Genomic DNA, 144,179 nt, shown 5'->3' on the forward strand with positions numbered 1-144,179 from the left:
ATCCAACTGGAGAATAAGTTTGATTCTGAGATTTTTTTGAGCAAGGAAATGAAAGGAAATCATTGTCTACTTCAGGTTAATACAGTCAGTCTCTACCATATACAAAACAATAGAGTTGTATGCTCAAAATATTGTGGGGAACACTCAAGTTTATAGAGACGAGAGCAAAAATAGGAAGTGACAATAGAATTCCTCTTATGGAGAAAGACTGCCTTGTTTAGTAAAATATTTTGTTGGTCCATTTTTCTTGTAGAAAGTTAATGCACAGAATGTCTCCTGATGGGCTAGGCATCAGGAAACTATGTAGCTTGTCAGGAAGAAATTTGTAGAGTGGACTGCACATGAGCAAAAAGGGAGGGGTGAAGAGTATCTCAGAATGATTTACAGTCCCATGACCAGGGCGCATGAGTGACCTGCCCCAGCCTTGGCCTCAGCTTCATGCCCCTTCCTTGAGATATCGTAAGATCCTTCGAATGCCCAGGACCTGCCAGGGCAGTTTTCTCTCTGCAACATCATGAGCCCTGAGAAGGATCTCTTGGTCCAGGGTCTTTTTCTTCCCTTACTAGCTTTTCTGACACTTTCACATCCCCTTCAGTGGAGTCAACCAGAAGCCCAGAGGAGCTCCAGAGCTGAGATCTATGGGGTCATGTGGAGTCCTGTGCATGGCTGGGTTCCAGGAAGGTGGTACAGGTTGCTAGTCACTCTCAAGGTTCAGAACTGTGTTTTTCCACAGGCTCACTGGACATGCAACCACCCAGGATGGGTGGCTCTGATCATACAGGTGACTCTCACAATGCAGGGTTCTGGACAACTGACTTTCCATTTCTGAGACTGAGCTCGAGCTATGAAAAAGTACTGTTTAGATTTACTGCTATAAAATTCAGAATGCTATATTTAACATGACCAAAAAAAAAGTAAACTATTGTTTACATTTTTCTCCATAATCTTAGTAAGACTTCTCTTTGTGATCATCAACAGACCCCATAGCAATTTTTGAAGGAGTTGTTCAGGCCAGTATTCATGAATGACACAATAGATGATGCAATGCCATAAGTACTGACAAAGCCAACATTAAGCAGATGGTTTTAGGGAACTGCAGGGGTAGGAAGATTTATATTGTTTCAATACAGGTCACTTCTAAAGAGTCACAGGAATGTGGGCAAAAGTAGTGCTGTCACATTTTCTCACTACCATCCTCTCATTGTGGTGGATAAAAAGTTAGGCAGTGTGGTAGGCAGAATTCTCAAATAGGCCCCCAAAACTCTTACCTTGCATCATCCCCTCCCTTTTGAGTGTGGGTGGGACCTGGGAAAATAAGGAGATATTTCTGTGACGATGCTACATTGTATGGCAAAAGGGAAACTGTCCTGGTTGGGCTTGACACAACAGGTGAGCCCTTTAAAAGCTGAATGTTTTATCTGGCTGGTTGAAGAAGAGGATGGTGGAGAGCAGTGCTTTGGCTGCCCTGGGGAAAGCAAACATCTATTTTGTAAACTGTCTATGAGAGCCATGTGGCAATGAACACCATCCAGGTGGTCTCCCAGAGCTAAAAGCAGTCTATAGCCAACAGTCGGCAGGAACACAGGGATCTCAGTCCTACAACCATAAAGAAGTAATTCTACTATTGCCATCCAGCTAGCTTGGAAGAGGACCTTGTGCCTAGATGAGAACCACACAGTTCCTGCCCACACCTTTATTTAAGCCCATCCAGACTTTCAGCAGAGAATCCAGTCATCCCGTGTCTTAACCTCTGGCCTTTGGAAACTGAAAGAGAATAAATTTGAATTGTTTCAAGCTGCTAAGTTTGTGGCAACTTTGCAGCAAGAGAAAAACAAATACACCCAGGAACAGCACAAATGACAATAAAGCCCACGAAGATATGGTTTGTGGCCCTGCACAGGAAGACATAATGCCTGGACACTAACAAATCCTCAAGTGCTCTCTTAAGACAATGAAGAAATAATCTGTGGCCCTCTTCTCTACTGTTAGTATAAACATTCATCAGTCAATCACTATACTTCACATTGGCCATGATATTTTAACATATTTTTAAAAAATCAAATTGTTCATAATGACAAAGTCACTACTAAAAACAATTTGCCCACGACTATGCATACCATGTGGGTGTCACAGCACCCTGACCATGTGTTTCCTGTTCTGATCGTGTACCTTTCATTAAATGGTATATTTAAGTTGAGTTTTTTTGTTACTGGCAGTTAGAGTATATCAAATGAAAAGTGAACATTATTTAAATTAGTGTATCATAGAAGATTTTACTCTCAGTGTTGCTGGTATGAATATTCAATTAGTGATCAACTGTATTTTTGTTTTGATTTCTTTTTTCCCTTTAGCAGAAATATAATGATTTTACCATGGTGACTGAATTATTTGTGATGCCAACTAGGCACTTGCAGGGATTGTGGTTCTATTTATATATCATCTGAGACATTTGAAAAAAAAAAACCTCCTCTTATTTTGCCAAGGCATTGCATTTTTATTTCTTAAAATCACCTTCTAGTATCTTAGAATCAATACCACGTAATTCAAAGAATATATTTCTGTCAAATCCTAAGGACAATGAGGCCGAGTAGAATTAGACCATCATTATCAAAGTTGAGTGAGTGAAGGAAAAGATCAGATTCTTAAAAATTCCTCCCACTCAGCTATAACTCTAAATATTAGATTTTTCCTTAAGACATATAGAGTAGAAATAATAATAATGTTTCTTTCAAGCTCACACTTACCCTGGTCTAGCTCCTTTTATTGTTGACAGTAATAATTTAAGCAGATTTTTAAAAATGCAATTGGAAGAAAATGTATGAATGGGGTCCCTGAACTTTCTATGGGAATCTTCACGATTCTGGGAGTAAGCAAGTACTTGACACTGAGCCAAAATTGGAAAAAAATGACCTGCAAGAAATTGTTTTCTTCAGGATTGTTTATCTAGTTATATGAACCAGTTCACTGTAGACATTAAATTATCTTCTGTTATACACTAAAATAAAATATGCCAAACATATTTTCAGAATATGGACAATTAATAACAATGTTAGGGTATAAACATGTGTATTTCTACATGTATATAAGTTAATGTATTATTATATACTCATGTAAATATAAAAGAGAACAAACTAAAAACGTAAAAGGATCCGGTCAAGATGAAATAGACTTGCTTCAAAATATTTGACTTTATTAATGTGGTAAAATCAGCTTGTTCTAAATGTATTACTAAATTATAATATTAAATTATTAATTTGCCAATTGGTGAGTGGATGATAATCTGTTTTTCTGAGAACAATGTATTTAAATATGCTTTATTGCCAGTAGATTTTTAAAAGTTGGTTTTAGAATTTGTGATGCAGAGAGTAGAAAATCAGGTTCTAAATTCAGATTGTTTGGGTACTTTGTCTCAATGATAGTGATAGTTTAAAAATAGATCTAATAATTACATATGAAGGAAATAAACAATTTATTGCTGGCTGCCCATGGTAAAAGAAGACACAGTTTTTTAAACCACAAAAAAAAATTAGCAAAGGTTTTATTTGTAAATTAACTATGAAATTTTTACTTTCTTAATGTCTATCAGTTATTCATAATAGCTAATTGTATCAACTATTTTACTATTTCATACTCATATCTCACATCCATAATTCTATATATTTTATAAATATATGCAAAACACATTGAAACTCTTAAGACACTAGATTTTTCAGCAAACTATAAAATATGATTTTTAAATGTTTATTTTTCATAAATGAGAATTTTAATAAGTGATATATTTAATACACACAACATCTTCAGTAATAAAATACATTTAATGAAAAGTTTTCAAACCCTACTTTCAAAATAATCTCTCCAAAGCATAAGTCTCTCTGATATTTCTTCACTTTTTGTTAAAATATGACTTATATACTGAAGAAAACATTTTCAAGTAAAATTGCTACTTTCAGACTTCTGAGAGCCCTTTGTCATCATAGCTTAAGTCAGCAAATATGGAAAAAATATCTTTTATCCGTTAAAGGTGTTACTCTTATTTACATCTGATGCATCTTATAAATGCCCCCTCCCCAACGGTCCCAGATTCCAGGCTCAGAACTGCATTCTTTCACAGTCAAGTGACTAATAGGATTTTTCCAATCTGTATTCCAATTGATTAATATTTGTTCAACAGAATTTTATTAGTTTGTTTGTTTATTCATTGACTGATAATTGCCAACCATTTGCCATCTCATCTATGAGATATCTGGAGAATGTTTATACAGTTTTTAATTATTTAAGGAACTTAAAGTTAATCTAAAATATACTTTGTGCTGTGTCATACCTCCTAATTTATATTTCATTTTCTGAAAAGTAGATCTAAATTATACATCACTAACATTTCTCCGGTGACCCTACTAGAGCTTATCTCCATCCTAAATATGCATGATCTGACTAATTTATTTGGAAAATATGAAATCAGTCCTCCATTATTGCTAGTGTGTGTAGCACCATGCTAAGTAATGGAGTATATAACACTAGAATCTAATCCTTCTGAGGCCAGAATCTAGTAAGGTGTGCAATACATTTAGGTTCAGAAAAAAATGACAGTAAGTCAGCACTAGAGGCTCTCCTTAGGAAATATCTGACCATGAGCTAGCAGCATTTTAGAAAATAACTGCTGTGAGTTTGTAATGAAAGAGTGCAATGAGATCACCAGAAATATTCTCCGACAAAGACGGTAAGTGGCCATTAAACATGGAAGGATTATGGAGAAGTGCAGAGGAGGAGAGAAGACATTCCAGATGGGCAGATTGTCATGACAAGGGACCAGACATGGAAATGCAGATGAGACTGGGGGACAGACCACTGAAAGGTGTGTAAATGCTGGTGTCAGAAGACAGGTTGAAGCTAAGCCCAAAGTTTTGACTTGTAGGTTCTATAATGAGAGAGTCTTCTTTAGAGATGAATTCTTTCAAAACCATGAAATCCTCAAGCTTTCCTGCCCTAGATGTGCCTCATAGGATATGATAGCAACAAAATGATGTTCAGAAAAATTGTACTGGAGAACCAAATTAACACTCAGGAAACAAAGATGTGGTCACTACCAGATATCATTATTTCCGAAGCTTAACTAAACTCATGGTTCAGTTTTCCACGTTATCATGTTTTCCCATTAAGTAGCACACATGTGCTTCATTTGCTTTTAAATCAGAAACTTAAATTAAGCAGCCGTGGTCACTTTTACAATGCATGAACTAATCTGATGTGCAGCCAACATGCTAACTTCCTTTAAGTTCCCAAGTTCAAATTGCTCATGTCAACTTTTCCTTTGTTATTTAGGTAAAATTGGCTTTAATCAACTATCAGTATATGGAGAGTGTGGGAAAAATAATTTATTTCCAATGTTTGTAGAGATTCCTAGGGATTTGGAGGAAGGTTGCCTACACATTTCTCCTAAGGTCCTCAAGTTCTAAACTCCTCCTTCTGTTTCTCTCCCTCTCTTCTGGATTTTTTTTTTCTTCCTGTACCTACAGTTTGTTTCCTACATGATGCCATCCTCCAGAAGTCACTCCTCCCCACACTGTGTCATTTCCCACAAGCCATCTCCTTTCAGGGACCATGGACTCAAGGCTGTGTACGTACCAGAATTTACCAAATATTCAGGGCAGTTGAAGTATTTCACAGAGTCTGGCAAAGCAACAATCTAATGTTAAATATTGAAGAATATGTTTTTAAAATTCCCTCAATTCGAGTTTCATCTTTGCACCAATACTATCATTACAACTACTGCTAATGATAGTCAGTATTTATGGAGATCTAGACTAGTAGTAAGAATAATAATAGCCAACAATTACTAAGCATTGCATGTGGGTAATTAGTGTTAACACCACACTAATGATGTAAATACTGTTATACCTATTTTAAAGAGAAGAGAAAAGAAGTATAAAGAGATTACTTTTTCCAAATTTCATAACAATGGAGCATGGAGTGGAAATGAGAAAGCAGATTTCAGAGCACGTGACTTGTGTTGTCTGTTCTGCACAATTACCGTATTCCTGAGCAGGGCTGACCCAAGAGTATGTGCAGCTGTAAGCAAATACCTTTTGTGGGAACCCTACATACATGTAAATAATTTGACTTTTAAAAACATGTTAAAAATGCATGGACTCATGTGGGATAGAGTGGCTTATTAATGAAGATTTAAAATAATAGGTTGCAAGATTCTTTGTAGTGTATTTAGCTCTTTTCTTATTCTGGTCCAGAGATCATCTATTATTTTTTTATCATCAAGCATGCCATTTCTTGCTAATTGTATATCTCCTACCACGAGAAGAAGGTAGCCATATTACACACAGTGACATGGTTTTTCAGTCTGTTTGAATTGAAACAATGTGGACCTATTTTGGCTTTATGGTTTCTTAATACCATTTATTTAATTCTGTGTCACCCACTGTACCACACGTGGATGCTGACTTGAAGTGACTCCCTCAAATGCTGTGGACTGTGCTTCTTTCATAATGACCATAAATGCTATCTTATCCAGAGTGTGCAGGAAAATTTGAATGGTAAGTACATTTCCAGTCATGTTATATTTACCATAGTATAAAAGTAGAAGAACCCATCTTCAACCACAAATTGTCTTGGATGCTTCAGGCAATAATGACTGCATTTCTAAACTATAATCTCTTTCAATGCTGACACAGTACTTTTCTCCAAGTCATGGAGGAAGGGGCTGAAGACGAGATGAGGGGTCAGAGATGGAACGAGAGAAATGGCCCCATTCACCCAAGTAGTTTCCATCCTTTCCCCAGCTCAGCTTATGACCTACCTGGGAAAGCGTGGCATCACATTGATCAGAGGCAAGACCTATGACGTGGTTTGGAAGAGCCCCCTGGTGCTGCAGAGCAGCACGGAGTGCCTGGCAGCGATCAGGGGTGTGTGGTGGGAGGGGCTGAACTGTCCTTAGTGTCGGTATAGGGAACACACAGGGCGAAGGGTGTCTTCTGTCTCCTCAGCCACCCTTGGGTGCTATAGTCAAAGGCAGCACTTAAGTTGGAACGTGAATGAACAAAAACTGTCACAAAAACTTACACATGCACCTCAAGCTCCAGGATCAGTGGTGGAAAATCAGTACTCCAGAGCCCCACGTTCTTTCTGTGAGTGATAGTCACTCAAAATCAGCAACAGCCTGCATTGAAAGAAGAAGCATTTTGGTTAGGAAGCAAAGCTTCCAACAAAGTTCTTGGCAGTGACTTAAAGATTATTCTTTTTAGCCTCAGAGTTTTGCTGCCATCAGAATTATTATTGTTGAAGAAAATAAAACAGCTAATAAGGAAAAAGCTGACCTGCAAAAAAAAATCATACCTCAAAATTAGATTAAACATATTCCATCATAAAAATGTGTTCAAATACTCACCTAATTACAATAATAAATAGATAAATTGATAAAAGATGAGTAGAAAACAAATGAATGAATACATGCACCAGGATTGAAAACGTTTTCTAATTTCAACTCCAAATCTCTTCAACGTAACCCACACTGCACACTTCAATGTTTCTCCTAATGCTCACTGTTGAAAAAAAATACATTATTAGTTTTTCTACTAATTCTAATCCTGTCTGGCCTCAACTGTCTGCCACATTCCCCATGTATCAGTCACATTATAGGCAATTATTCTATATTGCATCAATATATTTGTTGTTTTCATTTACCACAATAAAATGTCGCTTCTTCATGTAAATTTAGATTTGCATTACTGAATGCTCTGGCCATTATACCAATGATCTTTATACTCCATTGTGGGTGGGGTCAATGGAGGAGGAAGTTAACTAGGATCCCTGAGAGTGTTTTGGAAGTGAACAAAGATTAACACTCGTTTAGTATCATGGTTTTTATTTTTAATTGTTCCACTTACAAGTTACTTCCGCCGGCAATGAGACAACATCTTTGAATTGTATTTAAATAAAACATAGGTCTTCTAAATTCATATCTCATTTTTTTAGATAATGTATAACTAGTGAATTCTGCCCAGAACAAGATTTGTGTGCTCTCTTTACCAATCATTTTTCCTCTAGATTGAGAGCAATGCTCAAAAAAAAAGCTCAAAGACCACCCTCATTAAAAATCACCTTCATTAAATAAAATGTATCTTCTACTGAAATAAATATTAAAATGTCTAAGGGATTTTGGTAGAAAGTATACCTTTAATCATCTCTTAGCTAATACACTAGTCTGGCACATGGGAAACACAGAATGGGCACTGGGTCATGGTTGCTGAATGACTAGGAAAACAAAATATTCTTATGGTTTCTGTAATACTTTGAATTTTTTGTTTTAAATACAATTTTCTTAGCAAAAAAAGAAATTCCTACAATGTAATATCTTTCTTTTCTTCTTTCTTCTTATTCTCTCTCTCTCTTTCTCTCTTTTCTGTAAAAGTCTTTGTGATGATTTACTTTAAGCCTATACACTATTATGAAAATTTCATAGGAAAATAACATTGATACACTTAATTCAGAAAAGCCAGGAATTGGTCTCCATAATCTAGAAACCTGGACCTAGGTTAAAAAATTGAGTGTTTTTTTCTTATTTTTAGGAAATATTGAAACATAGGCTTTAGAGAACCCTCAGCAAAATGGACATAGAAGAGAAGCAGAACTAGAACTGTGGACACATTTCAAAAGGCATACTGCTCTGCTTACAGCAAACATAACCAGTTGTTCCCACATCTATCATTCTACGAAAATTAAAACAACCTCCTAACTCCATACAATGTAAATATTCAGCAGAATCTTTTGGGAATTTTCCCAGCAAAAAGATTTTCATATTACTATTCTCTGACTCAACCAATGTACAATCTCAGGACCAGAGGTGAGTCATGATTTGTGGCCCCATTCCCTTTGCCAGTGATTGGGCATGCTGTGACATTCTAGGTGTTAGAATGTTAATATGCATTACCCGGAAGCACTGCAGCCTTCTTGTATCCATGAGGTATTTCAGAAATACAGTAGGAGTAACAGAGCAGAAAGATGACAGGGACACAGGTCTTTCACGATGTCATTGATCCAGTAAATTAACCAACAGAAAGGCTGCCCTTCCCTGGACCATTCTAGTTACTTGAGATAACAAATCACCTTATGGTTTTATCCTTTTTTGTTGTTTTTCCTTACTGTGACTTATACCTGAAATCATCTTCATTGACAAAAACGTATCTATTAGGAAAACTTATTATTCCCATTGCTGAAATCTTATATGAATGGCTTATTTATAATTAATTTATGAATGACTCAATTTATGAACAGGGTAAACAGATTGATTTAAAATTGATTGATTTAAGACAGATTTAGCACTTAGATATTTCTATAAAATCCATTAAACATGTATTATGTGTTATACATTATTTGAAATACACAAAAGGTTAAAAAAAAGAAATGATCTCTCCCAAAAGCATGATTAAGTGAGGTTATAAAATCACAGCCTAGGTGTATTTGAGCTATGGGTAAACTTGCAAAGAACTGGTACATTTATTCTCTGCAAATGGATTGTTTTCAAACTTTGTCTACGTGTAGTTATTTGACTGAATTGCATATTTGGCCAATTTATTTTTCAGATAGCATCTATGTCCTCACCTGTCACTTGGGAAATCTACAGGCAGCTTTTAAAGAGTAACAAAGAATAAACATTCCAAAAAAAAATCTATCAGAGACTATGCTGAAAAATAAATGTATAAAGAAAAATAAGAGAGAAACCAGATTGAATCCACTCAGTTGTCTAAGAAATTACCAATTATATATAAAATTTAATAAACAGAGATGTAATTATTTATGGCTCCAGAGGTCTGGATTTGTCCTGAAATAGCTGTATGGTCTTTATCAAATAACCCCTTCTCCAGGTAGTCTTAATTTCATTCTTAAATCAAATCAGACAATTAGAGTCCAGATAAGTGATTTGGTCCCTTGGAAAACTGTCTTTCATTGAGGAAAGTTATCAAAAGAGGGAATTAGAACTCACTAGGGTATTTTGAGGACATCTGTCTGTACTACCTAAGAAACTCCTTAGAGGCATTTCATTCAGATATTAGTACCAGGAAAACAGACAAGCAAGCAAATAAACAAATGGCATTCCCCCTTTACAAGTGATTCTTTTTTAGCTTAAATTAATTAAGAATCTCAATATCAAACATTTATTCTTTTGATTTGGCCACCAAGAACCTACAGAGATCAATTTGAAGCGTCTATCCCCTGAGCTTTCCCCAACCCTGCCAGCTTTATTAAGGTAAAATTGGCATCTAACATTGTGTGAGTCAGGCGGACAAGGTGTGATTCGATTCACTTATATATTGCAAAGTGTTTATCACAGTAAGGTTAATTAACAGGGCTTCCACCACACACAGTCACCATTCAGTTGTTGTTGATATGGTGAGGAAAGTAAAGGCCTACTCTTCCAGCAACCTTTGAGGATAGAATACAGAATTGTTAACTAGAGACACGCTGCTGTACAGTATTCACCTTATAACTGAAAGTGTGTGCTCTTTGACCATCAGCTTTGTTTCCTGCCACCAACCCCGGCCCCCAGCCCCTGGCAGCCACCATTCTAAATTCTGTTTGACCAGTGACAGTAGATAAGTACTCCTGGCTTTAAGTTGCCTCTGACTTTTACATGCTTCTTTCTTCTACACCTCAGCTCCCTCATTTATCTAATTTAAACTCATGAACTGTATCTCTTTTAGTTAGTATTTGTGAGTTGGGAGGAGACAGATGCTTAAGTTTCCTTAATTATAAATCAAGAAAGCTGTGTACAGAGAGATGAACTATGTGATGTCTTTGAATTTTTAAAGTTCTATTTATCTGTTTCTTCTTTCCTTTAATTTGCTGCTAATAAGTTGTGACATATATTTATTGATACTGATATTTCAAAGGAAGCCACTTATCTCTAGCTTTAAGAGAATAACATGAATCAAAGGAAATCATTTGAACTAGAAAGATTAGTTGTACTAATCCAAACTTGTCATTAATAAAGGTAATTAAGAAAATATCTAGCTAAAAAAATATATAAGCCCACATTTTATTAGCATGATTTTTTTCTTTCTTGTCTGTAAGACAAAATGCACCATAGCATATTTATTTTTCTAAATATAGTGATTTTTATAAAAGGTGATAAGTACAACTTATCCTGTTCTGACTTTTCTAATGGCACACTTTAAAAGAATTATTTAGGCATGGGCAATTTCATTTCCTTAATCATGTTCATGTATCAATGATGCATGCAATATTATCTATTTCTCACAGTTTTAAAGGAGAATATTGTTCTAGCATATGCTCCACATGGATAAAATATAATGCCACTTCTCAGCTAAAATACAGACAAGTGAAACTAGATTGAGGAAGCCCTTCAATATAACATTAAAGTCTATTTGGGATTCTCTTCCAGATCTTCATTCTTCTTTGACATCCCTTGGAGTCCATTTCAAATGTGGTTATCAGGTTCCATAAAATAGGGAAATAAATTGGCCTAATTGTATAAAGTAACATTTAATTATAAAAATTCAAATAGTGTATGTGTAGTCTCTTTGGACTTTTAGTGCTAGGACTAAGAATTAGAAAGAACATGAATCCTAATGCTTTTGAACCAGTGTTGTGTTTCGTTTTGTTTTGTTTTGTTTCATAGACCAAAGCAGGAGCAGTGATTAGTTTAGGTTCAGGGAAATTGGAGCATCTGGCACAACATTCCTATAACACAGCTATCCTCCCTTGTCTGTGTCTCCAAAGCTTAGGCAAACTGGCATATGGATCTTTTTCATATGCTGTAACCACATCTTCCCTTCCTTATTTGCTAATTAGTCTTTTATCTAAATTTCCACTTAATCCTGCTGAAAATAATATTTTACAACATATAGAATATTTTATAGGTTCCCCATGGAGCTCTCAGTCTGAAATATTTTAAGATTATAATTATTCTGATTTAAAATATTTTTGTGAAATTTTAAAAAGTTACTTACATGCATTATCACTGTTAACCTTGATTTTTGTATAATACTAATATATTCATATAATAGAAATGATTAAACTGCAGTTTAATTTCCCTTTTAAATTATACTCTGAATCATGAGGCTGTCACCCAGAGCAGGTGGAGTAGTTGACTACTTTAGTAAGGCAGTAGGTTTGAAACCCAAGTTTAGACCATAGAAGGAAAGAAGTATTTCAAATTCCTAAAGAGCCAGTCTGAAGGATTCAGAGCAGAGAATTCCAACGTGGAGGGAAGCCAGCTGGGCTAAGTGATGTTTATTCTTTAGTTAAGGATTACATGACATGGCAAAAATAACACTTTTCTCTTCTGGTGTGGATTAAGAGAAAAGAAAAAGAAAGAAAACAGGGAAGGTAAGTGACCAAAATTATTTCTGTTCTTCCGTCTTTGATCTGGTGTTAGGTAAACTGAGCCAAGGAGAGGCACAGGGACTGTGGCTGTATTGGCACAAGTGTGTCCATGGATGTTATCGCTATTTAGGGCAGTTCTACAGAGAGGCTCCGTGTCACAGCCTGAGGCACAGAGCTGGATGAGGGGTGCAGCAGAGGGTCAGGAGTTCATGGGCAGGGACAATAAAGTAGCGTCTGGAGCCCTGCTGCCTGTTTTTATAAGAAAAAAGGGTTTATCATGACACACACTTCTGTCATTTTATATGTTGGTGGCTTATTTAGCTTCAATGGCTGAGTTGAGTTTGTTGCAATAGAGACCAAATGCCCATAAATCTAAAAATATTTACTCTCTGGCCCTTCAAGATAAAGTTTGCCAATCCCTGTTCCAGAGTTTCAACTGGCCACAAGGTGAGACCTAATATATGGGTCCTGAGAGAGCATAGAGAGAAGTTATACCAGCACGCAAGGAATACAAGCGCTGGGAGCCATGTCCATGCGAACACAGGACTGTGCCTCGCAAACAGTGGAGTATGACACAGGCTCCTACCCGCTTCCTACGTCCAGTTATTCACAGTTCTGTCCAACACACTGGTAGTTTGAAAAGTGGTCATTGGAATATTTCCACCATGTAAATTGGACAAGTGCCACAAGTCAGAGCATTCATTCATTCATTTTCCAGGGAGATTGTTTTTAAACATTTACCAGCACACCACTGCTCAGAAAATTGAAGAGTCAGTATTCACTGCCAGTATTTAAGGATGTACAGGCTCTCTCATACTCCTAAACCCATTTAAATGCACTAGAAGGAATGATAGAAATCCACGTGATTAAGCATTTTTATTAAAAAATATTTAAAATAAGGATTATCTATGGTTTTAATTGTGACACTAGCCTAGCATACACAAGTTATGCTTACAACAGTTCACACAGCTTAATATCAAAAAACCTCAAACAACCCAATCAGAAAAATGGACAGAAGACCTAAATAGACATTTCCCCAGAGAAGACATACAGATGGACAACAAGCACAAGAGAAGATGCTCAGCATCACTAATTATTAGAGACATGCAAATCAAAAATACAATGAGATTTCACCTCACATCAGTCAGAATGACCATCATTAAAAAGTCTACAAATAATAAATGGATGAGGGTGTGAAGAAAAAGGAACCCTCCTACACTGCTGGTGGGAATGTAAATTGGTGCAGTCACTATGGGAGAGAGGACAGTGTAGAGGTTCCTTAAAAAACTAAAAATAGAGTTACCATATGATCCAGCCATCCCACTTTTCGGCATATATCCAGAGAAAACTCTAGCTCAAAAAAATACATGCACCACAGTGTTCAGAGCAGCACTATTTACAATAGCTAAGACATGGAAACAACATAAATGTCCATTGACAGATGACTGGATTAAGAAGATATGGTTTATATATAAAATGGAACATCACTCAGCATAAAAAAGAATGAAAAAATCCCATCTGCAACAACATGGATGGATCTAGAGATTATTATAGTAAGTGAAGCAAGTCAAAGACAAATATCATATATCACTTATACATGGAATCTAAAAAAATGATAGAAGTGAATTTCTTTACAAACGAGAAGTAGACTCACAGACATAGAATCCAAACTATGATTACCAGAGGGGAAAAAGATAGGGGAAGGGATAAATTAGGAGTTGGGGATTAATATGTATACACACTACTATATATAAAATAGATAAACAACAAGGACCTACTGTGAACACAAAAGAATATATTCAATATCTTGTAATAACTTATGATGGAAAATAATCTGACAAAGAATGTACATATATATATATGCATAATGGAATCACTTTGCTCTACACTTGAAACTAACACAACATTGTAAATCAACTATACTTACATAAAAATAAATAAATAAACAGTTATGCTTAAAATTTATTGATTTATTTGTCATTCACTTATTCATTCATTCATTCCTGTATTTGTGTGTTTCTATTACTTGGCATGTCAGCTCCTTGTTTCCCCAGATTAGATTTTTGTGTAAGAAAACTTCCAAATACACAGTGTTTATATGTGCCTATATACAGTAACTTTTATTAAATGGGGAATATTATATACACAGATGTTATATCATTTTAAAGCTTAAACACCATGAAGTTTTCTCTTAACATTAAATACTCTTAAAAACATCATTTTAAAAAGCAGGCTGATAAATTTTCTTTAGCTTTCTCTTTTTATATTAGTAAATGTGATTTTTCTTTTTTATTTAAGATATTCCTGCAGGAAGAGATTAGAGATCTTCACCACCATCTAGAAACTGAGAGGGTGTCTCTTGGGGTCTAGTCTCGGTAAGGTCCCTGAATAAAATACAGCTTGCAACTTTTAGGTTGTTTGCATGTAAAGCATCAATTGACAAGTTTCTTTTGTGTTTGATTCCAAATTGCTGGAAAAAATTTGATCAAGATTGCATGCTAATTTGTCCTTAGTTGCAAGTATTACAGATAATTGCATACTTTGCCTAATGAAAGGGTAACTCTTCTTTGATACAATCAGAACTCAACATGATCCATAAGCCTATCCTTAACACTGTCAGTTTTGAGCTATCAACTTGAAAATTCTTGATAAGATTGATAAGATGTTGCTAAGAATCAATTAATTGATGTGCTTAAAATTTCTGAAATACCATTTCACGTAAGTTCTTTTGCCCCATTGATTTTCTAAAATCCATATTTATATGTTCTCTGTCCAAAGTGTTCTATATAATGACAGTGGCTCTTTGAGACTGTTATTTTGATTCACCTTGCACACTTTCTTTCTCCATCTTTTTTGTCTTAAATTCGTGAAAAGCGTTGCTCTAACATGTTTCATACACACGTGATCTGCTTGTTTGGAGATTATGGGAAAATCTTGATTTGCATGGTCTTGAGCTTGGATGTCATGTTGGAAGTGGTGCTGTGGCAGTCCCCATTCACGGTCACATCCATCTACTCTATTCCACTTGTTTCTGTTAGATATTCTGCGGGGGCCTGAGGATTTGTTGTGCTGGTTGAAGTACCTTTTCCCCAGAAAGCCCCAGGAGAAAATTTGACTGGACTGACAGGTGTTCATGCCAATATATCTTTGAGGTGACCAGATTTTTGGTCCAAAGGAAAAGTTTTCTTTTACTTTTTCAAGTACAGAGATGGAGCCACATATGTAAAACCCAGAAAGACCTGATTGGCGGTTTCACTGACAGCTGAGTCATCTGGGCTGTCATCAAGTGTTTGATGTCTACACTTTGAATCAAAATGACTCACATCCTCTTCAGACTGCAGCAGAGTTTTAGGGGGGGCTCCACCTTCCCGGCCCGCAGCTCTCGCCCAGTTAACGTGCCTGAGGAATGGATGAGCTTGAACTTCTCTAGTATCCACAGGACCAGCTCCGGAGATGAGAAGCAGCCATTTCTTTTCAGCAGCTTTTTAGTTTCCATGACCTTGGTGATTAAGCATGACTTTCTCTGGCTTCAGGTCACTGTAGATAATCCCTTTTCGATGTAAATGTCCCCAAACCATGGAGATTTCTGCCAAGTAAAAGCAGGCTGTGTCTTCCATAAATATTTCCTCTCTTTCTAACTTCATAAATAATTCTCCTCCACTGAGATACTGAAGGATGAGGCAGAGTTTTCTACCAGTCCGGAGGCATAAATTAAATCCACAATGGGGGAATGCTTTATTTCCTCCAGAATATTCCCTTCTGCTTTTAGATGAGCTGTGTCTTTAGCATTTCTTACTGTCCTCCCCTGTTTAAGCAACTTTGTGGCAAATACTTTTGCAGTGTTTGTCCCTGTTACTTTTCATACTTGAAAAACCTTTCCATAGCCCCACATTACCAAGTACTTCAAGTACCTCAAAACATTCTGGCCTCATTTTTTCTGACTTGTTCACATTTGTTTCTGAGATAACAAGTTTCTTACAGTTCTCCATGTCAAGGTCTTACGGTCCAACTCTTCCATGGTCCATGCTTTCATTTAACTGACCCCTTTCCTCCAGCTCATCGTCAGAGTCCACGTCCTCTGGCTGGTCCAGGGCTCTGTCAAACACTCCTGTCATGTCCTCCATCTCCCTGTCTTGGAAGTTTGGTGCTAGGGAAAAGTTGTCCCCACTCTGTCATTGCTTCATGAGCTGGGACCCACTGCAGCCAGGGCACCTGCTGCCACCATCAATTGCTGCTTGTGCTATCTATCTATGTCTACCTACCTACCTACCTATTTATCTATCATCTATACATCCTCTAAGAGAAGGTTAAGGTAACACAGAGACTAGCTAGACAAAAAGGCTCAGTCTTTGATCCCTTCCTTAAGTGACAGAGTGACAATACAATTTCTGAATAGAAAACAACACAGAAATCACAGAAATAGAAACTTGCAATGGAATATGTTGACTGCTGAAGGGAGATGAGGAAGGCTGTAAGGAAGACACTGAGCAAACAATTCTACAATTTGAAAAATTCTACAATTTGAGCACTCCATCCCACCTGCACCCTACCTCATTTCTTGCAGAGATCCATGCTTCTCTAGATACTGCCAAGAATTTGCCAAACTATAGTTGAAAAAAAAAAACTACAGATCAGACATTTTCAGAACATGAGTTTTGTCATTTACTTAAGAACTCTAAAGTGAAGAACATGAGTATGTTTAATCACCAGCCAGAAACAAAGAATAATCACTGCCAGTTTTGTGATCTGTAAACATTCTAAGCAAAATTCTCCTAAACAGTACACTTAACTTCATACACTTAACTATTTTTAAAAATTGCTTATGCTAATATCTTTTACATACATCTTTTAATTCCTCTATTATTTAAGTAAGCTTATTTAAAGTCGAGAAGCAAAGTAACATGATATTTCTATGTATAAGCTGTTGAGACAGACACCATAGTTTTGAAATCTGGCCCCATCACTTACCAGCTCTGTTCCCGAGTTTATCTCACCACACAGTGCTGTGGTTTTCTCATCTGTAAAAGAGAATAATGGTGATTCCTTCTCCATAGTCTTGTTGTAAGGATGACATAGGTTACTATGTATAAAGAATGTAGAATAGTATATTTACCATAACATTACTCAGTACCTATGGGCTATAACTAAGTCAAAAACAGATTTTTAACATTTTGATACATGCTACCAAATCATCTTCTAGAAATGAGGCATATTTTCATTTTTGCTTTATCCAACAAAATATGAAAGACTAATTTTCCAACATTGTTAACATCTCTTATATACTCGTTTTTATTCTTTGACAATATGGTAGGAAATATCGTGCTCAAATTTGCAATTCTTGATTATTCGTAGCTTTCTTTTCAGATTTTTCCTTTGTTTATTTTCTGTCTTCTTTACCCATTGAGGGGGCATTTGTGTGTGCTTCTAAAATGCTGTAAAAACTTTTTAATTAGTAATAATATATAAGCACTCATAAAATAAATGGCAAATATTTTGAAAGCATTTCTTCTACATTTTTTCTGATGCTTTATTTTGGTCATGTAGCTTATACTACCTATTTTTCCTTTGTAACCTCTCTTTTCCTTTGTGATATCACTTTTACGCTTTGATTTAATCTGATCTCAAAATGAAAATATACATTCTCTAATATCTAATTTGTTTCATTTTTTACAACTAATTATGTTAATCGCTCAGGAATTTATGCCGTAATATGATGTGAGACTGGGGTATACCTTGATTGTTTCCTAATGAGTTAACCTGTTACCACAAGCCCTCTGACCTTTTATGTGATCATTATCAATTGTTTCTATTTTATCTTGACTGTCCCATTATCTGTCCATTCAATCTGTTGACAACTGTAGAGGAAGTTTTGTTTCTTTCCATTTACTTTCATAGTCCCTCCCTTGCAGCAAGAGTATGAGCATGCATCCCAATCTTGTCCACTTTCTGATCTGAAGTGAAGCCTTCTGGAGGGTTTCTGGAAAGGTATGCCTTCCTGACTGAAAAAAAAAAAAAAAAAGAGGGGGTGATGAGATGGGAAGACGGAAGGCCACCTTCTTATGTCTGGGGTTGGGCCAGGTCACATGATTATGTGATGCTGGATATATAGGACAGCCATCTTGTAAATGGAAGAACGGTATTACACTGACGTAGCATCCTAGCATTCTGTTGAGAAGCTGAAATGTATAACCCTTCAGCCACCTGCTCCAGGCATCTTTTAATATTGGATAATTAAAGTCAGTAATAATATATCCTGCTCTAAGACATTCTAGCTGATATATTGTCTCCAGTGATATAACTGAATTGAAATGTCTTTATTAAATCAGCAGTTGATTTGATTTTTCTTTCCTGGATCCCCATCAAGTAAAAACCAAAGTCCTAAGGTCAATATTCAAATCTCTTTAGAATCTCTCCCCTATTTTTCTTTCAGCCTCATCTCTGGCTAATTATGGAGCTGCATATGCAGATTCCCTTCCTCTCCCCAAGATTATAGCCTCATGTACCGGTCAATCAGTCCTAGCTAGAACATCCTTCCTACTAATGCCTTGTTATCGAAAATATTTCTTGTCTTCAAGAACAGTCATGAATTCCAACGGAATTATGAACATGCTTTCTCTCATCATAACTGAAGTATGATGCCTCTTCACTCTGAACATCCACAACAGTTGGCTTATATCATTTAAATGGCAATTTTCCACATGGGAACTGCAACCATTTACAGCCACACAGCTTGTGGTCTACACTAACATGAATTTAATATTCTACTGTCTGCAATTAACATGAATGTAATACTCCAGAAACTTTTTACCCAGGGAGATGACGTTATAATAAAATTATTCATTGTTTTAGGAACTTAATATCCCATTATCTGAGCAACAGACTAGCCTACTTGCCCTCATGATGGTAGATGGCTCCTTCTGAGAATAATAATGCTCAATGCAGCTGAACAAACAAATCTGTAATCTTCAAGTCTCACTTAAACCCTTATTTCACTGTGCCCACCAGTCCTAAACTATTACAGCACAAACTTTGCCCAGTCCCAAACAGGCCCCCTGCATTGGGAGTGTTGCGCAAATATAATTAAAATCAAAATCTCCCAACCCAGAAATTCTTTGCACAAAGGTAATAGAGAAAGAGAACACTTTTATTATTGAATGAACATTAATTAAACCAGAATGTGATGTGAATTATAAGCAATCTGCTAAGAGATATCAAAGAAAAAAATTAATCTCACTCTTCTATACAGACATGAAGATACGACTTATTACTTACATGTTGAGAGGTTGAACAAAAACAGGAGAAAGGACAGGTTTTGTTCTTTTTAGTTATTTATAGTTAAAATTGCTATTAAACATTTATTTTTTGGTCTTCTGTAAACTGATTTATAAATCATTGAAAATGTTTTTATTTATAAATTATTTTTTAATTGAAAATATTTTAAATGGCATTTACCCATCACACAGACAACTGTTTAAAATGTGAATGAGTGTATGTTGGATTTTCTTGTTTCTGAACCTTTAAAGAGTAATAAGAGGCTTTCATTTTTCATTCTAATTGAAGAGTCGTTTATTTACTTCATTTGGTAATAGCTAGTTGCAATTTGAAAATGTGAAAAAAGGTAAGTCATTTGATAACTAGTCTGCAAGTCAGAGGACTTAATAGCACCATTTGTCACATATAGTTCATCTTAACTTTACCTTACTGTTGGCTGTCCATCTGTACGAGTTAATTGGATCTATCAGAGGAAAAATAAACTTCTCATATCTCCATGACAGGAGGTAGTTCTGCACTTTGGAGTAAAGTGCCCGCAGAAAGAGGCTCCCACCCTCCTGGAGTCCGGGAGTTAAAAGTGTAATCTCTCTTGACGATTACATTTCAAAGAAATAGTCCCCAGGTCCTTGAGAAAGACATTCCCAGGGCATAAACTAACAAAATGCCAATCTAGTTTTCAAAAAGATTTATATACATTTCAAAGAGTGGAGAATGTACTTAAAATAACAAATTTTCTAAAGTAAATGCTCAAAGAAAAAGGGAGAGAAATCTCTTTCCTTATTTTCAACAGGGAGAATTAAGCTTCTTATTTCTAACCTATGAAGGTCCTTATGAGACAAGAAGGGGGCAGGGCACAGCCATTCAAGGAATGCTACAGCAATTAACATCAAATTGGTGGAAGATTCAACCCCCAGTAGCCCTTGAGGCACAAGATGGTGGGAGATTTGACTTCTAGCAGATCTTGAGCTTCATTATATGCTCATTTTAATACATTAGCATGGCCCACACTCTGTCTATAGAGTGTGTACCTACTTTTACTCTAATCTGAGCACCCAACCCCCTGACCTCGTGGCCTTTCTCTTGCCTTTCGATGTATCTCTCTAAATAAATCTACCTTTACTCAATTGTGGCTCGCTCTTGAATTCTTACCTGTGCGAAGCCAAGGACCCACATTTGGTGGGGCATTTCCCAGGGGCTCATCTGAGGCCTGGGACATGGCCCTCCTCATGCCCCACATCCGTTTTTCCTACATCACTTACAGAACAACCATCTTAAATGAGATCTCCCAAAACTTCTGAATATGTTGTCATTGATGTTTCCTTTCTGAGACTCTACTAAGATGCCATCAAAACAGTGGCTCCCCCTGCTGAAGTAGTAAACTTGGCTTTGCTTTATCCACGGGTCATCTCGGTGGTATTTCCCGGGACCTGGCAAGTTGGCACTTACTATCTTATACTAATTTTCAAATCTATCACACTTCCTCTACTGAACTATAAACTACTAGAATGTAAAAAGTACTTCTTACGTAAGTTTATATACTTTCTTTTTCTTTTCTCTGTAGCTAATATAAGATTCTTTAGTCACTTGAATAACCAATAAAACAACAGATTTTCTCTCATAGCCTCAACAATATCTCGTCCATGTTTTGTGATGTAAGTAGAACAAAGTGAACTGATTCTCCCCTGCAGACAATTTATATACTCTGAACACAATTTAATCACAAATGTAAATATAATAATATCTCTCCTTTAATGTAAACTGAGAAAAATGACTAAAGCAATCAATTACAAAATTCCTGCCATAAAAAATTTAGTATTATTTTACCACATCTGTAACAAAATATATGCAAATAGCACTATTCTAACAGATAGAAATTACTAGATTTCCTAATGAATTTTTACAATTACTTCTTATTCATTAATGTATCCCTTCTAGTTCTGATCCTCATGATTTTTGGCTGGTTCTCCATTTTTTAAAAGAATATGCTTTTTAAAAAGCACTTCAGAGATGCATAAATGAGATGCTTTCTGAAAATGACCTCCCAAAAGAGATCTGCTTTGAGAGAAACTTTAAGCCCTTTCATTTCTAATTAACCCCCTACCCAAGCATTGTACAGTTTCTCAATCATCATAAAAGCCACAGATTTCTTTTCTTTAAACATTCCAGAGAGCAATGGCTCCTGCTGTGACTAGAGAAAGGCAAGATGCCAGTGCAGTGTTAGTTGTGACCTTTTTTCTCTACCAGAGTTATCAAGCAGTAGCTACTTCAAGATCATAGATGAAGTATCCACACTCAAAATGGTAATAAAAAAAGTTGTTTTAACTAGGGAGAAAAACACTGATATTGTAATTTCTTATTTGATACTTTCATTTAACTTGCAAGAAGCCTGCTGAGCATGCTGAAAAACATATTAGGGAGTTTATTTGACCTATACATTGCAATTACCAAAAATCTGCCTAGAGAAACAATTAAAGTGGGCAAATAAGGAGCTTGCATTCAGTGAAAATATCATTCTCAAATGAAGCTAGACATTTATATAATTCTAAAAATACTTGGAAGAGTTAATCACATGTTTTTTTTCCATGTGCTAGACCTTTTCTTGAGTCATGTTTGTTTCTGTAATCCTAGAATTTAGCGTTCTTTTCATTTCAACTATAGACACCTTTCCTCCAACTTAGGTACCTACTAACAGAAGAATTAATCATGCATGCCATTCTTTCCAGATTTAAATAAATAAAAAGAAATTGGCAAACATAATATGCTATCCCATATTATAGTCTGAAAGATAAAGACACAAATTAAGAGTAGAATATAAATGTTAGAGAGGAACAAATAATCTTATGTAACAGGAGAGTCTAACCTTGTCTGAGACTTCAACAAAACCTTCATAGAAAAAATGACTTAAGGCTTGAGAGATGGAGAGTCGGGCTTTGGCCGGGCAAGGAGGGTGGAGGAACAGTGTTCTAGCACTGGGAGGCTCTGTGATGTGTGACAATTCCGAGGAACCAAAAGAAGATCAAAGGGACTGGACATAGATGTGTGGTGTGGGTTTCGCCTGGAGAGTGATCCAAGGACGAATTTAAAGGAACTTTGAGGTTATAAGGAGGGTATAATATATCCTACAACCAAGGAAAAATTGTTAAGTGTCTAAAAATAACATTTGAAAAGTACAAAAGTATCTGATGTGTTTTAATAAGGTCATAATTTAAAAATTTACAAACATCCAGACACTCAGTAGAAATAATAATACTTGGAATTCCATATACTTTCTCCCAAGCAAAAGGGAGGAAGAGTAAGCAAGTATGAGGGAGATGCAGAGAAGAATTCTATTAGTCATAAGGCTAATTTTCTGGAGACATCTGTTTTGAGCCAGGAGCACGCATTGGTAGGGGATCTCCTGAAAATTTTAATGCCCTCTGTCTGTTGTGTTACTATAGAATAATCCTTAAATTGTAATACTAAGTCAATTAAACCAATTAGGTTATATTTCCAACTTTCAATGTCTAGATAAATGCTCTACAAATTACTTTAATGCTTAACTATGTAAATATGTGATTTAATGTTCAAGGAGTGAGGTTGGTTTTCAAATGTGGCTTCCTAAGTTGATCTCAAATTTACAGTGTACAGAGAAAGAAAATACAAATGGCTTATTTTTCTGTAAAGTAACATCTTAATCAAAGGAACTGATTCCACCCAGCTGGGACTAAAAATAAAATAACTAAATTGAATTAATGATTCACTGGATTACTGAAGTGAGCCACATTGTTAAGCACTTTAATATCTGCTAATGTTAAAATTCATCTTTATGGCAATAGATAAATTCCATCTTTCAGAGGATGAGTTCAATCACCTAATGATATAGGGAGTTCATAGGTTAAATAAAAACAAACGTAAATTTCACCATTGCAGACAGCCTACTATCCATAAAAGACTTAAAAAAACAACTATGCTCAAAAATCATCACTTTTTCAGAATAGGAATAAGAAAAATTGCTACAAGACTCTCCTGTCATTTTGAAATAAACTCATATTCCCATGGCGTTGGCTCTGATGACATTAAGATTGAAAGAAATGTCACTGAAGTCTCAACCTCCTGCACCACAGGGCAATAGGTCACATAGTTCAAAGATAACCTTTCCCAATAGCTGACAATGCTATTCTCTTACTGAATAAGATACATTTACTAGTATATATTATACAAATATATATATATATATATATATATATGTATTTAGCAGTAAAAATTCAGTTAAACAATAGAGATAACTGAAGTGATGCTTTTTTCCTATCTTATCACTTTTTTCTACATTCAGATTAATATTGCAGCCAATTCCTAAGGATGTGAACTCAGAGTCAATGAAGATTTAAAAGATTTTACATTAACAAATTAAGATTTAACTACATTTCAACAAATCATAATACGAAAGCAAGAACCCTGGAAATAGACTTGTTTTCCTAGATCCTATATCTTGTGACAATTAGGAGCTTTCTGAGAGGGAAGTTAATCACAGCATATGCATAAGTCATAAGACTACAGAAGCTAGAAACAGGTGACTGTACATAGGCTGTTTGTGTTAATCCACTATACATTCATGAAGCCCTGAGAGGGTGAGTCTTGCCACCTTGCTCAGAGTTTTAGTCCTTTGCTTACTATTCTTCATCATGCAGCTTGTTCTTTAATCAGAATTATCTCTTTATTGTTTCTCTAACAAGCCAACTTTATTCTGCTACCTTGCCTTTACAATTGCTCTTATCTTTGCTTCAAATATATTTTGCTTCTTCCTCTTGTTATCCAGATTCCAAATCTCCACAATATGGCATACATTCCACTTGTTCATATAGAGTTCTTCCTGATTATTATTTCTTAATTGCAATAGGAAATATTCATGTTTACTTCAGTAAAGTTGACTCTCTGGATCAGCTAAAGGTAGACTACAGGTCAGCTTTAGGTTAATTGAGCTCTGCTAAGTTAGACTGGACTTGACTGGAATCAGACTGGTACCATGCATCTTCTAGTTCCAAAACACACTGTGGAGGATTAATCAAATCTGGGATATGTTGGTCTTAAGGCAAGAGTTTGAAATAAATTACATATATGTACCCAAAGATTTGGCTTCAACTATTGTATGTCATTATAGTCTCGTTTCATTGGCTAAAACAAATCATTTACACATGCATTATGCTGGAGTAGGAAAGTATACTTCACTTTCTGGGAGACAGGATTATATAATACTCTTAAAGGGGCGGTAGCAGATATTCAAACACCAATTGCTCCAATCCATGCTCTTGATGGCATATAATTGGCTTTCCTCCAGCATGGAAAATGCATTCAATACTTCCTCTAGGAATAAAGCAAATCCCTTTAATCAAGGCATAGAATGCAGAGTCCTACATCTCATGATCTCAGTCAGGTCCAGATGCAGTTCCTTTTGATCTAGAAACATATGGACAAATAACACAAGCATATCCCCCATCCACACACAATATTTTATGGTGAAACAGGGATCCTCTACCATTCAGACAGAGAAAAAAGAAGAGACACTCAGAGTCATTGTTGCATGGCAATTAATTCCTGTGTCACAATAGTAGAAGTCTGTCATCACAGTATTTAGGGAATATTCCCTGATTAAACTCCAATTTAACTCACTCCTGTGTAGGTTACTGATCGCCAGTCCTTGATTCTCATAACTTAGGCTCCACCTCATGGGAGGTGCTTCTTTTTTCATCACCCTCTTCCATCACATTGGAAAGTCACAAGGGAGGATATGAACATCATGAAAGTGGAGTAACTTCCTGTTTCGGTCGTTAGGATTGTTTTGTATTTTAGTCTCTTACCAAGCTAGTGGTACATCTGAAAATAAAATTTTCAAAACTTATTGGCACTTAGCTATTTGCTTTCAGTTAGCTCCTTATGCCAGTAGTTACATCTACATTTTTTTTTTTTTTGAGACTTATCTCTCGTCTAGGCTTCTTGATATGTAGTTTAATCTTATCAGGCTTTTTTGGGACCACAGAGTTGATCATAAGTCACTGAGAATAGCTTGATAATCACATCTCCTAACCTGCCTTCATTTGGTGTTTTCCTCAAGGCTTTGTCTTCACTGGCTTTGGTGGCTCATGCCTTTTCTCAAATTTATGTTTTATTGATTGTGGTTGAGTGCATCTTTCAAACTTGTAGGTCCTGAATGTTGTGAATTCTTTTTTCATCTGTTTCATCTCTGATTGCCCATAGCCTAACTTTTTGCTGAATTCATCTCTTTCCTGTGGAAATACAAAATACAGCTAATAACCAAGTAAGGGGCACAAATTCACTAGGTACATTAACTAATTTTAGAATAAGTAATAGATTTACCAAGTACTTTAGCTAAAACAACATTGGATTGTCTTGTATCTAAACCTTATTAATGGTGTCCGGGTTGCCTGACACTTGTCCCAAAGTCAGTAGCACGCTATTTTAGTTTTATATACACTATAGTAGTACTTTTACTCTAGTATAAATTTTGGTATAATTCCTGCAATGACAACAGTGTCAAAATATCAGGCACTTGACAACAACTATTATGTCTTGCTCATGTTGTGTGAGGACAACAAGTTGGCAGCTGTGCTGCTCTGCTCCCCGTGTCTCCTCTGTCTGGGGCTGAATGAAGCAACCCTTCTCTGGGACATGGTATTCTTTCCTGAGGCAAATAATACTGAAATAAGAGAGAGACTGAACCAAGCCATGCAATCATATCGAAGTTTCGTTTTGACGTGATAAATATCACATTCGCTCACATTCCATTGGTCAAAGCATTCTTCTTGGTCAAGTTCAAAGTGAGGTAAGAGCATAATTTCTAGCAACAGAACTCCTGGGTGACTCCTGATGATGGGTGGGGACCTATAAAGCAGTTCTGAGGGAGAACAAACAGTTGGACAGCAAGCTATTGTATTACTGCTCCCTTTAGTGATATCTCTTTGTACTCCTTGAACTTTTATAATCTTTTTTAATATAAACTTTTGTTTCCAGTTAGTTAATGTTGACTTCCCAAATAGATTAGAATCAATGTGATGCTAATTCTTTATCTTCCACAGCATTTAATATATCTCTGAGGACCAAATACTTAATGATTGATCGTGAGGCCATGTCAGCGCATCCATATTTGTGGATGAGTTTAATTCCCCGACAAGATCTCTACTTATATGTGGGGCAGACAACTGTTTCTCAAATATTTTGAGTCCTTGTGTCCTAGAACCACTTATATAATTATCAGTTAATGAGGACAGAGGTGAAGTAAAAGCTAATTCACCCTTTTAATAAGCCCTATATGTATATTTTTAAAAGAAAAAAATTATGACTAAAATACACTACTTTATCAGGGAATGTAAGCTATATTCACTAAATTGTTTGAAAATGTAAACAGCAAGGAAAATTATCTGTGAGAAGTCAGGGAAAGAAAACATAAAATATTTTCTATATGCCAAAAAGTTTTACTCTCAGTGTCAACTGCATGCATTCTTATTACAAGAGAATATTAGTTTGGAATTGTAGAGAAGCTTTGAGCAGGAGAAAAATCTATTAGAGATATTATGAATCATAGAAGATTCTCTGAGCAGTTCTAATGTGGTTGGGAATCTTCTAGAACTCCTGAGTTTCAGAGTTCGAGTTGTGCAGATTTTTTAATGCCATACCATATTCCAACTCCTATGTATGTGAATTTGTCACACATGATTTGTTATTAGTAGTAAACATTTCCTTATTGATTCAAATAAATTATTACTTTTTTACATAATTTTGTGCAGGAAATATTTTGGCCATGTATGGATGAAAGAGTACTTGTCTTTCATGGTTTAATTATCTAGAACAGGAGCTATATAACACAAAATATAAATGTTAAGAGTTTGTTCAACATAGAACTGAAGTATTACATTATAATATGTAGGACTCATTGTAATAATATCTCACCTAAATTTACCTGCCTGAGGCATAAGAGACAGTTTACTTGAGGGGTTTATTCATAAGGTGTATTTTGGAAGACAAGTAAAGTTAGTAGCAAAAAGAGGATAGGCATTCCAAGGAAGAGGAAATTTTATAATATAAAGGAAAAGAGCTATAAAATATCATAGTTTATTCTGGGAACTGTAATCAATTTGAATTACTAGAAAATAAAACAAAGTGGGATAGAAAATAAGAAGTTTGGAAAGCAAGGGAAGGTGCAGATCATGATGACTTTGGATTACTGTGTTCTAGCATTTAAAATCAACCATGTATGAAGCAGCGGTAAATACATACAGCCTTTCCTCCTCCAAGTGTGGGTCTTTGTAGGGATGGTGTATGAGGATGTAGTTTTAGGCCTGGTCCTAATTACTGATAGATTTTTGTTGTTGTTAAGCCAGTGAGAATATAGATATTTGTGAAATCTTTGTTAAAGACTTTGAGTATTTAAGAATTTGAGGAATTTTAAGTTAGTAACGTATGTTTGACATATTTACATGATCCATGGTTAATCAGAGCCAAAGGACCAAAATCGGACCACAGTTGTTTATAAAATTTTCCAGCTAGTTCTTGAATTCATAAGCTTGTCCCCAAAGCCTTAAGGATATGTCATCAGTTTTGAGGCAAAAATTTTCTCTTAGTTTAATCAGATGTACTTGAATCTGAAGCAGACATATAGGGGAGAAACGTTATAATCCATGTGTATCCTAAGGAGCTTTTCTCATCTAAATCAGCGAATCACTTCTGAAATTGTGTTGTTATTACCAACAAATAGCTCAGCAATGCTTGAAATCATGATTTCACTGAGCTGAAGACATTTTCAGCTGAATTTACCTACAGCACAGCCAAGTCCAAGGTTGGCGACAGCCAATCTCTTAAACAAGCTCAGCCAAGTAGTTTTGCCTCTGCAGGTGCAAGTTCATTGGGTTCATAGCTCTTGTCCCAGAATAAAGAAATTGTGACCATGTCGACCACAGCTGAAGAGGGTAATTTATTAACTTACAGATTAATCTGAAATACCATCTCAGTAATACCTATATTAAAATAAATAAGATCTCCATAATCATCTTTGAATTTTCCCCAGAATGATTTTTAAGAGCATGGATGTCAAAATGTCTCCTGCCTTTTAAATTTCTTCACCTCATCTAATAGTGAATCTGATTTACAAACATACAGCAAAGACTTCTATAATAGAGAATATACTGGAAGCTGGTACACAGACCCTTTTGACTATCTGAGCTGTTTATGAATAAAGGCTCCCAATTTTATATTATTTACTTAAAGATGGTTGAGACCCACCTCAGTAGATAAACTAGTTCATCAGGCAGACCACATCTCTTCAAAAGAGGAAACAGGTAGAACATAGTGATAACACAGTTGAAATTTCTTTGAGGAATGCCTGTTGGATAACCTCATCTTGGCCTTGGAAGTCCAAAAGAGGCTACCCTGTGATCCTTTGTTGCACTCCAAAAATCTCACTGTGGGTTGATTTTTAGAGGTAAATAGAAAGAAACTTGAAAATAAGTTCTCTATAAAGCCAGGATGATTGTTATTCAGTGTTTCGTTCTTTTACTATTAGTTTTAGAAATTCTTCCTTGAGTTTCATTTCAGCATATTAATAAAACATATCCCGTTTTATATTATTTATAGGGGAACTTTTAAGCTTTTAATTTTAAGGTAACACGCGACTTCTTTTCCAAGGCTGTCACAAAATTTTTTTTGTAAGTTGCTTAATTCAAAACCTTTTATTTCTAAAGTAGATATTTTAATTGGTCGTATGAAATATACAATAGATATGTTTATCGTATAAGCATCTATTAATTCAAATTTAGAGAAAGTACTCGGGTTGATCTAATCAGGAGGGAGTTCATTAAAAGTAAAGATGGAGAAAGTGATGCTTTTAAATTACCGGAAACTAAAAAACAGGTATGTGATAGATTAAATGATATAAAAATTTTATTTCCTCCAGTTACCATTTACTGGGTCAGAAACCAATTGTATCACTATCTACTTTAATAGCTTCTCATTCTAATACCTTAGTTAAATAGATCTATTTTTTAAAATAATTACCTACTCAACAATTCAGCTAGATAAAGCACAGAGGCAAAAACCTCATCAATATAACAAATCTTTAGCCATAGAATCAGATCCACAATTCCAGCAATTTCTCTTGTCCGACATCTAACTATGCACATACCCATTACTTATTTCACATAAGTGAATGTCAAGCTAATTAGGACTTTTATTAGGTTCTTCATCCATATAGAAAAGAAAATAAACTCTAGTCAGATTTCTGAGTAAACTGAAAGGCTACCCTACATGGAACACTAAATGCATTCCAAGATTTTATTACCTGAATATATTGCTGCTGTAGTGCAAATCCTTTAAACAATTGTCAGCTCTGTCCTACAACTCCAACCACTCTTTGGACTCCTTCAACACTCATCATGGTGAAAATAACACAGATTAGATAGAGCCAGTGACTTCTCTGTGCTCCCAGCAAGTCTCATTTTTCCCTCTCTCTCCACAATGTCACCACTACAATAAGCCTTGGAGAGCATGGACACAAATTTCTTTTCACCCTTTGTCTTTGTACATCAGGAATGATAAGGCACTCAGCAAGGCTCGGTCATGCCTCATCTCCTGGAAACATGTCACAATATGGATCTACACATTGTTTAATCTCACCGCATCTGCCATCTTCCGACATCCCTTCATCCTCTAAATCACATAATCCATTATCAGTTTTAAAACAAAAAAGTTAACCCCAAACTCTCCTCTCATCTTTTTCTTTACCTTTTTGCTTCAAAAGATACCTGACTTTCTCCAGAAATCACTATTTCTACCTGCAGCTCTCAGAAAACCAAACCTGAAGGTGAACACTGATCTGTCTTGCACCTCATTTCCTAAGGCTGAGCCCACTCCCTCATTTCTGTTTTAAAACAGGTCTCATCTGATTTTATTACTCGTTCTCCATCCCCTTTTCCACTTATTTATCAATTCTGTGACCAGCTACCCTTCATTGCTTTAAGATTTTACCTCTTCACTCACTGAAACTCACTCCAACACTGATCCTATCACACGTTTTCTTGGTAACAGTGTATGTACAGACGATTCTTCCACTTGCATGTGGCGAGCATCAGTGCTTTTACCAAATATTCTGATTGTCTCCTGTTCAGGTAGGGTTGCACTTTCTAGTCCCCTTGGTGTTGGGTGGAGCCATTTGCCTAGCTCTCAAAAATGAGTTCTGAGTAGAAGAGATTTAAGTGTCCCTTGAGGGCTGGAATTTTTTATCACATGGAGACTCTCCAGAGCCTGAATACGACTAGCAATCGTCCTCTGCTGCTGACCGTGATGGAGCAGGAACAAAACATGCACTTGGATTGTTTTAAGCTGCTCGGTATTATTTATTTTAATTTCTGCAGGATAAGCTCGGTTCTCTTAACTGATATGACTGGTCTCTGGTCTCTCCAGTCCCTGCGCCCTAATAGCAAAAGGAGTCCCTTGGTTAAATTCTATTATCTGTTATAACTAAAAGCATACAGGTGAATGTGACTGAAAAAGAATAAACCGCCTTGCTAAGTGATCTAATTTGTAATTCAGGACTGCTAACAACATGTGACCCTTTAATGCTGCTCTGCAATCCAGCCATATTTTCTTAGTCCATTTAACCTCCTAGTCACGAGCAACTATTATATACCTTTTCCACCATCTTCAAGCATCTATCATATTTTATAAGTAACAACAGTACTAGAAAAAGTAATGTTAATCCATTGAAGGTAGATATTAACCATAGTCTGAAATCATTGTTCCTATAATGACTTGGCAAATATGTTTGGGATATAGAAATCTGGAAGTTAAAATACATACTTCTTAGTCTCTTATTTTCCAATTTGATGTCTGCATTGTATTTTTTTTTTCAAATTTAAGATGATTATTATTCATTGAGTGCCTGCTGAGTGCCAGGCAACGTGTTACATTCTTTGCAAGTAGTATCTCATTTAATTTTCAAAATAATGCTATTGTGGATTACTATTATTCTCTTTTTCAGGCAAGAATATGAAGGCAAATATATTAAATACCTTATGTCAAATTAGCCAGTCAGTAGTAGAAGTGGGACTTGGCAAGGGGTTAATTGCGGATTTCAGAGACCATCGGTCTAACCACTACACACCTTACCTCTGTCAAAATATTGGAAAGAGTTTGAACAGTTTGGTTAAGAAGCAGGAGGAACAAAGAAGGTTATATTGTTTCCCGAGGTTCCAAAACTAAGAGCTATTATGCTGATTTCCACCCAGGAAAAAATATTTTCAGACTTGAGGTCATTTGATAGTGTTTTTCCAGGTGCTGGGGCTTCAAAGGAAAAAGGATATGTTGCACTTGATTTTTCCTGGTCATTAATCAATTATTATGAGAACTCCAATGACATTTTGAATAATGATACACCTATTTGGGGAGTTAGATACACCTTGTTTTTCTCCAACTTTGCTACTTATTATTATTTGACTTCAATTTATCTTGATTTCTTTTATTACAAAATATAAAATAGTCATTCTAAACAACATCACTGAGTTACAGTAAGAATTAGGGAGATGACACACATGTGAAGAGCTACATAATATGCTGCCCTTTCTAAACCTTATTTGAACTTGGGACGTGCTGGTTAGGCTGGCCAATGTGATTAGACTGCCTCCTAAGAACGACCAAATGAATTTCTGGGCAAATTATCAAATGCTTAATATTTTTCTGAGCTTGTATCTGACTACTTCCCCAGGTTTACAGTCACACATTCCCATGAAATATAGAAGAGAGAGATTCAAACCCACCTGACAGAATGGTGGAGGGAACAGAATGTCAAAATACACAGGTTACAGAAAAAGATAATGAGATACCTTAAAGAAAAAATATGCCTATTAATGAGAAAAGACCCCAGAATGGGGCTCAGACTAGAAGAGGACCTACGTGTAGAGTAGAGCAGCCACTTGGGGTCTGCATGTAAGGCTTTCCATAAACTTGTCAACATTCTCATCTCAGGCCTTGGAAAGGAGACGTCGATACAGAAAGAAGACTGAATCATTGTGGGGTGGTGGAAGGGGGAGGCAAACAATTCTGCCTTGTAATCTCCTCTTACATGAGTCAGGCATACAAAAGGAGTCTATGCTCCTATTTTCTTAAGATAGAGGTAAAACTAGGGAAGCAGGCAAAGATGGCGATGAAGTCAGAATGGTGACTGCAGAGGAAATAGCTTCCCCAAGGTTGTCAGAGGTCAAGTGACACTGCTCAAGGAAAGCACTGTTCACACGGCACACCGCTCGCTGCAGATGGATTGAGGTGGAATACAGTGATGCAGACCAAAAGGCGATGGCATGTTCAGGGAAGGCTAGGTCAGAGACCTACATGCCAACAGGCAGTGATTTAGATCTTTGTGAGACACTTCTACTTTGGGGATTCCTAGAGTCACAAGCAGAATAATGCCCTAAGGCTTTTATTTTTGATGAGTGATGTCTTGTGATCCAGGAAACTGAGGACAAACTGCTAAAATGCCTTTTCTATGTTTCTTAAGCTAATAGATGCAGGGACACATTTGCTTTTACCAAGTGAAATATCTGGTAAATATTGTTATCATCAAATATTGGGTTTCTCCCCTGACAGTTCTATAACTCATTCTGTAAAAGTGGGAAAATGACTTGAGTGTACCAATTTTTATGAAGACAGGAGTTTTTATTTGGTATAGAGTCATGTTTTTAGGTGAGAGGCAGAAATGAATTTTGGCTATTTAATATAACCTCTACTGTTTTTCCCCACTTAAAGCCAGAGTTCTGTTCAACTAACCAAACTAATTAAATTTCCAGGATATTTTTGTAAAGCTCTGTTTGCTTACAGTTAGTCCAAATGTGCTAAAATTGCCAACTTTCTACCTTCTTTTGTTGCAAGTAAACTTGTCCTAGAAAGTGAATTTAGGGATTATTATACTTTTTCCATCACAAGCTGTTTGTGTAAACCCTTCTACATTGTCAGAATAAAGTCTTTATTGAGGGAAAGTGAAATAGAAAAGGACTGAAAAAAATAAAGTTGATGGATTAGCTCAGTATTTCCCAGCAGATTTTTTTTTATTCTCTTACGTTTGGTAGTTTCTTATCTCAGTGGACTATACCTCTAGTTTTTATCAATTACCTGAGGGGCACTTCTCTGCAAATACTTTCAATTCTATAGACTCTTCTAGCAGACCTCCCTTTTACCTTTGGCTCTTTATCTCTCGGTTCTATCAGATGCTTTCAAGAGAACTATTCTGCAGCCAGCTCTCAGAACCTGAGCACTAGACTGTTTCAGATCTCTTTTCTGTGAAATAGCTAAGGATCCCCAGACACCTATTTGAAAAGCAAGCACTATTTTGTAAAGGTGGAAAACTGTCTTTGATTCACTCATGATAGGAAATTTTTCAATCAATTTTATTTTTATTAATTTGTATTCTTTTGCAAAATTCCTATATGGTAATATATAGATACAGATAGCTAAACGTAGAGAAAAAGAGAGAGAGAGAGTCAGATTATCTATTCATTGCTGATGACAAAATTTTTAAATATAATATTCTCTACTATTAAATATGAGTAGCATTTGAACAAGCAGAGTTTCTCAAATTGGTGTCTTCAGTGGTTCAAGAACTTCATGGATAGAATATTTTAAAAATCTGTGAACTCAGATAGAAAAAAAATCACATACTTGCTTTCATCAGTCCCCTACTAAAATTTAGCCTGTTTTTTTCTTTCAATTAGAAGTGTGGATAATAAATCAGCAGCATTTGCATTATTTTGTTACCCATAGAAATCATACATGTTTTTCTTTTCTTAGCCTATTAGAGATAATGTGTATGTGTTTAACTTCATATTCATTGCTACTTTGTATTATTAGATCCCTTCCTGCTAAAACATATTAATGTATTTAATTATAAGGGACTCATATTAGTATACCATACCTTTTTTAAATTATTTCATAACTTTATTTTAACATTTATATTTCTTTTTACTCTTAATATTTTACTTTAAGGATTTTAAAATTCCTGAGAAGAAACCAAAGATGTCATACAAATGCCAAAGGAATCCTTAAATAAGTAAATGAATGAATGAATGAATAAATAAATAAATAAATAAATAAATGTAAACACCCAGTGCAAAACTTTAGAAGTTTAAGAAATCTTAGATTCTTAATATTCTTTTTAGAAGTACAATGATAATAAAAATTCTTCTTGTGGTGAAGACATTTCACTTGTTATTGTTCATTTAATAAATACTCATTAGGCATCTGCCATATGGCTAGTATTGTTCTAGTGGCTAGAAACAAAATGTGGTGAACAAAATAGACAGAGACTTTTGTTGATTTTGCAGTCATGAATTTATTTTTTAGTATGAGACAAAAACAGGTAAATTTTAAAAACACTATAATAAAATTGAAGGACTTACACTAATTGATTCTAACACTTAAAAAGTTGTAATAACTAAGACACGTGAAATTACCAAAACAATTGAAACTTACATAAAAGGAATGGAATAGAGATTCAAGAAATAGATCCATCCATGCATATATATACTCAACAGTTTTGCAGAAGCAATTCAAAAGGAGAAACAATGTTTTTCAAGAGAGGATGCTAGGACAATTTGACAGCCATCTGCGAATCATAAATATATATATATATATATAAAACTATTAATTCAAAGTGGATCATAGACTTAAATTTAAATGCTGACATTGTAAAATTTTTAGAAGAAACCATAGGATGAAATCTTTGTGCACTTGCATGTATAGGGATATCTCACTGTCATTTTAGTTTGCAATTTCCTATGGCTAATGGTGTTGAACTTCTATTCCTGAACTTATTCACCATTCATGTACCTTTTTTCATCAATTGTGTGTTAAAGTCTTTTGTCCATTTTAAACTGGATCATTTTGTGTCTTATTATAGAGTTTTGAGAATATTTTATATATTTTGGAAACAAGTTTGGATATAAGCCTATGATGAGATACGTGTTTTATAAATATTTTCCCTCAAGTCAGTGTTCTGTCATTTTATTTTCTTAACAGTCTTCGGAAAAAATAATTATTAATATTTATTCTTTTCAAAATTGTTTTGCTTGTTCTAGTTTCTTTCCTTTTCTAGATAAACTTTAGAATCACTTTGTTGATTTCTAAAAACAACATATAAATGAAAAACAATTTTGTGATTTTGATTGGATTTGGATTTAATCTACAGAACTGCTATCTTAACAATATTGAATCTCCCAATCCACAACCAGCTTTTATTTAGATATTCTTTGATTTCTCTCCTCTGTATTTTGTTCTGTAAAGTTTTGAAATAAAAGTGGTAAGAGTGGACATCTTTGCATTCTCCTGATCTTTGTAAGGAAGGATTTAGTCTTTCTCTGTTAGGTATAATGATAGCTGTATGTTTATGGTATAATCTTTTGGTTTTTTTATTAGGATAATTCTGGTCTTATGAAATAAGTTTAATAGTGTTCCTTTGCTTCTATTTTCTGGAAGAGTTTCATGAAATTTATATTATTTCTCCTTAAAATTTGGTGGAATGTGCAAGTAATACCATCTGAGTCTGGAGTTATCTTCATTAGAAATAATTATTTCAATTTTTAAAATAGATTCAGGACTACTCAGTTATATCTATTTCTTCTTCAATGAGTTCCTTGAGTAATTTGTATCTTTAAATTAATTTCCACTCCATCTCAGTTGTCAAATTTAAGGCCATACAATTATCCTAATAATCTGTTGTTACCTGATATTGGTAATTTGTGTAGTTTCTCTTTCTTCATCAGTTGGTCTAGTGAACTATCAATTTTATTGATCTTTTCAAATAACCAGCTTTTGGTTTCATTTTCTTTATTATTTTTATGTTCCCAATTTCATTAATTCCTTTCTTCTTTATTATTTTAGTATTTCCACTTGATTTGGATTTAATTTTCCTCTCATTTTTTCAAGTTTCTTAAGGTGGAGATAAAAACCCTTTATTTGAGACCTTACTTTATAAACGTTAATGCAATAAATGTCTTTCTAAGCAGTAATTTATCATTGTCCCACAAATTCGAGATGCTGTTCTCATTTTCATTGAAACAAAATACTTTTTTATGTCTTTCTTAACTTCATTTCAGACCCATGTCATTTAGCAGCAAACTGCTCAATTTCTAAATTTTTCAAAATTTTCCAGATCCTTCCATTTTTGATCTCAACTTTAATTTTGTTACTATTAGAGTACTACTTGTGATTTTAATTATTTTGAAAATTTGAGGCTTTTAAAAAACTTTTTGGCCAAGAATCCATCTATCTTGTTGAAAGTGATACATGAATCTGAAAAAAAAAATACATATTCTGATGTTGTTGGTGAATGTTTTATAAATGTTAATTATGCCAAATTGGGTCTTCTATATTCTAACTGATGTTCTGTCTACCTGTTCTATTCCTGAAGAAGTGTTCCAGTAGACAATGTACATTTTTCCATTTCTAATTTCAATGCTGACAGTTCGTGTATTTTAAAGCTCTCTTGTCAGCTACAGCACACGTTAAAGATTGTTGTGTCTCACCGACCAATTAACTTCTTTATCTTTACATGGCACCTCTATTCATTGCTAGTAACTTTCCTTGTTCAGAGGTTAAATTTGTCAATTATTAATTTTGCCACCCCAGCTTTCTTTTCTTCAATGTTTGCATGGTATGTACTTATTTTTCATCCTTGTACTTTTTCCCTGTATATGTCTTTGTATTTAATGTGGCTTTTCTCTCTGACTGGGTCATCTGTGTCTTTTAAGTGTCAGTTTTAGACAATATGCATTTAATATAATGTTTGTTCTATTTAGGTTAAATTGCTCCTTACTGATTTATTTTTCATTGTTAGATAAATATACTTTACTAACTTCTTTGTATTTGTCATATTCTTTTTCTTTTTTTTTTTTTTTTTTTTTTTTTTTTTGCTCTATTGCGGATGAAGTGTGTGATTACTGTGAGATATTTTATCTCCACTGTGGCTTTATTATTTGTACCTTATTTTTAAAAAGAAAATGAGAGATTATCTTAGGATTTACAATAGCATCTTTAATATGTCATAGTCATTCTTCAAATAACGCAATACCAGTTAACCTTTCATGAACTTACAGCTCTGTATTTCTAACTTCAGTCGCCAAATTTCTGTGCTATTATGGTCATGCATTTTAATTTTACCTATGCTAAAATGCACAGGACATTACTACCATTCTCCTTTGCATCATCAGCCATCCTTGTTTAGTGTTTCTCAGTATTGGCACTGTTAACATTTTGGATGAGGTAAGTTTTTGCAGTTGGGGCTGTCCTGCTTTTTGGTGTGTTTAGTAAGATTTCTGGTCTCTACTCGCTAGGTTGCTGTCGCATCCCTCCCACCATCACAGTTATGAAAAATTTTTTAAAAGTCTCCAGAAATTGCCAAATGTGTCCTGGGGTGTAAAATTGCTCTTGGTTTAGAATCTCTGCTTTAGAGTAATTTAATATAAAAAAAAAACAAGTATTTGCATAATTACTTTTATTATAACAGTTTTCAGACCCCTTCATATTTTGTGTGTAGATACACTTTTTATCTGGCGTCGTATTCTTCTCTCTCTCTCTCTCTCTCTCTTCTGTCTGGAATTTGAATTACACTGTCCTGCAGTGTTGCCTTCAGTAGTGTTGTTGTGTTTCTTTCCCTGCCTAGCATTTCCATTTCACCTTTTCTCTGTCTCATTTGACATTCTCTATCTATTTTCCACCAGGAAGTTTACTATATTAATCATAGTTGTTACAAATTATCTCTCTGTGAATTCCTACATGAGGTTCATTTCCTAGTCTGGTCAGGTTGATTGCTTTGTCTTTTGGTATTATTTATTTTCCCATTATTTCTTTCCTGAGTTTTATATTTTGTAATTGAATCTTTGAACTTTTCATGTTGAACAGTGGAAACTGAGTTTCAGGGTGAAGAAAAGCTTTAATTTTGTGGTTTATCTGGATTTTAATTTTTGTGTAAGTGGGGGTGATGTTCTTTCCAGCTTTCCATAACCTAGGCAGAGGTTGAACCAGAAAACCATTTTGAGCACAGTAGTGACAGGTTCTGATTTATATCTCTGTTAAAAATGAACTCTTGCTGCTTTATGTAAACTGTCAAGTAAAAACTGAAGAAATAAGCCAGCAGGATACTGACACAGTGCAGACAATGGTTGAGTATATGAAAAGTTGTCAAATTCACGGGTTAATGTTGTTGTATGAGAGTGAAGTAAAGAAAATTCGCAGGCAAATATTTTGACTAATTGGATAGATTGTGGTGACATTTACTGAGATACAAGTTAATGGGAAAAGAGCAAATATTTCCCAGGAGCAGGCAGAGAGGAAGAGTGAATCATCCATTCATTTATTCATCAAATAATTGTTTCAATTTTATTTTATTTGAAGTGTTAGGGGCCACCTAGGTGAATCAGAACTATGGTCCTTATCCTTAAAGCATGAATGTTGTAGGACTATAAGCATTAAATCACAATTCAGTGTGACAAATGATAAGACAGATCTAACTTAGTATATCATGAGAACACGCAGGAGGAACGCCGATCTTATTAGAGTCTAAATGTTGTTCCTACAGGGTATAAAGACTCAAACTACAGACATAAAATCAGAAATGTTCATTCACATACTTAAAATTTTAAGTGTAAAATTAAAATTAAGGATGACATTTCTCTACTTCATTTTCTCAGTACTCTCCCATGGTCAAAGATGTAAATATCTTACTGTTAACACACATCTTTTCCTGACCTGACTTCTTTGTAATTTTATACTTCAAATGTACAAAATCTTATTTCTCTCTCTCTTCCGCACTTTGTCATATGATATAATCTCTAGTAGAAGTTGCTCCTCCTCCTCCATCCCCAGTCCCAGGTACCATCTGGTAAAATATGACTCAGCTGAAAATAATTAACTGAATTTTCATATACTCACAGTAGCTTTCTTGCAACACTGCAGAAAAGATTGGCTTGCCCTCCTCTCTGCCTTCTTTTATTTTCTTATACTGATTTTGTAACACTTTTTCTTCATATTTTAGCATTTCCTCATTCTTATAAATGAATTACCTAGATTACTTAGAATTTAAAGGAAGTATTGAATTTTGACATGCTTGATACAATCTACATTGCTCTACAGGAACCTTACAGTGTCACCAGTATAAGTGTGTGTGTGTGTGCATGCGCGTTTGTGTGTGTGTGCACGTGTTTGTGTGTGTGTGTGCATGCGCATATGTGTGTGTGTGCACGTGTTTGTGTGTGTGTGCATGCGCATATGTGTGTGTGTGCACGTGTTTGTGTGTGTGTGTGCATGCGTGCGCACACATGTGCATTGCTAGGAAACGGAGTAAAAGTGTTGTTAAGTAGGGAAAATATGTTTGCAAGAGAAGGACAACAAAATAGGGAATATGAAAATAAGACTGAATTTCTTGAGTTTAAAAAAAAATCTTGATGATTTTTCTATTCCCAGAGTCTACACAGGAGATGATTCTCTAAGAAGGTTACTGTTAACTTTCACATCTCAGTACTGCCAAGACAAAATATTCTCTCTCCACCAACTGTCAACTTATAATTTTAAGTTTTTTTATTTTATATTATTTATGCATCATTAGAATAAGAAGTTATATGGCGAAGTACAGGACACTTTTATAGCAACAATGCATTTACCTATTAGCATGTGACAGATACTCAGTTCTGCACTGTTAATAAGAGTATCCATGACTTTATTTGTTGGTTGAGTTTGGGAAGTGTGTCACCAACTTCTCATGCTACTCAGACCACAGTATTTAAACAGAATTTTTGAAAAGAAAATCTAATGCCATTTTTAATGTGTGAAAATTAGGCCACAAATTCCTTAAGCAAGTTTCCACAGGAAATTTAAACCCTTAAATGAAGATATAAATGCATATAATATATATGTAGTATATATAATAAAGATAATCTGTATACTATGTGTGTGTGTGTGTGTATATGTATGTATGTATATATACATATATACATAATCAAGGATTAATAATTGAACAATGAAGAGATTTGAAGGTCAACTATAGTTCCTAAAATATTTCCTAAAATACTTTTGGAGATTTAAATAATCATTTAATCAAATTGAATCTAAGAGTGGCAGAAAGCCTGCCCAGACTTCTTGTGTTGTCGTTCTGGTGGTTACCAAGCTAAAGAGATAGATGTTTATATCAATTACTAGGAAACTGTAGTGTTATATCCTCTTGAAGAACATTGGCTTGCCCCTTGAGTATCGATGCTGTGAGCTGATTTTGGCCTGCATCTTGAAAACTCATTTTAGAAATGAGAATTGAAAAATATAACATTAGTTACTTTTCAGATTATAATTTTGTATATATGGGAACTTAAACTTGTGGGTCAGCTACACCATATGAACCCCTTTATGAAACAAAAAAGAAATTTCACAGACCTTTATTGAACAAGTTATTCTATGTTTATTTGTTGTCCTAGTGTTTCTCTTTAAGATTTTCTGTGGCTATTGGTCATTTGTATGTCTTTATTGGAAAATTGCGTGTTTAGGTTTTCTGCCCATTTTTGCACTGGGTTTTTTGCTTTTTGTTATTAAGTTGTATGAGCTGATTGTATATTCTGGAGATTAAGCCCTTGTCAGTCGCATCATTTGCAAATATTGTTTCCCATTCTGTGTTACTTCTGGGCTCTCTATTCTGTTCCATGGATCTATATGTCTGTTTCTGTGCCAATACCATGTTGTTTTGATTACTGTAGTTCTATAGTATTGTATGAAGTCTGGGAGGGTTATTCCTCCAGCTTTGTTCATTTTCTTTGGTATTCCCTTGGCAATTCTGGGTCTTTTGTGATTCCGTATAAATTTTAGGATTATTTATTCTAGTTCTGTGAAAAAATGTCCTAGGTAATTTGGTAAGGATTGCATTAAACCTGTAGATTGCTTTGGGTAGTATGGCCATTTTAATAATATTAGTTCTTTTAATCCAAGTGCAATCAATTTTCCAATGAAGAATAAAAATGGCCAATAAGCACATGAAAAAAATGTTCTATATCGCTAAGTATCAGAGAAATGCAAATCAAAACTACAATGAGGTATCACCTCACACCAGTCATAATGCAGCCATTATGGGAAACAGTATGGAGATTCTTAAAAACTAAAAATAGACTTAAGTTATGATTCAGCAATCCCAATCCTGAAACTATATCTGGAGGGAATTCTAACTCAAAAAGATACATGCATCCCAAAGTTCACAGCAGCACTATTTACAATAGCCAAGACATGGAAATAAGCTAAATGTCCATCAACAGATGACTGGATAAGGAATCTATGGTGTGTATATATATATATATATACACACCTTCAATTATATATATATATATAAAATACTACTCAGCCATAAAAAAGGATATGATAATGTCATTTGCTGCCACATGGATGGACCTGTAGATAATCATTCTAAGTGAAGTAAGCCAGAAAGAGAAGGAAAAATAACATATAATATCACTTACAAGTGGATTCTAAAAAAAAAAGACACAGATGAATTTATTTACAAAACAGAGATTCAGAGACATAAAAAACATATGGTTATGGTGGGAAGGGATAAATTGGGAGTTTGAGATTTGCAGATACTAACTACTATACAAAAAAATAGCTAAACAAAAGTTTATATTGTATAACAGGGAACTATATTCAATAGCTTGTAATAACCTATAATGAAAAGGAATATAAAAAGGAATATATGTATGTATGTGTATGACTGAAGCATTATGCTGTGCACCAGAAACTGACACAACATTGTAAACTGATTATACTTCAGTCAAAAAGGGAAGAAAAAAATAAATGTTAGTGCACAATAAATGCTAATATTAGTAAAAAAAAAAAGATTTTCTGTCAATATTTATTACTTTCTGTGCTATGACACAATGAAGTCTTCAGGGAATTTCAGTAATTAACTTTAATTACTTGTGGAAAAAAATTGTATGTGTGTGTATCTGTGTGTTTGTATGTGTGTGTGTGTATGAGGGAGAGACAGAGACAGAGACAGAGAAGAGAGACAGAGAGAATGTGTGTGATTCCCTCAGCTGGGCTCATGGGCTCATTTATAATGGACAAATTTTTTTGATTTATTACACATTTTTAAGTTCAATAAGGCATCCAAATTTTAGAAACTTCTGACTATGCTAAACTCACAATCTTAACGAGTCGTAACTTGATTGCAGAGGATGTAGTGTTGTATGCTCTCTCCTTTTCTGTGTGTGTTATGGAGAGAGACAGTTTTCCTTGGTTAAAATGAAAAAAAAATCAAAATAATAATTTTCTGTGTATTTCAGGTAAATATAATACAATTTTCTGTTTTGTGAGAATTATCATTACCTTTGAATTTGGGAATGGATACGGGAAATTTAAAAATTAACATGCATTTATTCTTCCAATAAAATTACATCAGGTGCTCATTATTTAAAAATTATTATTGATTCACTCCCACTCAGCTGTTTGTGTGTTTTCGTTTGTTTATGTGTGTCTTGTGCCTCATTTTTGCTGCAGCTATAGATTTTTCTTTTCATGATATAGACATACTTTACCAGTATTTTGATCTCCATCTGACAGAAAAGTATGTGTAATAGAAGGATTATGTAGTTATCTAAAATCATCATCAACAGCAACAAATCTTCAGGGAAATGTAGTTTGCACAGGGCATTAACCTTGTTCACGGTATCATATTACATGGTGAATTTTGTCACTTTGCTGAATTGAGCTGCTATTGAAATATCATTTTCCATGATTCTCAATTTTTCAAATTTATGCAGCTGTTGTACTGCATGAGAAAACCTGCATTTAGTATGCGAACTGGAATTGCCAAAGGAGGATGTCTGCTCTCCTGCTAACTTTAAATAAGTTATGTCACAAATGCCATGGAAGCGCTCTAAAATATTCGCACCGGGAGACAATAAAACAAATCAGGATTACTATTAATGTGGGAAAAGACCTTCCAAATGTATATCCAAACTAAATAAAACAAAAACTTTTTAAAAAGCTTTAGTTTTAAAATCTGAGTTATGAAATATTATCCCTAAAGTTTGTATGATAATTAGGAAGGTGACTCAAACAGCAGAGAAAAGCAGGAAGCTTGGTGTGATTTCCAGGAACTCCTCCTACACTTTGCTTCCTTGTAATTGTGGGAAACTGGCAAATCTTCAGACATGAAACAGCTCCTAAATTAAAAAATGGAATGATATAGATAACATATATTATAAACTTGTATTTCAGGCTTCCTTCTTCCTTTTTCAGACAGTGGGCATTCATTGTATCTTGACTACCTAACATCAATTTGCCCTTCTTGATAGCATGTCAGTTTTATTTTGAAGAAATACCTCACTCTCATTTGAGTAAGTTCTTGTCACTACATGCATTCTGCTGTCTCACTGCAGAGGTCAAAGGAATTTTTGGGGAAAAGAAAAGGCTGTCTTTGTTAGGCTCCTTCTTTTACCATCCTGTGTGTTCTAAGAGTGAGCACGTGACTGAAATGAAATAATAGACAATTGGTTTCTCCCTCTTTAACAAGGACTGAAAACCCAAAGTCTATGTAAACAGTGGTTTCCTTCTTGCATGATTGATTAGTTCTGCCAACCTCAGTTCCTTCCCTGGTTTCTGTCCAATTTTCATGTCTCTTATTCTGAATAATGCTGTTGTTGGGGTTGTAGTCATCGCCAGGCTCCACTGGGACAGATAAGTCCAATTCCCAGTTCACTCACGTGGTTGTCGACAGTCCTCAGAACGTGTTTCCAAGCTTGCGCCATAGGTCTCTCCACAAGGCCTTCTTACAACCTGGCAGTTTATCTCCATCAGGGGGAACTGATCATCATCCAGGAGGGAGCAAGAGAGACTATCTAGGGTGGAATCCACAGTCTTTCCATAGCCTAATCTGTGAGATGACATCGCATCATTTCTGCCTTATTCTATTTATTATAAATGAATCAATAAATCCAGCCCACACTCAAGGAGAGAAGATTATGCAATGGTGCCACTATGAGCCACCCAAGCACACAATGGACACATCTTAGGTTAATGTTTGCTACTTCACTCTCCCTATATTCCTAGATTCCAATTCACACCCATCCTCAGTTTCTCACACCATTTTAATTGAGAAGCATCTCCATGACCTGAACTTTTCCTTCCTTATTATCTTAATTTTCTGCCTCTAGAATTTATTCTCCTGCTTTAATTCATTGAACACCTTACACTGTGCTAATTTTGTTTTGTTTATGTGGGTTTTTTTTAGACAGAAACCTTTTCTTCCCCATCTTCCTAGCTTCACGCTAGATTATCTTCCCAGTTCATGTTTTTACATCCAGCTTAGTGGCACCTTACCTAGAAAACCACCTCTTATTTCCCAAGTCTCAGTAAAGTATTTTCATTGTGAACCCACAATCCTATGTGAATATCTCCGTTATTGTACTTTTCACATGTGATTAAAATCATCTGATAAGGGTCTGCCTTCCCCAGAAGACTGTGGATAGTAATTCTAGCTTTTAAATTAATTTTGGATTCCTCATTTCTTGCACATGTCTCTCTTATATAAGAGTCTCAAAAGATGATAAATTATAAACAATCTTACATCAACACTCTAGATGATTCAATAAAGATAGTTATATTGAATCATAACTAAAATTAAATAAAATGAGTATCTATGGAGATTAAATCATTGAAAATGTCACTATACTATGTTTAGTGCACACATTGAATTGGCAATTTATGAATTCAGAAATCCACTAGGAAATAAAAATAAAGAATTAGAGCAATTATGGATATTTTTGTCATAATTGCAAACTTTTTCCATTATTACATAGGCAACGTATTAATGAAGTATTTTTATATGAATTACCATAAGTGTTGAGTGCTAGTGAAGACCTATATATCAGTAGAGGCTCACAGAACAAAATCAAGTGTTTGCAATTTTTGATGAGTAGAGATTGTTGACATTTAATGTGTGAAGGTATTTTCAAAGCCCTGTTTTTAGAAATGATTCATATCAACACAACACAACACAAAACAGAGACAGAGGAATATGTGCTTTTAAAAGTGCTGTGTGTCATTACGAGGGATTATGAGATCTGTAGAGTATGACTTCAAAGTGACAATGGCCCTAGATTTGACTATGCCTTTTTTTTTTATTTAAAACATTGGCTTTTCCCTGACTATCTACTTTTGTTATTTTCTACCAAGAAACAATGTTCTTAGTCTCAACTAAAGTATAAGATCCTCAAAACTCATACTTTGGTGGCAGCATTTCTGTAAGGGCTAGCTAGCTTTTGTCAACGTTCTGAGAATTGATTTTTATGTTTTGTAGTCTTTGCCTTAGGAAAGGAAACATATCTTCCTCCTAAGTAAAAAAGACTTTCACAGTAAAATCTGAAAATCAAATGTATTAAGTCAGTATGAAATTTTATCAATATACATATCCAGATTAACTCATCTTTCTTGAAAAACTAACCTGCAAATTAAAAGTTCTTATCTTTTACCTAACATCTTGCTTTAAATCATAAAATAAGAAATGATCCCTGATCATTTCCCTGCCAATAGATTGTTTTTAGCATCCTTTTTGGAAGTAACACTGAAGCCCATAAAATGGGTTTTAGCTTAATATTTAAAATATTTATATTTATACAATGTTTATTTAATTAGGAATGAAAACAGATTTTTAAAAGGTCCACAAATGGCAAGATTTTTCTCATCTGAGAACATTAAAAAAGAATCACATTATGCTTAGGCTATATTGAGATTTCAAAATTTGAGTCATTAAGGAGATTCCATTTCATGTTTATACATAATTATCCATTTGCATTGAATATACATTCTCGGTTTTGAAAATGTAAAATAGTTAATTTATGGAATAAAGCTGGACTTACCAGCCTCTACTTATTGTCATCACTTGAAACATTGGCTATTTTTTACTGGAGTTTGCAGCATAAAAATGGACAACACTTTTATTCTTAGAATTTCCTATTTTACCTTTGAAACTGATAATGTTATTCAACCATGCATCCAGATTTTTATACAATTTGGCATATTCTTTCCAGAGCTATAAAAATCTGCTCTTTGCATAATGAAACTTCCTTTAATATCCATTTAAAAGCCCACAGAGATCATATTCCTTAGATAGGTGAGTAACTCAGGGTAATTTATAGCTTCAAGAACACCCAGTACATTTACATTTGTGTGTGTGTAACTGATTTCCAGTTTAATAGCTTGCTGTTGCTGGTGGGGAGGGTATATAGCTCAGTGAGGCATTGTGCACTTAGCATACAGGAGGTCTTGGGTTCAATCGCCAGTACCTCCATTTAAATAAGCAAGCAAACAAACAAACAAACCTAATTATCTCCCCCAACAAACAAACAATAGTTTGCTGTTGTTAAGCCATCTTTAATATCTTCTTGAGTAGACATTTGTTTCAGTGGTCTAGTTTTCAAGAATTTCCCACAGAGCTTTAAACTAAACTGTGCTCAATACCTTTATTTAAATTCTGGTGCTAACATTTAAAGTATATAAAAATCATGTTAAAAATGTTTTCCACTTAAAGTAACATTTTGTAAAAAATAGAAAAAATGTTTTTACCTAAATTTTACCCTTTATGCTTATGAAGCTCATTGAATCTTCTGGATAAAGACAAAGGATACAATTTATGGTAGAATCTGTTTAAAGAAAAATATTTTGACATGTATTGTGAAAATTTCTGTTATCAAAGTATGTTTTAATAAAGCAAATTTATTTATTTTCTTTTGTATTAAAGTATAGTCAATTTACAATGTTGTGTCAATTTCTGGTGTTCGGCATAATGTTTCAGTCATACATCTACATACATGTATTACTTTTCATATTCTTTTTCACTATAGGTTATTACAAGCTATTGAATATAGTTCCCTGTGCCATACAGTATAAACTCGTTTATCTATTTTATATATAGTAGTTAGTATGTGTAAATCTTTAACTCCCAATTTATCCCTTCCCACTCCCTTTCCCCTGTAACCATGTTTGTTTTCTATGTCTGTGAGTCTCTCTCTGTTTTGTAAATAAGTACATTTGTGTCTTTTTTTTTTTTAAGATTCCACATATGAGTAATATATGTTATTTTTCTTTCTCTTTCTGGCTTACTTCATTTAGAATGATTATCTCTAGGTCCATCCATGTTTCAGCAAATGGCATTATTTTATTCTTTTTTAAGGCTGAGTAGTATTACTTTGTATAAATATACAAAAACTTCATTATCCAGTCATCTGTTGATGGACATTTCAGTTGTTTTCATATCCTGGCTATTGTAAATAGTGCTGCTGTGAACATTGGGGTACATGTATCTTAAGACAGATTTTCTTTAAAACTTTAAATATGCATGGAAGACACTTCCTTATCTATTTCCCACTAACCTCTCTTCCCCTTCTTCCTTCTTTTTTGTCCTTGCATTCTAAAATTCTGAGCATTTAGTCTTGTTCAACATGCAATTTCCTTTTATGTCTCTGTATATTTTACTTTAGTGATTCCTGTGACTTGAATGCTCTATTTCCAGCTGGCCTTTCCCCTCTGATAATTCAGTGTTTAACACCTATGAGATGCAATCTGGTACCTTTTCCAGTTGCCTTAGATTTGGAAATGAAAATTCATGGATACAGAAAGTGACATTAAATACTCCATCTTCCAGGGAAAAGTCCATCAAATCATTATAAAAATTAGCCATAAATACTTCTGAGAAGTTATTAAAAAATGATCACACTAGATCTGGTACCCTCAAACCATCACCCCAGCTTCCCACTCATCTTTCTTTGTCTACATAGACAGTAGGAAAAAATAAACTGAGAGTCTAAACAGTTCTGAGATAGTTTCTTTCCCATGCCCAAGCCAAATCTTGAGATAATCACCCACTGATACCGAGGTGTCTACAAACAGGGAAAATAAAATCCTGATCCTTGGCGAGAAGTTTGATAAACTGGGTAATTAGCAGTTTAACCAAGCTGGGGAGACTACAGAGAGGGTGTCCATAGAAGAGCTTGATACACATCACTTGTCTGTGGGGCATGCATGACATGGAGCCTGGTGCCTGCTTCTTTGCTGGTGATATTACTTAAGCATGAAATGTTGGTGTAAGCAGCCCAAGTCATCAGAATGAGGAGGGATTGTCATCAAACTGAGCTGTTGTTAACCGTCTTTAAGAGGAAGAAGTAGAGGATCTTGGGAAGTCTTTCTGAATTTTCTTATTTAAGAAAATATTCAAGAATATTTTCCTAGTGGATGTATTGTTCACAAATATTTTCTTATAGAAAATATGCAAGCATGTTTCAAAATATTTTATGAATGTATTCTTCACATATATATTTTCCTAAATTATTAAAAAGGATATTTTCAGATAATATATTTCTATTTCTTTTGTCAGCAAATATAGTCAAAATACAGTCCTATATTCCAATAATTCAGTTATTAAATACATTTGTTGAACTTGTACTGAAAAATAAATTTTTTGAGTTTTGTACGTACAATAGATACATGATTTGTACATACTCGTTGTCTCTGGATGCAGAAGCAAAACACAAGAAAAGAGACTAATTAACAATACTTAAAATGCTATTATTAAAAAAGAGAGAAAACTAGATGTTAGAAACTAAGAGAGGAGAGGTTTTTCTAGAATTACATCCTGTCCTCATCTTGCATTCAAGGTGTCTGGAGTTAGTTACAAGCCTGGTGAAGAGCCGACCACGTTTTCTTATCCGCTCCAAATCCCAAGTACAAGCGCGCATAGCTCTGCGGGGAGGGCAGGAGGTGGACTCTGAGTCAAGGGTTTGGATGGGTATTTTCGTCCGGGTTTTAACCACCACCTTGGGAAGAGGAGCAGGGGGCTCAGTCTCATCTCTAAAAAGAGCCTGGAGCTTCAGAAGTGATAAAACTCAATACTCATTTATTTCCTAATTTTGTGGCTTAGTCACAGGATTTATTTTTTTAGAGTTTTAGTCATGTAGGAAAATTGGATCATTGATTCCATCCTAGCTAAACACACTTGACACATGGTTGGTGCTCAAATTCTCTTATTTTTAAACCTCTTCAAATGATACCATCTTCCCTGACATACTTCCTTTCTGGCACTGAGTTTTTTGTCTTTATGAATCCCCGTCTCTCTTTGCTCATTATCACAATTAGCATCATTATCATGTTGTACTCTGATTAATAATTAATAGTCACCACATTGTTCCTATTACCCTGTCAGCTCTTAGATCGCAGTTACAGTACCTTCGTTATCTTGGTATCCCCACTTCCCAGCAAAGTTTCTTGCACATATTAATTCATTTCAAGTCTCCCAACAATATTGCCTGCTTGCTGTGTTCTAGGCACTTGGTGATACAGAATTTGAAAGGGGAAGTGTCTCTTACAAAGTAGAGTGAATAAGACAGGCAAATCTATACAAAACTTTTTTTCTTTATTTTTCAGGTTTTATAGGTAAAATTCATATATTTTGACTGCACATATACAATGTATTGCATGTAAATACATATGTACAATATACTGCACATACTTTTTAAAAAAATTACATAACAGTAATGTTCATTGTTTCTAAGAAGAGTTTAGCGCTTTAGCTTTTTAAACTTACGTATCAAAGGAATAAAGCCAACCACAAAAAAAGAATCAACAGAATGCAGTAATCCAATCAGAAAGGACAATCAAATGTGCTTACACATATTCAAGAGATTAATCATCTAAGTTATAAATAATATGTAATTCGTTTGTGTCCTTTTTTTTAGATTCCACATATAAACGAGGTCATATGGCACTTTTCTTTCTTTTTCTGGCTTGGAAAACTTCGATAGAACAGACAGGATTATGGTTGTTCAGAAGAAAGGTTTGCTCAGACCAGCCATGGTAACCCAGTTTCAGCATGCAGCATGCACATAACTGATATTTCTTGTAAAACTATTGTACATCTGAATCTTGAATATAAGTAGAGATGAGACAGTTGAAAAAGTAAGAGGAGATTTTAGGTCAGGGATTGGCTGATGTTTTCTGTAAAGGAAAGGGCCAGATAGTAAATAGCTCAGGATATGAAGGTCATAGAGATTTTATTTCAGCTACTCAACTCTGCCATCATAGTGTGAAGGCACAGACAATATGTAAGGAACGGGTCTGGCTACGTTCCAATAAAACTACAAACACAGGTAAAATACTGACCCCTGTTTTAGGCAAAGACATTAGTATATAAATAGTAGATAAATATATTTTGCAGAGGGATCTAAAAACAATTGGCTATTTATGGAGAGTATTGTGGAGGTATAAGAAGTAATGAGATTTAAGAGTTTCCCAGGAAAGGCAGAACAGGACATGTTTTATTTGTTTTGTCACTTCAAGCAGGTTGGATTTTGGCCAATCCATCAGGGTGAAGAAAGATAGGTAAAAAGTGATGACATTTGAAGTAGAATCACCTAGGAGAATTTTGAAAGGAATAACTTTTAACACCATGCCATATAACAGTGGGGAAAGGAGTAGGGTGGATTGGGAATAAATGCGTTAACATTTTTCTCCAGTAAACTTTTCCATTTGAGAACCACCACAATGTGTGCCAGAGCGACGGTGAGGAATTTGAGTCGGGGTTATGGTGCGGCCACACTTTCCTTTAGAAATATCATTCCTGAGACACTATGGAAATTTATTTAAGGGGGTCAAACAGAGAAAGAAAAATTATGAGATAGTTCAAGTGAAAGATGATGAGAAATATTATAGGGTAGCTGATGGCAAGTTTGGTGAGGACAACTTTCTTGGTTTGGAGACAAATTTGGCTGAATGAATAATTCATAACCATCAGGGAAGGCTGAACAACATTGCACGGTCTCTGTATTTTAACTTGAGCTAATTATTAGATATTCAAGAAGTAAAACATTCAGAAACAGTGAGTTTGGTACCTGTGTGTGCAGGAAACTCAATTACTTCATTGTGGAAAATGTTGATTATTTTCCTATCAACTAGATAAATTAAAAACAAGTTAATAACAGTAATATTACTGTCCCTCAATAGGAAAAACGTGGGTTTCTCTTCCATCATTTTCTGGTGGAATTGCATGCTTGATTTTTTTCAAGTAAGAATGAAGGTTGGTGATACATTGTGTTCCTGCAATACTTGTAATTTTTTCCTAAAGAAATTATAGACTTCACTTGGGGCGATGTCAATGTTGAATGATCAGTCACTTCCCATGCAAAGATAAATGGTGCATCACATCCAAATTATGACATGTTTTTCTATCACAGGAGAGAGAGTCAGAGAGAGAGAGAAAGGGAGAGAGAGAGAGAAAGAGGAGAGAGAGAAAGATGAGAGAGAGCACTATGGGGTAATGAGTCAAAGTAGTTTGAAGAATGACTTTAGCCATATTCCCATGTGGCTAATTGTACATTTTCAGGGGCAGAAATTTGACAATAACTTTAACAAATCTTGTTCTTGTACATAACTATTTTGACATATACCTTTAAGTCGATGCCACTAAAACATTTGGTTTCTTTCTTCCTTGGCAGCATAGAGCTATTCAGTGCTAAGTATGACAAGAGTGATGGGTAGAGGGTCTGTCAAAGGATTTAGAGCCATCACGGAGGGAAGAGTGAGAAGGAAATGCTATTTATAAGATCCAAAGAAGAACAAAATCCCCATTAAGAATTGAGAGTTGAACATCACTTATCGGTGTCTCCTCTCTGGTCTCATATATCACTTGAAATTTATTGAAACTTCAAGCACCTGGTAGCACACGGTGAGATTAAAGGTCTAACAACCTTACATATCCTTTCTAGAATTAGTTACCAGGGAGGATAACTAAGATCACAACTCATCTTGATGTTTCTTTGTAGTTATTATTTTGGGGGCATGCAAATCATATGAGTGTTTACACTGTACATATTATTTTCAGGCTTAATGCTATATATATATCTTACAAAGTTTCTTAAAAGCATGATCTACACAGGGAATAGCTCTAAAGTCACAGGATAGCGTCAGAGACTAGTATGGGCAAATTTTTCTCTCTCAGTCAATGCATCTCCAGCCACCGAAAGCAGAGGAAAAGTTGGATACTTTTTGCACACTATGTTATCATTGCATTTGCATTTCTCAGGGTTTAAACAATAAGACATTTATCACTTCTTCTTTTCCTTCAAAGTACTTATCTTGAAGATTAAAAGAAAAAAGTTGTTATCCATATCCATAGTAGTGAGGTCACTTGAATTACAAGTTTATTTCTACCCATTTTATATATTTTTTAATGTTTTAACTTAAGAAGTAACAAAATTACCCCCAAATTTTTTAAAACTTCTCTTTTGGTAACTTAATATCACATTAAGTGAAAATTCAGGAAGTTAGCCTAATATAGATTTAAATCTATAAATCTAGGAATACATGCTCAGTTATAAGAAAAGTAAAGAAAATTTATAGCACAAGATAAAGCATATGATTAATTTAACTGGGATGACAGGGATTTGAACCTTCCTCAAGTTCAGAACTTGAGGAAGCTATGAACTCAAGTAAGTTACTTTACCTCTCTCTGACCCGGATGACTGGTTTATATATTCAGCTACTTGTAACGTAGTAGTAATGTACTTGTACTATGTAACGTAGATTTAATGAATTATTAAATATAAATCCCTTAGAAAACTACATAGTACATATTAGCTAATGAATAAATGTCAGCTATTTTCAACTATTAGCTATTAATATCCTTTTCTCATAAAAAGTAATTTTGAGCAAAACCCATTTTCTATATCTCTTCTATTGTTTTCCATGGCATGTAATAGAGCTTATAAAAGTGACTAAGGTAGGCACAGATATTTGACTTCAAATGTAATGTTGTAATATAGAAAACATTCTGTTTCAGAGACAAATTAACCTAAACTATTTTCATGCAAACTTTCATATAATGATTGATGTTGCTATTCCAAATAAAATGAAGAGTTGACGTTTTCTTGGCTAATGGAGTCTCAAGTCTTTACACTAAAAAGTGAGATCTTTGTATTGCCTCTAGCTTTTGTTCTTGCTAAAGGTTATCTAGATTTAATCATTACGTTAAAAAAAAATAGAAGTATCTATTACATATCCAGCCAGATAAATATTTAGGCACATAGATATCTGTAATCATGTAAATGGAAGCTTCTGTCTTCAATTCAAGCTAAGTACATACACATCCTCTCTCTCTCTCTACGTGTATGTATGTGTGTGTGTATATATATATATCCTAAGTGTATATACCTGTATATATATCCTAAGTGTATATACCTGTATATACTTTATGTATGTATATATACTGTTAAATGTATTTAATTGATAGATCACTATCCTAACTATGCCTCCGTATTCAGGGATAATACAACAGAAAATTACTGAAAACATCTCATATTTTTAAGACCAAGAAACAATCTATTATTTCCCGAATTAAAATGAGAGCCTCTGTTTTGTTGTAACACTGGGACACCTACAGCAGCTGTGTTGTCCTTGCTCCCTTTCAAATTCTATAGATAAGGTAACGTTGATGTAGTTTACTGCATTCTCTCCTCTCTGTGCTGGCTTCATTTCCTTGGTTCTTTGCAGTGTGACTGGACACAGAAGCCAGCCTAAACAGAACTCTCAACAGATCATGCTTAACAAAGCCAGAGCTGGAGCCATCATTCTGTGCAGATCAGGGAGTCATCTCTACCTGTGGATGAGAATGAAGGGCATCACTTTGACATTAGACGATTTTTAAATCTCTCTCAGACTTACCATCCTTCCCAGAAGCAGCTCTCGTCTCTCTGGCTCAACCAGAAGATAGACCTACAACTTTCCTCTCAGTGACTTCCCTCTGCCACCACTACTCAGTTAACATGAGAAGGAGGGGACCCAATATTGAAATGTATGGCATGACCCCTCCTGTGTCTTATTTAAATAGGCCCCTCTCTGAAATATCTCCCATTTTATTAGACACACCAGAAGAGAGAATTTCAACTTTTTTAATTTTTTTTTTTTAGAAATGAAAGGAACCTGGTCCAATAAGGACCTACCCCCGCCGGAGTCTTTTGGAACAGTGTACAATTTAGAAATGCTTCTAAGGAAGGGATTAGAATAGGCATCTAAGAAGTTAGGCTGGCAGATTTATAGTAGAATAACAGACTCAACATTTTTGGTTTCTCTTCTGTAAAGGTCATAAAAAATATTGCTAAATCGCTAAAACACCTTTGTAATAACCTAAGTGCTTCCCGCTTTATACCAGTGTAGCTCAGTTACTACACTGGTATAAAAGCATTTCTGTCATGTAGAAAATTGGATGACTGTGGTTTTATGGCAGATTCGCAATTATTAATATTTATGCCAATAATAGTTTAACAGTGCATCTATTTGTGTATATGGAGAGAAAACGCATATAGACAGATGTGTAAAATTGGAAAATAAACATATAACAAAAGATGTATATATATAGAGAACCGAGAGTACATACAGGTACATCAAACAAGAAACATTTTCAGTGACCATAATATTTATTTCTCATTTTAAAATTGGCAACGTTACAGACAACTGGAAATGGCAATGAACAATGCAGCTAATAGGCAAACAGTTTCAATAAAAGTCTAAAAATAAAGAGTATGTACGAAGTGTATTTCTTTCTGCTTTTAATCTTAAATGGCAGAAATTAACACACTTAAGTAACCATCTGTTTTCTTCGAGTAGAAATCATTCTAATTTCTCACTTTCTTATCCTGAGAACAGCTGTCAGCCAGGAGGGCAGAGCTGAAATGTATTGCTCACATCACATGACTCATGGGACAAACTCCACTACTCCTTAACACTCAAAACTTTACTTAAGACGCTTACAAAGTGGCTCTTGTTTCGTCTGGTTCACCATCACCCCTTTCCTTTCTCCTCTGCTGTACTTTTTCTTTTTTCTTTTCTTTTATCTCTTTGATGATAATCATCAAATCTGTGAAGGACTGTGTTCTGTCTTAGTTATGATAATTCTCTCAAGAAATATTTCAGAGCTGAGTCACTGACCATTTGAAAAATCCTTGCAGGCCATTTTGAATATTTTATTGAAGTATTTGTATACAGATATGTTATACATATATGTGCAGCTCAGTTAGCTTTTGCAAACTGAACATATCCGTGGAACCAGAACCCATATCAAGAATACAAATATTCCCAGCATTCCAGAAGTTTCCATCATGTTCCATTTATGTCCGTATCTGCCTGTTTGAAATGTAACCACTCTTTTGAATTCTAAAAACTAAAATAGGTTCATTTTTCATGATGGTGTTTTGCTCTATTTTTGGCTTCAGCTTTTGAGTTTCTTTGTTCACTGTGATTTAGCTTTTTTCTTAGCTCTGGATAATATATTTTTAAATTGAGTTAAAGCCTACACACAGTTGAATGTACAAGTGTACAAATATTAAGTGTACAATTTGATAAGTTTTGACACATGTAATCAACATCTCAATAGAGATACAATCATCTAAGGAAATTTTGTGTGCTGTCTTCCAGTCCACACACACCACAGACAAAAGCCATTCTGATTTCTGTCACTTTAAATTTATTTTGCCTGGCTTTAGCATTTCATATAAATGGGAAGATACAGTATGCATGTATTTTTCGGTCTGGCTTCTTCTTCAATCAACATATCGTAATTAAAATTCATCCATGTTGCTTCGTAAGTCACAGGTGCCAGCTAGCCAATTGAGTAAGACGGTTTGCAGAGCACCAGCCTTAGCATAATAAGCATGAATGTGGAAGGCAAAGTCTGAAGCAAAGACACAGTAGCTTAATAAATGACACAAGCAAAGAAGTGAGTATGGAGGCTGTTGCAATGATTGATAGTGCATGATCGAGAGTGGGGAGAATGGAAGAGAAAGTCCAGTATGGGTTAAACAAATACAAGGTAATTTATGACTTCAAAATTGGCTCAGACCAGAAGCTAGCTGAAAAATAAATAAATAAGTAAATAAGCAAATGAATGGATGAATGAAATGCAATGAAATAAAATACAAAATCACCAGACTGGAAACACTGAGATAACTGATGTGAAGGTTTGGAAGTATTTCCACTAACTACAGGGATAATTGAACCTGATTGAGAAAAGTAGTTATCGACTGACTTATTCTTTACTCAAGAAATAGCGTTCTCTCATCAACAGAAACATAGAAACGTCATTTATTTCTAACTGTAAAGTCTGACCCAGAGACCCATATCTCTACTAACTGGAAAACTGGATAGTTACCATTATGCTGGACAGCTGATACATTTTGAAGAGGTTTTTGTACTCCTGCCCATAGTTTTATAGCCATTTGGGGATTGCAATTCTAAGAAATCAATGCAGCAGCGAGTCAGAAATACGGAAAGTGGTGCAGAAGTATACAGTGTAGCCATCTAGAAGCATTTTCATCCCAAATAGAGCACTTTCAGCAGGGTGGGTATGAGAATATTCCTGGAAATAGTGCATTCTCAGCGTTCTGTTGTCCTTTGTATTAGATTATCAGAAAACCAAGCAGTGGTCTTAATTGGAGCTCAGTATAGAAACCCTGTGTTCTATGGATGCAGTTGGCTTATGGGAATAGGACACAACACTGCATTCTACAAACCAACCTTCATGTCTCAGTATGAGGAAGAATATAGCCAGTGCTTATGGAAAAAGTGTGTCCAAGTAAGGGACATTCCTGCACCTTGATTATTAAAAATAATGGATCTGAATAAATTTCTTTCTACCCAATCTCTAATAAAGAAATTAAAGGAAAAAAGCAAAGGTTCTTATGAAATTCTTTTTATTGAAGTATATTTGGTTTACAATGTTGTGTTAGTTTCAGGAGTAAAATTTTACATAAAGTGAAGCAAAGGAAGTATTACCATGAAGATGCAAGAGAAAAGCAAATATCTGAAAATTATCTACTGCAGAAACCCAAAGAAAATTATGAATATCTTTTTCATGGACAGAAGTAGCCTTTATGAAAAAAGAACATAACTTAGTAAGGAGAACATAGGTAGCTTGCCTAAGTCAAAGAACTTTGGGTTGTAAAAAATAGAAATCTATTTCTACCAAGATCAAGGAGGGGAAAAAAACATAGGAGAGATTTTATGAAAGGATCCAGGCTGTGCCAGGAAATTCAAGGGTTGTAAGTCCTCAAAAGGAACTCTTCCCAACAATGTAAAAAATTTGGGAGTCTGAAACATGGTGGTCACTCTACCTATCCTTTAAGCATCTGTCTTCACATTTGCCTCACTTTTCTCTCTACAGAGCAGTTGCCCATGCAATGCAAGCCTGTCAATGTTTTAACCAATAGAACTTGGAGCTCTGAAGCAAATACCAGTCACCAGATATCACTTGCTCTCTATCAGGACTTTATATTCCCACTTCTCTCAGTCACTGGATATGGGCTGTCCTGAGTAGCATGTGACTTCCAGGAAGGCAATTCTTTGTAGCTGAGACAAGACACAAAGGAGGTAACAGCTACAGTTGTCCACTGACTGCACTCCCTGCAGCTGAGCAGCAAGAGATTTCTAGAAGGGGAATCTGGATGGAGCATATCTGTGACCACCACAGTACACCCCCTTGTACCTTTTGGATCTGCCTGTCCATACACTTTCAGTGATCAGCTTCTCCATGAACCCACAGGGCTCTCTACCTGAAGGGAAACTTAGAAGAAAGGAGTCAGTTGGATGAACTGCATCCCTGATGCTGTAGCAATTCTCAGGGCCCCACTGATACTCAGACTCTTCCCTCTGCCATTCAGTCTCTTCCACCTTCATCCCCAGCTAGCACCTCTGCTGGCCTCCAGGATGACTTCGTGATTAGGACCAGACCCTCGCCTAGAGAACCTGACCTCCTGATCAACATAACCTCTCAAGTCAGGTTGCTGTGTTTGTCTTTTTACAGTCACAGTTGGACAAGGAATTACCAAGAGGCGCCTAGCTGGATTATCTGGTCTTCACACATCTTCTTCACTTATTCTTACCTGTTCATGATGATCAGGGATGGTTAACACTGCCAAAATGATGACTTCACTACTTTTTTTCTTGTCCCTAACATAAGGAGTCCAAAGTGTGCAGGTGGCAGCTATAGTTTGTAGATAAATGGATCTCTTGCTATTTTCCCTGGCAAAAGTCTGACTCCTTTAGAACCCAAATGTCTACTCTAAAGACCCTGCGTTGCAGGAATGGGAAGTACAAAGTCCTCTGGTGGGTCATTGAAATGATGGCAAATGTCTCTAGCTGCTTCCAGTCCTTGGATGGTAGAGCCATGAACTCTTTATTGGGAAACAGAGCCATATAAAAGTCTTTGATTCAATGTGTATGCTGCCTCCTGGGGGAACGGCATCCCACTTTCAAAGAATATTACGTCCAGACTGATGACTCAGGTATATATCAACCATTGCTTTAATTGTTCAGCAGGTGATCAGATCCTGAGTGATGTAGTGTGTGATCTGACCAGTGAATCCATGGTCATGGACCTACTTCTGTGCTGAAAAGTGGACCCCTTGGTCCCAGGTGATATTAGATGAGATCCAGGCCATTGGACTAAACAATCTGCAAACATTCAAATAGTGGTAATTGTTGAGGGCCTAGGGCAAGAAAGACAAACTCATATCCAAAATATGTATCCATTTCTGTGAGACCAGACTGCTGGCCATCCTAGTATGGAAAGAGACTACTGTAGGTATCTTATCAGTGAGTGGCTGGATTGTCTCCTAGAGGAATAGTGCCACATTAGGGCCTTGGCATCATCTTTATTTCTAGCAAGCTGGACATCTGACAGTGACTGTAGCTGGATCAGCCTTGAGAACTGAAGGTCCATTCTGTTGGGTCATGCATATTATTCTCCACCTTTGTCACAGTGAGGACTCCTTGTACAGGTGCTGGCGTGGTTAATAGCACAGATTGGTAGATGTGATAACTACCCAGTAATATTGTTCTCTTGTTTGTTTAATTCAACATTTGTGGTGGAATGTCCTTTGGTGGTTGTTAGCATGTGACAGAAAGATCTTCCCTTTGTGATGCTCCAATATGTCCATCCTCATGCCTCTCCCTCTGAATTCCTTGTTTTTTCCTATAATTTTCTTTCCAGGCCATGACGAACTGGCCAAGCCATTCACAACTACTTTTAAGAAATATATTTGATGACCTTGGGCCCCCTTTGTTCCATAAAAAGTAGGTAATGCTCCTGAAACTCTGCTTATTGGGAGCATTTTTACCAAGCTCTATCTTTCTAGATCACCCTTGAAAGAAGCATAATGCAGCCACCATCCATTTTTTTTTTTTTTTACTATTAATCAGCTAGCAAGCCAGGCCATCTATAAACCAAATGGGCATGTTTTCTTTTGTTTCCTTAAAGTGATTCAATGAGAACGGCCTATTTATAGGCATAAGTTGAAGAAAGAACATGGGTGCAACAATGTTGGGAGCCATGGAGTTGTGGTCTACCTGCTGTGTGTGCAGCTTACATCTGCCTTATAGTTACGCTAAAGCTCAAGCCTACATGTACGATTTCCATGTTAAAAGTGGATGGTGGTGGGTCCACCTGACTTGATGAGTTGGTGAATCTGTTAGGACCTGGTTAATAATGGACTGCTCTGGTCTCACAGTAACATAGTATTCCAAGGCATTCCTTTTCTACCTGAGTCTAGTGCAAGTCTAAGATTTGTTTTTCACAAGGTTTATAACTTCCTGCTGCTGCTAACATTATCTTCTTCTAGAATTCCTGAGGCCTTTGTGCAATTCACTGAGTCTTTGCACAAATGCCACGTGTTCACTGATACCTCCTACATTACAGGATCTGTTGGATCATATGGGCCACATGGGAGTACCATTTTCTCTGAAGCCTAGATAATCTGCAGACATTTTTCCCTCTCTGAGCACCACTTAAAGCTGGCAACCTTTCACATCAAAAGTATATGAAGCAGGGAGAGGATATAGCTCAGTGGTAGGATGCATGCTTAGCATGCATGAAGTCCTGAGTTCAATCCCCAGTACCTCCATTTAAAAAATACATACATGCATATATACATAAACCTAATTACCTCTCCCCCTCAAAAATATTTAAAGAGTATATGAACCATAAAAATATTAATAAGTATGGAATGTGTTGCCTCCAGAACCCCAAAGACCTAACAGACTTTATACTTCCTTCTTAATGGTAGGAATTGCAAGATGTAGTTAAGTATCTTTTACACTGGAGGGGATGCTGTTGACCACTATACTTCTAAAAGTTTTACTGACGTGATAGGTCATTGAATATTCACATGTAACCCTCCAAGCCCATCAGTGCATCAGCTCACTCAGCCCAATAAGCAGGATCTTATCAATATAATGGATCAATGGTCTAGGCCTAGGTCTCTTCAGATAATATTATAACAGAAGTGTGAAAATTAATATAACCCTGGGACCAAACTCTAAATGCATATTATTTGGGTAGCAGGATGATTCTACTGGATTGCATACACTGATACACAGTTTAGAGTGCAAGCTATTCACTAAGGACCAATATTTTTGAAAGGAAAGAATAGGACGTAGAAGTGTGGAGAGGGATAAACTGAAAAAAAAAAAAAAAAAAAAAGCAAGCTCACCAAAGCTTTGGCAAATGCTGAAGCAAATATTGCTCATGAAGTTTGTCTGCCTTGGGGCTGATATGGCTAAGCATTTACACTCCTGCTACACTGTGTCACCAAATGTGGCTTATTCTAGAAAAAGCATGACCTAGAACAAGACCGTTTTTGCAGTTGAGGCTGGCCCTGAAGAAGTTGACAGCTGGAGGCTGAATGATAATTCTCTTCCCTGAAGGTGAACAGTATATTCTTCTTGTAGTAAGATCTCATTGGCATATACCACTGTCTACCACAGAGAACTATAATTTTAGAAAGAAGTTATTTAAAAATTGAGCAGATACTCCAAAATATATTAGAAACAGGAATAAAGCAAAAATTAGCAAGATGAGATACAAAGAAAGATGAGTAAAATAAGATAGAATTGTAAAAACGTTTTAAGTAAATCAATTTAAAAAGAGAAGTAGCCAAGAACAGTAAATTATAGGACACACTGAAGCACTCTGCCCAAATTTAAGTGAAATCAAAAGAGATAAAGGAAAGATAGCCATTCAAAAATATTAGGTCAAAAAACAAAACAAAACAGGGAGCCAAAGTAAGACTTACAGCTACTTTGATAAGAAAAAAGAAAAATTATAACAAAGTAATAATTCAAGAAATACTATATTTAATCAGTTCTAAAATCCTATTTTTTCTACATGTTAATGTTTTTGAAATAAGGAAGCAGCTTACAATAAAGGTCATAATTTAATTGGACTTTTACTTTCATAGTAAAATATAAAATAGTGGTATGTTGCACCCCTGATGGGGATATAGAATTGATAAAACTGGATAAATGAAGAAAAAAAACTGTCACAAAACAAAAAAAAAGGAAAGAACTAGTCAAAAAGACTGAATTTTCAAACTGGATACAGACTGAAAAGAATCCTCAGTGAGAAGAGACCAGTGCCTAGAATGTAAGATCCATGAAGTTGGGGACTTTGTTTGCTGCAGTATTCACAACTCCAAGAATGTTGCCAGGCACTTAGTAGATACAAAAAAAGTTTTTCAATTAATTGAATAAATCCTGATACAGTTTAAATTATAAAAATAAAGAAAAATTATACATGTTGCCAAACAGTTTAACTCATGGTTTAAGAGTAGTCTGGAGCTAGACTGCACTTGAAATGCTGGTTCTACCATTGCAGAAGAGACTGATAAAGATTACTTATAACTAATTATCATCCCCTCCAGATCACATGACAGGATTATATCTGCTATCACCATATTTGCAGTTAGACAGAGCCACATGATTAGTTCTGGCACATAAGTCTGGCCAGTGTATATCACTTTTGTTTGAGTCATTTAATTGCCAGTATAAGACCCTCTGCACTCTCTTCCCAGACGGCTTTGGGCTTGGAGGCACAGGCTGGGCCATCAGATCAAGCAGTTGAATTCCGAAACAACTCAAGAAGTATCCTTGCCTTGAAACATTACATGACTCTGAGTAGGACTTTCATTCAAAAGTAACCCTTTGTGAATTTCTGGAGTTGTTAGTTACTGCAACATAATTTAGCCATCTTGTCTAACTAAAAAGGCACTTAAATGTTGAGTGACATTACATAAGAATTTATCCTCCTATAAGTCAGTTTTCTTATCTTTAAAATGGTTAATGATTTTACATACTTTATGGCTTTTGCAAGGGTTAAACATACTATTCTATGTAAAAGAGTTCTGAAAGTTCCTGGCTGATATTCAGAGTGCATTAAGACAAAGGAAAATAAAAAAAGTAAAGGAAAGATATCCACATGGGAGAAAAATTAGATTGACCACAGTTTCAGGATATAATGGAAAAATGCATTCAGAATTAAGAAGGAAATGATCTGCTCCCTTGGTAATTTTATAACTAGTGAAATTCTTTCATATGTAAAGGCAACAAAAATATTCTCATATATAAGAACACGGAAAGTGTAAGCACTTGGAAAAATCACTTGAAGATAGATCTTAGGCAAAAGCAAAGAGATGATCAAGATTAGTAATTCAAGATGGAGAGAATTATGATAAAAATGTCTTATCTAGACGGCTCTTACCTGGTTTGAATCTCAGTCTAATAAATGTGATTAGGTGGAATTTTGTAGGTAGTGCAGCTGCACTCCGTATCTGTCGGGTAAAACTAAGCCCTGCCTGACTTTGCCCACAATTTCTTGTTCTCCTTCTCTTCCTTCTTCAGGGAATTAATAATACAAAGAGAGTGAAGGCATATTTTTGAGTGGGTGTCAGTACTGGGTGAAAATATTTTTGATTAAGAAGAGCTTAGAAAGCTAAAAATATTTTATGTGTGGGTATGTTGAATTATGGCTTCCTGAGATGTCCTAATTCCCAGAACCTGTGACCGTTACCTTAAATAGCAAACGACACTTTGCAGAGGTGATTAAGTTGAAGATTTTGAAATGGGAAAATTATCCTGGATTATGTAAATGGGCCCACTGTAATCACAACGGTCCATATAAAAGGGACACAGGAGGAGTTGGAGTCAGATAGAAGGCAATGTAACTACTGAAACCAAGGGACTGAGAATGAGATTTGAAGATGCTACACTTCCAGCTTTGAAATCAGAGGAAGAAGACCATGAGCCAAAGGATATAGGTGACCTCTGGAAGCTAGAAAGGGCAAGGAAATGGAATCTTTCCTGGAACCTCAGAGAACCCAGTCCTGCTGACCCCTTTTAGACTTGTAACTTCCAGAACGAACATGTGTTGTTTTAAGCCACTAAATTTGTTGTAATTTCTTAAAGTAGCAATAAGAAATAAATACTTATTATTTTCAAAGATGATTTTTGCAAAGTCATTGAGTTCTTTTTTAAACAATTGGCTTTTGAGCCTGTTGGTTGTTATCAATATCTTGTGTCGTTGAAGTATTTTTGAATATTCAGTTGTCAGTAACATAAGTCCTGTGATATTTTTTGCCTTTCTTACTCCAAGCACAAAATGAATAACTTAAGGATTTGCCTAAAAGAAGTGGAGTATATTATCCCTTTAGTCCTTCAACGTATTGCTTTATCATCTTCATGAGCAAGACTAATCACACACAGTAAACATACTTCTATTTCTTTAAATTATATGCATGTGTGACTATATAACTTATAATCATATTCATGTAATGCTAGTAAACAAGATATTTAAAATTTAAATATTTAAATATTTAAATATTAAATATTTAAAAGATCCAAAAATTTTTTAAAAAATGGAAGAGAAGGACCACATGTGGATGGACTATCAAATACCTTCCTTGAGCACCTCCCTGGACCTACTGGAGACCCCCTGCAAAACTGCTCCCCACATTAGAAGCTACTGGAATAGATAACCAATATAGATCACTTCCTATTCTTTGATGAGTCTCTTCTTTTTCTACTGTGAGATGTTAATGCCAAATATAGAACAGATTTGGTTGGATGCTGTGGGGTATGATATTGAATAAGCAATGTGACTAATCCTCATTGTGTATTCCCAAGCTGACTCTCAGTACTCTATTTTCATGTCTCTTGAGCACTATAGCTTATTAAAACTGTCTATTTTCTGCATTGTTTCAGTGAAAGGTATTATGATGCAATGTATTTTCTTTCTCCACTGGCATAGGTGATAAACTAAAATTATATGATCGTTTAGCTAATGACATTAATTTATCTGTGTAAATATATATATTTTTTTAAAAATCACATGCTGTTATGGCAGGAAGTAAGATTAAGTGTCTCACATTTTGAAAAATCAGATAATATTCATGTCACAACTAAAAAGGCATTTTGTTGAATGAGTCTATTTTAATCTCAGTATGATGATGCCAATCTCATAGTTTTTCGTATTAGAGTGAAATGAAGAACAGAGCTTTTCTATTTCTAAAACATCCTGGTTTTCCTTTCAAAGTTCCTGGCCGCCAGCCATCTAAAGTGACCTAACCCATTATTACAATGGCCATAATTTACATGAAAGAGGAGGAACAACCCCTAGATGCTGCCATTAATGAGATGGCGCCAACTATCTGCCCACGTTGAATAATTCAAGTGCAAAATGACTTAAAAAGCACTGTGGTGTTTTGAAATTTAAAATAGCTGCTAAAACTTGTTTTTCACAAAGGACCCTAGTAACCTCTTATAGAATGACCAAATTCCTGTCAGTAATATTAAGATCAGTAAGATCAAAGACAGAAATAACAGGCAATCCCCATTAATGCATCTTTGTCTTCAACCTTAAACTTATTTTTTTCTTAAAATGAGTTATTTTACTACTCTAGGATCACATTATGTTTACAGACTATGGTGCTGATAATAGCTCAAGTTCAATGCTGAAGGAGAAAGATGGAACAGATTTGGTCCCAGCCATTGCCCATTGGGTTAGTCAGAATAGTCAGTGGAGAAGTGTTCTTATGAGAAAATTTCTCAGAATTCAAGACTGTAAAAATGAGGGGTGGGTATTTTGGGGGAGACAGTCCTCCATGGGTCTCTTATTTGCCAGCATATCTTGGTCTAGATTCCTTTCAATGATGTTTACACAGCAAAGAGGTAGAAATAATTATCTTGGAAGGTAGAAATAATATCTCCTTCAACACAAAAGGCAGATTTGTTAACTGTCCACTATAGTAAAATCGCATCTGTGTCTGGAAAAAAGGGAAATCATGCTCAGTACCTATGATAGAAGATTTGGTTTCCTAAATTCAGAGTTTCTCGCCTATTAAACAACTCACTCACGGGCAGGCTTCGCCTGGCCATCTTTGCCATGCCCTGTGGGAATTGCAGCTTGCAGAACTTGCTCAAGAAAATGCTGATAGCTACTGGAGTTGTTGTGATTAATAAAATTATTTGAGTGGAGAGTGTCATTTCTTTTGCTAGCATTCATAAAACAGTGACAGGTTCAGTTGTTAGCTTGCAAGAAGAATAAAATCTAAGACTTTTCACAGTACTTGACACTCTGAGACATGCTGTGAGTATAGATTCCTAGTTCTTATTCTTAAAAAAAGAAGAAAAATACTAATAAGCCAACATAGGAAATATCTAGTCATTACTTAATATTAACCCAAGTAGAAAATTAAAGGAAACTTTCTTAAAATTCCTTATGGATAAGTCTGGCTTTGGATTTCTGAAATTATTATCCTTTCTTTGACACTTTTATATAAAAAATCATTTAATGAATTTAGTAAAGGATTGAGAAGGGAATATTCTCTGTTCTTTGGGAAATAAGCCTATAAGAAATTGAGTATTATTGAATAATACAAAAGAAATATTAATTCTATTCATATAAAGGACTCTGGAAAGTAATGCAAGGGAAAAAGAATCCCAAATAACTACCCCTAATACAGATTGTCCCCCTAATCTGCAAGTCCATATATTCAGGATTGACATCCTTCCTGGTCCACTGATATGACTGCGGGCATGTGAAATACACTATATGAGCTGGTTAAAGCTGCTGTCTCATACCCTGAAGAACCATTTGCTTGGACTGAGGGCTCCTTGCTTCAACTTTGGTATGATAGCCCTTCTAACCATCCAGCAGTTAAACTCCTCTTCCCTTTCCTAGTGTCCAGCAGGTCAGGAAGCTTCTAGGAACCTATTTCAGGGAATTAGCCAACATCCACCTTGATTAAACATAGCCTTTGCTGTATCAGTTATTAAATATTTTGAATATTATAGCTGATGAATTGCTCATTCAGGGATCATACCAGAAATCACAATTAATATATCTAAAACCAATATGTTTATGTTCCCTCCTCCTTTGCACTCTGCCTCAGAGAGATTCAACATTAAACCTGATGAGCCTGTTGCCCACGAAATCCTTTCTGTTTCTCTCTTTCTTCTCCACATCCAAATCCTTTCTGTTCCACTTGTCATCCCTGTGATACACTTCCTACTTTCTCTGTACCCCTTTTATCACTGCCTTATTTCTCTCTCGTTTCACACTCTTCTGATTCATCCATGCTTAAGATAGCTCCTGGAATAATCTATCTAAAATGTAATCTTACTGGTTACTCTCACTTAAATTATTCAGTAGCTTCTGTATTTAAACTTTTCACCCAGCATTTTGAGATCTGGTCTCAGATGACCCAGCTAACCTATTTCTCACCAGTCCACCACTCACACCCTTGCTCCAGCCATAGCAGGTGAATTTTCTTCCTCTATAACTGCCCCATTCTCCTAATGCTTCTGTACCTTCATCGACAAGAACAGTCCCTCCACCTCTGTCCCATGTTAACTTCTGCTCAACTTTTAAAAACGAGTTGAAGAAATAGTACTTCTCATCTGTATGATACCAGTTTTACATTTAATTTTGTATTGTTCTTTGGTTACTTTTCTAGCTCATCCAGTTCTTTTTATCGTTGTTCACAACATGTTATAAGACCTTAATAAATGTTGGTTGAATGAATACTTTTAGTCCTACTAAAATGTCTTAAGTCAATTCAGGACAGTGTCAACTTTCAAAACTGTGCATGATAAAGTATTAGTACCCCCAAATCTTGAAATGTTAAAGAGAGCAGCTGTCAAATTCTCATCATGTCAAAGGATAATCATGTTAGTATAACAGAAATAGAATTTTGATTAAAGACTAGAAGGAGAAGAAGCTATGGGAAACGCCAGGAAAATGTCATAATAAAGCACCCTTGCACTATGGTAGACAGGCTCCACATCCTCTTCCCAAAGTGTTCATATATAAAAGGCCTGTAAAGATTAATGAAAACTTTTCATACGAAAATGAAGCCCTATCCCAATACACTACTTTCCTTAGAGCTAGGTTAGAGGAATGCTCATTTATTCTGTAATTGCTTTTAGTATTTGTTTAACAGTAACAATTTTTAAAACAGGGTAACTTAAAGAATTATTGTCCTAAAATAAGAAAGTGTTTGAGTATGCCAGCAGAAACGAGCTGATGATTTTTCCTAAATGCATAAAAGGCATGTCGTTTGCCTTTATTTGGTATTAGTTTTAAACTCCTGTATGTACTGGATTTAATGGGCTCGAAATGTTGTGGAAAATTGTGTTACAGCTCCGTGTTACAGCTCAGCTGTGACAGCAACCTAGATCCGGGCGAGAGACCAAGCAGCACTCGGAGAGTTGGAGAACTCAGGTTTATTACTCCAGCAGACCCAAAGGAGTTCACACTTCAAGCTCTGGACCCCATCTGTAGGTTTACTCGGGCCTTTTATAGGCTGCCAGTTTTACACTTTGCAACATCATATCCAATAAAGTACGACAGAAGTTGACCAACCAGGAACAAGCTTTGTAGAAATAGACCAATCAGGAGTGAGCTCCATGCAAATGAAGTACTACAAATGGACCAGTCAGAAGTTAGGGAAGTGGACCAATCAGAAGTGAGCGTAATAACCAATCAGGAGTGAAGGAAATAACCAATTAGAAGTGAGCTCAGGGAACCAATAGAATTCTAGATGTAAGTTAGCCGCTTTAGAGGCAAAAAGTGCGCTAGAGCCTCTGGGCCAGGGAACCGGATGGTGTGAAGAGGAGAGCAGCGGCCCTGCCTAGGGGTCCTGCCGGTCTTTTTATGGGGCTTTCTGCCTCAAAAATAAAGCTATAAAGTGGGTCTTGGATAACTAGCCATCTCAGGCTTCAACCAGAGGTGTTTCTTTCCCTGGATAGGGAGGGGAACATTCCAATTATGTATTTAAGTTTCAAGGCCATCCATGTATGTTCCCATAGTATTTCTTCATAAGGAGTAATTTGGAAGTTCAAACTAGGTGAAGGATAAGACACAGACACCTATGGAAAGCTTCAATAGTTCACCCAGGGACTCCCTTGGTGAGCAAATACAGTCCTGGTAGATTATAATAACTTTTCCTATTTATATGTGTTGGTGAATTATCTAAAATTAAGGTGGAAGAAACTCTGTATTCTTGTGAAATTTTAAGCTACATCAATGCTGTTATTCAGAGATTACCATAGTGTTGTTCAAATGTTACAGGTCTAGGCATTTGTTAGTCTTTTCTTTCTTGGCAGATAAATTTACTAGGATTGAGTTAAGAAAGAAATTTACCCGTAAGTTTCAAAGAGAAAAACTCTCTTCCATGCATCAGCTTTCTGTTTAGTTATCTAAACTTTACACTCTTCAATCAAGTCTCTTTCTTTGTTTTATATTTAAACCATGACTTGGACTTCTCCATTTTTCTTAGTGGGAGAGAGAGCTGCTCGTACTTAAAATATTTCTACCTGGTTTTGTTCAGTCAGAGCACATCCTGGAATGTACATGGACTCAGAGAAATCAGGCAACTAATTTTCTTCTACTGTACAAGTATATCCAAATTCAGTTATGTGTGTGTGTGTGTCTCTGGATCTAAAGAAGCAAATAGCTTCAATAATGAATTATTTCTCACCTGAGAAATTAATATCAATAATTATTTAATCTGCCACAGCTGCTGGGAAGCTTAACTCCTTCCTCTCTGAAGATATAGCCCTATCTTAGACAGTTGGACTAACAATATTTCCAGGCCAAATGATGTCATAACCTCTGATTTCACAAGGCTTATGATCAAGATAGTTTTCCCTCAGTTTCCCTCTAAACTAATATTCTGATTCCAGAAAATGACACTTTTTTATGATTGTCATCATTCCAGAAACTACCATTGGATTCTGTTAACATTAGACGGTGTCATGTGGCATAGACCCTGGATTTTCAGGGCTGAACATCCTGACTTCTGTGGGCAACTCACATAACAAGTACATATGTTGCTCATTGTGGGAAATTCTCTCTTGTTTCTCTGCTTCAAAGCCCTGGAGCTTGGAAAAGAGAGGAAGACCTAGAAGTCAATGATCAGGTCCTAGTCTCTTCCTCTAGGTTTGTTATCCGTTGCTACTCCCATTTCTGATGCCAAGTCACCACTACTAGGGTTACATTATTCATCTGTGTTTAACTATTTTTTATTAAAAATCCTCAGCTATAACTTCAACCTAATTATAATTTCGCTAACAACTTTGTTAGAATAAGTTCCAAGCATCTGATTTTTCAAATGTGATGCATATTCCTTCACATCTTATTTGCCAGTTGCTCCCCACAACCTCTATTATAGATCAACCTACAATATTCTCTGCCCAATCAGCACCCCAAATACAGTCCATCTGACAAAATGGGAATTCAATGATGATTATTAGGATGCTTAAGATCACAGAAATTACTTACAGCAAGACTCACAAATATCTTTTTACATTCACCGGGCAGGGAACCTAAGAGGGTGAAGCTTCTAAGATGCAGATGTTTGTTCCAACATGGAGGCTCTAGGGTGCGGAGAAAATTATGGCATTGGTTTTGCCAAATTTCTAAATTTCAAAGTAATTAATATTGCCTTTTTATATAACATCTCTCAATTCTAAAATATTGACTTTTTAAAAAAGTCTATAGATCAAACAAAAAAAAAATGTCTAAGGGCTAAATTTTGCTCTTAGGCTACCATATTCCTGTCAAATTTAAGGATTAATTTTTGCTCATGATTTTTGTTCTTTCTTTCTTTGATGAGTTGCTGCTCTCAAATATAATATAAGAAAATTTGTTAAGGAAAATAATTAGTAATAAAGAAATCATTCTGTGATTCATAGGATAATTAGCAAAAAATAATAAAGTTTTTTTTAATGCTGACTTCTAAAGATAGATCTTATCAAAATATCATATCCCTTACCTCTTTAGCCATATACATTTACAGTGTGCTCTAATATTAGATAAAAAATACTAATTAAAATAATAATAATATTTATCTATGACAGAAACATGCTTTCACTTGATTGCATTTACTGGAAACTCTTATTTTTAAAAAAATGTTAATGGGCTATTCTGGAGAGCTTTTCTAACATGTGTGTTTAGTGAAAACTTATGCCATCGATGAATTACTGTCATCCATTTGAGGACTGCTTCAATGGCCAAGACATGGACCTCTCAACTGAACCTTCTCAAAGACAGATACAAATTAGAATCACCTGAGGCAATATTAAAAATGCATTTGAATGAATCCCATCTGTAATTACTTTGACTTCAGTTATCTGAAGTATCTCTTCATGGTTGATGAAAACCACTCAAAAATAAAGAAAGACAAAAAAGTTCTGAACATCACAATGAACATACTTGAACTAATTGATATCTGTAGAACATTCACCCAACAACAACAGAATTTATTTTCTTTTCAAGTGCACATTTAAGGTTCATCAAAATCAACCATGTGTGAACTATAACAAAGTTTGGGTAAAATTTAAAATATTCAAATAATTTGAAAACTTAAAATATTTGAAATAATTCAAAATATGTTCTCTAATTATGGGATTAAGATGGAAATTGGCAATAAAACTATACTAAAAAAAAGATATACCACCTGAAAATTGGATAATACATCCCTAAACAACTCATGGATCCAGGAATGAATCAGCATGAAAATTAGAAAATCATTGAGCTGAATACAATAAAATAACAGATCAAAACTTGTGGGATGTAATTAAAGCAACATTAAAGAAAAACTCATAGCCTTATATGCATATATGGGAAAGAAGAATGAGCAAAAATCAATAATTTAACTTTCTATCTCAAGAAAGAAGAGTATGAAGAAAAGAAAATAATAAAGATGAAAACAGAAATGAAGGAAATTTATAAAATATTGCAGAAGAGAGAAAATAAAGCCAAACGTTGGAACTTTGAAAAGATGGAAAAATTAATCAATTTGATTATCTTCTTAGACTGTTCAAAGTAACAAGGAGAGAAAACAGAATAACAAAAATAAAAATAGAAAAGATGGCATAAATATAGATCTCTAATATAGATAATAAAAGAGCATTATGAACAACTTTGAGAAAGGAATTTAATAATTTAGTTAAAATGAACAAATGCCTCCACAAATACAATTTACTAAAGTTAAGAGGTGACATAAAATCTTAGTAGTGAAGCATCTGTTAAAAAAATTAAATTTGTTATTTTAAAAACGTTTCCACAGGGAACTCTAGAACCAGATGGCTTTAATAGCAAAATTTCCCAACTATTTAAAAAAGAAATAACTCTAACTTTGCACAAAATCTTTGGAAAAACAGAAGAAAAAATGAAAGTGACCTTTCCTATCTACTTTTTTGAGGCTAACAAAACCATGAATTCTACATCCTGTTGAGAACAGTCAAGAAAGAAAAAAAATCATATCAACAGAAGCCAAAAAGAAGCATTTGACTAGAATTCAATCCCCTTTTATGAAAAATCTTTTAGTAAACTAGGACAAAACTAGGAAAAATTTGAGATGGTAAATATCTACAGACAACATGGAGGGTACATACATTCAGTGACTTTGTTTTAAGTTGAAATCTTTACCTTGTAGAGGGGGAAGAGGAAGAGGACACCCACTATTTCTACTTCTGTATTTTAATGGAGAGTCTGAACATTGCAGTAAGGCAGGGAAAAAAGAGAGAGACATAAAAAGATGAAAATTGAAAATAAACAAATAAAACTTATTTTCTTGAAGATCACATGACAACAAAAGACTCCAAAATAATCTGGAAATTTTACAGTGTTGCTATTTATAAAGCAACAAAAATACTAATATATTTAAGAATAAATAAAACAAAAATTTGTAAGGACTTTATAGCTAAAATCTATGAAATATGATTAAAAGAGATTACTGATGACCAGAATAAATAACATGTTTATTTATAAAGACTCAGTATTCAGTTCTCCTTAAATTTATTTACATATTGGTAATACTGATCAAAATGTTCACAGGCTTCTTTTCTTAGACGTTAATAAACAGATTATAAATTCATATGGATATGCAAAGTGTCAAAAAAAGACAGAGTAGTAGAAGAACAAACCTAGGGATATTATAGTATCAAATATAGTTCTACAGTAAGGATACAGCTACACTTACACATTGTGTTCAGAAAAAAAGAATAAAAGGAAAAACAATATGGACAGGCTGTAGATTCTGGGAATGCATCAAAACATATGATGTCAATTCATAATGGTGGTGATACTCCAGCGAAGGGGTAAATGACTGTGATCTCAATACATGTCAACTGAACATCTATTTCTGAAAAGGAAGAATCTTCACCAGTACCTCACACCATACATAAAAATGAATCACAGATCTAAATATAAAAGAAAAAAATCATAAAAGTTTCAGAAAGAGGCAACAAAAAACAATGTTTGATCTTAGAGCAGAAAATAATTTCTAAAACAGGATGTGAAATTTGCAAAACAAGAAAAAATTAAACTACATTAAAATTAAGAACTTTGATTCATCAAAAGGCATCAATGAGGAGTGAAAATTTAAACCACAAAGTGGAAAATGATATTTGCTACTCATATATCTAATAAAGATCTCATAGCCAAAATAAATAAGTAATCTTTATAAATCAAAGAAAACCAGATAACCAGATTACTTTTAATGGGCAAAAGGCTTAAACAGTTTGCAAAAGAGACAATTCAAAAGGCAGATGAACATTAGAAATAATGTTCAAACTTATTAGTCATCAGAGAAATACACATTAAAGCACCAAGTTGATACTACTATTCAACTAAATGGCTAAATTTAAAAACATAGACAATATCAAGTATTAGTGAGAATGTGGAGCAGCAAGAACTCAAATATAGTATGAATAAAACGTATATTTTTAAAACCATTTTAGATAACTTTATGGAAGTGTATCTATCATCTATCTATGACACGGGTTCTACATGTTCCACATGGTTATTATATGTATGCATGTATATGTACGGAGCTCAGATCCCACAGGTTAAGGGCTCATTCCTACAAGACTGCCCCCACTTCAGACACCTGGTTTCCCAGTATATTCACGCTACTATCACCAACTACAAACTTGAGGATTTCCGCGACCTCTTCCTCAGGTTTGACAATTCTCTAAACAACTTGCAAAACTCAGGAAGGTGCTCTATTTACAATTATTGGTTTATTATAAAGGATACAACTCAGGAACAATCAAATGGAAGAGAACCATGGGACAAAGTATGAGGGTTGGGGGTGCAGGGCTTCTACCTAGTGCCACACCGTCCCAGCACATTGATGTATTCATCAACCCAGAAGCTCTCCAAATCTCATTGATCAGGAGTTTTTGTAATCCAATATCTAGTCCCTCTACCCTCTCCAGAGGTCAGAGGGTGGGGCTGAAATTCCAACCCTTTAATTGTGTGATTGATCCTCCTGGTGACCAGCCCTCACCCTGAAATTATCTAGGGGTCCCACCATGAGTTAATTCCTATGGCATCAACTCGGGTGTTGTAAAGGACTCTTTATTAATAACATAATGCTCCTATCACTCAGGAAATTCCAAGTGTTTTAGGAACTCTGTGTCAGGAACCAAGGAGAGAGATCAGTTACATATATTTTTTTTAAATTCCATGGTATGCTAAAAAGAATATTTTCTAGGTATGAAAAGGCTGTAGAACTCCCCTGAGATTTTCATTTTTCTAAATGTCTTCTGCAGCTTGCAAGTGTTCCCTAAATCAGATTTCACTATTAAATTATTTTGGAAAATGAAACATCATCTACCCTTTAATGATTGTACGCACAATAATATATTATAGCTTTGTCCATACCTGCACTTAGGAAACCTGGGTAATTTTGTTTGATCTAGAATTTTCCACATATTTAAACATAAAATCTTTTTATGTGCTTGTGGAATGCTACAAAATAACCCAAGGAAACTGCAGTTTCAAGGAACATATTTTTGAAAAACTGTCATTTTCATTTTTTAATCCCTTTTCCATATAATGTTAGGAAAGCACTATGCCAAGGAAGAAAAAAAACAGTAAAGTATTATATGTAAAATCCACATGATAAATGAAACCTAAGTTTTCTGTAAGTCTGTAAAGGATTTGTCTATCAAAATTTATATCTTGTGAACTCATTCCAAAGTCAAATTTAACTAACAGGTGAATATTTGTGTGTGTTTTTTAAATATTTGTGTGTTTTTATCTGTTGATCATGTTTTGGGGTATACTTATATCTATACCTGTATTTATACCTGTATCAGCATTTTAACTCCTCTGAGATTCAACCTCTTACATTCTAGTAACCAAACTATTCTTTCTTCTGTTTAATTTAGATACAATGACTGTCCTCATGATCTCCATTGTTGTACCTTTATCACAGATCCGTAGAAGGGATTTACCATTCCTGAAGTAGTGGCTGTATGCTATACATTATTAGTTCTTCCATCTCCATTTCCTCAAACTTTAACTCCCAAATGCAATCTTTGAAGGGCAGGTCAAATGCTAAACTGAGCATAGTTGTCACCGTAAGTGTTCTAAGACCTAAGAGATTTCCTCCGAGGCAGTCGTTTTGCTGATTGACTTTATTTAGTTGAGTAATTACTTGAAAGCTCCAATATAGTTATATTTTGGGGGGATTCACAATTTTATGAAAATTGACTTTCCGGCAGCAAATGGCAGTTAATAGCTACCTGTGATTCTCAGATTCCATATCAAGACTTGTCATTCAGTTTTAATTCCTTGACAGAGAATATGTGTGTGTATTTATACATAAATGTGTGTATGCATATTTTCATATTTATGCGAGTGTGCACATAGTTATAACTCACCTTTATGTTGCCAAGGCAGTAGACTAGCATGCCACTTGGAAAAGTTTTCTGAATTTGTCGTTTACCCCTGTCTGGGTTTTAGAGCGATCTCCCTCTTGAGTATGAAGGAACAATATGAAATTGGTGCTTCAAATTGTTATGACTCTGAATGATTGGTGAAGAAAATGCACATGCCAGCTTCATTGACTGCTCTGTTCTAGACTGAAAATGCTCTGCTTGTTTAGTAAATTTCTATTAAGTATCTTATTTAGTAATATATTTGATAATGACTCCTTGGATTTTTTTATTTCCACCAGTTTGAATACTTCCCAAAATAACAGTCTCTTCACTGTTTTCTTTCTTTCTTTTTTTTTTTTTTTTGGTTTTTGTTTTGTTATGGAATGTATTAGAATAGAGAATCCAATACTAAAGACTATATTTTTTTCTCCACTGTCCACAGTCTTCATTCAGAGTCTTCGTCATGAAATATCCCTGAGGCTGTGGTTCCCTGCCTCAAGTATAGGGAACTGTCCTAGTGTGTCTATTAATTCATGAAAGATATGCCATGCCAAGATCAGGACATTCAGAATATAAAAGCTTATAAATTGTCATGAGAATGGCATTTTTCTATCCTCTCTTTTTTATGTTGCAACTTTTAACCTCCTCACTGAGTTCTGGGCCAGTTTTCTACATGCATCTGTGATGGTTGTAGAAAGTGAAGTTAGCAATGTTCCAATTTCTACGTTAATGTGGCAACCAACATAACAATCTGCTTTGCTCTCTGGTTTTCTGCTTTACCCAGTTTAATGTGAACTGGAGTCAAGACACCATTTTAAACTCATTCTATGAATAAGGGTGTGTGTGTGTGTGTGTGTCGGTAGAGTGGGTGCTTATGTGTTATGACTTTCTCGTTTCCCACTTGAGTGAAGTCTAACAATGATGGAGCCTCTTGGTCATAGAGAAGTTCTCAGTCTCCTTAAAAGTCCTGAGTTGAGGCTGAAATAACCTAGATTTATTCACCAAGCGAGGTGAGTCCCAACTGCTTGTTCTTGGTCATTGCCTGGCTTTCTGAGTCTCATTCCTTGGTTTCCTTCTGCACTGACTTTTGAAAATAATATTTTCGTATTATTAAAAAGCTAAAATTCTTTTCAACTTCTTGTGCCAGAAGGTCTCACACTCCACATATGTTTCCTTGGCAGTTTCTCTGCTGTCAAACTCTTCATCGAATGCAAGTAAGCAGTCAAGTTCCAGTAACGTTGCAGTCTTGGTTTTCACCTCAGGCACCACCCCAAGGATCGGCCCCCAAAGCCTACATTAACTGTCAGTGTTTCTCAAGCTCTCAGAACTTTTATGCTAAAATGTTTCTTTCTATAGTCAGTGCACCTTTCAAACATTTCACCTTTCAATACTTTCTCTTCTTCCTCTGTAGAATTCCTTAGTTTTCTGTACCTGGTACAGCCCAGATGAGGCTATGTGCAAAAAAGAGCTAACACAGCAGGCTTGAAATCACTAGTCCTCAAAACATCTATTTGCAAAATCGTTCCTTGGCTGCTTCTGAGATTTAGGGAGGGTTCTCATCATTCCCAAAATGAATAAGAATGACTTAATATGCCTAGACTGTTTATGTAAACAATATGGTTTATGCTGAACACCTGCTTTTCTTCTGGGAGTCTGGAATTTTGGAACATGCTAGGCAAAGTGTGTCTACGTGATCAGCTCTCAGTTAAAATCCTGGGCACGGAGGCCCTAATCCACTTCTGTGGTAGACAGCATTTTACACGTGCTGCCCCAGCTTACTGTGGGAGAAATTAAGCACATACTGTGCGACTCAGCTGGAGGAGGACTCTGAAGCTTGCACTTAGTTTCCTCTGAAAAGGCATTGTGTTAGTTAGCTCGGGCTGCCATGACAAAATACCATAGACTGAGCAGCTGAAACAAAGGAAAATTACTACAGTTCTGGAGGGTGGGAGTCTCAGGGAAGGGGGCCAGCACAGCAGGGTTCTGGTGAGCATGTTCTTCCTTGCTTGTAGCTGGCAGCCTTCTCATTATGGCCTCACATGAGGGTGAGATAAATAGATGTGGATAGATAAACAGAGATAGAGATAGAGGTGACTGAGGGAGATAGAAAGCTGTTGGGTGTTTCTTCTTATAAGAGCTCTAATCCCATCAGGACTCAACTCTCTTGACCTTCTCTAATCATAATCACCTTCCAAAAGCCCTATCTCCAGACACCACCACACTGGGAGTTAGGGCATCAGTATATGTATTTGGGGAAAACACAAATATTCAGTGTATAACAGGTCCCATGCACCTTTTTCTTTTGCTAATTTTGCTTTATCCTTTTGCTATAATAAATTATAGCTTTGAGTCTGACTATATAGTAAGTAACAGCCAAACCTCAGGTTTATATATAAAAACACTATATAGGACTGATGCCATATATATATACATACATACATACATATATATATATATACACACATATAAATATATATGTTTGACCCTTGAACAACACAGGTTGGAACTGCACCAATCCACTTATACATTTTTTTCAATTAATACACAGTTGGCCTTCCATCTCCAAAGGTTCCGCATCCATGGATTTAACCAACTGTGAATCATGTACTATGTTTAGGATCTGTGGTTGGCTGAATCTGTGGAGGCAGAATCTGTGCATAGGAAGGGCCAATTATGGGACCTGAGCATCTGTTGATTTTGGTATTGGTCCTGGAACTAGTCCTTCCCAGATATGGATGGGCTGGTGACTCGTGTGTGTGTGTATGTGTATGTGTATGTGTTTGTATGTGCATACATATAAAAATACATGATGGGGTGTTAATAATATAAAACATCCTATATGTATGAAAGACATAAGGTAAATGAGTGGAGTCTTATTAGTAGACTGTACTCACTTCAGTCATGATCCTTACTTGAAGGGTTCAATCAGAATTTCGTATCTAAATCAATAAACAGATCGGTTTGTTTCTTTTGACTCGTGGTGCCTACCTTCCTCTGTTAGTTTTAAATTGTCATGTCTTTGGTGGAAGAGCATGTGCACAACCTCTCTGTTTTTCATGAGTTGTGAGGCACAAAGCTTTCTGGATAGGTTCATTTGCGAACTTCCTAATATATTCTTTAAAGCTAATTCTTTTAAAAATAGATTTCGTCCTTCTCTAAAGCAAAACAAAATGCCAAACATTTACTTAATAGCTCAAAATATTGGCTGAAGCCCCAAAGTGAGGGACAGTCCATGACATATTAAAGGGAGGTTCTTAAAACATATTAGCAGGACTTGCTGAGCCACGGCCAACAACAGGTTCTCTGATTCTCACCCAGCAAGCACTTTTAGCCAAGCAGAAAAGAGATTTATGAGAGGAGTATTATTTAAATATAGTACCTGTCATTGCTCGACATTTACCTTTTCTGTAACTTTAAGCCACATCTGTATAGTGGAATTGAACTTCAAGACTGGTGAAGTTTTAGTCTATGCCAGGAAAAAGGGATGCCAAATACTCATTAACATGTGTTGGTTTAGTGCTTCTATCGGAAAATTGCAGAGCATAATGAGACTTTGGGTGGGGGTGGGGGGGCAACTTGAACTATTGAAACTGAGCCTGACTCTTCCCTGGAGAAGTCCAAAGATGAGCGGCAGCTTGGAGTTGTCTGTGATGATAGCAAAATCTGTTTTCTAGGCTGCAGTGAGAGCCGTCTTTGTTTCCAAAGTTTGATTCATGAAAAATAAGGAGCCCTCTTCTGAGTGAAAGGGCTGTGGCAAAAGAAAACTAAACTAATCTAGACACCCTTTGACTTTTTCCAAGTAGACTGCATGTGAAAGGGAGGGGACCTCAACAGAAAAAAAAAAAAAAAAAAAAAAAAGAATGCTTGTGTATCGTTAATTTTGTTGTGGGAAATCTCAGGATGAGCTGGCGTGTGTACTGTTCTGAAGTCCAGGACAATCCTTGGGGCAGTAGGGAGAGGCGTGAGAACACACGTGAGACAGGGACTTCTGACTCAGAGGGACCCCAATGGCAGTTACCAATGGTCTCAGCCAAGCGAGATCTTTTGTTCCACTCTCTCTTCCAATACCAATACCCTTCTCCATCCAATTTAGTCTAGTGTGTTTAAAATTGCTAGTTGTTAAGCATTAAAATTTAGTCTAATCTTTTTTGCTTCTCTCACGGACGCTAACAAGGTCAAAGTGGGTATTTTCTTCCTTCTACTCTTTAATATTTTATTTCAGATTACATATTCTGTTCTGATTCTAGACAAGCTCACTGCCACAGTTAATATGAATAAATTCTGTTCTATGAAAACAATTCGTTGGGAGGAAAGATTTATTTTTTCAAACAATATTTAAATCTCCTTTTACTGATATGACTGTATTATTTCTACAACACCCTAAATGAAAATTATTTTGAGTATAAAGAAAGGAATCAATAAGAGCTATTAAAAATCCCTTAAAATAAATTAATGTTATTAATTCTTAGTCCAATGTGATTCTATTATGTGTGTAACACATCGGGAAAATAAGACAGCAGTATCTCAAATATTTTCTTTGGAGGTGAAATTCTTGGACTTAAGCATATTAGTTCCAGAAAGGGTAAGTATAGTATTAAGCTGCTGTATATGCTATTTTTCCCTTTTCTGCTTTTCCTGTAAATACTTAAACACAAGGCAGTTAATGTTTTTACCTGAGGCTTTATTTTAAAGCAAATAATGCCATTTCTTTTCGGCCCTCATTTTCACGACTACCGTTATCACTTGAGGTTGCCTGAAGGAGCAACCAGATTCTCTTTTAGGCCAATAGGAGAATCACCTGAGAAGATTAAACAAGAATAGTTTCTCTCCAGAACAAGGGAAGTCACTCAGCTGTTACAGGAGTGTTGCGAAATCTCAGTTTATCAAAGTAAAAGCAAATTTCCCTTGGGTCAGGACGTACAGCCCCGCCATCATGGTAAATTACCAGTGGTAGTTTGAAGTCAGGGAATTTAGCCTCTCACTTAACACAGTCAGCAAAGGTGAGTCAACCTTAATATCCACCAGCAGCTGGCAAAATATGAATGCCTGACCCTTCATTGATTGTGGCTTTTCTCAAATAAAATTGTATAAAAATGGACCCACAGACAGGTCAACTTTCTCATTTTTATGTTATTTTTTGACTTAGAGAGAGTAATGACAGTGCAGTCTTAAATCAGTACCTTCCTCTCTCGTACCAACAATAAAGCAGCTGTCTGTTCATTTATGAATTTGCAGCAAGAATACATCAGTATGATCAACTGTATACTTAGCCGTATGCTCTAAAGCCAAACCATTCGCCACATTTGGCTGTTGGGGAATGGGAGGCAGTCTGGGGTATTCAGAAGGAATTGACAGCAACTCCACAGCAGGGGCAGAGCGCTGCGCTGTATGATGGAGTGTGCCCCCAGGCCTGAGCAAGGTGGTGACCCTAGAGAAACAATGGGATCTAAATTTTGTCTGTTGCTTATTTGTAGATGACCTTGGGCAAATGCTTACAATGACTGTTGTCTTTTTTTTTAACCTTAAAATTAGGCTAGTTAAACTTAACTTCTGTGGTACTTGTGATAAATAGAAATACTGTTCTTGGCATATAGAAAACAATGAATTGTAGTTATGTGTGTGTATATATATATATATATATGTGCTAGAATACAAAGACTTACTTATCATGATGGGCATCAAGAAAAAGTCCATTTTTAGGTAGTAATAGAATTGTGATATTAAAAAGTGATAAAGTGGTGAATGTACTTGGTGGATACCTAAATGAGAACACTGAGACACTGGGAAATGATTGATTCCTCTCCATTAAGATTTTTTTTTAAGTATAAGTAATCTGGTATGTCTCACTTCTTAAATTTCCATATACTTCTCCCAGAGACTTGGAATTGCACAATATTTTCCATGAAATTATTAATAATACCCAATGAAAAAGCCTTTTAAAAACTGTTGAGATGCCACCTTTGAATTTCTAAGGCATTTTTAATGTTCTTAAATAATAAACAGTTATTTAAAATAACTGGAAACTGTAGACCATCAAAAAAATGAAGTCACCTGTAGTCCCTCCACTCAAAGATAATTAATAGATCACAAAACTTTAAATTCAGTCCTAGTTCTCTGTTCTTGCTATATTGCATAATATTCTTTGTTTCAGAAATTAAGACATAATTGTATAGAATATAATGTCTGTAATGGAAAAATACCAAAGCAGTAAAATGTATAAATTTACATAATCAAGTTATTATTATAATAACATTAATGATACAATTTTGAAATATGTACTTTTAAATAAAGGAAGCATCTCTTTGGGTGGAAATGGTGGCATAAATTTTTGTAAACAGAATTAGTAAAAACTGTTTATCAATGAGTGCTTAAGTAGCCCAGTGAAAAGTAACAGAATGCTACAAGGTTTAAGGAAGAAGTTTTTCAAAATCAGCTGGAAATTCTGCTTAAGTTAAAATAATTATTTCAGGTTAGTTAAGCCTGTGTTATAGAGGAGGTAGGGAAATAAGAAATTGGCAGCTTAAGGAGAAATGAAGAGCTATGCTAGTTTTATGCTTAAACCAGTAATAATACACTGGTTAGAAGGTGAGAGCCATACCAATTAGTGCAAATTGCTTGAGTCACTCACTCTATGCCTGGATGTTTATTTGATCATTTAGTTAGGGCTCAGAAATAAGAGTTTGCAAAGCGTTGTGCTGTGTAACTTGGGCTTCCGGGGTCTAACCTTTCCTTTATAGAGATTCTGGCTAAATTCAACAAAGCCCTATTTGCAAGGCCAGGTCAACAGTGAAAAGAAAGCTGAGCTTTCCCTGGCCCCTCGCACAGAAAGAATTATCAGGGTCAGGGTGCTCGGGCATGCAGGCTAGTAGTTTATGTTCTCGTGGAGGGACAGTGACTTCTCTTATTCTTCATTATATGGACAAGAGTGAGACAGTCGTCTTGTGATTGGGGAAAACAAAGGGAGCTTGGTCTCCGGCAGCCTGGAATGTTAATGCCAGCTATTGAGAGAAGTGGCCTGGGACTACCAGCTGCACAACCTGGAGAGCCTGGTGCTCATGGGACGTTACATCCTCTCTTGTCAAGGAACAGCAACAGTTCGTCCTGTGGGAAGCTGAAATGGGTGTGGCCCCACCTGGGGAGAGAAGGTGGCGCTGGGATGTCATGGCGGAACTCCCAAGGATCTCAACTAGCTCACTGATGAGTAAATTCAGGGTAAATTTCCATGGTTTTGGAATAATAAATTTTATTCATTTCACCACAAAATGACTGGAGGGAGGCATTTAAACCAAGCCAAGTTTTTCAGTGTAAAAATACTTTGAAGTTTATTTAGATCAATTAGAGTAAGCCAGTTCTTGAAAGACATGACTCTTTCCTTGGGAAGCTATGGAACGAGATGAAATTTTAAGCTTTTATGTTGCTTCTGTGTGTTGAAAACACAGAAACAATAAATAGTAAATAAATAGAAGGATTAGGGTGAATATTTTATTTTAGGTACACAGCAGAATTGAAGCAAATATGAAATAACGTCAGAGCTAAATAGTCAAAAGCCTGGTAAAACTAGACAGAAAAGCAAAGGCTTAATTCTGGCCAACTCTGGAGAGCCGTGGCTGCATACCGCAGATTGCTTCAAATGGACCGCAATGAGAGAGGGTGCATATAACGCAGTTTACATTTGGGCGAGTGAAATGTGTGAAACATCTTTGTCAATCATTGGTTTGATGAATCAGATTACTAGGGATACAGGCAGCTACCAACCTCATCCATGACTTGCTCTTCTCAAAGGTGATAATAGAAATGATGTAAAGGAAGACCACGGAATTGCATTCTTGAACTTGTCAGTTATTGCTTAACGCCAGTCCTGGTTTCTTTATTTATCAAAACCTTATAACATTTTTCTTAACTTAGAGACTCAAGTGAAAATCTAGGGTGGGACAACATATGTAAACATACACTGAAAACATACATTTCTAATATTAGACAGAATTTTTATCTGCTGTTAGACCTTGAAGAGAATAATTGTTTACACAATCTTATTATACCTCTAGAAAACCTGTTTTTGTTTTGAGGGTGTTAAAACTTTTAAAAGTAATCATTGATTTAGGTAAGTCCAATATATTGGAAATCACTATTTTTCCATAGTTCATCTTCATAAACTCTTATATGATCTATGATATCCTTGAATGACATACTCTTTTATGTCTTCAGAAATATTTTTTTGTTCTCATCTCTACTAGGTAGTCATTCACACTTCACCATCATTTTCATCCTCATCAGTCTACTAAAAATGAGATAGCTCTTTCTGTCCTAACAGAAAATATTCTTTAGTAAAAATGAAATGGCAATTGATTTCTAATTTTACTCCAGTTTAACTGGATCAGCAGGAATTATTCATTGAAAAGTAGATGCTTTCAATATGACTTCTCAGGAGGGGTTATTCCATCAAGAATAAAACTTTCATATTTTATTCAGGATAAGTGAACATAAAATCCATTCACTTATTCATGCATTCCATAAGTATTGTGCAATATCATGTATAATTCTTTATTCTGGTTTATAGGATGAAATAATGTTGGAAATCATGGCTTAAAGATTTCTTCCATCAACTTGTGACCCCTGAAGACTTACCTAAACTCTCAGCCAAGGTTGGTACATACAGCTCTTGTGGAAATGATTTTATTTTGGAGACTTATTTGTTACAGTAGCAATCAATATCTTAACTAATACATTTGTGCACAAAACATGAAAGAATTTGAGGGCTAAAGATTAATTTGACATGGCTGAAATAGTTACATGCTGTGTAACTGATGGTAATAGGATGGCAGTTTTAGAGAATTATATTAGAAATTAATCTGGGAAAGTGGATTATGGCAATTTTATTTGAAATTCCCATTTTTCTCTCTATAATATTTAATATGCAAATGTATATGTGAGATAGGTCTAATTAAAAGTCTTTAAGAGTAGAAGTTCTTTTGTCTAATGGCCTTTATTTGAATCCTAACTTGACCATTAACTCACTGTGTATCTTTGGGCATGAAATATGTTTGCACTGAGTTCAGCATCTCTGCCGTAACTATGCATCTTAAAAATTGATGTCATCTGGAGAATAGTCATGGTATAATTGTCACTGCCTTTACATTTTGGAAAAATAAATACCCAGCTTGAAAATTTGTAGAATGGATGGCAGAGGATGGAAGATAATCTGATTGACACCCTGGAAATGTTCTTTTTATCTTCAAGACTTAGTTTGGGCCAGGTTTCAAGGAGGTGGTGAATCAAATTATATGTAAAGCTGTAATTTCAGAGTGGTGTTTTTATAAAGTTAGCTTAGCAGCATACCACCAGTGGCTTTTGGATAGTTTATAAGTTTTTTTAAGAAATGTTGCAAACTCAGGGACACAAAAGGCAATATTATCAATACTGTCAAAGATGAATCTGAGTGAAAAAGTGATAAATGATTGGATTCTCAATGTTAATACATTTTAGGAATACCTGGCTTAATTAATTTAGCTTATATTTCTACTTATATATGTGAAGTGGTAATCTCTGATTAATAAAGTCTGTGTCTAATTTGGCTAAAAAGCTCTAAGTGATAAGAAGAAATAGTATATAATTAATCAGAATTTTTTTAATTTAATAATCTTTCTGGATATCTTTTTTTGTGAAAAATTGTAATAATACATACACAAGAAAAAAGGCTAAATTAATTAATCTAGGAAAATGGCCCATCAAATAGTTTCCTAATAGTTATTTATTATTTATTTTCCTAAATAGTTATTATTTAGTGTCAGTAGAGCACTGTGGACACAGACTATAAATAATAATTGATGATATAAATTATTTTAAAATATGTCTTACATTATTCAGTGCTTATTACTTTACATTAAAAAAAAAAAAGACTGTTAATGACCCAAATTATAATGTGATCTACTCTGAGAGAGTATTTGGAAAGAATTAGAAGTATGACTATTTAAAGCAATCTGAAGGAAGAAAATGATGCAGTCTTGATTATCTGAAGGAAGAGAAACCACAACCTGGGGCAGAATAAGTTCATTTATTCTATCTGCTGAAATAGTTCTGATTTTTTAAAAAAAAATGGATCTCCTGGTCCAGCCGTGAGTGGTAACAACCAGCTGTAATGCTCTTCCCCTGAGGTCCTATTAGTTCTTTTGTGCTTGACCTTCCACAATCTGGCAGTTTTGTTGGCCAGTTCTCCTGGGAAACTTAGTGCATTCGTGAAGCAGAAGATATCCTCAAGTCCTACAACTATTTTGTCCAAAAGACAGTGCTTTATTGCCACCGTACTACCCGTTAGCCATCATCCATCATGGGTTTGTGAAAACAAGTCACACGCAGCCCCCGTTCAAATTCCAAGTGCAGCCTGATCTCTATAGAAACTGGGACCTGGGACGAGGAGGAGAGGCAGGGAAGTCTTGCCACATCCCTCTAGGACTCCTATCTAACTTTCATTTTTGGATGACCAGGACAACTCTCAAAAATACCACTGTTTTCTGTTTACTACGTTTTTCTTCCCTTTAGATAAGACTGGCTATTATTTTAAGACCAATCAATTTTACTCTATTTACAGGCTTACATAATAAATCAAATAAGCTTTCAGACTGAGGAAATATGTACACCACGAAATATTCATTGGGAGTGAGTGCAGCAGTATGTCTTTGTTAATGTGGTCTTCTGGGTTTAGTTTTGTGACTTATTTTGCTAAATTCAATTGAACTTAATTGATTGAGCAAAGCCAGGCATAAAATATAGAGAAATGGAGTGCCTATGAGAGAACAAGGCAGTTATGAATTCACAAACAGAGACAGATATAAGAATTATAAGTAAGACCCAGGATGTAGAAGATAAAACATAAGGAGATAAACATGGAAGAGTTTATGACAGTTTTTCCTCAATCTATTCTCATTTCTCTAAAGATTTTTAACTTGTGCATCTCAGCAGTGGATTAATTTTGACCTCTCCCCCCATACCCTGCCCCCAGTGGCATCATTTTGTTTCTAAAAGCAGAGCTAATGATTCATAATGCTTATCTGGAGTCACAGGCTTCCCTAGTATCTTTCAAACATTGATTTTATTCCCAGGAGCAGAATTCTTTAATGTATTCATTCACTCAAAAACATATTGTACATTTCTACTATCTGCTAGATACAGATTGAATCTGACTGAACATAGGGAAAGGGAGAAAAAGTAAACAAACTTAGTATCGAGAATTCTAGCTTGAACAGCAGACCCTACAATCTAAGATAAGAAACAAAATAGGTAAAGCAAATTTGAGACAGAGGTGACAGAAATCATGATTTCTGATTTGAATATGATGAGTTTGAATTACCTGTGGGGCATATCAGTGAAAATAACAATTGTACAATTGGGTACATGGGTGAGAGGTTCAGATAAACGATCTGACTTGCAGATAAATTTCAAAAGCATGCAGATTTGAAAAGGCATATCTTACCTGGACAGCATGTGAGTACAAAACTAGGACTTACTTTTTTTTTGTAGGTGATAATAATTATGCAGTAGTACCTGTTTTGGGTCAGCTTTATTGAAACATAATTTACATATAACAAGATTTATTCCCTTTAGGTACAGAGTTCTATTAATTTTGAAAGAAATATATATAGTTGTATAATTGCCATTGCAGCCAATATAGAGAGGATTTCCATCATTTCAAAAATATTTGTATTTCTTTGTGGTCAGTTTCTTTCCCCCAACTCCTTTCTCTTGACAACCTCTAAATTTTTTACTTTCTCTTGAATTTTATCTTTTACATAAATAGAATCATACACTGTAACACATTAAAAGTGCCTCCTTTCATTCTGTGTACTGCATTGATACATTAATGTTGTGTGTATCAATTGTTCACTCCTTCTTATTGCTAAATAAGATTGTGTAGGTGAACAATACTTTGTTTACTCATCCAGAGTTTGGCAGTCATTGGGGCTGTTTTCAGTGTTGGGTGATCTTGAATACAGCTGCTGTGAACATTCAGACATAGATTTTTGTGCAGATAGGTGTTTTGGGTTCTCTTGTAGGAATACCTAAGAATGGGACCATTGGATCATACAGTTAGCATATATCTTAACCTTTTAAGAAACTGCCAAACTTTTGCACACTGGCTGTGCCATTTTCCATTCCTACCAGTAGTGGATGAGCATTCCAGTTGTTCTGAATCCTTGTCAGCACTTGATACTTTCAGTACTTTTTAAATTAATTGTAATAGTCTTGTGGCGGTATCCTATTGGGATTTTAACTTGCAACTCACTAATTATGCCATGCATTTTATCATGGGTTTATTTGTCATTAGGATATTTCTTTACTAAAATATATTCTGTAGCTCTCAATGTGTAAGTCTTACAATATTGATTAAATTTAGTCAAATATTTTAAGTCCTCTGATGATTTTATAAATGCAATTGTTCTCTTGATTTCATTTTCACATTGCTAGGGTCTAGATATACAGCTGACTTTGCATGTTGATCACGTATCCTGCAACTTTGCTGAAATCATTTATTAGTCCTTATAGTCTTGTGTGTGTGTGTATGTTTGTATTTTTTGAGGTCATGGCATGGCAGAGAGAAATAGGTTTACTTCTTCCTTTCCAATCTTTCCAATTTGGATGTTTTTAATTTCATTTTCTTGCCTTAATTGCCCTGGCCAAAACCTCTAGTACAACACTGAATAGAATTAGTAAAAGCAGATACCCTGTCTTGCTCCTGATCTTAGGCGAAAGCCTTTAATATTTCAGCATTAGTTATAATATCAGCTATGGGCTTTCATAGCTGCCTTTCATTAGACTGAAGACATTTCCTTCTAATCTAAATTTGTTGAGTGTTTTTACCATGAATACATGTTGAGTTTTGTCCAATGTTTTCTCTACATCTATCAAAATGATTCTCTTTTCTTTATTCTTTTAATGTAATTTATTACCTGGATTGATTTTCATGTGTTGAAACAACTTTGCATTCCTGCCATAAAGAATTATAGTATATAATCCTTTCTGTGTGCTTCTGGTTTTGATTTGCCAGAAGTAGGAGCAATATTAATATTTTCATCAAACTTGGGAAGTTTTTGATCATTTCTTCAAATTCTCCTTCAGAATACTCTTTTCTCTCTCTCCTTTTGTTCTGGGACTCTCATTTATGCATATATTGATATGATCCATGATATCTCATAGTCTTGAACTCTGTTCATTTTTCTCCATTATATTTTCCAAATCTCATATGACCATTCTTCAGTTTGCTGCTTCTTTTTGCTCAGATCTGCTGTTGAGCCTCTTAATGAGTTTTTCACTTCAGTTATCATACTTTTTCTTTTTGGTTCTTGTAATAATTCCTGTATTTTATTGATATTTTCTATTTGGTGAAATATCATTCTCATATTTTCCTTTAGTCTTTAGGCATGATATTCTTCAACTTGTTGAAAATATTTAAAATAGCTGCTTTAAAGTACCTCTTTAGAAATTCCTGTGTCTGTGCTTCTTCAAGTACAGTTTTTATTAATTTTTTTTTTCCCTGTGCATGGGCCATACTTTTTTGTTACTTTGCACACCTCTTAATTTTTTCATTGACAGTCAGATATTTTAAATATTATATTGTCCAACTCTGAAAATCAGATACACTTCTTTGCTGTGTTGTTTGTTGCTGTTGCTGTTGCTTAATGTTGGCTTTTTTCTTTTTGTTCCTGTTGTTATTTGTTTAATGACTTTTCTGTGATAATTCTGTAAAGTCTGCATTTTTTGTTGTGTTTGGCAACTGATGTCTTTGTTTCCATTGGCTTAGTAGTCAACTAATAACTGGACAGAACTTCCTTAAACAACTTAAACTAAAAATATCTTCCAGTGTTTGCTGAGGGTTCTGTGCGTGTTTGGGTGCACCTTCAGCACTCGGGTAAAGCAGTCTACAACTTGGTCTTGGTCTCCACTCCTGCTTCCTCATAGGCTCAGATTTCGTCAGTTGAGTGCTGAGAACCTGCTCAGGTCATTCCTGAGCATATGCACAGCTCTGGGCATGTGCGTGGACTTCCGGCTTCCCAGGAGTATGTCAGAGGTTTTCAAAGCCCTTATGAATATCTCATTGACTGCCCAGTTCTCCCAAGCTTTTTAGTTAGTGCCTTGTTTGCCCCAGTTGTTATCTATCACCCCGGCAGCTGTGATTAAACCACTGTCCCATAAATATTTCTGACAGACTATCCATGGAAGCAACTGTGGCACTGGGTCCGTTCTGAGTCAGGTGAAACAGAAGCAAGACTTTTGAGCTGGTCTTTCAAGGAGTGACTACGCAGGTGTGAAAAAAAAAAAAAAGTAATTATTATAGTAATTTGCAAATGAGACCCGTCATGTTCACTATAGTACTAGGAATGCCAAATGTCATTTTCATGGCTACTGCTGAGCTAGAGAAGGAGGATCAAATTGGCATAAGTTAAAATAGTTAAAATCCTGCACAGTTCACTGTGCTGACAGTCTTGCTGCTTTTCACAAGTAAGCACTCTCTGCTTTGCTGCAAGTCTTTAGTTAATATCTACACTTCAAAAACACTGATCCTGACCCTTTTTGTCCAGTTTTCTTTCATTGCTTTTATAATGGGGTGAAGTTTTGAGTTTCTTCTTTTTCTGTTTTGGAGTATGTCACCCCCTGCACTCTAATGTGAAATTCATAATTGTATGTGGCATGTATTTGAAGTATGAGTTTTTTGATTCAATGTGGTTAATACTGTTTTTTAAATGGGATGGATGTTAAATCAGTTACATTTGATGTGATTCTTATATTGTAGTATATAGATGTACTGTAATTCAGTTGTTTACTAATAGTCTTATTAGTCTTTGTTCCTTTTCTTTTCTTTTTTAGTAGTATTGTCAGAATTTCTGTACTGTTACTAATTTTTGATCCAATTTTCTATCAATAGTTCTCTTCTCCTTTTGGACTCTAATTACATTACATTAGACTGTTTGATAGCATCCCATAGATTTTTAAAATAATTTTTCCAATATGTTTTCTCTTTATGCTTCACTTTGGATTATTTCCATCGACATATTTTAAGCTTACTTTTGTGATGGTTGAAGAAATGTTTTACTGCTGATATCATGATTTTAATTCTATAATTTCAATTTGATTATTTCTTAGAAATTCCTTTATCTTACTCTATGTTATCTCTGTAAGTCTTTTAACATATTAATCATGATAAATGTATCTCCCAGACAGGTTTTCTCTGACCCATAGGTTTTCTCTGACCATATGACTTTACTGAATCATCTAGTTGGTTATTTCAGTCTTTATTTTTTTTTTAATTTTATTTTGTTTATTACTTTTAACTAGGCTTAATTTCCTTCAGGGTACAGCTTCTGTTTGTTTTGCTCAAAACATTATCTATACTTTACCTTTCACCATGCTGGCACAAATAAAATTGATTAAGGAAAAAATACATATATATATATATTTTTTTTTAATAATGACTAAAGCCATTAACATTGACCTTTCTGTACTCCCTGAAAATGTGATCAGTTGCTTTCAAAGGTGTGGCAGCCTTCTCTGATTAGACCTTTGTGAGACTCTGTTGTATAAGGAAATTTCATAGAACAAGAGCTCTACAAAATGCAGCTCATTCTCTTGAAATGATCTGGTGGATTGAAGGGGGTGGTATGAAGACTATGTTATCTATACTTACCTCAAGATTTCTCTTTAAGTTGATCCTGGTTTGGTATTTTAGGCTTCTCTCTGATATTTTGTCATAATTCCAGGAAGATCCTAAAGATTCCTGCCATTATATAGCCAAACACAATTCAGAAGTTTTAGAGAAATTTTTCATTTTTTAGGGAGGAAATTTTCTACCTATTTAGTGGGAGACAGAATAGCACATAGACAGGGGCATGTGACCTCTGTTCAGTTTGACTTCATCACTTACAAGCCATACGACTTTGAGCAGATTATTTTTTTTAACATTTTTTATTGAGTTATAGTCATTTTACAATGTTATGTCAAATTCCAGTGTAGAGCACAATTTTTCAGTTATCCATGAACATACATATATTCATTGTCACATTTTTTTTGCTGTGAGCTACCACAAGATCTTGTATATATTTCCCTGTGCTGTACAGTATAATCTTGTTTATCTATTCTACTGAGTAGATTATTTAATCTTAACATATCACCTATAAAATGAAAGAAACACTAATAAGCCAGACCTCATTTTGTTATTGTATGAATTAAGTAAGAGATGATCCACATTTTACACACTACCTGAAACATCCTTAAAATTGTTGCAGTTATTGCTCTTGCTAATATTACTGTAAATATTCTTAGAATTTTGGCTTATTTGCATAAAAACCCTCCCCAAGGGTTACATTTAGGGCCTCTTGATATTTGCTTCAAAAAAGTATTATTTATTTTTTTATTTGCAGGAGAAATTTGGCCATGAATTGATTTTGTTAATTGGTCTTTTCCTGCAGAGTTTATTGGTCTGTGAGTTTTCCCTGAGTGTTCTTCTGATTCAATTCTTGTTTATATGGCAGTTTTTAACATATAGAAAGCTCTCATTAAATTGTCTTGAATAACTAGAAATTAGATTTTCCAAAAAGGTATTTGTTTCAAACTGTGATTTGGAAAGAGAAGAACACATTATTTTTTCCCTCCTATGCATTACAGCTCTCAAATTTTAATATGTATAGCAGTCACTAAGGAGTTTTTAAAAAGGAGATTCCTGGGCTCCACCTGAAACCAGCCAAACCTGAACTCTCCAGTGGATCCTGATCCACAGAGCAAGTGGCCCCAAACCTGCTCTTTTACAAATTCTGCACTAGATTGTTATCTTGCTAAATTTCAATGAAACATGAGGAGAATGAAGTACATTCTAACCTAATTAAGAAAAAGCACAGCCAAGTTATTATATTAATCTCTTTTCGTAAGCTTAACAACAGTATGAGTAGTGTCGACTGAAATAAATACACAGCCTACAAGTTGAGAGTTATCTTTTATTTGGTGGATGTTTCTGAGGACTCGAACCAACTTTGAGCCTGGGATGACAGCCTCTCAGATGGCTCTGAGGGACTGCTCCCAAGAGGTAGGGGAGGAGCTAGGATATACAGGAGCTTTACAACAAAGACCAGGTAGTTGGAACAATAAAAGATTACTTGTTAACTAAAGAAAACCAGGCATCTCAAGTTAAAGAATTTAGTGCTTTCCTATGTATGGGAGGAAGCAAACATTTGGGCTCATTGAGTTCATTCCTTTGACAAGCACCTAGCTATCTAGGGCCAGTATCCTGTCCTTTCTTACTCTGAGTCCCCTCAGGGTGCACCATTGTGAGTGGCTGCAGGGGCCAGGCTGCAGGCTTGTCTTCACTGGGAGGTGGCCGCAGCTGCTGATGACTTGATGGTTTCAGCATTTGCTTACTGATATGGTTTGCAGTATTTTCCCTTCACAGTGGTGTTAGAGCAGGCAGATAGCTAGATATGAGCAGAGAAAGGGGGACACAGACCAAATGGCAGGAATTGGGCAGAAAGGAGGGGCACAGGCCAAATGCAGGAAACCACACATCATGTGAGCAGCAGGGATCCCCGGGCAGAGAAAGAAAAGCTGGAATCTTCAGGCTGATAAGGGGCCACACCTTTTGGCTTGGAGACCAACAAAGAAAGGTCAGAAAAGGCAGGAATTTCCAGTGTCCAAATGTAATCTTTTACTCATTATGCCCTCATTTCAATAAAATTAGCCTTGCAGATCAGTAGCACCCATCATGCACCGACGCCATGACACTTCTGATCCAGACTAAATAAGGACAAAAATCCCTCCTCCTTTTGGGAAGGTGGAGTTGGGATGATAATCAGGGAATATGACCCCAAACCCTTCCCTCCCCAATGAATATTCCGCCCATTCATTTTTACACCCTATGTAACTAACTTGCCAAAGAAACTCAGGGCAGCTGCTCACCTGAGCCTGCCCGCTCTCCCCTGAGAGTGTACTATCCATCCTTTGATAAAGCCTCACTTCACCTTTTTAACCTAAGCCTTGTCTCTGAATTCTTTCTGGGATGGGACAAGAACCTGGAACACCAGTTGCACCTATCGGTGACAGTAGCAAGTCATATAATGAGTGAATCTGGAAGAATATCACACATACATAATGACACAAAGATAATTGAAATACGTGCCTAAAGTTAAAGATGCAGCCTTAAATTTACCTATGAGGAAGTCTAAACAATGATCTATAGTGATCCTCAGAGGTTAGAAAAAAAATATTTTTAGTGGAAGTAGCATGCAATTTATGTCTGAAAATATGTTTACAAGTATTTTGTATCTTTTTTGAATATTTTAGATGTATCAACTCAGAAATTTAAAAAATGGTAACCACTCTCTGAAATGGATAAAAGGAGGAGGCATTTCTTCTTTCCCTGTGATGTGCATATCTATTGATCTCGCTGCAAATTATAAACATACAAGTCAGTCTCATAATTGAGTATTATTCCTTTTTAGGCAACCTTTGTTTCCATGACAAATAAGTGATTTTAAAAACAAATAATACCACTCAATTAATAATGAAGAATAAAGAAAAACAAAACTGTCCACACTACCAAAGTAGTTTTCCAGTAACAAATAATATCCTTTTGTTTCTTTATTTTTCTGGTAATTATGGTTTTGATAACATATATTTCATCATATTTTAAAATTTGTCAACACTTCCATCTTATTAGAACTATTAATTTTTCATTCACTGCTCAAATTAGAAACTTATCTGTCACCCACACACTTCAAAACAACTAGCCCCAGGGACAAAAGCACTGTTTCTGTACTCCTTTTGAGGCAGCAAAACAGATGTAGGCCATAAGGAGGGCCATGTCCCAGGCTTTGATTGAGCCCCTGGGACGTGCCCCGCCAAGTGTGGGTCCTTGGCTTCGCGCAGGGAAGAATTTAAGAGTGAGCCACAGTTGAGTAAAGGTAGATTTATTCAGATAGATACATTGGAAGGCAAGAGAAAGACCACAAGGTGTGGGGGTTGGATGCTCAGAATAAAAGTAGGTACACACTCCATAGACAGAAGGTGGGCCATCTCTGAAGAGGGAGAGAGAGGGGTGGCCTCGAGTCACCGTGGAGTTGCTAGTTTTTATGGGTTTGGTGGCTTCATATGCTAATAAGTGGAAGGACCAGTCTCAGTAGCTTGGGGAAGGGGCTGGGATTCCCAGGAAGTTGGCCATTTCCCACTCTTTGACCATTTGTGGCTAGCCTTGGGACTGCCATGGTGCCTGTGGGCATGTTATTCACTGTGTTAATATATTACAACAAACATATAATGAAGCTCAAGATCTACTAGAAGTTAAACCTCTCATCATCCTGAGCCTCAAGTCCTACTGGGGATTGAATCTTTCACCTTTTGATGTTAATTGCTGTAGCATTCCTTGAATGGCTGTGCTCTGCCCCCTTCCGTCCTGTCTCACTTTTGTTACTGAGCTCAAGTTCAGCTGCTCACCACTCAAAAGCCAATAAATTCCAGAGGCAAGAGTCAGTGAAAAGGAAAGTTGCTTTAATCAGAAAAGCTGGCAATCTGAGAAGAAAGTGGGCTATGTCCTGAGACCAACTGTGAAGAGTCTACTCGGCCAGGACAGTTTTTAAAGGGAAAAGTGGAAAGAATCTCCAAGGGAGGAGGCTGGATTCTGCATCATTCTCCATTGCACGCAGATTGGCTGAGTCTCTCTGCAGATGTTATCTTTCCTGTGTGATTTGCCTGCAGGATTGCTGAGGGGACTGTTGGAGATAGAGACCTCCTCATTCTTTAACTACTTAATTCTGCATTCTTACTTCTTTTAATCTAGGAAAAGAACCAGCAGATTAGGGAAGACATGGTGTACATTCAGGAGCGCATAAATCAGGAGTTAGGTTAAATTGCCTAGTGATCTCAATTCCTGTAAGTAGATTAGAGGGAAATAAAATTGGCAAAGAGGAAAGGGGCAAAAGAGCTGCTTTCACTATGAAAAGGTGAATTTACTATTTGTGTTTCAGTAAAATAAGCTTGCTGCTCCCAAATTAAAAACATCCCGTTAGTCAAATAAAACAGCAATAAACAATAACACCGGCAGATCAAGAAACAGACTGTGAACAAAATACTGCAACCATATCAGTAAACAATGCTGAAACCATCAAGTCATCAGTGGCTGCTGCCACCCTGCAGTGAAGACAAGCCTGCAGTCCGGGCCTCTGCAGCCACTCACAATGGTGCACCCTGAGGGGACTCAGAATAAGAAAGGACAGGATACCGGCCCTAGACAGCTAGGTGCTTGTCAAAGGAATGAATTCAATGAGCCCAAATGTTTGCTTCCTCCCATACATAGAAAAGCACTAAATTCTTTAACTTGAGATGCCTGGTTTTCTTTAGTTAACAAGTAATCTTTTATTGTTCCAACTACCTGGTCTTTGTTGTAAAGCTGCTATATTTCCTAGCTCCTCCCCTACCTCTTGGGAGCAGTCCCTCAGAGCCATCTGAGAGGCTATCATCCCGGCTTGAGTCCTCCCACCAAGTAAAACATAACTCTTAACTTTTAGGCTGCGCATTTATTTCAGTCGACAAGACTAATTGTTTAAATTAATTAATCACGTCTTTACTTATAGTTTCAAAAATTGAAGGTTGGAGAACTTTTGATGAAGGTCCTGAAGTCACACTTATCTAATTGATGGCAGAAAGGCTCAAATCCAAGACTTTTTCTTAGTTCATTATTTGCTTCGAGAGGACCTTCTGCCTTTCTCAAGGAATCTGGCGGCTAAAGGAATGATAACCTAAACAATAGGATTACATCCACTGAGAATTTACTATTTGTACAGTCAGATGAGCCATTAATACTGATGGTTAATCTGTGTATTCCTTTTTTAATTTGTTTTTTTCCTTTCCAAGGCAGTTTTTAAACTGCTTTCACCTTCTTAAAGTATGATGCTAACATACCTGCCATAGTTTATAAATAACATCTACTAATATAGTAATTGGAAATCCACAGATATGGTCTCTTATTCTTAAGAAGTTCACCAGTAAGACCTCTTCTCGTTCATTTGCTTATTTTTTCGGATTGATGTCTTAGCTTTTCCTCTTGCTTTCATGACCCAACTCTTCCTCTCTCCTTCTCTGGGGGACCGGGTCTATCTTCACTATCCTTCTGTCTTGTACTTTTTAAATTAGGCATTGCCTCTTTCTTTCTTTCATGACTTTAGCCAAGAGTGTTCTACACTCTCTCTCTCTTCTCTTTGTCTCTAGTTGTTTTTGCTAAAATTCCACATATAACCCATTGAAATCAGTGGCTTCTTTCTTATCTGATCCCATCTAAATCCTGGCACATTTGATATTGAAAAAAACTTTCTTTTTGAGTTCCACTTTCACATTTTGAAATATTTACCTTAGATCCCTTTATGAATGATCAAAAGTCACATAAAGTGCTGAAATATAAAACTGAACTTATTGCCTCTCATCCAGGAATTATTCATCATTTTATTGTCCCTATATTTCCAAGTGGTGTTAATAGTCACTCAAATATCTAAACTAAAAAGGTTAAGGTTGACATTGCTCCCCTGCATCTGTCATTCTCCGTAACACTTTCTGTGATTCTGCAGCTGAACTACTTCTGAGAACAACAGTCTATTTTCTAACCCCAAAGTACCTAATTTCTTCAGATTATGCATATCTCTCAGCTTTGAAGTAATTATTATTGACATTAAACCTCAAATTTTGTTTTTATAAGCTTCAAAATATAAATCTATTACATATTTGGTTTCAATTATTTGGTCATAAAACATCTGATTTTTATTTTATTGATAGACACCTCACACATTCTCTTTCACGACTTCCTTCACTCTAAGAAAACTAGGGAAAAAAATCATAGTAATAGCTCTATGAAGTCACTTGAAAAAAAGCAATCATATACGCTTTTGTAATTAAATTATCTAATGTAATTTTAGAAATGAGCCATAAAAATGAAATATTCCTGGACACACAGTCCATAATTACAAGAAAGATAATAAAATGCAGACTAAGAATTACATGTCACCGTAAGTGCTACATGTTTATTCTTCTCCAAAAGAAATGGATAAAATGGAAAGCTCATATATATATAAAAAAAATCACCTTGCCATTTAAAGATAGAATACCAAAATATGAATAGCATATCTAGTTACACATTTCTCTTGGAAAAAAAAAGCCTCTAAAGAACTATTTCTTCATTGCCTCTAAGAAATGATAGGTTTAAATATCATAGTTGATATTTATATAGTCAAATTTCAGTAACTGATGATGCTTCTACACAGTGAATAAATTAAATATGGAAAAGTTCCCCCTGTGAAATCCAATGTTCAAAGTACATATGGAGAAAAAAACTCAATTTTAATATATTGTACTAATATGCCTGATTGACTTGTCATAGAAATTATTACATTGCTTTTTATCATAAATGAGTAGAAAATTTTGCTCAAAAAGTATAAATTCATGTTAATACATCTTATTGCAATGGTAAGCAGAGTTTCTTAAGAAATACACAAGATATAGAAGGCTTTTGAAGTTAAACTTGTTCTTTAAGTGACTTGTAATTACTTTTAACCTGTGCTAGTGAAGTAACACAGTTTTCGTTATTTAAATAATTATATTGCCTTTTGAAATTTAGTGCATAGTTATTTCGCTCAATTCTTGATAAGGAAATTTCAAAGTAAGAAGAGCAAGAAAGGAGGATATTGAGTATAAAAGCTGAAGCATTTTAGACAAGGGGTTTCTTTCTTATCCTCTTTGAATTACATGACTTACAATATAGTATTGGGTAGTGATTATGAGCAAAAAATCAGGCATCAGGTTGTTGGTCCCTGACTGTGGGAACAAAGAAACGAGCCTTGGGCCAGAAAGGTAAACAAGTTATAAAAAGCTGCAGACTCAGAGGTGAGAAGGCTGGTTAGCCAAGGACGGGTAAGATCAACAGAGGGAGGCAACCTAAGACAGGCACAGCCACCTGAGTCCAAGAAGAATATTGTGAAGCAGCCGTTTCTCATACATTCTGCCCTGATAAGCTGTAAGGCTCGCTGGTGCCAACACAAACATGATTTACCAAAACATAAAGGGTCTTCTGACCTTGAGCCAGACGCTGCCTATTAACCATTTCCCTTGTCATTCTTCTTTGCTATATAAGACTGTGCAACTTAATAGAGCTTCAGAGTAGCCATCAGCTCTCTCCTCATATGGTGTGTATGTGTACATGGTGTCACGACACTGACACAGGTCAAGTCCTTACTCATCTACTTACTCAGTGCCTGATATATTAAAATTCTCTAAAGCTCAGCCTTTTTTCCATCTGTTAAATGAGGAAAATTGTAGAGCCAATGTAATAGTGGTTGTGACTCTTAAAATAAATAATAAATAGAAATTAACTATCATTATAGAGGTGCTCAATAAATGTTAATCACCATACTATTATAAGTTTATTATTATATATACTATGGAATTTCATCCTGGATATTCTCAAAATTGAGTATCTCAAAGAGCTAGAGGCATACTTAAATCAAAGTATTATGAATATTTAAAGTATTACAATCTTATCTTAGATATTCACATCAGTCTTTCTTAGAGGAGATATTTGGAAATGGAAAGACCTGAATTCATATATATTATCCTTCCTTCCTACCTTCAAGTTATATTTTTTCCCAACTACAGAAGCTGGGCCATGCATCCATCTGGATGATGTATATTCGTTTCATCATCCTGAGAGGATGGAAGGAAAATGTACGGAGATTTCATGTCTAAGGAAGGGCCAGACAAACGCCTAAAGAGTGACGATGAAATCCCTAGAACAAGATCTAGATAACGTTAGGTCCAGCTAGCAGAGAGTTTGATCATAAGAGATGTTTGAAGTTAGGGAAATTGTATTAGTCAGAGTATTCTGTTGAAATGGAACCAATAGGATACATGGATATATTAATAAATAAACAAACACACATGTGTATATGAGTATACTTATTATGCCCATACTTGATGTAGTTATTATAAGGAACTGGATCATGTAATTGATTATGGATGCTAAGAAATCCCAAGATATGTTGTTGCAAGCTCGAAATCCAGGAAAGCCAATGGCATAAGTCCCAGTTTAAGCCTGAACACAGGAGACAACAAACATCCCAACTAAAAGATAATTAGGCAGAGAAAACAAATTCTTCCCTACTCTACCTTTTATTCTATTCAAGCTGTCAAGTGATTGGATGATGCCCAACCCTAATTGGAGATGGCTATTTGCTTTACTCATTCTGCTGATTTGAATGTTAATCAAATCCAGAAACACCCTTACAGACACATCCAGAATAATGTTTAATTAGCTACCTGGGCACCTCATTTCTCAGTCAAGTTGACTAAAACTTTATTATCCAGAAGTCTACAATGACATCATGCAATATTGTTATTTCCTTTACTGTGAAACAGTATAAGAGTTTGCTGAAGAGTAGGCCACATTCTAACTGCACAGCAAGTTATGGAAATAGAAATGTGGGGAACAAGGAAAAGAATAGAATGACCTGGTTTCTTGTTCTAACGTGGTTATGGAGTTGAAATCATGACCACCACATAGTTGTGTTTGAAGCTGAAGGTAACCATGAGCCATAGTGGCCTTATATGTGTGTATATACATATACATATACATATACATATACATATACATATACATATACATATATATCTGAAGTAATATAAAATAAAATAAATTGAATACTCATCTCAGAGGACCTTGTATTAGAGAAAGTTCAATCTGTAGAAACAAATAATATGCATGAAAAAAAAATGGAGCTGCTGGGAAAAGGTGGACCATGACATAAATAAAAAAGCAATGCAATTACTCAACACAATATCATATGACTTTCTGGAGTGAAACAATAAATTGCCTATAAAGGAAAGCTTATCAAAAAGGGAGAAAAAAAACCCCAAAAGTTCAGAGAACAGAATTCACATTTCCTTCATTGAAAGGTAGAAATCAGTGGGAATAGCTTCTAAAAGGTACTGAGAGAAAAGGACTACACAGGACCTCATGCCCACCAAAATATCAGTCACCTATCAGAGCTAAGGCATGAGTCAAGTCATGATATTTGAAGTTAAACAAGGATTTAAACAGCATAGAATCTGTAATCTACTTTGAAAAGCACATGAGAAATGATTCAAGTACCCTGCCAAGGAACAAGAACCCAGACTCAAACTCAGGAAGGATGAAGAATCAGTGGTGAGAAGTATATTAAATGTATATTAACCTAAGTGTTAACTATCTAGAGTCTTGAAACCAAAAAGTCATACTAAGGGATAATTATAATAATAATTACAAATAAAAACAGTAAATGATTTCAGCAAAACCCACAAGATGGAGAGTGAGAGTAAATAAAGCGAGTTCTCATCGTGATTTTAGGGAGGAGGAATGGAATGAAAATAAAAAGAAGAGTGAGGCAAAACACACATTTTAAATTTTGGATTATAATTTCTGTAAGGAGTAATTAGGGGAAATAGGTTTTGAAAGTATTAATGGGTTATCTGATTTTTTTTAAATTTTCTTTTCATATATAAAAAAAAATCTCTGATGAGGAGAGCAGGGTAAGGAAAAATAGTAACCATTAATAAAATAAAAACTCAATATATTTTCTTAATGATTAAAGGAAAATAACAAAGCACATTTTTATCAAACCAGAAAACACATGAGTTAAAGGAAAATAGAAAGAGAAGCAGCAATGTGGAAAAATTATTAAATGTAGAAAGCATAGAGAAAGTGATAAGAATCAGGTATATTAATTAATTATAAATAGTTGAAAATGGAATAAATTGTCTTTTTAAAAGACAGAGATTCAAAAAGCAAGTTTAAAAATAAAAATGTTATATTATTTCAACAAATACACTTAAGACAAAATATCTAAAAACTGATAAAATAGAGATATGAAAGGAGATACTAGGTAAATGCAAAATAAAAAGAAAAAACAATCGCAGTATTAATATGTCAAAATGGTAAAGTAAAATTATCAAAATAAAATGAAACATTTCACATGATAAAAGGCATTTTGTGAAAAATATAATTATAAATGCATAAAGTAATAAGAAATCAGCAAAATACTTAATGTAATTATTAAAAATCCAAGAATAACTTAATTCAAATTCAATTTGATTATGAGATTTTTATGAATCATTCTCAAAATTGGGCAATGCTAGCATTAAAAAAGAAGTTAATTAATCACAATCTTGATTTCATAAGTATCTATAAAAAGTACATCTTTCAAAAATTTCTCTATGTCCTTGAAACTTTTGTAGCAGTTTACCACAAAACAGCTTTATAAATTCAAAAAGGTAAAAGTTTTATAGGTAATAATCTTTGACTATCTTTCAATGAAGTTAAAAATACATCTTAAAAGGTCACAAAATCATCTTATCCACTTGGAAATTAAGATTGAAATAAGAGTGAATTAAAGATAAAAAGTGAAATTAATGAAATAGAAAAAAAAGTTTGAATAAAGGTTTAAAAAAAAGCTAGTTCTGGGGGGGAAAGTAAATTTTAAAAATTCTATCATAAGCTTAATGAAAAATGAGTGTGCATGTATGGGAAGGATAGGAAATTGACAATATAATAAATGAGAAAGAAGATACAATCATGAATAGAGGAAAAATTGATAGAGAAATATATGCAAACAGCGCATGCATCTCTCATGCAATGGATTTGAAAAACAATAGATAATGAAAGCTTCCTTACAAATTATAAAGCTTACATCTTAACAACTAGAAAAAAATAAATCAAAACAACAGAACAAGATGAATTGATTTTTTTCTACTTTTTATATAACCTGTTATTTCAAGTCCATTGATAGTATTTTATTCCAATAAAATAGCAAGTATTCCCATTTATTTTGCAAAACCCTAAAACCTTTAAAACCAAGGTCTGAAAACCTTAGTTTAAAACTGTGGTTTTAAGTCAGTATGATATATGAATATAGTTGCAAGTATTTAATGTGTATTTCCTATTTCAGACACAGTGCTCAGTGAATGTCTTGTGTTTTGATAAAATCTATTCAGGGTTTGTGCCTTGAGGGTTTCACACATGGCTAATGTGCTCTTTGCCCAGCTAGAGGGTTGGGTAACTACTGCCCATGGGCCAAGAGTCCACTGTCTGTTTACTGGAAAGCAGGTGTGCTCATTTGGTTATTGTATATTGTCTGCGACTGTATTTCTCCAGCAAGGACAGACTTGGGCAGTTGCAAGGGAGACTGTATGGCCTGTAAAGTTGAAAATATTTATTATATGGCTTTTTACAGAGAAGTGTGTCCTTGGTCTAGGCTAGTCTACCTCCAATTTTCTTAGCCAACTATTACATTCTTTAGGTTTCATCTTGTACGTCACTTCTTCAGTTAGACTTTATATTGCTAACTAATTATGGTCTTTTTCCATATCAAAATGTGTAGTTTTTTATGAGTTTGTGTAATGTGTTCTCCCCTAACTGACTGTATGCATCATTAGGGTTAGGAACCAGTCTTACTTGTTCACTGCAGTTCACTATTTTGTTTCTGACATGACTCTTAGTAGTTACTCAATTAACATTTATTGAATTAATCAATGGATAAACGAATGAGTGAATGGCTAAGCTAAAGCAGTACCTTTTCTTTGATAATTAGTTTAATCCAATTATTCATTTTTATTAATATACAAATACAGACAAATTGAAAACAAAAAAGTAAACTCATTCATGGCCCTATAATCAAAATTAATCAATTACCATTTATATATATTTACACACACACATATATTTATATACATGTAGATATACGTAAATACACATATCAAAACAAAGATAGTATCATACGCTACAATACTGTAGTGAATTTTGCTATTTTCTTACTGCCTTTAAAGTCACTTTGTACTTTAGCAGTATTTCCATTGTGTGAATCTCCATGAGATCATGGGTTTTGCCTCCCTACCATAGAATCCCAAAGCATCACACAATGCCCAGATGACTTGGACATGTGACCAAGACTGTGTATACTGGATGTTCACATCCAGAGATAGCAGCACCATGAGGTCAGTGGTGGTAAAACCAGTGGATCTACAACAAGGTCACACAGCATCCCAGCCAATGTTTCTGTAAGGCGTCCTTAGATTTGTTTCTTACTGCTGAGCCACTCTTCCCATTAGCTTTTTTATCTTAGTTTCACTAAGATTTCCATCCTTTCTGTGATCTTTCTATTATCTTTCCAATGATGTTACTTTCTACTGAAGTTAGCTGGAATCCATTAATCTCATTTGCAGTACGATATTTAGACTGATAATATTATTTATTTATTTATTAATTCCTCTATCCAATTATATATCCACCATTTTTAAAGTGCATACTCGTGTGCCAGGCACTGTAGTAGGTACCTGACATCTGTTCCCTGTAATTATATATAACACTAATGAATTTGATTTTGTTCCATTTGCTTGGGCAAGATTTCAGTTTGGGAATGTGTTTCCACCAATCAGGAGAACTACTTCTAAGAGTGACATAGAAGATTTTGTTGTAAATTTCTGGATGCTTGACATTTCTGTGACACTACCTGATTTCATTATTGCTAATTTGACAAAATAACTAGGCTTTTAAGCCAACTTTTCATTCATTATGTAAGCTTCTGACTTTCATCTTTGGTGTACTTAAGGAAAGTGAGAGTAACATTTTTAGGAAGGAGGTTTGCTCCTGTCATGGTTGGTATTTTTGAGGGAAAATGTGCTTGGATTAAAAGCTAATGTGTACTGGAAGTCAATTAGAGGACAAAGTATATAATCAAGATTTTTGGCAATAATAAAAAATACCAAATAGTTTCATAGTTACATGTCACTTACAGTACGAATCCTTAAAAACATCCTATCAACTTACCCACAGTCACTTGGTCTAGAAGGTTTATGCCGCAGGAATTGATTGTAACAAAAGAGATTTCTAACACTAGGAGTTAAAGAATTATCTTCTTGGGTCTTAAAATATTGTTTTAAAACAGAGAATCTTTTGATTTGCAGATCATATTTAGTTATCTATGATCAGGACACTGCTTTAAAAATTGGGGTAGTTAGAAATACAGCCTCAATAGCTCAAATTAGAAGAATAGTTGCAAAATGCTCACTTCTTAGCATTTCGAGTGGTAACCTTAAATATGTTCATATTAGAAGACTGACCTTGCTGGAAAACATTATCACAGTACCACTTTCACTGGGAATCTTCCATTTCTCACTGGGCATCTTCCTTGGACAACTGGCCAACCACGGGTCCAACATGTGTCTGGTGTTATCCATTCATCAGTGTGGTTTCCACTGCTGCTCTGCTGCTGTCAGCTGCAGAATTCTGGACTGTGTTTTTTTACTGGAATGAGGTGAACGCTTACACCCTACCAATCTGGGTAGCAGCAGCTTGCACTGAAACTAATATCTCTGTAGGGCCCGTTATTCACACTTTGGGCTTGCTGGTGAATAGGTGTCATCAAATCTTCCAGTCTTTGCACCGCCCTTTCACTTGCCAAAACCAGAATTAACCAGCCACTTGAAAATCAACTTCTCTTGATGCTGCCCTACCAGGATTTCAAATGTACTCAGGAAAAATAAAACCGTATCAGGGATGCAATCCAGCCTCAGAATCCTGCTACACGTTCAGCAACTGTGCAGGGAACTGTTGTTACTGCCGTAATGTAAGTGAAGCACAGAGAAATACAGTGACTTCTTCAAAGTCACAGGGTTAATGTATATGATAGTCAGGTTCCATTATATCTGATCCAAAGGCTGAGCTCTGCATATCCTGTGACCCTTATCTATATTGTTATTAGTAGAGGTCTTTTTAATAGGTAAATTGGGTCCATTTTGGTGGAGGGGTATGTGTGTTGGGTTGGGGATAGACTAATGTGATTCAGTGCAGGGGGAAATAAGAGTAATTTTTATCTGGCTGTTCCAAGGGGGAAATATATTTCATTCCTTATGTTTCAAGAAATGTGTTCTTGCAAACTACAAAATGCAGACTGTATGTGAACGAGACTGTATGTGTGTTCCCACTTTCCTAATCTCCTTATTGGCATCACAGCCTCGTAGAGGAAGGAATTAGGGCCTAGGTGGAAGTAGGGGCCAGGGATACGTGCTGAAATTGTGTTTGCATAACACACCCACTGCCTTTATGCTTTTGTGAGATTAATATTTTTCCTTCAATTGCACAGAAATAACTTAATCATAACTTAGTTTCATAGCATTCTCAATCACTTATTCATGTTTTAACTACTTCACCTATTTTTGAAAATATTATTTTAAAAGCAGTGTATAAAACTGAATCTGAATCAACCATCCCAACACAATTAACATCAGTCTATGATCCCCACTGCCCTCCTCCATAAATTCTCTCTTTGCTTCCCTCTCAGAACAAGGAAATGCTTTTTTTTTCCTTTTTAAACTCTTTTTCAATTATGTTGAATGTAACTTTAAAAATGGAAAGTTTTTCAATATTTTTCTCTTAAATCTAACCATTTCAAATTAGTTTCTAATAGCTTCTAAAATCTTTCTGAAATTTAAACTAGTCTTGAAAATGTAATATCTTTCAAAATGTTCTTATAAAATAGTTGGCATATATATGTTTTTGAAATTCAAGGTGATTTTACTGGCAGAGATAAAGACTGTGTGAGAGTCTAAAGTCTACCACACATGACTAAGCCACCCCTTGGTAGCAACACTGTCATCCCAGTGTTAAATAGCATTTATATTGTCCCACCACTATCCCGCCAAGTCCTGCTATAAAACTTACTTCTTACTCTCTTTGGGGTGTAAGACTGTTTTCTGATTTAAATTTCCCACTTATTGAGGTAAAGAGTTTGGATATAGCGATTCCCACATGTAAATTGTTGTGTTTGAAGTAGTGTTTTTACAAAGTTGAATTAGTTGTCTACTTTTAAAATATGGTGAATTCACATTGAAACTGAAATTTCTAGCTTTGGAAGAATGTCAGAAGATCTAGCAATGCTGGGCTAGTTCTGTGATGGAATCAACTGGCTTGAGCTTGGAAGCAGTTGACATCTGTAGAAGGACAAGCACCCTTCAGTTCCCCAATCACTCAACCCAATGCAAACCTGGGCTGATGTTGCTTGTTTGGTCCCTGTTTTCAATCCCTGAAGCACATCATATTAACGAATGCCTCTGTAATCACACTGCCTGGATTTCCAGCTTCAGACACTGGTGATTTCAGCACTGCACTGCTAATTTTTTTAAGAGGAGTGGGATTGGAAATCACTTTGCAGGGGAGATATGTGAATTTGTACCTTCCTCTTAATACTTATTTTTACATTGTGAATGTTTAATAAAGATATCTGCTCTTTATTTTTCATAGGTGAATTACTGAGATAATTTTTGGGGAAAAAAAACAAACTGTAAACATCAAAAGACAACACCAAGTTGTTATAAGAATAAAAATACAGCATGGTTTCAACTGCCTCTCTTCCATCACTTCTAACTTAAGGAATTTGTAAGCTTGGACTCCAATCCTTGAGCCAGTTTGTGTCCAGATGTCAGGAACGACACATCTGAGTCAGGGTGTTCTCTCCCCCATTGTCTGGGCTGTCCGTTGGTTGGACCTTTGCCTGCCTCATACCGATTATGCTCTCTAGCACAGGGCAAATCTAAATCAAGCTCCTTCAGGTGTTTCTGGGGGTTAGACATCCTTGACTTTGCAACCATGTGGTGCTACATTATCTTCTATGAACATCACAGTTTGTGGCCAGCATCACTCCAGGAAGTGCAGAGTGTCTGTCTGAAAGTGAATCCTGGAGTGTTTCCAGTTCTTCTAAAAGGGCTGCTGGTGCTTTAGTCATAGCTGGCATTTCAAACTTTTTAATACAAGATGAAAAATTCACTTTTCTGAAAATAGAGGTCATAATAAGACCAAACACTTTTAAGTACTTTCTATGTGCCAAGCACCATTATAAACAATTTCTAAGTCATGCATATTTAGTTAATTCATACTACAACCCTTTGAAGTAGTTACTTTTAATTGTTGTAGCTCTAGAAATTCTTACCCTTTCTGAATCTTGGTATACTAATCTGAAAAAATAACAAACTGAAATATTATTGTTGAGGACACAGAAATGCCATCATTCAAGAGGAAAAACACCCACTTAATATGCTTGTGTATGTGCAGGTTTTAAGCACTTGACAATGTTATGGATCTGATAAATGTACTTGTGCTTAAAATGTAAGGATATGGTTTTCATTCTTCCATTGTTACAATCCACAACTCATATTATAAACAAATCTCCTATGGACACTTGTTTAAATGGTGATGATGTGTGAGTACCTGTTGTCTACATAGGTGTTAACTTTAATAATGTAATAGCCAGTTATTTTGCCAGCAAAAGTGAGTTTATTCAAGAATAATCAGAGGAATCGCAGTTTGGGAGATGCATGCTATGGCGGACCACAGGCAAATCCAGAGAACGAGGAAGGGGAGCTTGGTTTTACACAACAGTAAAGGGTAGATTTGAGGGAGGAACCAAAGAGGACGCCAGGTGTCCAAGGTATGGAGACTTCTCACTGGTTGGACTGCTAGTCTCCGTCTGGCTGTCATAGGGTGGAAAGAAGTGTCTTTCTTTCTGCTTGAGAGTAGAGACATCTTCCTGTCAGAGACACAGGCTGTCTCTTCCTATTTGGAGCATCTGATGATGCATGGTGGGACATGAGAGCGCCCCCTACAGGCCTGTTCCCGCTCCACTTTCAGCTGAGGTTTCTTTAATTCATTTTACACAGACATTTGGTTGAGGAAAATGACGTCAGGGAAACTAATTCTAGTGCATTTTTCCTTTACCTTTTCAATTTTTTTTAATATCCTCACCCTCTTGTTGATAGGGTAAGTAGAAAATAACAAATTAGCCAAAACAACAGATACTAAGAGTTCTAGAGCTCAAGTGTGTTGCCTGCCATATAGGTTAGGAGATTTTCGTCTGTTGGACTCTATGGCTTTTGTCCAATGTTAAATACAGGGTGAGCTGTGGTTACCAAGCAGCTACTGTATTAAGATATTTGCCCACATGATTGGGTTGATTTTCCACTGCATGTGGACAACAGCTGCTTCTCTCCTCAGCAGCAGCCGCTCCACTTTGTTCTCCTTAGAGCCCTCAGATAATTGCACACAACTCTTGAATAGCCCCATTTTCTCTCCGTGTTATTGCCCAATTTACTTTTTAACAGACTCATATCATTGCTGCCCCAAAAGATGTGCTATACACTAGCAGTGAAATCTCCCTGACAGAAACATACATACAAGGAAGAAGTAAGCCACAAAAACTTCCTAGTTAATTGCTATTAAATGACTATAGGTTCACCCTATTGCTCCCTGACACTCTTATTAAACAGTGTAATAATATTACCAAGGGTTCTCATAAAGACTAAAAACCCCCCAGCTTGAATCATAGCATCTCTTACACAATTAATCATCTTAAAGATTCCTCTAGATTTTTCTTGTAGGCTCAGTTACAGAACGTCCACCATTCTCTAGATAATACTGCAGAAAGAATTCATGCACAGTACATAGAAAGGTATATTAAAATTCCATGGCAGAGAAGAAAAAGGTGAATTTGGTAAGTAAATGTGACATTTAAAGTCCTTGTTATTATGGTTTTTAGAAACTCTATTATTTATGAACATTCATTTTCAGTTCTCAGAGGAAAAATGGCCCAGTTATTATTATGCTAGTTGAAGAAACTCTAGGGGTATGACAAGAAAATGGTTTGCTTTTAAAACTGCATGGATCTGTTATATTTTTAAGTGCTAACAGAACAAATATTTCATACAGTTTAAAAAATACGAGAATGAAATTCCTTTGGATTTTATTCTAGGGAAAAGAATATAAGAATGAGGAACAGTTTATGTGGTACGTGGGCAGACCAAGGGGAGAGATTAGTAGATGGGTAAACTCAGAATAGTAGCATCGCTACTTGATAAACTGTCAGTTCTTACTTATGAATCATGTATTGACTAATCATATCACCAGAATTCATTCATAAAGGAATTTATTAATTCAAAGATTTCCCCCTTAGTTTTTCTGTTTTGCTTTACGGGGACTTTAATCTGCACACAATGAATGGATTTTACATACTTTTCTCATTTAATTTAGTGGGCATTAGTGTAATCAATTTACAGACTTAGAATAAGACACAAAGAACTTAATAACTTATCAAGGTGACAAAACTATTGATTCTGCAACAAATTGCAGGATCCTCACTGAAGACTGGCCACACTCAAAATCTGTAGTTCAGAACTTTAGAATTTTTATTATAGAATAGTATTCTATATTCTAGATAATATTCTATATTCTACAATTATTTTAAGAATTATATTCTATATGTAATCTTGGATTAATTTTCTACTCATTTGCTACATTTTGAATGAGAATATAGAAGTCCAGGCCACTTATTCTAGGCATTTGTGTTGACAAAACTCACATCATATGTCGTCCATAGAAACATTACCAGTTTTAAAGACAGAAGTATTACAGTTTTCAAGTGTTTAAATACTAACAGACACCCTTCTTATTTTGTTGTATGTATACACACATTAGTTAGAACAAACAAGAAATGCCACAGCCAGAGTCAGGCTGTGCTCGAACCTTCTCTTATTCAAAGAAGGGCCTCTAAATATTTCACTTCTAACCTCACAGGATGACTGTGATTTTATAGAATTGTGCTTTGAAATTTCAAGACTTATTTTAAGCATCTCTGGTGCTTATCCAAAATGTTCATTATGATGACAATGCTGAACTTTACCTGAGCCTTTTGACTCCAAAAAACAGCGAAGGTTAAGAAATCCTACCCTGCCCACCCTTTTGTGTTCCACGGAAAGGTCTACTGTGATGGACCACAATCGCCCCATGACTTAGAGAAGAACCATGGATGTTCCCTTTGCTTTCCTATAACAAAACCAGACCCCGACCTTCCACATTCTCATTCTTCGCTTCATAAATTAGAAGCTGTACTGCTTGCTCCCGCTGATCCATCAGAACAAAATGCTTGTTTGAAAAAGAACAACAAACAACACAACTTTGGTTAAGCTCCTCTCCTCCCCCAGGTCCCTGACTTTGGCTAGCATGCAACTTTGCTTTAACAGACTTCCTGAGAATAGGCTGGCCTCACAGTTATACATTCTCTGATCTCCTATCCAATCACGTCGCCCTTTCATCTCACTCCCCGGCATGCTGTTCCTTTTAACCTTGTTCATCTTTCTCTATAAAAGAAAACTATTTTCGCCTAACCCTTGAGATGCTCGAAAACCTTAGGATCAGAGCGTTCTCCCTATTACAATAATTCCTCTCCTCTATTGCAATAGTCCTTTTCACCTCGGCAGTAATCTTTTCAAATAAAATTTCTCCTTAGTAAATCCAGGTTTGTTTTTGTTTGACAATGATGAAGAAAAAATGGAAATACATCACCTTCTTTCCCATTCTTATGTAACCTCTATGATAAAGTGTATGAAGGGAGGTATCATTGTAGTGCTAAAAAAAGAACATGAATAAAATGAGATCGTTTTATTCAGATCAAAATTGGCAGACGTTATCTAAGCCTGGCTGTAATGGTGGGTACCAGAGCAAGGCAGGATGGCTCTGTCTCCTCTGTGAATATAGCAAACAATCTTTATGAACCTATACAGGGGACGAAGCTGGTAATAAAATGTTATTTTAGTAAAGTTTTTTAAATTTATTTTTTATTTATAGTGTTTTTAATTTTTAAAAATTTTGGGGGGTAATTAGGTTTATTTATTTATTCATGTATTTATTTGTTAATGGAGGTGCTGGGGACTGAACCCAAGACTTTGTGCATGCTAAGCACAGAGTCTACTACTGCTATACCCTCCCCTTCATTTTAGTAAATTTTTCTTTAGCTACTTAAAAAATTGTGGTTCCTGCTTTACAGTACGCTATAACTACCTTGCATCATTCGTGATGAACAGTTGACAGGTGGCACTTATTTCTCTGAATAACCACTTTGAAGGAACGTGAATACCCTTCTTAATAAAATTTAGGATTCATTTCAATAGCACCCTTTTCAAGGAATTTTACATCCAGACATAGAAATAAAAGTTATGGAACGATATATTTGGTGGAAACAGGAAACACAGATGTTGTTAGGAAAATGTTATTATAATTAACTGAGATTACTCCAAAAAAAATGACTTAGAAAATAATCTTTAACTGGATTACGATTCTATCAAAAAAGTTAGGCAAAGTTTGAAGACTAACAATCTGCCGTCAGTCTACTCTGTGCACTCAGAGGAGAGAGAATCCCAGACAGTGGAAGAACTCACCCATGCCAGGATATATAGGGTTTTTTCCACCCTAAGACTTCCTGGCCACTCAGACACCAAGAGCTTCCCAGCACTCATGGCCTCAAGGAATTATTGAGGAACAAAGAGACTTTCATCCCAGACTTGGGCCATCTCTGACACGAGATAAGGGACACTTTCTAGAACTGTCAGGGATGGGGATTTCAGGAGCTTCTCAGCCATTCAGATATTTTTCTGCTTCATTCACTAGCAGGACATTGCTTTGAGAAGCATAGGTATTTTATATTCCAGATTAAAAACAGAATACGTGATTAGGAGAGAATGCATCAATCCTGTTTTAGGACATTCTCAAGTGAAACTGATCTTTATTTGTATTTTTAATTGAAATATATTTCACATATAACATTGTATACATTTAAGGTGTACAACAGGTTGATTTGCTCCATTAATATATTATAATGGCCATTGGACCAATAGTTAGCATCCTTTTCACATGACATAATCATCATTTCTTTTTTAGTTTAGGGAATAATTAAGATCTAGTCTTACCAAGTTTGATGATTATAATACAATATGGCCATCTATGGTCACCATACTGAGCATTAGAAACTGATTTTTGAATTATCGATTCTTCGGTATTCTCTTTGTTTTCTCTTTCCGGCACTCCACCAATTTGAATGTTGGAAATTACATGATTTTTCCAAGCCTCTTACACCTTTTTTCATACTTCACAATCCTTTTTCCCTTTGGGTGCAGTCTTCAATGAAATACCCCTGCTTGTCAGTTGACTTTTCAGCAATATCCATCTTGGTATTTAGCCTATATATTGAAGTTGTTGTCTGTTTGTTTGTTTTTAATTTCAAAAAACCCCGATTTTTATTTTATGGTGTTACTCTATTTGTATGTGCATGTTTAAAGCCATACTTCCTTTAAAATCTAATCTTCTCATGTTGTTTCTTTGTGTTTAAATGTTTCTTTTCACTGAGCCTGCTGTTCCTGTGCTCTGGGGTCTACTTTCCTGCCTTGCTCCAACAGCCTTGATACTGTTTTGTGGGGATACCCTGCTGAGAACTGAGACTCCATTGCACAGCTTACTGTGGACATTAACATGCCTTTACTCTTCCGCTGACTTCATCAACTGAATGTTAGTATTACAGACAACTCTTGCCCACGAAGATAGAAATGACAATTTTATTTTTTGTTCCAGGAACTTACTGAAAAGTACATGTCAAGACCCTTTGTACTACTTGCCCTAAAATTCTCTCATTACTATGTCCACAACCCTTAGCAATTTTATAATGATTCTTACCCCATCCTAACCATGCCTCCACATTAAATGACCCACCTTAAACTAGACTTTAGAATCTCAATAAATATGTCTTCCTTGCTCCTCTGAGGTAGTTTTATTGTTACCATGGCAAGAAATGAGTTCAGGTTTGTCTCATTAACCTGTTTTGGTGATATTTAGCAAATCAGTATTCATTATTGTTTATGATTAAACAAAATCTTAGGGATAAGGAAATACTGAATGTTTTGTGCTCTGTTTAGTGAGAGTATAGTCATTTAAGCCCTGCTGCTGGCTGGGATGTCTGGTCATTGAGGAATCTCCCTTCTTTCTTTGAGAAACCAGGCTGGTTTCCTCTGTGGTACCTGGGACTCACTGCTTTCTGATGGAAGTCACACAGCATTGTAACGCCTCACTCTCTAATTAGACTTCCACCCATAAACTAGAAATTTAAAAGTTATAATTAATTTATATCTAATTGTGACTCAATCCTAATTGAGTTTAGACTATTTTTTAAAAAGGGCAAATAATTGGGTATCAGATCATTTTTTACTTATGGACAGGGGAATGTGATAGAGCAGAACGCCCCAGACAATAGTGGCTAACAGAAAAGTAAATGATTCTTTGAGAAGATAGGCCCCAAGGAAGTCATAACCTTGATTAAGATGGGCCAAATTTATTCTAACCTCTTTGGGGAAAATGGTTCTGAAGACTTCCCATTAAAAAATCACTCATATAGCTGTTTTTATTATAGAGATTCATTCTATAATTTGGTTTTAAAGGGATCTTTTCTTTGAGGAATCATTGTATTTCAGACACTGATTTTTTTCTGACTGAAACATTTTCTACAGATACTGTATTTTATAAAATACTTGAGGTTTCACTTTGTAATATCTACTGTAAAAAATTGTAATATGTGTTGCAAAAAAAGCGAAAACAAAACCGAAAACATTTTCCTCTTTCCCTCTTCCATGCCTAAAATCTTGAGTTTGCTACTACTTATTTCATATATTGATTTACTGATAACTTGTCCTGAAGATTTAAGGTGACATATACGACTACTTTAACAGAGCAGGAAGATTTGTGTTTGGTCTTAATTTTCCAAATCAGCATTCTTCCTTCAAATAAAACCACTAGTAAATGCTTAGATTAATACAGTTAATATTTACCTCCATATAACTCCATTTGATCTTGAAAAGTGACAATTTTATATGGTGTCTCCAAAGCTGAAAGGCTTCTTTGTTTAGATCTAATTCTAAAAAGGTCAGAACAACCTGAAACCATCAGTTTTCATCATTGGTAATTCTTATACTTGAAAGCCTGTACTCTATGACAGCATTTTAATCCATGTAACAGCATCATTTAAATACAGTTAGGAGGCTTCAATAGAAATGAGGAGAATTTTTTAAAATTGTCATTCACCTACAGTTACAACTTTCTTCCCAACACATTCCAATAATTTTCTGATTTTATTTTTTCATATTGATGAACATTTTACTATTCAAAAAAGTGATTAAATAGATGAAGGATATAGAATAGCATTTTAAATTTTCAAGTCATTGATGGAGATAACAAGTAGCTTATATTTACTTAGTCTTCTATGGTTTCTTAAGTAACTTCAAAATAGTATGGCTTCTTTTTCACTGAGCATACCTCTCTGATGTAGTTAGAAGCAATGATGTTATTCCCAATTTTCAGATGAGTCAGTTAAAGTTGAAGAGATTAAGTGACTATTTAAGATCAAATTGCTAATTATTAAAGTTGGAAGTGACTCTTAGATGTTACCATTGATATTAAAATTGTTCAGTTATTACCATAATTCATGTTATATATGTGCAAAGTATTTCTTTACTTGATTTTCTGACAGTGAAGGTTGCTTTACTTTTCATACTCAGATCTCACTGTACTATTTCAATGTGAGAACACATTTTCTATATTTCTAGAAAAAAATGAAATCACTTTCTATTTGAATATAGATTCTCTTTCCTATCTCTTTTCCTCATCGTCTGGTGTTCCTTTAGATGTATATCCAGGCTCTTATTCTGTCTGCTTCACTCAAATATTATTTTTAAACTCACTGTGACATGTTTTGGTATTTTCCTAAGATCTGTTGGCCAAATGATTAACTAATTAATGAGTAAATAATTAACCCTCTAGTATATCCCTTTTTCAGTATATCACTTTTTAATTTAAACACAGATATTATTTATTTCTAAAATGTATGAATATTAAAATGTTCTAGGCCCATGATGAACTCTTTCTTCTCTTGTCTCTTTGAGTAATTTAACTATATTTATTGTAAAATAAGTTTTAGACTGTTTTAAACCTCTAGATTCCCGGTGTGCAAATTCACTTTCAGAGGAGAAGAGTCATGTCTATGATTTTCAGTTTTCTGTGTGAGCCCTTCTTCAAAGGAATTGTCTTCAGAAGGAGTTTCAGTGTTCCCTGGGTGATAGAAGTATCTCTGGGGGATGGGAGTGTGTTCACCTCTGCTGGGGCCTGTGTGAGATGGCCCAATGTCAAATTAGCATCAGCCTCACTTCCCTTTTGTGGTTTTCTCTGCTTGGCAGAGAAGTAGGGACCTTCCTTTTCAGAACCTCCTTTCCTGTAAAATTCTGGGTGATAATTTACCAATTAGAGAACCCATTCAATATTTAAAAGGTATTTTCATCCACACTCATGGGCAGACTGCAGAATCATGGTACCTTCTCAGTAAGCACGTGGAAAGCACTATTATTACTGCCACTGACTGGGGCAGCTGATAGGTGATACCAACCATTTAGTCCAGCCCCTGAGAACCACTTAATCTCGTATTAAATGAAGACTGAGGTTCGCTTCTCATAGGTCCCACCTGCAAGGGTCTTGGTGACAATTCCTTCAACCTTAGCTGCCCCAGCTTTCCTCATAATCATTTAATCCCAACGCATTTATTAAATCCATTATTTCATTAAAGTGACATTGTTTTCTTGATGGAATCAAGACTGATATAAGTCCCTATAGAAACCCTTTATGTCTGAACAATTTTTTCATTAGTTCTTTAAATAGAGGATTTGTCATCAGAAACATTGCACTTAGGCTTCTGTTTAGCCACAGGTGACACTCTTTTTAACTCATAATCTTTCATTTCTGTTGGCTTCCTGGTAACAGTCGGCAGTGTCTTTCCCCACTCATGGTTAGGATCATTTATTTTGGTTTTGTCATGGTCCATGTCCTTGTATCCATCATCACTTTATGGACATTGAATATCCAGCATAGTTGGATTCTATAATCCTATATGTATAGTGACTACATAACCGTGCATCCAAACCAAAAGACATCTGAGAGTATAAGGGGGTGGTATTTTTTAAGCCAGATAATAAAGATGCACTGGAATATCCCAGGCAAACTAGGGCACCTTATACACCAGCCACAGAACTTCCACCTTATTTCCTCATTTTGCTGCTAGGGCATCTGAACATCTCCCTTTGTTAACTTCAAGCTTGATTTTCTCGCTCTCTCTCCTATAAATGATATACATAAAAGTATATATTTATATATATCACATATTATTTGTATGTTTACATATTATATTCAGTATTTGTATGTCTCAGCAGCAGAAACATAGCATTCTGTTATCATCTTAGCCAGATATCTGCTCCATGCCTCCTTCACTAATGCATATTACTTTTTCCAGGTAATACTGGTAATCAACAAAAGAGATTTCCTTATAATTGCTAACACAACAAATATATTTTACATAGTCTGCCACATCATTTATACTGATGACATGTTTCTGTGCAGAAAATCTTGATGCATGATAGCCATTAAAGAAAGCTCGAGAGACCCAGAAGCCTAGACCCCAATTCTTACTCTGCTTCTAATAAGCTGTGTAGCTGAAACGAGTTTCTACAACCCTCAGTATGTTCCTCATTTGTAAAGTGTGGATTTCATCATCACTAGTATTGACTATCTCTTCCGCTTTAAAGATATTAGGTCTAGCATTCAAACAAATATGTTATTTTTATATGTACCGAAGAAAACATATTTCAGAGATGGTCTTCAGTCTAGAGGAAATGATATTTGCCCTTTGATTATTAAAATATGACCTCCAAAGAGATCTGGGTTTTGCAGCATCAAATTCTTTCATGAGTCTGGAACATACGCCTTTGACAGCCCTGTCAGTCTGTGAGCTTGGCTACAAAGCCTAATCAGGTTTCAAAGACTGTCAAGGAATGACAACTCAGGCTTAGCTAAACTTGCTGTCACCTCAGTTTACCGCTGTCCTGGGAAATAAGGAATTTCACATAAAGGATACACAGGATGAGGATGTGCGTGGGGGAAACAGCTCCTGGTGCCTCCCAAGTGCCTTCCTGAGGGAGACTGAGGTAAAGTTCATTGCTGAATAAATAACATGTAGGATGAAAAATTAAATAGGTCAGAAAAAATTACAGTGAGCAAGCTGCCTTTTGTAACTTTCAGCTAACATGGGGATTCTGTCTCTACTGAAAAATAAGTCTTTCCTGCCAAAGTTTCATACTTCAGAGGAATGTTTCCTTCTGGCCCATTTGGTACTAAAGTGGCCTTGATTATGGCCTACCACAGTATTTTTGGTAGTCAGATATAACTTTGCAAAGTTATTACATTTAACTTTATAAACAACTTAAGAAAATAATACACTTTACATTTTTGAAGCAGTGGCATGGTTAGTTTTGAGTCTTGCTGAGTGATAACTACATGGTAATTATATTTTAAATTGGATTTTCTTTGGATTTTACTACACAAAAAAGGACACATTAAGTATGTTACAGTCTAGGATGACCTAAGGTAATTAAAATAATAATACTTATAACAGTTATATATTCTAATATTAGTAAATAATAATTATATTTTTTACTATGTGAATGTTAGATGACATAAACCAATACTTAGTAAAATACTGTGCAATTTAGCTATAATTCAATAGATCAATCATAGCAATAATAACTATTTTTTTAAACCAAATTCTAATTAATAAAATTGTGAGGGAAATACAGAGAAGATGGACTGTATCTGTCTTGTAAATAAAACATGTCTTTAAGGTGTTCAAAATTGTTGAATTTATCCAAAGTCAATTATTCACAAAGACGCTTGTATATTTTTTTGACACTCAAAAAATGATATAGTCACATAAAATTGGAATGTGCTAACTAGGTACCCAGTATGAGGAATAAAGAATTGAAATTAATGTAGATTTAAAATCCGGCTCACTGGTTTTCCATATAATCTGCCATATGTACCCTTGTTAATATTTGTGGAATATTAAAGCTGGCTACAAATTCTTTGACATTTTCCCTCCTGAGCTGATATTCCTTCTACTTGAATATCGGAGATTTCTATGACTGATTTGACAGATATTTAGAAATAATGCTGTGACAGTTTCTAAGCTCAGGCCTTAGAAAAGTGGCAATTTCTACTTCTTGCCTTTTGGAATAATCTCTTTTAAAGCCCAGCCATGTCCAAGGAAGAGCCACATATAGCTTCAAGGAGATGCCCATTAGAGAAGGAGATGAGACCCACGGCTGGCAACGCTGGCTCAGGTCACAGCCACAGGGACAAGTCATCCTGGAAGTGGACTCCACAGCCACAGTCTAGCCACACCAGTGACACGCTGTGGAGTAAAGTCCCACATTCCACCCTCATTCTGCCATAACTGCAGATCTGTGATCAAAGTAAGTAATTATTCTTTTAAGCCACTAACTATTAAGGCAGTTGTCTACACAGCAATGGACAACCAAAAGTGTAAAGTTCGCAACACGTGACATTGCTTTATGTGCGCTCAGTGCGGTTCAGTGAATAGAGCATTCCTTTCATTAACTTAGAATATTCTGTCAGTCTCTGTTTGTGACTGAGACACAGCTAAAATAGCTGACATTTTTTTGACCAAAATTTTTTATACATAATGTATGTACTTTTAGTATTTGTCTATTATTTGATATAAGGATGTTGAACATTTGCAAGGGTATATGAGAGTCTTCACCCCAAAATGTATAAGCAACCTGGATCTAGTTAAGACTTTTCCAGGAAGGAATTGGTACCATATATCACACAATACTGAACGCCCATTTTAGGGGCAGAGAATTACCTATGATACTCGAGAGAATAAACAACAAACTTCATATCTGTTTTGTTAACTTTTCCTTATCCTTATTATGTGCTATTACAGTACTGGTAGGAGGCTGAATTTGGGAGGAATCTGAACTTTCAAAAAAATTTATTTTCAAACAATACATACTCATTTCATCACAGTCACATTATTGTCAGCTATTGAAATATCATGAAGTAGTTAAAGTTTCTCAGTGGTCTGCACACCAGACACTTTGCCACTAGACAAATTACTCTGGGAGGCCTACGCAGGAGGCTTTAACTAAGAGAGAGAGGTAGAAATGACAGAGTTATGGACATAAAGACAGAGACAGAGATAGAGACAGAGAGACTGTGACAAGGATAGAGCTGATTTCCTAGCTACAGAAAAGATTTTATTTAAAAAATGATTCTGAATTATTCAGTTTTTGTATGTATCATCTTCCTCTTTTTTTTTTTTTTTGCTTTGTAATTAATAATTTATTTGTGGAAGATATTTTGACATGATATAATTATCCTGTTCTTCATCAAACTTTCCTCAACTTTTTTAAAAATAAAGTATAGTCAATTACAATGTGTCGATTTCTGGTCTACAGCACAAAGTCCCAGTCATGCATCGTCTTCTAAAATCACATGTGTATTCAGGTACATCTCTGTCTCTGCCTGCTATGTACACACAAACTTATGCTGAATCCTTCCAGATTTTCAGATTGGCTTTTAGCCTGAGGCACTGTGAAACTAATTTTTCACTGAGAAATATATAAGAATCTGGAACCAAAGAAAATTCTGAGTAGAAATTTCTCGTAAGAACACCTAAAGACTTGAGTTACAGTAGAGAGTTAATTTTGTTTTAAACCCACCTCTTTGGGAAATTAATCTTAAAGCTGGAATGCCAGCCTTAATTGTAATTAATTTAATTATAATTGGTATACATTTGAGGTACTACAAATTCCCTACCTTGCTTTCAGATTTTTATGCTCTTAGGGAAAAACAGCACAGGAATTTCCCTCAGAACACATTCCCTCAGGACAGAACTTTGGAACATATTTGGTTTTCTGAATATTTCTTTTGGAGGACATTTCCTTTGTAGACCATACATTTTAAGAAGCTTGCAAATATTGTGAGTTTCACCATTTTCATCATTCTTTTCATTTACATGTATCTGTATTTTTCTTTTTTGTTTCCAGCCATTCCCATCTTTCATCACTTAATTGTGGACCTAGCCGATACTCTGGTTCTGTTTTCTGTTTTTCATTTGCCTCTTAAGCTTATTTAAAAAAAAACAAAACTGAAAACAATAGAAAACAAATGAAGGCACCGTTTTCAGTTTACAGCTGGGATTTTTCACAGCATGTAATACTAACTGCATCTGTGCAGAAAGTCCACCATATGGGTGGGATGGGAATCATTTAGTTTAGTTCATATGCATAAAGAAAGTGAAAAGTTGACTATATTTTAGATCTTGCCAAAGTCAAGCAACAGTAGAGCTAGGAACAGAATCCAAAAAGTTTCATAATCAATCTTATGTTCTTGGTAAGCTACTCCATTTTTTAAGACTGTTCACTTGTACACTCAAGTGATCATTCTCTTACTTTGTAAATACATTTTAAATTCTTTTTATACATATTAAACTATATAAAGAGTAGATTTTATTTATACTTTTTAATCTTTGAAGTTATATATTTTTAAGTCATATATTTGAAGTTCTTTATAAAATGTCTCAAATATGCAATTTAGAGGATATTAAAATGTATATAATACATGAAATGATTTAATCATTTATGGAAAACAATCACTGTATACTAAATGAATAAAGGCACAATTTTAATTTAGCCCTAACTAATGTAACTTAGCTAATGTTAATGCTGTAGAGATTAAAGAAAGTTCATGAGAGCTGATGCTGACAAATGGGACATTGTAGGGACATTTGTCATCCAGAGATAAAGGGCAGAGATGATTGAATGTGGGAAAGTTCATCTGCAGAGTACAGACCATAAACCTATGGAGCAAATTTACTGTTATTATTTTCAACAAAGTCACTCAAAATATTTCACTCACTTTGTAAGAATAATCTTTCTGCAAGTTATTTCAGGGATTATTTCAGCAAATAAGCCTTTGGGTTTCTCACCCATCATATGGAGATAATGCTACTAGATGGCATTGCTGTGAATATTAAATGAAAATATGAACATATGTTCTATATCTTATTGAAGGAAACAACTTTTAGGCATATTTTTCATCATTTAAAAAATGTTACTACTATGGAAAAATGTCTCTTCTCTGAAGTCTTGTTTTCTTATAGGAGAACCATCACAACCATGAACCTAGAATTCATTATGTAAAACTAAAACAAAGAGACTCAATCACATGTCTTTAAAAAAAAAAGATGCTTCTTGTATACAAATAAGCATTATATTAATAAATTTACAATGTAGACGTTGTACATGGTAATATCTGTTTGCTATAAAAGCTTCTCAAGCAGGCTACATTAAAGCAAATGTTAGGCTCAATCAACACTTTTCACTGCCGTATTTTCATAATTGATAATTTAATTTAAATGAATAATTCAATAAACTAATGAAAAATACTTATGAAGAATCATTTACTCTGTTGAAATTAAAATAGGTGGTTGTGGTCAGACCACTACGGCCCCAGCCCTAATAAACCCCAAGAAACCCCACATGGGCCCTGCTGACTGCAGTATAGCTCCACAACAAAGGTCAGCAGAAGGTGGGGTAGTTATCAATTGGCTATGAGGGACAATGGAGACTCGGATGCAAAAGTAGCTGCTATGGCTGGCCCTTGCAAAGGTAGCACATCAGAGGCAGCCTGGACCACGGTCTGTGGCCAGGTCACCACAGCCTGTTTGCCACATTATGAGCTGAAAGCCTGCTTGGGACCCTATTGCTCCAGTGTTGCTCCCCTCTGGGATGAGAGTGCTGGTGCTGAGAGAAGATAGAGCACAGACTTAAAGAGAACAGAGCTGATTCAGACCCTATCCTCAGGACTTCTGCTCCATCAAATTGGGATCTGTATCAGCCCTCACTAGGGCAGTGATGGCCACTAAGGACAGAGGAAGCTGTGCCTCACATCTGGCTCCAGCCCCACCTCCTACCAAGGTGATAGCTGCTGGCACACCCTGGCATGACTTCTACTCATGTCAAATCCAGCTCTCCCACCAAAGGTATTGGGCACACACTGACTGTATAAAGATGGTACCACATAAGGACACCCCTTCAAGACAGCAGTAGGTAACTGCTTCACCTAAATTCACAGAATCAGAGAATTTCAAGCAAAATGAAAAGACAGAGGAGCTGGTCTCAATTGAAAGAGCAAGAGAAAAATCCTGAAAAATCAATAATAAAACAAAAATAAACAATGTACCAGATAAAGAATTCAAAGTATTAGAAAAAAGAGTGGCAACTGAATTAGGGAAAAGTATAGATAAACACAGTAAGAATTTTAACAAGGGACTATAAAATATAAGAAAGAAAACCATCCAGAACTAAAGAATACAATAACTGAAATAAAAAATACACTAGAAGAAATGAACAGCTGACTAGGTGATACAGTAGAACACTTGAGTGATCTGGAATACAGAATAATGTAAATCGCCCAGTCAGAACAGAAAAAAGAAAAACAAACTTTAAAAAATGAGAGCAGTTTAAGAGATCTCTGGAATGACATAAAATGTACCAACATTTGTATTTTAGAGGTACAAGAAGGAGAAGAGAGAGAGAATGGAGTCAAAAAAGTATGTGATGAAGTTAGCCTGAAAATATTCCAAGCCTGAAGAAGGAAATAGATATCCAGGTACAGGAAGCACAAAAGTTCTCAAACAAGAAGAATCCAAACAGATTCATACCAAGACATATCATAATTAAAATGACAAAAGTTAAAGAGAGGATTCTAAAGGCAGCAAGAGAAAAACAGTCATATAAAAAGGAACCCTCATAAAGCTATAAGCTGATTTTTCTGCAGAAACTTTGCAGGTCAGAAGGCATGATATATTCAAAGTGCTAAAAGGGAAAAATCTGCACTCTAAGATACCCCACTCTAAAATAATCATTTAGAATCAAAGAACTTTTCACAAAAACAAAAACTAACAGCTATTAATACTAAACCTACCCTAAAAGAAATGTTAAATGTTCTTATCTAAGTGGAAAAGAAAGGCTATATAACAAGAAGTAAGAATCTATAGGAAAGGAAAAATCACACCAGGAAAGGCAAATGTATATTAAGAGCTGAGGCTTAACAAATTATATAAGCTAGTAAGAAGAATAGAAGACAAAAAATTGTTAAAGAAACCATAACTACAATAAATAGTGAAGGAATAAACACAAAAATGTAAAATGTGACATCAAAAAGACAAAATGTGGGAGAGGGTAGTAAAAAAGTTAGATCTTTCAGAAAGTGTTTGAATTTAAATGACTACCAGTTTAAAACAAGTAGATATAGCTATAGGTCAATATATATAAGCCCCACGGTAACTACAAATCAAAAAACCTTCTGCAGATACATGCAAACCACAAAGAAAGGAATACAAGCATACTACTAAAGAAAACCATCAAACCACAAGAGAAGAAACAAAAATAAGAAGACATAAACAGGGAAGAACTACAAAAACAACCAGAAAACAATTAGTAAAATGGCAATAAGTACATACCTATCAATAATTGCTTTTTGTGTAAATGCTCCAATCAAAAGATATATGGTGACTGATTGGATTAAGACAAAAAAAAAAAAAAAAAAAGCAAGACCCATCTATATGCTGCTTACAAAAGACTCACTTCAAAGCTAAAGACTCACATAGACTGAAAGTGAGTGGATAGAAAAAGATATTTCACACAAATGGAAATGGCAAGTGGTGAGGGTAGCAATAGTCATATCAGACAAAATAGACTTTAAAATCAAAATCTATATTAGGAAGGCAAAGATCATTATGTAATGATAAAGAAATTAATACAAGAAGAGGATATTATGCTCATTTACATATATGGACCCAATACAGGAGCACTTAAATATATAAAGCGAATATTAACAAAGCTTAAGGAAGACATTGACAATGATGCAATAATATGAGAGGATTTTAACACCTCACTTAAATTAATGGATAGATCATTCAGACAGAAAACCAATGAGGCAGCAGTTGTTTTAATGGTATAATAAACCAGTTGGATTTAACAGATATCTATAGGACATTCCATCCAAAAACAGCAGAATACACATTCTTTTCTAGTGTACATGGAATGTTCTCCAGGATAGATTACATGCTAGGCAACAAAAAAAATTCAACAAATTAAGGGGTTAGAAATTATATCAATTTTTTTTTCTGACCACAGTAGCATGAAAGTAGAAATCAATTACAGGATTAAAAATGGGAAAAGCACAAACATGTGGAAACTAAAAAAGAAGTTACTAAAAAGAAAAAGTAGATCAATGAAGAAATCAAAGAAGAAATCAGAAAATACCTCAAGACAAATGAAAATGCACACAAAACTCTTCAAAATCTATGCAATACAGCCAAAACAGGGAAGTTTATAGCAATATAGGTCTAGCTGAAGAAAAGAAGAAAAACATCAAATAAACAATCTAACCTGCCACATAAAAGAATTAGAAAAAGAAGAACAAACGAAGCAGACAGTCAGCAGAAGAAAGGAAATAATAATGACCAGAGAGGAAATAAAGGAAATAGAGACCAAAAAGATAAAAAAGATCAATAAAATCAAGAGCTGGTCTTTTGAAAAGGTAAACAAAATTGATTAATCTTTAGCCAGGCTCATCAAGAAAATAAAAATGAGGACCAAAATAAACAATATAAAAAATGAAAGAGAAGAAATAACAACCAATACCACAAAGACACAAAAATCGTAAGAGAATACTATTAGGTTATATGCTAACAAATTGGACATCCTAGAAGAAATGGACAAATTTCTAGAAACATATAACCATCCAAGATTGAATCAGGAATAAACAGATAATCTGAACAGACCAATCACTAGTACTGAAATTGAATGTAAAAAACAAAACAAAACAAAACAAAACAAAAAACTCCCAGCAAACAAATGTCCAGGCTCCACAGGGGAATTCTACCAAGCGTATAAAGAAAAACCAATACCTATACTTCTCAAATTATTCCAAAGATTGAAGAGGATGGGACACTTCCAAATTCATTCTACAAGGCCACTCTTACCCTGATACCAAAACCAAAGACACTACAAAAAAAGAAAATTTCAGGCCAATATCTTTGATGAGTGTAGATGAAAAAATACTCAACAAACCATTAGTAAACCAAACCCAACAATATGTAAAAAAGATAATCGACCATGATCAAGTGGGCTTTATTCCAAGGATGCAAGAATGGTTCAATATTTGCAAATCAATCAGTGTGATACACTATATTAAAAGAGGAAAGATGAAAATCACATGATCAGTGCAATAGACACAGAAAAAGCAATTGACAAAATTCAACATCCATCCATGATAAGGTACAGAGGGAACATACCTCAACATAATAAAGGCCATTTATATTAAACCCATAGCTAACATCATATTCAATGGTGAAAAGCTGAAAACCTTTGCTCTAATTTCAGAAGCAAGACAAGGATGTCTACTCTTGTCACTTCTATTTAACATAGTATTGGATGTTCAAGCCACAGCAATCAGACAAGAAAAAAAAAAAAAAAAAAGACATCCAAACTGAAGAGGAAGAGGTAAAATTGTCAGTCTTTGCAGATAACATAATACTACATATAGAGAACCATAAAGTCTCCAATAAAAAGCTATAAGAACTAATAAGTGAACTTAGTAAAGTTACAGGATACAGATTAATATACAGAAATCTGTTTCCTTTCTATATAACAATGAACTATCAAAAAAAGAAAACAAACAAAAATCTTGTTCAAAATAGCATCAAAAAGAATGAAATATCTAGGAATAAACTTAACCAAGAAGGGGAAAGACCTATACTCTGAAAGCTATAAAACATTGATAAAGGAATTTGATGATTATACATAGACATGGAAAATACCCTGTGTTCATAAGTTAGAAGAATAAATATTGTTAAAATGACCATACTACCCAAAGCAATCTACAGATTTAATGCAATCACTATCAAAATACCCATGACATTTTTCACAGAACTAGAATAAATAATCCTAGGATTTATGTAGAGCCACAAAAGACCCTGAATTGCCAAAGCAATCTTGAGTAAAAATAACAAAGCTGGAGATACCACTTTCCCAGACTTCAGATTATACTACAAAGCTACAATATCAAAAAATATGATACTGGCACCAAAACAGACACATAGATCAATGGAACCGAATAGAGAGCCCAGAAATAAACCTGCATACCAATGGTCAATTAATCATGACAAAGGAGTCAAGAATATACAGTGGAGAAAAGACAGCCTCTTCAGTACATGGTGCTGGAAACACTGGACAGTTACATGTAAAAGAATGAGATTAGAACATTTCCTCACACCATATACAAAATTAAACTCAAAATGGATAAAGACCTATATGTAAGACCTGAAACCATTAAACTACTAGTAGCCCTTGTTTCACAAAAGTATTTAGATCACAATTGGGAGATATGTTCTGGATTTTTGGTTGAAGTATAAATGTTGGGAGGTAAAGCCATATTGTATCATTGTGCATTTCGTCCGAACAAACAGTTGACTACAAAGATGGGAGAAGAGGATAACATAGAAGTGCCTCACAGAGGAGCTAATATAAATCTAGATATTTTAAATGAAATTCCCTGTTATTATTATACAATGTTTTCCCTAATTTAGTATGTAGAATATATATAATTTAATATTTGTTTGTTTCATGGAGTTGGGAAGGTAGCTAAATGAAATCATTAGTAAAGTTTCTACTAACAATACCATAACATTCAAGTATAGAGATGAAATGTACTAAAGTATTGCTTTATTAAGAAACTTGAACCCATTGTCTCATTAAGCTCTCACAAATTCGTATGAAGTCAGTCTTATAATTTTAGAGGTACATCATCATTGACAGGAGTTCCAACGACTGCACAGTGAGAAAATATGAAATTGTTAAGACAATCATTTCTGAATTAACATGTAACTGTAGTGGCAGGCTTGTTAATCTTTTTGATGGGAGGGAATTAAAAATGAATGAAGGTTGTGAAATAGTACATTGAGAGAAGCATATTCTATTTTATAAGTCTTGATCAGAAAATCTACATTTGCACGTGTGGGAAAAGTCCATGTCCTAGCTCCCACGATGTGACAAACATTGTAGCATCAATAAATTGCCTAAGATTCTGAGAGCCAGAATAAACTTTATATAGGAGTGACTATCTAGGATTCAAGATTGTATTGCTAAAGTGATCTTGGTAGCTACAACATCTAGTGATTTGGAGGAAACTTACCACAAGGGGCAGCTTCTTTATTTTCTGATGCGAAGAGAAATAACCTCCATGGAGTACTGTATGCTAGGCACCATAGTAGGGCTTTGCATGAGCAATTCCACTTATTCTTCAAAACCACTTTGTGAGACTGAGATTACTGAACCCATTGTAAAAAAGTCCTTGAGGTTCAAAAAGATTTCATGTGGTCACACTGTTGAGAAGTGGTAGAGGCAGAATATATGCATAAATATGTAATGACCCTGTGCTCTTATTGGTTCAAAATATTTATAGTTCTTTTATGGTTGGAGTAAGGAAAGGGAATAAACCTCCATCTATGAAATAAAGACCTTTAAGGAACTCAGCTGTGAACAATTTGAAAACCACATGTTGATTACAGGATATACCCAACCGACTCAAAACCAACCTATCATTATCTCTTTTTTTTGTCTATTATATATGTCAATCACTTGGATTGTGCTGTCCCGTGCAGTCATTGCTTTTGAGGTCCCCATAGTCTAGCAGAAACAGGTATGAAAGCAATAAAATACAATGCATCTCAGATGCCCTACAAGAAATAGATACATGTATCCTAGATAGACAAAGGAAAGAATTGTCAGTTTATTCAGGAAGCTTGAAAGAGCCTTCACAATGTGGAGACCCTTCACAGGTACTTTAAAAGAAAGAGACTTGTGGGATTTTCAAAAGATTTGCATGGAGGGAAATAATATTTCTGTGGCTTTCTTGTAAATAAGCTCGACTCTATTTCGATGACCTAAATTTAATTAGAAGAAAAAAAGTTCATTTATACACTAAGTCCTTCGACAAAAAGGAGTCAAAATCATTTCAGGTGAAGCTGGGGAATTTGAGGAGAAGCTTTATTTTCTGAAATATAGTAGAAGTGTTAATGATCAGTTGGTTTAATAAGTCATATCTTGTGCACAATTCATCTCAATCACTTATTGAGTAATAATCCATTTTTCTAGTGGCTGGAACATTCTAGTACAATTAACAAAGGCTACCAGAGCAGAGAAGGTAGAATACTAAATGTTTCAAAGTGAAAAAAAAAAAAGTACTCTGATTACCTATGTAATAGACCATGTCACCAAGGAAGGAACTGGCGCTTGATGAGATGTAACTTGCCCAAAATCAAGCAACTGAACAAATATTAGATTTGAGATTGACTTCTGGTCTTCTCTTTCCAACATCAACGTTTCTACCACTGAAGAGGACCAGAGATTTTCTCAGATTTTCATAATCTGAGAGCTTGGATTGGATTCATAAACTGGAGCTTGGATTGCTATTTTTCCAACTTAACCTTTCTCTGAAAACAACGCATATCACTTTTTTTTTAACTTTTAGGAAACATATTCTTTGATCTAGCAACCTTGATTTTACAAGTTGAGTCTTCCAGAGGCAGATTTTGATATGGAGTCTGGGGTGCCAAATATTTAGCAAGGATCGACACTTGTGAAAAGAAGGAGGCAGACTCAGGATTTGGCAGGGGAAGGAATCAAATTGCTTTCACAGAGGTGACAAAGCTTGGGCTAATCCCACAGGAAGCTGTGGGGTAAAGATTGCTGGTCAGAAAGCCCACATTGAGCTGAAATTGTCCATCCTTTATACCCCCCACCTGAAAAACAACTGTATGCAGATTTCTTGGAAGGATGTGGTCCTTGGAAAGGTAACTCCTCGGATGGAGACTAGGTCCTAAAAGGAGCTGACAGCTGGAGTCCGTCCCTGAATTCCCAGGACTGGCAGCAAGTCTTTCATTAAAGGAGCAGCTGGGCCGTGCATCTCTATGTCTGTCTTATCTTGTATCCTGGCAATGACCTTGATTCTCCTCTATTTCTTCAGAATCTTTTAAATGAAAAGTCTGCCCTTCTATCAGAGTTATTTCTTCCATCATATTTTGCAACCACTCAGTCTCTCTAATGACTCAGTAAAGGTGGACTCATTTTCCTCCAGTCCTTCTCTTTGAACATTTTGAATGTTCAAAATGTGTTCACGGCACATACCTGTAACCAGGACCCCTGAGCAGAAAGGTCAACATGACCTGGAGATGGCAGGTCCCTGGAACAGTGCCTTTGCTTTCTGTAACTTCACAGTTCCAATGTGACCTCACTGTACTTCTCCCAGCACATTAAAGTTCTGCTGGTCAGTTAACTCTATGAATCCAAGTTCTTAGTCACACAGGTTCTCAGAGGAACTGAGCCTTTAAGCTCCCTGATGGTGCCCCATATGGTCCTTTTTAACCTCAACTGAACTCCCGTTGCTTGCTCAGACACAATTTAGCCAAGACTAAAAAGTCAACAAACCCAGAGATCTTTAATCAGTCTTCTGAAATCTCTTAACTTACTACATATTTTTCCTTACTTTTCACCGCTGAATTCAATGCCACAGTCAAATGCTACTTCGTCAAATACATAACCTACGACATTCTTTACCTCATTTATTCAACAGCAGGGCTGAGGAAAGCCAGTGAATATGCAAGCGGTTGATGTTAGTTATATTACTATTATAAGATAGATATCTTTTACAAATTACTTAGCCTCTTTTAATCTTTTGCTGCTGTTGTTCATTTGAAAAGGGGGTTAATGATACCTATACTGGAATGCAATGTGAATATTAAATATGACACTGTATTTAAGTTCTTGACATATGTAAACACTCAAACACTTTGATGACCTTTGCTTAACATTCAATTTCATTTTATTTGCCTTTCCGCTAATTCAAGCATTCCCACTGTCACATCTTAAATACAGTCTCACTGCAATTTTAAATGTTACTATGAATCTTACTCAGTGAAACACTGGTTGAAAATCTAGAAAACAAATTAAAATAACCCACTTTATCCTACTTTTTAAAATTTTGGTCTTTTAAAACACACGTTTGTCATTTATCTTTAGAGAATATACCCTAGAGAAAAGCCATCATAATTTTATAATTTTTCTTCTCTTTCTCTCTCCTTTTTTTTTTACCTTTCCAAAGTAGATTTCTCTCCATTTATCCCAGCCCTCATACAGCACGCAGTATATCCATTTATGACTTTGACATTTATCATTGATTGGACTTTACAAGCATTACAATAATGATGACTATTGCAGTGAAAATGTCATTTTCTACATACAAACTTCGGCCTACTTTTTAAATTTAACTTCCGATCTTTAAGCAACATAGATACCTAGAAAGATAAGAAGAATGTTATAATTCAATTTTATTTGGAGGCATAAAGGATTACTTTCCCTTTTTAAAAAGACTGATCTCTTCAGCTTTTCTCTGCATTTTATTCAGAAAGATAAATAGGAGTTAAAAAATAGCGTGTCTCTTTTGTCCCATTTGATAGAGTTGAAGATAACAACTTTAGATTAAATTTTGGAGATATACACACACACACACACAAACATACACACATGCATAAACCCATACATAAATACATACAGCCACAGAAATAATGTTTATAAAGTTAAAATGTAGTTTTGGAGTGTATCATATTAATGTATTGTCAAACATCTCCCCTGTTTAATTCAAAACTTTCATGAGGTTAAAAAAAAAACTAAACTAAATCTCATTTACTACTCTTATTTATGATTGAGTTGATAAAGTCTTAGTTTTATTTTGTTCACATCAAACTAATCTTTTAGTAAATACTAACCTGTGGATTTGTTTTGAAAAATTCTACTTAGAGTTATGTCTGGCTGTATCGGTTTCATTATGGTTGAAATCCAATGCTGGTAAGAGAAATATATGTGTGTTTTGAAGTAAAACTTGTATGAGGGGTAAAACATGAGAAAAATTCCATAGAGCTTATTTATTTATTTATTTAAAAAATTTTATTGAAATATAGTCAGTTTACAATGCTGTGCCAATTTCTGGTGTACAGCATACATGAACACACACATATTTGTTTTCATATTCTTTTTCACCATAAGTTACTACAAGATATTGAATATAGCTCCCTGTGCTGTACAGTATGAACTTGTTGTTTATCTATTTTATATATACTAGTTAGTATCTGCAAATCTTGAACTCCCAATTTATTCCTTCCCACCCACTTTCCCCCCTGGTAACTGTAAGTTTGTTTTCTATGTTCTTGAGTCTGTTTCTGTTTTGTAAATAAGTTCTCTTGTCTTTTTTTTTTTTTCAGATTCTACATATAAGTGATACCATGTGGATGGTATTTTTCTTTCTCTTTCTGGCTTACTTCACTTAGAATGACAATCTTCAAGTCCATCCATGTTGCTGAAAATGGCATTATTTTATTATTTTTTATGGCTGAATACTATTCATTGTATAAATATACCACATAGAGCTTATTTCTTACCTTTGTATTTAAGTGTGAATCATTTAAACTTTTACTGGAAGGTGCTTTAAAAAATTAACTTTGCAGAATTACTGGAATATGTTGGTTACTTACCTTTTAGAAGTAAACAAGTTACATGGTAGTGCTGCTTTTTTTTTTTTTTTTTTCCATGTTAAAAACAAAAGACAGTGAAATCCCAGCCTCACAAAGGACTTACCCCTCAAAAGGCTTTTTTGGGAGAAAGTTCTCAGAAGGAAATGACTACATAGGATGAACTTACAATGTTTGCAACAAAAGCTCCAAACTGATGATTTCAGAGCCTTCACATAGTAATATGTCAGAACATCCATTTATTGCTTCATCCAATAAGGTTTAAAAATGAGTTACTTGATTAATTTTTGTGGTAAAATATACATAACATCAAATTTTCCATTTTAGCCATTTTTAAGTGTACAGTTCAGTGGTATTAAACGACATTCACATTTTTGTGCTACCATCACCACCGTCCACTTCGAGACCTTTTGTCATCTTCCCAGATGGAAGCTATGTATCCTTTAAATGATAACTCTATTCCCAGCTTCTCTCAGCTCCAAGAAACCTCCATTTTACTTTTATTTCTATGAATTTGACAAGTCTAAGTACCTGATATGAGTGGATTCATTATAGTATTTGTCCTTTTGTGACTTGCTTATTTCACTTACCATGATGTCTTAGATTCATCTATGTTTTAGCATAGGTCAAAATTTCCATCCTTTTAAAGGCTAAATAATAACCTATACACACACACATGTGTCTATATATATACATGTATACACACACACATATACAAACACACACATAAACAAATTTTGTTTATGCATTTATCCAATCATGGATACCCAGATTTCCTCCACATTTTGGCTGCTGTAAATAATCCTGCAATGAACATGGTTGTACAAATATTTAGTTTTCCATTCTGTTAGTTGTATACCCAGAAGTGGCACTGATGGTAATTTAAATATTGTGGAGATCAAAAAAATGATATTAAAATATTAATTTAGAAGCTAAAGTTTTGAATGTCATTATGATTTACAGCACTCCTGCTTTAGGTACAGCAAAGTTAGGTACTGCTTTAGTTAAAGTTATCATACTCTCAGCTTCTGATACTAGTGGAAGTAGAGCCAAGGAGGTTATCCTTCACCCTTCAGAGAGAAAAGTAAATAGGGAGTGAGGAGAGAGGTCATCAATATTACTCATGGGAATCCCACCACATGAAAACTGATGACATGGAAATGGAAATGCTTCTTATAATCCCCAAGGTTTTTCTCTTTTAATGCATTGGGTTTAACCAACAAGCCCTTAACCTATCAGGATGGGTTAATCTCCCATTGGTGGGCAGATTAGTGTTTGCCCCCAAAAGGCCCTTGAAAAAGTGTGAATTAAGCTGGCTTTAGTACTCTCAGATACCCTGCATTTAAATTTTACTGAATTTAAAAAGTACCAGCAAACTCTGCTACAACAGTTGATTTCCCAAACAAACTGAAGCTCACCAAACTCATTGCTGAATCCTGACCCTCATTTTTGGTGCCAAAGATGAAAGCAAAGGCTCAGTGTTCCATAAGGTGGTGATAAATGTAGTGCCCCCCTCACCCCAGCATGCCAGCCCTCCTGGGTCGGTTGTTCAGTCATCTCTACCTTTGTGCTTGCTTTTTATCTAAAGGCCTTGCACATCAAACAGTTCATTACGGCATCATCCAATTACCATGGGAAGGAGGGACATCTCCTTTCAGAGAGAGGCGTATGCTACACTTGTGCCTTCTGGAAAAGTCATCAAATCTGTAGCAAATCCAAACCCTTCTAACTTGTCCTTCCCCCTGGAGTCCTGTCCTCCTGGCCCTTGTTGAGTGACACAGTATCCCCTTCCCCACATCTTTTGGGAGTAAGTATTTTGGGCTTTGTTTCTGCCTTTTAGCATGAAATCTCTAACCTTAAGAAACCTACCTGTGTCAACACATTTATTTCCCCGGTGCATGTGGAACATTCTCTAGGGTAGACCATATACTAAACTGTAAAGTAAGTTCTCATAAATTTAAGAAATCATACAAAGTATATTCTTCAACCATGATGAAATCAAATGAGAAATCAGTATCAGAAGGAAATATGAGAAATTCACAGATAACATGGAAATTAAACAAGGCTGAAGAATCTGCTTCTGCAGGTTCCTGAACTGTGACTTCTGGAGGCAGAGCCCCTGCGAGCCTGGAGAGGGAGCGTCAGTATCTTTGCACGTGTCCTTCCCTAAAGCCTGGTCACCCATGGATTTTGGATGCACTGAATGTATATTCTCCTACAACAGCAATGCCTATCTGAAGTTAAGGGCTATGCTCTGATTTTTTTTTTTTTCTCTTCTATTACTCTTCTAATCATTTCAGGAGGGTTTGATTAAGACCCTAGATTCTGAATTGCTTCTCAGTTGTCTCTTTATGAAAGGCTGACACACCGTACTGGATGTTAGTATTCTTTCCTTCTATTTTATCTTTGCTAAGATTTTTATTTTTCCATAACACCATCCAACAGCTGTTGTCTTGTGACTGGTGAAGTGCACAAACTCTCCCACTTCCTAGTCATGTGAACTTTCTATGCTCAGGTTTCCTCCAGTAAAATGGGGGAGGAGGGAGTTGTAATGCATGTAAGTTAATACGCATGTACGAATGTAGCACGGTATCTGATACACAGAAACCGTGTTATGTGTTTTCCATCATTTCCTAATCAAATATTGTTCTTTCCATCTGCAACACTGCTCACATATTATTTAATCTTCAAACTTCTGCCTGGTTAATTTAAACTCTTTTTCCTTTTTTCTTTTTTTCTATTTCTTTTGTGTTTGCCCCTCCCCCTTGTCTTTTGGAACTCAAGTGCAAACAATTGGCTTGATCAAAATCCCTGATTTGTTACACACTAACTTCATTGGTACAGACATGTACATTTATTATTATTAATTATTTTCTTAAAATATTTATTTTTATAGTAGGATGAACAGCCACAAATCCACTGCCAAAGATGAGGATGAATTAACATCAGTAATGCTTGTTTATCTGCTGGTTCCACTCCTATCGCTCTTAAAAGTAATTCCTACTTTGAATTTGAGGCTTACCACACCCTGCTTTATTTTTTTTGTCTATCTATACATATGTAAAATATAGTATTTTACTTACATTTAAATGTTATATAAAATTGTCTCCTATTAATAGCCTTCTGGGACTTGCTTTCTTGACCCAATATTTGTTACTAATATTCATTTAGGTGGTTCCTTCATTTTCACAGCTGTGTAACTAACTGTGTACATTTTCTACATTACAGTTACCCACTGGATCAGTGTCTGGGTTGGCTCCAGTATGTTATTCAAACACAATATTATTCAGTGATCTGACTCTTTAGATGCCTCAGGCACACAGATATTGAAGCTGTTTTTGAGTACATAACACTGGGCGGATAAGTGGAGGAGATGGAAGACGGTCCAGAAGATGGTGCGGTGCCCTCCTCCAGCATAAGGGAGTTTTACTTCTTCTAAATGAGTAAGAAACTGGTTAAAATCCAATAGCCACAACTTCGAGGTAACATGAGCCAACGTTCATTCTATTATAATTAACATTGCAGTTTAGGCCCCGCCGTGGGTTTTTCTGTGTACACCATAAGTAAGGACATGCGCAAAGGGGCCAAACATGACTAAGCATTCCGGGGACTAGAGCCGTCAATCCAACAGGAAATCACCTGTAAGCAGGTGTAAGAGAAAGGGCAGACAGAGACCACTGCGTTTCCCCCGTGGATCAGCCCACCTCCTGTTCTTGGAGGTGTATTTCTCCTTTTCTAAATAAATCTTTTAAAATCCTTCTCTACACAATATACCATCTCCCGACTGTAAACTTATCTTTAGAGTATGACAAAAACTGAGGTCTTTTCCTTTTTCGGGAGTAACAAACCTAACAATATAAATGCCAGTTGTTGTTTTTTTTTCCAAAGTAGTTTATACATTTAATATCAAGAAAACATTTTTACCCACAGCCACTCCAATAGTTGTGTTCTCAGATTTTTAAAGTTTTTTTTTAATTTTAATTTTTTTTAAATGGAAGTAGTGGGGGTTGAACCCAGGACCTCATGCATGCTAAGCAGGCACTCTACCACTGAGCTATTACCCTCCCTCGAGATTTTTAAATTTAACACAGATGAATAAGTGTAAAACTGAATTTTATTTGTATTTTATTCTCTCTTCCTTTCCATTCCAATACTATAATGACATTTTAAATTCAAATGACCCCAATTCTTTCTTGATTTCTGGTACAAAATTGATTTCAAGATTATTTTAGACATGTCTTAAAATTTTCCTTTCAAGTCTTTACTTTGAAATAATTTCCACAAGTTGTTTTTCTATTTCCACCAAATAATATCACATATTCCAGATGGACTCCATTGCTTACATTTTTTTCTCCTGTTCACAAAATGTACTACTTTTTCTTTCTGTGGGTGAAAAGAGTTTTAATGTCTGCCACCTAAAGTCATATCCAGAGCTTATACAGCTGGTAAATTACAGATCACGTGAGTGCTGAAACATTTGTTGCCTATGAAAAAAGCCACATGGATCCAAGAGGTTAGTTTATTCACAGTTCCTTCCTTTGTTCCTAGTTGGGCTGCACCCCACATGCCTACAAGGCTTGTACTCGCCCAGCTTCAAGACCAAAGAAAGAGCCTGGAGTCAGTGACACAGACATCAGTGGTTTAATAGATAAAGGGAGTTTACATGTCTGAAGCGTGGTCCTGGAGTGCCGCCCAACCCTGTGCAGTGGATGACCGGCAAGATAGGGCAGCAGTCTTAGCTCCCAGGGACATGGGGAGGTTAGCAGTTACAGGGGAAACTGACATCAGGTTAGCTCCCTAGTTACCTGGGAAACCAGCAGAGGGGCACGCCCCTAACCATCCCCTTTGATAAGAACAATCCTTAGCTAGGGCCTGAGGCGAGAATGTAGGAAGGATAGTGAGTAGGGTGGAGGTGAAGCAGGCACTGGTCTAGCAGGGGATGTACAGGGAGCAAGAGAACAGCCATCGTGAGTGGCCTGACCATACAGTCTTGTAAACAGTCAAAAAAAAATAGCGATTAAGTAAGTTTGGGGCTGCTTGTCTGACAGCACGTGCCAAAACTGTAGGAAACTCCAAATGGAACATGGCTTATTGCACTGTTCACTGAGAAACCAAGTCCATAGATATCCAAGGGGCTTAGATACATAAAGATTCTCTCTTCCTTATCATTGAATCCCCACTTCAGTAGAACTTGATTAGGGATAGTCAGAATCAGATTCACAAATTCTTGCCAAAGCAGCTGGTCCTTGGTCGCTTAGATGTTTGCTCAGCTATTAAAACCAGTCAATCAATCATTCATAAAAAAGGTAGCCAGTAGATACCAACCATAAACCACCAAGCTTAAACTCATTTAGCACACATGTATAACCATCTCTAGTGATGGATAAGGACCTTTAATCTTTGTATGTAACACTGTTCCCCCAAAGTCACTCCTTATCTATTTCTCAGGGTGCCTGGTTAATTCACCAAAATGTGGAGGTCTTAGCAAATCAATTAAATAAGGCCTAGTCCTTCACTTCCACGTATCAGAAGGAATTGAGAGGAAAGGGTCTTGTCAGGGAAAACAGGCTTCCTGAAACAGTAACTAGCAGATTACGTGAATCTATTTGTCTTAAATATCTATCTTCTGAGTTAAGCATGTGGCTTGATATAAGGATAGAATAAAGAAGTGTCTTTAAATTCTGAATTCTTCTGGAATCCAGGATTCCGTCACAGAAAATAAAATCAAACTTTTGGGACTGAATGCGCCCTAGAAGGGAAATTAAACATTTTGTGGCAAAGTACAAGGAATCATGAATCACACTGTGAAATAGCACAAAATGAGGTCATCTTAGTTATCTCACCAAAAAGATACATACAGTCCTTATTTCTGGAGTAAGTTGCTCTGACCTGGACATTTCCTAAAGTATAGGATGTAAAAACTTCAGCTTTCCAGGCCAAATTGTGATGTCAAGTCATTTTAGCCCTGGGGAAAGTAGAACCTTAACCCAGGGAAAATCTGTGTTAACAAAAAGAAAAAAAGGTATTAAAAAGTGTTTCTGTATCACATGCATTTCTTATGATCACTTTTCTTTTCAATTTCTGTTTTTCAGAACTTGAATTTATCAAATTTCCCTTTTAAGGCATTTAAAAATAAAAGTTCTTTTCCACATTAAAGTCGTTCAAATATAAATATTGCATTTTTACAAGAATGCTTTGCAACATTAAGTACCACTTTTCTTATAGGTTATGTTTCTCAGAATTCCACAAATATTAAAGTAAAAATAGATTGCTGCCTTGTACCTTCCATGCTATTTGGGGAGGGGGAATAGAAAGAGAAGAGGACAAATGGAATATCTTTGATTTTAAAAAGATTTTTTTAAAAAAAAATAGGAAGGAAATTCCCTGAAATCTTTGTTTTAGAAATTGATATTTCATTCTTCTTTTCAAGTAAACATCGTAAATGCTTTTATCCCAGTTCATATATGGAAACCATTCTAACAAATCATTTTCTTGCCTCATTTTAAAGATGTTATGAGTTATATATGAAAGGCCCTCTAAACGAATCAATTGTTTTAGTCAATTCTTGGCAGTAGCTCTCAGCCAGAGCTGTGTGTTTGAATTACTAGGAGTGTTTTAAAAAAATATACTGATGTGTAGATATCAGTGCATTTTAAAATCTCCCTTGGTTATAGAAATAAGCAGCCAGATTTGAAAAACACTACTTCAGGGAAGCCCTAGAAGTAATATAACACTACATTTTAAAATGTGGTATAGAAACAAACATACTTTTAACAACCCTTGTGAGAATTTATATTTATTTACTTTCTTTAGAACATTGACGTGCATTATAGCAGCTAGAATTTGGATGGGGCTTCACTGGAAAAAATTAAAAATGAATATAGGAGGACAAATCTACATACGGTAGTAAAAGTGAGTTAGGAGGTAGAAGAGGCAGAAAGGAGTGAGGGACAACGACATAATTCCAGGCAAAAATGTCAAATAGTGGATGCTCATTTTCACTGGTCTCCTATTTTTCCTTTGCAGACTTCTTAGGTTTTGCCCTGCTACTTTGTGTCTTCAAATTTCTTTTCTTAAACATTTTTGTTTTTTTCTGGAGGAGGTAGTTAATTAGGTTTGTTTGTTTGTTTATTTAAATGGAGGTACTGGGGATTGAACCCAGGACCTCAGGCATGCTAAGCAAGAGCGCTACCACTGAGCTATACCCTTCCCCACTTCAAATTTCTTTTTGACTTAGTAAAATAGCCCTACAAAATCCACTCCTTGCTTGAGTTCACATGTTTGAAAAGTTCACTTTTTTACGTCGCCATACATTTCATTAAGATGCCCACATCCTTCTATTTAATTCAAGATATTAGAAGGAAAATAGGTAAGCATACTAAACCGTACAAAACTGTCAGTCTTTCAACTTCCAGATTATTTATGTTAATAATAGGGAAACTTGTTGTCTTAAAACATAATTGAAAATATTTAAGCTAAGGTGACCAAAGTTAAAAAAGAAATTGAATTTGGGTGGTTAGAAGATAGTTTGGGTAAAGAATATTTCTTAACTAAAAATATTTATTGACTATTAACTATATCCCAGGTACTAAAATAGATAATAATGATACAGAAATGAATAATGAAAGATTGTATTTTAGGAATGGTCCCTGATTTTAGGTCCCTGGATTTAGGAAGTTTGTAATTTAGTTGGAAAACGATGCAAGTTAACAGCTGGGTTGAATACAGTGTAATGCATTCTGTATTGAAGGTCTTTTAAAAACATTACCTATCACACAGGAATTCTCTTGGTGGAAGAATTTCAAAGAATATGAATGATTCTTTTATCATACCAGTTAGACAACAGATAACTTTACTTCTACAAATGGGTAAAATAAATGTTATGCTTGTTTAAAGGAAAGTGATTAATTAATCAAGGACAAATTTTTTTGGATTAAATATTGTTTGATAGTCTGAGAACATGCTTGTTTTAACTCTCCTAAAATGAGAAGGTAAAATTGAAATATCACATATTTGATAAAGTAATAAAGTACATTCATTAAGCACTGTGATTTTTGCCATCGCTGAAGTTTTTTTATGTTTCCTTCTATAATCCTACATCATGTTTCTACCTTTAATCTTTATACAGATGAATTGTTTGCAGCTGAAAGAGAAATAGAGAAAAATGAAGTACTGAGGGGAGGGGAGGGAAATAATTTGATGACAGTGGATGATACAGAGACTTTAAACAGAGTGATTTTTGTAGAAGGAATGTGTACTTTTCAGTAAATCTGTGCCTAGTCGTTAAATTAAAAGGCAGGTTGTCATAATGAGAAAGAATATACCCTATACAGGTAGAGGACTCCAAAAATTCAATTTAGTAATAATAATAATAATAATAATAATAATAATAATAATAATAACAACAACAACAATAATAATAATAATAATAAATACCTTTTCTATTTTTTGAAGTAGTTTCATAATATTATGTCAGTCAAACATAGATACCTTTTGTTGATTATGTGTATATATATATTATACATATACATGTTTCTGTAGATGATTCTAATGTAATCCTTCATTTGATTATGTTTTGGAGTTAATTTTCATTTAAAAATTTGATACTTAAAGTAATTGTAATAAGATACAGATTAATATACAGAAAATTCTGGTATTAAAATAAATAAATAATTTTCAAGTTATATTCTTATACTTCTTTGGACATAATCACAGGGTTCTCTCAACTGCTTTCCTATCCTATTTACATATTCAGACCTGTTACATGCAATAAGGCAAAATGTCCAATGAATCAGATTTTATTTACAGACAATGAAATTCAAATAATAAAATAAATTATCAAAATATTTAGGAGCAAACTTTATGACAGCTTTTGTTAGCTCTGACTGGAACCAAGCAGAACCCTGCAGCCCCCACCTCCCCACCAAATACAAAACCAAACAGTTAATGATGAGGACAATGGAGTCACAGACTCAGTGTCTGATGCACATTCCTGAGCTGTTTTACAGATACTGTAACTGCCACCAGAGGGAAAATGCTAACTGTTAATGACCAGACTGTAGACATGCCATCAACTTCTTCATCTTGAGCAGTGCTGAATCTACTTCTAGCACAATTCCAAGAACTGGCCTCAAGAGAATGGAATGATGTTTGACAATGGAGAATTGAAAGCAGTGTGATGAGTTTTTTATATTCACACACACCTGAGAAACTTACCCTGGTACAATGATACAGGCAATCATCTTAGACGGAGAGATCTCCCATGTCCCTTCCCAGTCAACCTTCACCATCACAATCCTACAATCAATGGTTGCTTGGATTTTTTAATCCCATCTGCACTTCACATAGATGAAAACATGGAGCATGTAGTCTTTTCACTGTGCCTCTTAAGCTCAGTGTGTTGCTAAGGGTCGCCTATGTGGTTGCAACTATAGTTTTGCCTTCCCCGTTTTGATGACTCAGTAGGGTTCCATGGTATTGTTGTATCACACTCAGTTTATCATTATCCCTTATCCTTGCTGAATATTTGGATTGTTTCCTGCTTGGACTATAATGAAAAAGCATTCTTTTCTATAAATTTTTCTGTGTGAGATTTTCTTTCTTTTATACACATCTTCATTTCCCTTGGGGACATCATTATTTCCAATTTAGACTGTTTTCAAAGGGGTTAAGAGCTATCTCAATGTGATTTTAATTTGCATTTCCCTGATAACTAATTTAATATTTTAGAGTGATAAGTTAAATGATACACATTTAGTGATGTATGACAGATCAAGCCAGGGTAAGTTATAGTCATTAAGCACAATTTTTGGCGTCTCATCACTGTCCTTATGGTAGATGACTCTCGGTTGTCAGTATTATAAGATTAGATAATATCTGGAACTGTAACACCCCACTTGTGTGTAAGAGGAGAGGGTCAGAACAATAAATTAAAGTCACCCGTAGCACTGATGTCGTCATTCTGATGAATTAATTATGGGATAAATTACTCCTGTACTTCTTATATTTTAAAATCAACTCCTATTATTTAACTCACTTTTCAACAGGTATCCTGTTACCTGGCATTGAAAGACCTTTAACTTAGGGAGAACGATGAGAAAGAATGGGACTTAGAGAGACTTCACAGTTTGAGATAGCAAAGTTGTTGTAGCAAATAGAAGGCCGACCATAAGTTAAGAACCAGACCAAGGACATCTCAGCTACTGCAATGCATTGAGAAGACAATGTTAGAACCAGCCGACATGATGTCTGAACCATATATGTCTCTTTGGATGAACGTAAAGAAATATGTTAACCAAATATCAGCAGCAACTCTGTCAATGCACTGATCGTGCATCCATCCATCTTTCTATAATTTTTATCCACCCTGGGAAGAAAGGGATGAAGGAAAGCTAAGTTAACTGAGAAAACTCTTATTAGACTACTCTTACATTGAATTAACATACTGGTTAGAGCTGACACTCAGAGTGAAGTTCAGGAGAAGAAATGAGAACGGTATTTTTGGACACATTTGCATGCTCAGGTTTTCACTTGTGGACGTTCTCCTTTAGTTTCTTTAAGGCCAACTCAAACAAGCACTTAGATTTACCTCCTATTTCTAGATCCATTTGTAATGAGATAGACTTAAATTAAATGCACTAGGTGTTGTAACTCAGATGCTGTTACATTTTTGATACCATCATAAAAAATGCAAACTGCCAAACTTTAGTTCTTATTTGGAATTCAAAGGCCAAAAGGCTCAGGTTTTACATTAAAAAAAAAAAAGATTAATGTAAATCCCCATATTGCCCTTAATACTGTGAAAAAGAATATCCTCTTCCAACTCACCTTTTCATATGTGAATTTCTGCACTTAAAATATAAAAACAGACTCCTTTTTTAAGCTTTGAAATGGTGATTGCTAAGGATAGATTCTGACACATTCCCAGTAGTTCACAGTTGGCTTACATTAGGCTGGCATTCTGCCCCGACTTCTTGTTACTAAGAAGGGAAGAAAAGATTGTCTGGAGTTAAACTACTTTTCTTTTCTTCTTCTTCTTCTTTTTTTTTTTTTTTAGTTAATAACAGAACTTTAGTTTGATGGCACCTGGGATTGTAAGAAATTGTCAACTGACTCTTGAGTCGTTCCTGGTACAGACTCATTGACAATCAGCAGAGGATACACAAACCCTTCTGGACTAAAAGCTCTGAGTTAATTTAGTTGAAACTAAGTTATTCATTATCAAAGACTTGTTTAAAATGGAGTGATATCAACTTGGAATTGTACTGAAAGGAATACGTGAGGTCACCTATTAGCAGCAACGTCAAGAGCCCTAAAGATTTTACAAAAATATAATTTCTCTGATTTCATCTTTCCTCCTTCCTCTTGGTGAAGGTCTCCTCTTTGCCTTTTTTCTTACACACATGTCTTCCTGTTTTCTCCCTCTTTCTTCTTCTGACTTTCCTGGAAATCCTCTGTGTTTCGCATAATTTCCTGAATATCTGCATTCATTCTCCTTTATTTTGTTTTCCATTGATAGGTTCCTCTTGCTCCTTAGTGAGTCATACTCAACCAGAGCTGGAATCCAGAAAATATGTATGTCAGTAAACTAACATGTGTGGTCCGCTGATATAAATAAGGAATTATTTGGTCATCACAGCTTTACAGTAGGAAATGTACAAGTAGAAAAACCAATTGATTACACGATGTAACAGTGATATCCCAATAGCCTATGAATAAAAACCCTGAGATATTTTTGAAATTAACATGAGAGAGAAAAACTGGAAGAAGAGATGTGTTAATAGTATTTTCACTATTAAATTTGCAGTTTAAGACTTTTTAAAAGTTTTCTTTTAATTGAAGAATAGTTGATTGAAAATGTGTTAATTTCTGGTGTACATCCTAGTGATTCAGTTGTACATATATATTTCTTTTCATATTATTTTTCATTATAAGTTATTACAAGATATTAAATAAATATAGTTCCATGTGCTATACAGTAGGGCCTCGCTGTTTATCTATTTT

The 144,179-nt window shown here is 35.3% G+C and overlaps 1 long non-coding RNA gene and 1 pseudogene across 1 annotated transcript; one reads left to right on the forward strand and one right to left on the reverse strand.

Annotated features, from left to right (window-relative positions):
* Window positions 1–12,245: 12,245 nt before the first annotated feature.
* LOC141577450 (uncharacterized) lies at window positions 12,246–84,350 on the forward strand. The gene is made up of 3 exons (XR_012506362.1): window positions 12,246–12,357; window positions 14,653–14,729; window positions 84,281–84,350. It is a non-coding gene; the product is annotated as an uncharacterized LOC141577450 (long non-coding RNA).
* Window positions 15,112–16,538, reverse strand: LOC105073237 (ribosomal protein S6 kinase beta-1 pseudogene; annotated as a pseudogene).
* Window positions 84,351–144,179: the final 59,829 nt, after the last annotated feature.

This window comes from Camelus bactrianus, chromosome 1 (assembly GCF_048773025.1).
Source record: "Camelus bactrianus isolate YW-2024 breed Bactrian camel chromosome 1, ASM4877302v1, whole genome shotgun sequence".
NCBI classification, from domain to species: domain Eukaryota; kingdom Metazoa; phylum Chordata; class Mammalia; order Artiodactyla; family Camelidae; genus Camelus; species Camelus bactrianus.